We start from the raw sequence: 131,719 nt of genomic DNA, 5'->3' as shown, positions 1-131,719 counted from the left end.
GAGCAAAATTTAGAATCGCAGTTTTAGAATCGCTTAAAATGTACCGGGCTTCCGTGCGGGTTATAGCAAGGGCAATGGCGGCTTCCTCTGCAGCCTCTGGGGACGTGTCTGGAGGGAGAGGTAGTGTGAGGAGGGCGGATAAAGAGGAGTCCACCACAGCTGCTGTCGCTTCATCACCCGTGCAGGCAGCGTCCACCCACACGGCGTCCGGCTGGGGGCCGTACGCTCGATGAAGTGCCTTCGCACGGGCTCTGCGGCGCTGCTCATTGTGGGACGGGTGCATATTCCTCGGGAGCGGCCTGATGAGGAGCTCTCGGTGAAGGGATCGTGGGATGGCGAGGAGGGTTGGGTCGTTGGCCGGTATTTTGATTCCGAGGGTGTCCAGGATATACCGACCTGTGGAGGTTTGTGTGAGCCTGATGTATTGGGCCTGTCCGTGGGCCTCCACCAGTTCCCCGATCGTATTGTGGAGGCCCAGGCCTAGTAATCTGTCTGTGGGTGTGTTGAGGGGAAGGTGAAGTGCTACCTTGAATGCCTTGCGAATCAAAGCATCCAAAGCGTTTATGTCATGTTTGGATAGGTGTAAGTATGGGGTAGTGTACAGCACACGGCTGAGGACAAAGGCATGAATGAGGCGACATAGGTCGCGCTCCTTCATGCCTCTATGACGTCCCGAAACCCTGCGGATGAGGTGCGATATCGCGCCTACAACCTGCTTGAGTTTCTTGAGGGTGGTGGTGTTTTTGCCATCGTTCTGGATGTGCAGGCCCAATACACGGAGGGTTCCAACCTCAGGTACCGGGTCACCATTCAGTTCAATGGCAATGGGGGAGCGGGGGCAGCGGTGGTTCTTAGCACGGATGAGGAGCAGTTCGGACTTCTCTGGGGAGCAAGACAGTCCGATGGTCCGTGCGTAATTTTGGGTGAGGGTGGCTGCTTCCTGTAAGGTGTTCTCTATGTCTCCGTCACTGCCGTGAGTGGTCCACAGGGTGATATCGTCGGCATAAAGAGTGTGCTTCAGGTGGGGAATAGTGGCCAATTTTCGGGCGAGGGGGATGAGGGTAATGTTAAAGAGAAAGGGAGAAAGGACGGACCCTTGAGGGGTGCCGATACTCTGAAGAGTGTAGGAGGGGGAAGACAGAGGGCCGAAGTGTATCTCAGCTGTGCGGTCAGTGAGGAATGCTTGAATGTAGGCATACGTGCGCACACCCACATTCAAGGGGGATAGAGCAGTCATGATCGCCTGATGTTCAATGCGATCAAAAGCTTTGGAGAGATCCAAAGCTAAGACTGCCTTGGTGTGACCCGGAAGAAGCGGGTCGAAAATGTCGTGTGAGAGTTGCAGAATAGCGTCCTGTGCGGATAGATGGGGGCGAAACCCTACCATGCTATGCGGGTAAAGATTGTTGTCCGCCATGTGACTTGTGAGTCTCGCTAACACAACATGCTCTAGGAGCTTCCCAATGCATGAGGTTAGCGAAATAGGGCGAAGGTTTTGAAGTGTAAGTGGTTTGTTGGGTTTAGGTATGAATATTACCTTCGCGTGGCGCCAGGACTGCGGGAGGTTACCCTCCCTCCAGCACTGGTTGAAGTATTTCGTAATGTGGGTGATCGATTGGTCATCCAGATTACGGAGCATGGAGTTCGTGATTTGGTCTGCACCAGGTGCGGAGTTGGCGCGGAGAGTCAGGAGGGCCGCTTTGACTTCCGTCTCCGTGATGTCGGTGTCGAGTGTTGGATTTGCTTGTCCTGTGTAGTGCGGTAGAGGGATGGGGCCGCCTGGAGATGTGTACATGGTTCGAAGTGTGTCTAGAAGGGTGTCGGGATCGTCAATGTGTTCATGTGTGAGGCGTGTCACGTGGTGCTGTGTTGCTGATTTGGTGCGCGTGGGGTCAATGAGGTGTCGGAGGAGTTGCCATGCGCGTTTGCTGGACAGGTTTCCGGCGATGCCGTCACATATCTGTCCCCAGTTGGATCGGCAGAGCTCCTCAGAGTGCTGTTGGATTTGTGTCTGCAGCGCGGCCAGCCGCTTCTTAAGCGTTCTGTTGTGTTTGTTGCCTTTCCAGCGTTCTAGGATGCTGTGATAAGCCTCCCAGAGGTGGGCTAGGCGTGTGTCAAGGGTAGGTGTTTCGGTTGTAGTTTCAATGTCTCGCGCGTTGTGGTGAACGTCATGCTTGAGTGACTGCACCCATTCGTCGATGTCTGCGATGGGAGTGTCTGGGAGGGCGGTGCGTACAGCGCGAAAGGCATCCCAGTTAATGAGTTTGTGTGTTGTATTTGCGTGACGGGGTGCTTTGTACGGGACAGTGATTTGTATAATGTAATGATCACTGCCCAGTGTATGTTGTGTTCTGTTCCAGGTAACGCCGCGGATACAGCGGCTCAGCGTCAGGTCCGGACTGGTGTCCATGCTGACACTGTTGCCGATCCTCGTAGGCGTCTGAAACGTGTTGTGCACAGTGAGTTGGAGGTTCTGCAGGAGCAGCCAGAGCCTGCGACCTCGATGTGTCGTGGTTGTGTATCCCCAGTCAGTATGCTGACTGTTGAAGTCCCCGCCGATGAGTAGGGGATGTTTCCCTGCTAGATGATGTAGGTCTCGCAGAAGTGATTCTAGCGAGGCCATCGGCTGGGACGGGGGGTGGTATATGTTTGCTATAAATATGGAAGGAAGTGAATGTGTGTGATGGCTCCAGCCCAGCCATCACTGAACTTATGCCACTCGTTGACACTACCCCTCCTTCTGAGTTGCTCACAACTGAGAGAGAGAAAAACTTTATTTGAAGAGGAATTCGGGGCACGCCCCAGGGTCCCCGCAACACCCCACTGAACTCGTGTTTATAAATGCTGCTGTCACATTTTGCGGGCACGACACCGCCGGCATATCCTAGTAATGCTTTCGCATTAAAAAGTTTTTCTCTCCCTTTTCGGCCTGGCTAGACACCATTCAGCACGAAGAAATTAACATTAGAGAGATTAGCGGCAATTTAATTCAGCATGCCTGAGCTAACCGGTGCAGAATTCCACTGCACCGCAGTCACGTGGGTGCAATGCTAATAAATCAATGTATTCATTTTCCTACCGTCACGACTTTCCATAGAGTTTGCAATAGTGGTCTGGATGACAGCGTAACTCTTGACTTCGTAAATGAATTCTTATAAAAAATGTCGTTATTGCAACGTGCTGCCTTATTAAGTTGCATAAGATGCAGAATTTTTTATAACTTAATTTTCAGCTACATTCTTAACTCCGAGTAAAGGCTTATCATTGCTCTTAGGGTACTAGCTGACGCTGAGTAACACCCGTGCGTAGGGAGTGACTAATCGTCGGTGTGGGTTTTGAGGAAAGGAAATGGCACAGTATCTCTCTCACTTCTCGGTGGACGCCTCAACTGCTCCGCAGGGAAGGAAGGCAGGTGGGTAAAGTTGGCAAATTGTTTTTTTGAGGAAAGGAAATGGCGCAGTACGTGTCTCACTTCTCGGTGGACGCCTCAACTGCTCCGCTGGGAAGGAAGGCAGGTGGGTAAAGTTGGCAAATTGGTTTTTTGAGGAAAGGAAATGGCGCAGTACGTGTCTCACATATCTCGGTGGACACCTGAGCCGCGCCGTAAGGGAAGGGAGGGAGGTGGGATCTGTGATAGTGGAGGTCTCCGGAGTAATATGGTTGCGGTTGCGACTGAGAGAAGAATGAAAAGAAAAGTGCACGGGCCTGCCGACTGGCTCCAGCCCAGCCACCACCGCTGCCACTTGCAGATAGAAGACAGTTGAAAGATAAGAGGAAAGAGAAAAAGAGAGAGTAAAGACGAGCGTCGCAACAACCGCACGATTTCAGAAGCGCGAACACGGTTAGGAAAAGACAGAAGGCGGACAAGACAGAGCGCTGAAGGAAGGAAGGAAGGGAAAACTTTATTTACACTAATGGTTTTTCCTGCGGTTTGGGGGCATCTTCAGAGACGTCTTGTTCTACCCCCAGGAGCCTTCTCTGTCGAATTCGTCCGCCTCTAATCAGTGGTCGGTTGCCCTCAGTCCAGGGCTCCGCTGGCCACTGCCGCCCGTTGAGCTCGCTGTACCAGACCTTGTTGGTCTTCGCAGCGGTCGCTGGACAGCAGTCTCTCCCACTGCTCCGCACTCGGGTTTTGTATTAAGCATGAAATGCTTTTAGCCCCCGTTGTCGGCAGTGTGGTGACGTCACGCCGAGACCGAGAACCATCATCCGGGCACTGAAATCCACTCATCCGGGCACTGAATTCCAATCATCCGGGCACCGTACGAGACTTAACGAGATTTGTTGTTCGATGAAAAGGAAATTGCACGGGCCTGCTACTGGCTCTAGCCAAGCCACCACCGCTGCCAACGTGCAGATAGAGGAGAGGTAAGAGATCAGAGGAAAGAGAAAAAGGCAAGAAAAGACGCGCGTCGCAGCAACAACTGCGTCCGCCGGAGCGGACGCTGCTGAAACAATCAGATAAGCGGCCGAAGCCGCGCTCGCCGAAGCGAGGTCAGATACTCTTTTAACGAGATTTAACGAGACTCTCTAAGCCCTCCTACGCGACCGGCATGCAAGCGCCGGTTTATCTCCAAAGGAGTCACAAAAAATAACTGCTGCCAGTGCCTTCTCAATGTTTATCAAGATATCAGTCGCTGTGCGTTTGACAATGCACGGAATTATAATTTCCAATTTCTAATAACGCGTCAAAAAGCACATAAATGCCACGATACACTTCGTTGTCATACGTGATCTCTTAGGGGCTTCGCGCATCGAAGCAAAGCCGCGCAGGCGCACAGGGGCCCGGGGGAGAAGCGCTGTGTTCAAAGGGCAAGGCATCGCGCCGAACAGATGGTGGCGTTCCTCCCTTCCATTACGGTGCGGTTCGGGTGTCCACCGAGATGGCAGAGAATTACTGCGCCATTTCCTTTCCTCAAAAAACCTTGCGTTCAAATGGCAAGTCATCGCGCTGAACGGGTGGCGGCGTTCCTCCCTTCCTGTACGGTGCGGTTCGGGTGTCCACCGAGATGACATTAGGCCCGTAATCATTTCATGCTTACTCTACTCTCGGTTACGGGAGAGGCAGAGATATTTTTTGGGGACCACGTCTATGTTTTGGCAGGCCCATGTGATGTGGTATAGTGTAGGTTTTTCGTCGCACCAGGGACATTTGTTCGTGTATATCGTAGGGTGCATTTTGTTTAGTATATGTAGGTTTGGGAGAGCCTGTTTGTAATTGTCTCCAAGCGACAGCTTCCTCTCTGCTGAGAGATTTGTGCGGTGGGGGATATCGCATTCTTCTGCCTCTATAGTTTTGTAGTATGGCCGAGTATTCCCTGGGTGCTGGGGCGAGTTCCGCGGTCTCGTCGGAAGCTCGGAAAGTAATGTATTCTCGAGCTATCCTGTCGGCCTCTCGGTTCCCTGCCACCCCCGTGTGCCCCGGTACCCACACAATTTTTTTGTCGGATCTTGTCGTTTTGTTCTTACCGGTTTTTAATTCTGTCACTCGCTGCGAGGAGTATACGGAGCGCGTGACGACCTATCCTGCCATTCATGTAATTTCGGCAGGCTGTTTGAGAGTCCGTAAGTATTGTTAGTGACCGCCCGGTTCTATAGCCCTCCGCCACCGCTAGAGCAACGGCTACTTCCTCGGACTCTGCAGCTGTGCAGCCTCGGAGAGACGCGCTGGTCATTTCGCGTAAAGACGAATCGACCACCGCCGCTACAGCGATTTTGGTATCTCCTCCTCTCCAAGACGCGTCTGTATACACGGTCGTGGCTTGAGGAGCGTACGTTTTCTCGATGAATTCGGCCCTCGCTTCTCTTCTGCCTCGATGGAGGTTGGGATCCATGTTTTTTGGTATTGGCGCTACCGTGAGGGTCTTGCGAAGCTCGTCGGGGATCGTTGCCGTCCTCGACATTTCTCGCATCTGCTCGCGGTATCCGAGCCTCTGCAGGAGCGCTCTTCCTGTCGTTGTTTGCAACAGCCTGAGTTTGCGACTCTAGCTGCGCCTCTCGTAGCTCCTCAAAGGTGTTGTGTAGTCCCAGGGCCATGAGTTTTTCTGTAGACGTGTTGCGTGGTAGTCGGAGCGCTGTCTTATACGCTTTGCGTAGCAGGGCATCCGCTTCTTGTATTTCATTTTTGTTGAGGCACTGGTAGGGTAGGCTGTACGTGATTCGACTAACTACTAGGCTTCTGACTAGTTTTAGTGTGTCTTCTTCACGCATGCCATGTCGCCTGTTGGTGATGCGGGTGATCATGCGTGCGACTTGTAGCGTTGTTGCTTTCAGTACGGTAAAAGTGTGAGTACTGCGCTGGTTGGATTGAACCCACATGCCCAAAATTCTTATTGTTGTCTTTTCGGGTATGGGCGTCCCTTCTATGAAGACGTTGAGTTTTAGGTCCTCGTTGGTTAGGACGGTCCGGTTTTGCTTGCCTCTCCAGACTCTCAGCAGTTCCGATTTCTCGGTCGAGCATGAGAGTCTTCTTTCTGCGAGGTATTGCTCTACACAAGAGGCCGCTTGCTGTAGCCTTTCTTCCTTCTCTCCGAGACAGCCCGTGTTTGTCCAGACTGTTATATCGTCAGCATACATTGCATGTCTGATGCCTTCGGTGTTCTCTAGTTTTCGAGCTAGGCCTATCATAGCTATGTTGAAGAGTAGGGGTGAGATAACTGACCCTTGGGCTGTTCCTTTGTTTGGAGTGCGAATTTTTTCCGATCGAAGGTCTCCTACGCCGATGGTGGCAGTTCTATCGGACAGGAAGGCTTTGACGAAGCCGTGGATTCTGCGTCCGCAATCCAGGTTGAAAAGAAAATTTCCAGACTGCCATTCTTCTTTCCTTCTATTTTGCGTGAAAGGCTATCTAAACTAAGACTTTGACATAGCCTCCTAGCATTATCCCTGAGTTTTGATTCGGAGACACTGCATTTTTTTAAATTACTGTTAACAGCTTCAGCGGCCTTGCTCATAAACACGGGTTTCGGAAAAACGGCGAACCCTCCTTCTTTATCGGCGGTTAGCAATGACAGATTTTTCTTATGTATGTAGGAAACGGTTTTCTTAATTGGGAATCTGTGCTTTTCGGTGCTGCAGCGCGTGACTAGGTCCACTCCGTCCGCGAGACAACGGTCCCCTTCCGCCTCTGGGGCTAGGCCGGAGACTTGCCTGACCATGGTCAGCATCTCTGGCGCTGCACTCCTAGGCTCCACGGCGAACTTGGGTCCATGGCTAAGGAAACGCTGGACTTCCCCCGGGATGCTCGCACCTCCCACGAGGTGGACGGGATCCCCGGTCGTCTTCCTGCTTTGAGGCACGAGGGCGCGCAGGCTCGGAAGTACCTGCTGCCACATCCACTCTGTCGTGCTGCTGGCCAGCATCGCAACTTCTCTCCACCTCCTTGCTGCTGCTGCTACTGAGGATGACGGCGAAGCAAACGCCAAAAGCCGCAGGTGTTACCTATGGAGGCTTGCCTGATGCTGCCATTCCGACAGCAAGATTTTGCACAGGCGGGAAGCGTGGCCGGCTGTGGGCTGGAAGCCACTGAACAGCTTCACAAGTTCAGGCGGAAGAAACTTCCGTCTGATGCAGAAGCCGAGCGTCCTTCCCTGGCAGGAGAATGCCGCGGCGAGGTGTACAAGGTAGCTAGGGTCAGCGTGAAGAAGGACAGGGCCCGTTGAACGAGAAATGAAATTGAATAGCATAATCTGGAGGGCTAGTTGGTGGGAATCCATACGATTTCAGCAGCGCGAACACGCTTAGGAAAAGACAGAAGCCGGACAGGACAGAGCGTTGAAGGGAAGGGAAAACTTTACTTGCACTAATGGTTTTTCCTGCGGTTTGGGGGCATCTTCAGAGACGTCTTGGTTCTACCCCCAGGAGCCTTCTCTGTCGAAGTCGTCCGCCTGTAATCAGTGGTCGGTTGCCCTCAGTCCAGGGCTCCGCTGGCCACTGCCGCCCGTTGAGCTCGCTGTACCAGACCTTGTTGGTCTTCGCAGCGGTCGCTGGACAGCAGAGTCTCCCAATGCTCCGCACTCGGGTTTTGTATTTTGGGGACCACGTCTATGTTTTGGCAGGCCCATGTGATGTGGTATAGTGTAGGTTTTTCGTCGCACCAGGGACATTTGTTCGTGTATATCGTAGGGTGCATTTTGTTTAGTATATGTATATGTATATGTATTTTTGTTTGTATATGTAGTATAGCGTTGAAAAGAAAATTTTCAGACTCACATTCTTGTTTCCTTCCATTTTGCGTGAAAGGCTACCTAAACTAAGACTTTGACGTAGCCTCCTAGCGTTGTAAATTGTAAATTGGTTTTTTGAGGAATGGAAATGGAAACGGCAAACCTCCATAGGGAACGCCTGCGGCTTTTGGGGTTTGCGTCGCCGTCATCCGTAGCAGCAGCAGCAAGGAGGTGGAGGGAAGTTGCGACGTCGGTCAGCAGCACGACAGAGTGGATGTGGCAGCAGGTACTTCCGAGCCTGCGCGCCCTCGTGCCTCGAAGCAGGAAGACGACCGGGGATCCCGTCCACCTCGTGGGAGGTGTGAGCATCCCAGGGGAAGTCCAGCGTTTCCTTAGCCATGGACCCAAGTTCGCCGTGGAACCTAGGAGGACAGCGCCAGAGATGCTGACCATGGTCAGGCAAGTCTCCGGCCTAGCCCCAGAGGCGGAAGGGGACCGTTGTCTCGCGGACGGAGTGGACCTAGTCACGCGCTGCAGCACCGAAAAGCACAGATTCCCAATTAAGAAAACCGTTTCCTACTTACAGAAGAAAAATTACCGACGATTACGTTACTTCCTAATGCGAAATTTGAGCGCAGCAAATAAGCTGTTTCACCTTTTCGATAGATTGAGGCAAAGGAATCGAGCAACACATGTATGCGCTATCACAGAATTTTTTTTTTTATTTTTCACACGTATTCCTTTAACAAAGACTGCACTAACAGTTCTTGACAGTCATGAAGGAAGCTTTGTGGTCGGAGAAATAGAGTGATATATGTTCGAATTGGTACACCAATGCTTGATTCTCAAAGACGAGATCTATACAAGTGCCTCGCGAGGTTGTCACAGCCGTGGGACGCGTTACGAGCGAGAGGAACGGGATGTTCTCCCGCGTAAGTGTTAGGAAATTGCTGTTTGTCTTTATGTCAACATTAAAGTCCCCCACTACTAACATCGGTGTGGATCGATGGACGGTTAATGCGAGTTCCAGGAAGTGCACGACGTCTTTCGTGAGTGCGGTAGGGGCGAAGTAGGCAGCTACTACCAGCAAGCCGTTGGGCAACTTTGCGGCGCACAGTTCGCCAACTTCATGTGACGTGCCAAACATTTCGACTGGTATTGCAGAGAGACCTGTGCGCAAGTAGATAGCGACTCCCGCCGCTCTGTTGTGGTCTCTGCGAGCACCACAGCAGTATAGGAAATCTATGATTTCGAGAGGCTCTTCGGGATCCATCCAGGTTTCAGCAAAGCAAAGTACAGAGGAATGGCGCAGAATGTGATCGTGGTGTACGTCCTTGGCATGTGCGGCAAGGGAGCGTACGTTAAGAATGTGGTTGTGAATGATGAATCAATTGCTGCCAGCGAATGACGCGTCCATTGGCTGTCTGCGTGTGTTACTGATGTGTGGTTAACATGTTAAGCTTCGCCTGTAAGAGTGGAACGCGACAGCGTCTTGCAACGCTGCCAGGGAGTCCACAGAACGCCATCGCCAATTCGGCTGTACGCCTTGCTGGACGGTAAATTTATTTTTTGAGGAAAGGAAATGTTCTCTCGCATATCTGGGTGGACACCTGCACCTCGCCGTAAGGGAAAGGGGGAAGATGGGAGTGAACGAAGACGCCGTATTAGCTAGACGCGCCTTTGTTCATTCCAAACCATTCAGCTGGCATTACGGAGTGGCTAGCGTGCTCGTATCGCACTCCGGAGACCCTGGTTCGATTCCCCAACTCGATCAATTTCGTTCTCGGTTTTATTGATTTATGCGGTCTAACTAGAAAGGTTAATTAGGCTATTTCATATTTATATTATTGTATTTCTATCCATCGTGTTCTGTCATTAACCTGTCAATTGTTGTAACTGTCTAGGATGTTCGACACAACGTATATGAAACGAGCAACGTCTTACTGAGTGGGGAAGTGCGTGGTGGTGGAGGGAACGCGGCTTCGTACTTATCTGTTTTTTTTTCAGCAGCGTCTCCTTCCGCGGACGCTGTTGTCGCTGCGGCGCGCGTCTTTCTTTTCTTTTCTTCTGACCTCTTCATTCTCCTGTATATTAATTAGGCTAATTGAATAATTAAGCAATTAACTAAACTCAGTCCAACTTAGCTGCAGCATCACTATACGATCCCTTTGATTGGTTGCATGGTTACTAGCCAAAGTACAATTGGCCCCATTTGAAATTCGCGCACTGTGACGTCACGAGCATTTCGACCAATTGAAAAGCGAGACATATATTATAGACATATATTATATTAGAGACATATATTATATATTATAGCCGATATTATAGCTCCAGCTGTGGCACATATTTTTAATGTTTGTTTAGCTACATCAGTATTCCCAGAAAAAATGCAGATTGCTAAAATAACTGTTTTATTTAAAAAAGGAGACCGAAATGACTTGGGTAATTATAGACCCATCTCTGTATTGCCTGTTTTCTCTAAAGCATTGGAGAAAATTCTACACTCTAGACTGAATAAATTTTTAGATAAATACAACTTGCTCACACCATATCAGTTCGGATTCCGGAAAAACAAGTCGACTGAACTAGCACTCTTAGAGCAAAAAGAATATATTCTGACACAGTTTGAACACAAAGAGCTCGTAATAGGAATATTCATAGACTTCTCAAAGGCATTTGACTTGGTTAATCATAAGTTACTTCTAGAGAAGCTATGGCACTACGGAATTCGGGGCCAGGCTGCAGAACTAATAAAATCTTACCTGTCAAAAAGGAAACAAACTGTCAACATAGATAATACATATTCAGAAATAAAAGAAATTTATTCTGGTGTCCCACAGGGAAGCATACTTGGGCCCCTACTTTTCAACATTTACCTTAATGATATTGTGAACATTAACCCAAATGTCAGGTTTATCATATATGCCGATGATACTAGCATTTTTTTCTCCGGAAGTAACATTCATGACCTGATACAAATGTGCAACACAACAATGATCACACTGGAAAGATGGTCACAATCAAACTATATGCGCGTGAATGAAAAAAAGACTAAAGCCGTAATATTTCGACCAAGAAACAAACCGATCACCCCACACGATAGTATTACCTTTAACTCGAAAGAAATAGAAATAGTTGATCACTTCAAATGCCTAGGTGTAGTATTTTCTTCGCACATGTCTTGGGAAGATCACACAAATCATGTTGTCCGGCAGTTAGCCAGGGTAACAGGCACGATTGGCTGCATTAGATACATTCTTCCTAAATCAATTAAACTACTTCTCTATAACACACTGTTCTGTGCCCACATTAACTACTGCTAGCTTGTATGGGGCACTGCAACGTATTCTTCATTACAAAAAATTCATGTTCTGCAAAAAAAGTTTCTTCGCTACGTCTTTAATGCGGACTATGGAGCACCCAGCAAAGCGTTCTTTCGTGAAACTGGCATAATCAAAATCTTTGATTTATATCAATATCGACTGAGTGTGCGTTTTAAACTAGAAACCAAAAATAACATAAGTTATATTCGACGTCTGGCAAATTTGAAAGAAAAAGAAGCGAGTTACCCTTTTAGAGAGCCTGAAACCTGGTTGGTGCCTACACCACGCATAAATACCGGTAAACAACGCCTGCAATATAGACTTCCTTCTCTTCTAAACACATACAAATCTGCCAATTTCAACTTGTCTACCTGTACTAATCGTGAGCTGCGTTGCTTATACATAGACTGTGTTACAAAATGATTTTTTTTTCTTTAAACTGCACTAAGAGGTGTTTTTGTTTTGTTTAATTTGTTTTGTTTGATTCATTGTGCTTTTGTTGTACTGCTGAAAGATACTTATGCAATGATGTTTGGATGAACATGTAAATTGCCCACATGTACAATCTAGTGGTAAGATTTTTTTTGGTGTTAATGTGTTTTTCTCTGAATTGTTTTCTTTTGTTTGTTTTGTTATTTTTTCTCGTCGCCTGTCACTGCTGCCCGGTATAATGGGGGCTGCGGCTCAGTCAAGCTGTCTATGACAGCTTTTTCTGCAGCTCCTCTGTCACTTTTTTGAGGCAGAAATAAAAATGATTGATTGATTGATTGATTGACATTGGGGGCGGAGCTGGTTACGAGGCCGACGCCGACGCCGACGACGACGCGAAACCCAGGAACGGACGCCAAAGAGCTGCGCTCTAAAATATGTCATTGCTAACCGCCGATAAAGAAGGAGGGTTCACCGTTTTTCCGAAAGCCGTGTTTATGAGCAAGGCCGCTGAAGCTGTTAACAGTAATTTTAAAAAAGGCAGTGTCTCCGAATCAACAGTCAGGAATAACGCTAGGAGGCTTTGTCAAAGTCTTAGTTTAGATAGCCTTTCACGCAAAATAGAAGGAAAGAAGAATGGCAGTCTGAAAATTTTCTTTTCAGCGCTCTGTTCTGTGCGCCTTCCGTCTTTTCCTAACCGTGTTCGCGCTGCTGAAATCGTATCGATTCCCACCAACTAGCCCGCCAGATTGTGTTATGCAACAACCGCGTCCGTCGGAGCGGACGCTGGCTGAAAAAACAGATACACGGCCGTAGCCCGAAGGCTGCCGACGTCGTCACCACCTCCCCAGGAGTAATATCGACCACCTGACGAACTTTAATACGTACTGATATCGCACAGCGCACGGGCGCCTTTGCGAAAGAAAAATTTGCAGGACGCTTAAGCTTTGCATTTAAGAGTAGAACGCGACAGCGTATTGCAGCGCCGCCTTAAAGTCCACAAAAAAAAATGAAAACTGGTTTTGAGGAAAGTACATAGCAGTAACTGTCTCACATATCTGGGTGGACCCCCCGAGTACGCGGTAAATGAAGGGATAAAGGAGGGAGTAAAAGAAGATGGTGAGAAGGAGGTGGCGTAGTGTACGGCTCCAGAATAATTTCGACCACTTGAGGATCTTTAGCATGTACGGACATTGCACAGCACACGGGTGATTTTTGGGTTTCACCTCCATCGAAACGCGGCCGCCGCGGTCGGGTTCGAACCACGGGTACTCCGGCTCAGTAGGCGAGCGCCTTAATCACCGAGCCACCGGTACGGGTGCGACGTCCAGGGAACGCCATCACCCGTTCGGCGCGACGTCTTGACCATTGGACAAATGGGAACTTGTTTCAGAGCGCAGCTCTTTGGCGTCCGTGTCTACGTTTCGCAGCGTCGCCGTCACCGTTGTCCGTTGTAACCAGCACTGGACACCTTAGTCGCGCTTTAAGCTGCGAAACCAATGGAGCGGGAGCTTGGAAAGCACAGGAAAGGCGCATAACTTCCCTCTTGGAACAGTAAAACAGTGGACACCTCCATCGTGATTTAAGGTATGTACGTGGCGGTAGTGACAGATCTTCGCTGCATGCAGTGGCATTGACAACGTTGTGCCATTTTAAGGAAAGTGAGCATAACTGGCTCCCTGGGTCAATAGACGACTGAATCACGGTTATAGGTACACGGGTGATGAGAGAGAGATATGTAGGCTGCTGGCATTTACAACGTTGTTACAGCAACGCGGCGCTGTAGACTGCACGTTAGCGCTTACAACGGTGAGTGATGGTGGTGGTGGTGAAACCTTTTTAATAAACAAAAGGAGAGTTTGCACACCAAAAATGGCCCTTTATATAGGTGGAGTCCTTAGTCCGGGACACCGCTGGACGAGGCCGCTACTCGTGCCCGTTGGACTAGAGCCCTTTGAGACTGCAGCCCCGAGCAGTTGAGCAGGGCTTCGTCCCAGGCCTCTCGGGAAGGGGAAGGACTGGGGGGAAGGGAAGGCTTCTTTTGACAGGCCCAAACCATGTGGAAGGTATCGGATACTTCCCCACAGTGATGGCAGCGCCCATCAATTTCGGGGTCGAAATGTTTCACTATTGCAGGACAACACAGAGTGTTGGTCTGCAAGCGCCTCAGAGTTCGCTCATCAGCTTTAATCAGGCCCTTAGCACGGACCGGGAAAAGCCGTCGACGTTCGCAATAGTCGTCCAGAATTTCTCTGAACCGCAGAAGCGGTTGCACAATCTCCGAGCCGGGAGACCCTGGATAAGGTGCCCGGTAGTTAAGCGCTCGGGCAGCCACGTCCGCAGCCTCATTACCTCTAACGCCCTGATGGCCCGGAGTCCAAACTATGCGTTTGGGCGAAGGGTCCGATTCCCTCACTGCGCGCTTTAATATACTGTAGGCTAAAGGTGAAATCTCGCCAGCCAGGTAGTGTTGACAGGATCGACGCGAATCTGTCACGATTACCTTCGAATTCAAGTCCGAGGAGGCAAGCGCAATGGCTACTTCCTCGGCCTGTGCTGAATTTCGAGCTCGAAAGGAGAGCCCGTTAACGCATTGATAATGGTGGACTACTGCGGCCGTGTAGAATCCATTGGGCGACGGCCCTGCCACTTCAACGTAGTATACACCCTGTTTGGATCCGTGTTGGTGTTCGAGGGCCCGAGCGCGCGCCTCTCGTCCGCCTTCGTGTGTATGTGCGTCCATGTTGCGCGGGAGTGGAGGGACCCAGAGCTTGTGACGCCATAGCTCCGGAATCCGACACGTCTCCTCTGGAGTGCACTCGTGTTGGATGTGCAGGCGGTCTAGCAGGCGGCGCCCGGATGCCGTCTGCGAGAGTCGCGTATATTAGTTAACGAGGTGGGCCTCCCGTAACTCCTGGTAGGAGTTGATCACCCCCAACGCCGACAACTTAGCATTGGAGGTGGCCACTGGGAGGCCCAGTGCTCGCTTTGTAGCCTTTCTAACGATGGTGTCGATTCTTATTCCTTGTTGTTTCGTAGTGCGAAGGTAGGGAATGGAGTAGAGGATCCTGCTGGTCACGAGGGCATGGGCGAGACGAAGCGCGTCCCTGCCTCGCAACCCGCTGCGCTTGTTATAAACGCGATGGATCATGCGTCCGACCTGTTCGCCTACGCGCTTGATTTGGGCAATAGTGGATTCCGGGCTAAGCCTGTTATGGATGAGCAGACCTAGTATGCGAAGCTCCCCGACCTCTTTGAAAGGACCTCCCGTCAGAGAGATTTGCAAACTCGTATTGCCTTTAGGATTAAATCTCAAGTGCAGAAGTTCCGATTTTGCGGGAGCACATTGGAGACCGCATCCGATAGCGTAGCTATCGGTTATGGTGGCGGCCCGCTGAAGGCGGTCCTCCATTTCCCCAAGGCTCCCTTCGGTAGTACAAACTGTTATTTCGTCCGCGTAGAGTGCGTGATGAATGCCTTCCACCCGGGCCATTTGGTGGGGAAGCTGAATCATGGCAATGTTGAAAAGAAGCGGCGACAAGACCGTCTCATGGGGTGTACCCCGTGTGCCCATCATGTATGGTCCGTATTCGTCGTCCTCAATCTTGAGAAAGGCCTCACGCTTCGAGAGAAAGTCTCTTACACATGTGAATGCCTTGCGCCCACAATCGGTGGTACTCAAGTTAGCCAAGATGCTGCCATGACGAATGTTGTCAAAGGCCCCCTTAAGATCGAGGGCAAGGATGGCCTTGTCGTTGTGGCGCGTGGCAGTGAGTCGTATCATGTAGCGGTGTAACTGGAGGAGGCCGTCCTGCGCAGACATATGCGGTCAGAACCCGAACATAGTGTCTGCAAAGAGGCCCTTGGTCTCTATGTGTGGAGAGAGGCGATCCCTAACCATCGTCTCCATAAGCTCGCCCACACAAGAGGTTAGTGAGATAGGTCTCAGGTTGTCGATATTCACTTGCTTGCCTGGCTTAGGGATGAAAGTGACCAAGGAGGTCTTCCATTCGGGTGGGAGTGGACGCCCGTCCCGAATCTGGTTAATGTACACCAACAGGTGGAGGTAGGCCGAATCCGGTGGGTTGGCCAACAGATTGACTGTTATGCGATCCCGACCCGGAGCCGTACCTCGCCGCATTTTAGCTAAAGCCGCCTTAAGGTCGTGTAACTCAAAAGGAGCATCAATGTTGGGATTCGGCTTTCCCGCGTACTCGTACTCGGGTGTCACAAAATTCGGCGCATTTTTGAAGCAAACAAAGAAAAACAGCGCCGCGCGGACGCGTCTCGCCGGCACGAGACGAACGGGAGAGGAGGAAACCCCCGCGGAGCGCCTAGCCTGTGTGCGTGTGCTCTCCCCTCCACCACCGCTCACCGCCACGGCGTGCGCCGAAGTAAAGAGTCATCCACGCCGATCTCTCTAGAACATCCGAGTCCGTTCTCCGGCTGACCGGGGGAAGAGGGGGAAGCCTTGCGTGCGCTAAGACATGTCCCCCTCCTCTGCACTCGGACGTCGGCGACGCCGCCACGACGGCGCCACGCTAGAACACGCTGGAACCTTCGCGAAACGACTCCTGACTGACCAATGGGGACGCGCGGCCGGCGAGAGAAAGAAAGGGAAACTACACTGGAGATGCTGCGTGTATGTGCGCGCCTACTTTGGCGCGTAGAACAAACAGACGTGAGAGCGAGCCTATAAAAGAAGGACGCTGACAGCTATCAGTCAGTCCGGACCGCCGTTTAAGCTTCATCGAAGCGCGCCCGTTCGACTCCCGGGAAAACACCACTCCGCCAGCATCGGACCAACGAGGCAACGGTCGCCAGTCTGCGGGACGGCATCGTCGTGGAACTCTGGTCGTCGGACTGCCGCAGTGCCCGGTGAACAAATTGTGTTTTGTTTGTTTACCTCTCTCTCTTGTGTTAGTGCACTTTAGGAGCAATATTGCCTCTGTATTGTATTCTCTCTCTAATTTAACTTTGCACGAGTAGCATCGTTTGTTAATCACTTTGTATGTGCTTGTACTAGTGATTGTGTAATCCTCTGTATCGTATCTTTGCTGCATAAACGTTGTTTTGTTTTGTGAACCTTTGGCTCCGACCCATTCTCTGGCTTGCGACCGGCGAAAGCTGGGCACCAAACGCCCAAAAACCTCTTGTCACTTGGCAACTGGTCTCCGCTGAGTTTGCCACGCTGAGTCGAGGGCATCTCCTTTGAGTCCGAAACCGCTGCCCCCACACGCTCTAAGGGTGTCTGGGAGCTTCCCACGTAAAAGTGCGCGAAGTCTGGGTGACATCGGGCCCAACTGGGACCTCTATGCGGCAGAGATATCTGCCACACAAGGTGTCCGCGAGTTGAGCCGTCGTACCTTGGTACCCGTGCAAAGCCCGCCGGAGCTGTCTTTGCGTCTCCGTTCTCGTTTGAGCGGGGTCGATGAGACTGCGAAAGAAGCGCCATGTTCCTCTCGAGCTCATCTGACGCGCTGCCGAATAGACCGATTTCAGAAGCAGTTGCGCTACGCCACCGCCGCCGCGATGCACTCTGGGAGTTGTGGTACTCCGGCCGGCGGCCGCGTCAGCGCGGTGCGTGGCGCACGCGCGAGAAGCAGCCCTGTTTGCGTCGCCACACGGTGTTTCTCTACGTGAATGCTGTATTTGCGGGACAAATGCGTTCACCTGAGGAATGTCGTGAGCTCCGACAACTGTGCGAAGCAGAGCGTCCCGGATTTTCCGTTTTCTAGAAGAGAAAAGGTAGCCAAGACATTGCGTAGAAGCTGTTCACGAGAGGCAGCTGAAGAAGTGCTGTTCAGTACATTTAGCCGTACTGTCCCTGTTGATCAGTGGACAATGACAAATGGCAAATTTTCAAGTTCTGAACTGTATTAAATGCCTTTTACGCGGCTCTCAGCTTTAAGGCAGTTACTTAAATTGTTAAAAAGAAGGCAATCGGATTTGCCTTCGTGCTGCGTCGTCAAGCCTTCTTTGCAGCGATTTCTGCCCGGTGCAAGGTTGTAAGTGTGCTAAGATTTATTGCCATATTCAGGAATCCACAATGTTAGCTTGATGCACGTATTCACTCCTGATGTCTCGAGCTCCCATACTAGCGATAATGCTTTCTCTATTTCACGGAATGAAAAACCTAGGCTATAAAACTGTCGAAATGTGGAATAATTTCCAACGTGTTGTTGCTCACTGGTCGTTGAGTATACATGGTATTCCAGTAACAGCCACATGCCATTTATGCCGGGATATCACCCACATTTTGTCCGTTGTTTTGGATAAAAAAGGCCATCTAGTGTTTACCAATCAGTCAACCTGTTCAGACTCGTACTACGAAAATAGCGAAAGTGAGTCGTACGGGAGACGCCCTTGCAGAAGATTATATTAACCTAAATAAAAAGTAATTAGTGTATCAATAATCAAAATAAAACTATTCGTCACGAAATTAAAATCCCCCTAAACCCTAATTAGGCGCACTCAAAAGCTCCCCGATTGGCTTCTCATTTTCTCATTTTGTACTGAACACAAGCATTTGTCACATCTCCATTTAGAAAAACGGCATTGCTCGCTCGAATCGCTCACCTTTCCTGCTGGTGACCCGCTGAGCACGTCGTGAATACATGTATGTGTTTACATGAATAAGAAAAAAACAATCGCATGGCCGGTTTTGATCAAGGGCTATGATGAAAAAATAAAGGCAACAAATGCTGTGTGACACGCCTATAGCGAATGCCTAGATGAATACAGCGAATACTGAAACAGCAAAATGAGGTGGCAAGAAATGTAAATACTGTCTGAAGATGTTAATTAAATCGCGTGCATCGATCGCTATGCGTTCAAATGTTCTGCTGACAAAATTAACGAAAGCGGCGGTCAAGCGCGTTTTTATCGCCACCTGCAGCATATTCCAAAGCAAGGTTCGAGGAACAAATGCAGCGTCGCCACCGCGGCCACTCCACTTCATGCGGCAACTGACCACCCTCTCTGCGCTGCTCCTACCGCGATTAGCATTGCACCCCTCGAAACTCCGCCGTGGAGCCTCTGTTTCCTTTATAGAGCTCAACACAATAAACGAAACGGCGGAAAGCTACTGCGGCCGGGTACAATGCCAGTCAAGGCGCAAAGTAATGTAGGCTGTCCTGCAGACGACGCCACGAAGGACTACAGCCAAGATGGCGGCTGGCTACTTCCGGTAAACGCGCGCATGCGCAGTAGGCTTTGTGAAATCGGTCTATTACACTTCTCTATCCAGTTTGAATCGGTGAGCTGGGCAGCATACGCCGCAGCCTGCTCCGTGAGGTCGACAATGCGAGCCTTAAGTTTGTGATTCAGCTTTTGCTGCTTCCACCGTTCGGTAAGACTCCGGCGAGCCTCCCACAGGTGCATGAGGTGATTGTCCCCTGCAGGGATCTCTTCGGTGGTCTGACGTGTTGTCTTTGTATTGTGCCTAATTGCTTTGCCCACTCCGCATATCCGCCGGAAAAGAGCACGGGAGGTATCTCTTGTGTTCGAAAGTTATGCCAATCGGTCAATTTAGCGTGGCCCCACTTTTTGCGAGCCGCCTTAGCCAGAAGAGTAACCCGGAGAAGGCAGTAATCGCTACCAAGAGTCTCTCCCAGGTTCTCCCAGGTAGCGTCTCTGGTGTTCGTAACGAGTCAGGTCAGGGCATGTGTCTCGCGTAACCGAGTCGCCCACACGTGTGGGACAACACGGATCCGCGAGGAGTGTAAGACGAAGTGTGGAGATGAGCTCCGCCAGCTTGCGTCCTCTGGCCTTCTCAAAGTGGTAGCCCCAATGTAGGCTGGGAGCATTGAAGTCCCCAACGATCACTAGAGGTTCCTTGTCAGCCGATTTGAGCGCGCGGTAGAAGATTTCGTTGAAGGTCACGCGCGGCTTATGCGGGGGGCAGTAAATGTTAAGGACATGTATTGATGGGTCGCGGCGCTTAAGCGGCAGGACCTTGACCATACTGTATTCCTGTTCAGTCTCCAGTTCGAGGTCTACTGGGACTTCGGTGTACGCCTTGTTCACCAGGATGCACGTTGTAAGGACCCCCTTGTAGGACCCCTTATAGCCTGTGAATTTAGCATCTGCGCCGGGTTCCTGAAGAGCTAGGAGCGCATGTGCAGTATCGAGAGACTGCAGGTAGAGCTGGAGGTGCGACCGTTTCTTCCAGCTCCGTAGACCCTTTAGTTCACTGTATGATCTCGAATTGCTCCGAATTGTTGTTGGCTTTCCGCTGGGGTCGGCTAGCCATCGTGAACGTGATTGTTTAATTTTGGGGGGCAGGTCCCACCCCCGAAGGTGATGGGGCCTCAGGCAGAGGCACCAGCACGTCCGGAGAGAGAGCGGCAGGAATGTTTTCTAGTGAGCCTGTGGCCTGGCGAAGGACCACCTTCCGCCTGCGGAGGTCTGGTCGCGGAGACTGCGAGCGGGAGCGGCTTTGAGTGAGTTGACCTCAAATTTGGTCCTGAACGACAGAGAGAGCTGTCTCAGCAACCTGTGCCCCTATAGCAGGCATGATTTTTGCCAATTCGGCCTGAAGAAGCTGCTTCGGCCCGCTTCCATCATTTTACCTGGCAGAGCATCAATTTCGCTCTCCAGGTTGTACAGGCGGCTCTCCACCATTGGCAGCCTACCAACCACTGTGCTGGCCGACTGCTGCGACACGCTAGTCAGCCCGGATGCGACCGAAGCGCTCTCATCTGGGTCCTCCGGCTCGGCTAGTTCTATAGGCTCGGAAGGACCAGCTTGAGGTTCTTTACGTTCCTCTAATTTAGCCTCCAGCTCCTGAATTTTCCGCGCTAAGAATTCTGTTTCGCGCGTAAGTTCAACATTTTGCCTCTGTAGGGCGGCTTCTGTTGGAGAGAGGGAGGGAGAGCGAGGCCCGGAGGCAGCCCTAGCCCAATCGCTCACCTTGTTTTGGGCGGTCGCTAGAGGCGTGAAATCCCCAGCGCTGAAGTGCGGCGACCTCACCTGGGTCCCGGACTTCACAGCCGTCTTGACATGCCCGGACTTGACCGGCGCAGAAGTGGACTTGCTGTCGTTGGCATTGGTGGGCGTACCTTGCTTCTGAGCCGACTTCCGCTTGCTTTGACTCCGTGATGGTTCTGGGTTGATCGGTTTCCGGTACTTGCCTACGCAGCCGGCAGCACAGGTGAAGTAGGCACCCGCGCACAGGAGTCATCGGAGGGTGCACTCATGTTGTGCTATGCCCTCGGGTGTGGTGGCCATCTGACAGCCGCAGAGGCCGCAGCGTCTCGACTGCGGCCGCGGGCAGTCAGCCCGGTGCCCCACTGTGCCGCATCGATGACAGGCGGGGATCGTCTTCTTGTACAGTCTCACAGGGATGCCCTGGTCGCTGCAGAAGATTTAGCGGGGTACATTCTTCCCTTGAAAGGTGACCACTGCGATGGCGGTGCCGCCCAGCTTGCGCACAGAAAGGATTTCTCCATGTCTCCACTCCAGCTTCTACTTGAGGGAGGCTGACGTTTCGCCGGGTTGAACGTTGATCACTCCCTTGTAGACCTCGCCAGAAGCATTGGCGTGCCCGCGAAACAGAAGCTGGCGGACGCCGACCGTCAGCGTCACATCGCCGAGGAGCTTATCAGCACAGAGCCTGGCACAGAGTTCAGCCACACACTAGCACATTTTCGTCCCACACGGGCCATACAGAGAGTCGCACCTCTCCACAGTCCCGTATGATGTTGCGCACGGCAACTCCGGCTTCACCTGGAGCGAAGGTGGCCTTCAGATCCAGCGTCTCGTGTGGCTTGAACACCCCGATGAGTTCGTCGCGTCCAATGCGCGGCGTCTGCTGCTGCCGCCACTGGGGTTTGCATGTTGCGCCCTTCAAGGCCGCGCCACCGACCCTCCGTTGCGAAGCGTGCGCGGACTGAACTGCCGCCTGGTGCTGGGCGGCGGCTCCATTTGCCTTGGGAGCGTTCGTCTTTTGCCGGCGTCTCCAGATTTTGACCATGTCTTCCAAGTAGTCACCTTCCGATGTTGGAAGGTCCTCGGGTTGAGCGGTTTCCATGCGTACGACTTGTATGGACAGCGGATCATAGCCGGTAACCGTATTGGGAGCCGCCATCGCCGGGGAATCCCCAGCCGAGGCTGGCGAACGCCCCGCCGCCGTTAGGCTTAGCGCCGCGACGGTGGGCGAAATCTTCAAAATCTTAGAATTTCGTCGGAAATAGGCCCACCTTGATGAAAGTGGTGCCCACTTGTGCCGCTGATCTTCGCGGAGACGATGGTGCCAAGATTTGTGTGGTCCGAGTTGACAGACCGCAACGGTGAGTGAACTCTCGTGATCAACCATTAACTGCCACCTGCCAGGGTGGCAGGGTGGGGGGTCTTTACAAACAGGAATTTCTCACCACTTATGCGGAGAACATCCCGTTCCTCTCGCTCGTAACGCCTCCCACGACTGTGACAACCTCGCGAAATATTTCCTTAGACCTCGTCTTTGAGAACGAGGCATTGGTGCAGCATGTCGAGCATATACCAGAAAGCTTCCTTCATGACAATCAAGAGCTCTTAGTGGGGTGTTTCTTGAAGAAGGAAAATGTTTGAAAAATAACAGGTTGTCTGTAATTGTACTTATGTCGTGCTCGAATTATTTGCCTAATGTATCTAAAATCTCAAACAGCGGATGATCAGCTACAAAATTACGTATTAGGAAGTAATGTAATCGTCGGCATTTCTTTTTTTGGGGGGAAAGAAAATGGCGCAGTAGCAGACTCTGTTCTCTTGGTGGTCACCCAAACCGCTCATGATTTTTTGAAGCGAAAAGCTTCACTACGAGGGTCGGAGCCGAGCTTCGCGTATGGCATGAAACCGAATGGTGAGTTCTGCGCATGCGTGAAACATAGTGACGTCACGCGTGGAGGAAGAGATGGGCGCTGCCGTCGCCGCCGCCGACTCCGTCGCTTGACCTTTCGGCGGAGCACCGCGCTACTGCGCATGTGCACCGCCTCCTCACCGCCGCTACTACTGCGCGCTCGCCTCCTCGCCACCGCTTGGCCTTTCGTTGCAGCCGCGTGTCTACCACAGCTACTACGCATGCGGAAGGAGGGCTGTATAACTAGCTTGCCTGCATCGTTATCTTGGTGCTCCCAGTGCATTGTCGCGAACTGCGACAGCCATGACGTCAAACAAAGCATAACTGCAGCTTTTCGCTTGTATATCCAGGCTTAACAAGAGCTTATCCACTGCCAATTTTTTTTACGCCGCCTCCAATTATAGGTCGCCGGTTGCCCCGATTATGTCATCGGTGCGAATCTCGGCCCCGAGCAAGGCTCTAAATGAACTACTATGTTTATGCTGCACGAAACGCTGAATCGTATGACACTATCCGGAACATTTTGCTGTAGATTTTATGTAGCCCTCTTTTATTTCCGACAGGCGGCGCCAACTACTATACTACCATTCTGAAAAACCTAACACTCGCCAAGAAATTGAACAACAGCAGCGTAAAAACAAATGACGTTTCCGGACCCCTACGGATTCCTTTTTCACATATGAAAACGAAACAAGTGTAAAGAAGCGAGGCTTGTTTACACTCCTTCTTACAACTTTCTTTCCCTTTTACATTATGCCTAATGGCAAACATCTCGAATAAAAAGAAACGAGTCGGCCGCGTTTATACGAGTGAAGGTCACTGTACTGAGCATGCTTATGCGGCAGGCATGGGCCCACGTGCCCGATTAAGTGTGTGCGGAGTTGATTGGATATGGAATGACTCTAGAAGTAGGTGGGATGATAATGGTTTCTCGGTGGAGAGACAGAGAAAATCTTTATTGTAACAGGAATCCGGGGCATGCCCCAGGGTCTCCGCACGACCCCACTGCATCAAGTGTTCGTTCCTAAAGTCCATAACACTGGCAGCCCGGCCGGTGGCGATGGTCTGCACGGCCGGGCCCTCCGAGCGCAGCAGGGGTTTCCAGTCCTCCCAGGACTTGAGGTTCTCTAGGTCCTGCGGGGGAGGGTCCGCCGGGCAGAGGGAAAGTATGTGGAGGGAAGAGGCGAAGGGTTCTGGGCATAGGGCGCATGCCGGAGTGGAGAAGGAGGGATGATAGTGGGCTAGGGTAAGGGGTGAGGGGAGAGAGTGCATCTGTAGTCTGCGCCCGAGTGTTGCTTCTTTGTTATCTAGGGAGGAGTGGAGCGGGGGGTAGAGCTGACTTGAGGCTTTGTAGGACTGGGTCAGCTCGCTGAATGAGTGCATGTGCTCCTTCGTGAATCCCCGATCCGAGGCCACTTGAGCCCGGTTTAAAGAACCTCGGGCTAAAAGGTTGCCAGCCTCGTTTCCGGGATTCCAGGAGTCCGCGGGCACCCATATCAGCTCCACTTGGCGGGGCGGGGGTGCATCGGGCGAGTCCAGTATGCCAAAACAGGGACATCGACTCTGCCTCTAGCAAAATTTAGAATCGCAGTTTAAGAATCACTTAAAATGTACCGGGCTTCCGTGCGGGTGATAGCAAGTGCAATGGCGGCTTCCTCTGCAGCCTCTGGGGAGGTGTGTGGTGGGAGAGGTAGTGTGAGGAGACCGGAGAAAGAGGAGTCCACCACAGCTGCTGTCGCTTCATCGCCCGTGCAGGCAGCGTCCACCCATACGGCGTCCGGCTCCGGGCCGCACGCTCAATGGAGTGCCTTCGCACGGGTTCTGCGGCGCTGCTCATGGTGGGACGGGTGCACATTCCTCGGGAGCGGCCTGATGAGGAGCTCCCGGGGAAGGGGTCGTGGCATGGCGAGGAGGGTTGGGTCGTTGGCCGGGATTTTGATTCCGAGGGAGTTCAGGATATACCGACCTGTCGAGGTTTGTGTGAGCCTGATGTATTGGGCCTGTCGGGGGGCCTCCACCAGTTCCCCGATCGTGTTATGGAGGCCCAGGCCTAGTAATCTGTCTGTGAGTGTGTTGAGGGAAAGATGAAGTGCTACCTTGAATGCCTTGCGAACCAAAGCATCCAAAGCGTTTATGTCTTGTTTGGATAGTTGTAAGTATGGGGTAGTGTACAGCACACGGCTGAGGACAAAGGCATGAATGAGGCGACATAGATCGCGCTCCTTCATGCCTCTATGACGTCCCGAAACCCTGCGGATGAGGTGAGACATCGCGCCTACAACCTGCTTGAGTTTCTTGAATGTGGTGGTGTTTTTTTCCATCGTTCTGGATGTGCAGGCCCAACACACGGAGGGTGCCAAGCTCAGGTACCCGGTAACCACTCAGTTCAGTGGCAATGGGGGAGCGGGGACAGCGGTGGTTCTTAGGTCGGATGAGGAGCAGTTCGGACTTCTCTGGGGAGCAAGACAGTCCGATGGTCCGTGCGTAATTTTGGGTGAGGGTGGCTGCTTCCTGTAAGGTGTTCTCTATGTCTCCGTCACTGTCGAGGGTGGTCCACAGGGTGACATCGTCGGCATAAAGAGTGTGGTTCAGGTGGGGAATAGTTGCCAATTTTCGGGCGAGGGGGATGAGGGTAATGTTAAAGAGAAAGGGGGAGAGGACGGACCCTTGAGGGGTGCGGATGCTCTGAAGAGTGTAGGAGGGGGAAGATAGAGGGCCGAAGTGTATCTCAGCCGTGCGGTCAGTAAGGAATGCTTGAATGTAGGCGCACGTGCGCACACCCAAATTCAACGGGGATAGAGCAGTCATGAGCGCCTGATGTTCAATGCGATCAAAAGCTTTGGAGAGATGCAAAGCTAAGACTGCATTGGTGTGACCTGGAAGAAGCGGGTGTAAAATGCCGTGTAGGAGTTGCAGCATGGCGTCCTGTGCCGATACATGGGGGCGAAATTCCACCATGCTATGCGAGTAAAGATTGTTGCCCGCCATGTGACTTGTTAGTCTCGCTAACACAACATGCTCGAGGAGCTTCCTGAGGCATGAGGTTAGCGAAATCATGCGAAAGTTGTGGAGTGTAAGTGGTTTGTTGGGTTTAGGTATGAATATTACCTTCGCGTGGCGCCAGGACGGCGGGAGGTTACCCACCCTCCAGCACTGGTTGAAGTATTTCGTAATGTGGGTGATCGATTGGTCATCCAGATTACGGAGCATGGAATTTGTGATTTGGTCGGCTCCAGGTACGGAGTTGGCGCGGTGAATAAGGAGGGCCGCTCTGACTTCCGTCTCCGTGATGTCGGTGTCGAGTGTGGGATTTGCTTGTCCTGTGTAGTAGGGCAGTGGTGTGGGGGCACCTGGAGAGGTGTACATTGTTTGAAGTGTGTCTAGGAGGGTGTCGGGATCGTCAATGTGTTCATGTGTGAGGCGTGTCACGTGGTGCTGTGTCGCTGATTTGGTGCGTGCGGTGTGAATGAGGTGCCGGAGGAGTTGCCATGCGCGTTTGCTGGACAGGTTTCCGGCGATGCAGTCACATATCTGTCCCCAGTTAGAACGGCAGAGCCCCTCAGAGTGTATGATACTAGCTTAGTCCCAGGCTATAATGTGACCAGTGCTTTTATGGTGGTCCGCCGAGGCGTTTTTCTCGGTGCGCCCCTTGGCAACGTCATTTTTCTGCTCCCTGAGCCGTCTCCTGTAATCCCCAGTTTCGCCGATGTAGGCTGCGTCGCAATCCTGGAAAGGAATCTTGTATACAACCCCGGGGTATCTATTGCTTTCTTACTTGTCTTTCACTCGCACAAGTTGCAATCTCAGCATTTTTGTAGGCACGTGACAGATTGCACTCACTGAAGGTTCTTGCCAGTGTTTCGCTCACACTAACCGCGTAGGGAATGACGGCTCGCTTCCGCGCTTTCTCTGGTGCCGTTGGTGGATTTGAACATCGGCGTTGCTGCGAGTTCAGAATTTGCCTTGGGTAGCCATTTCTAGAGAGTTCTTCTTTTATCCTTTTTTCTACTTTCCTTCGCGCTTGTGGGGAAGAGCATAGCCGTTGCGGGCGTGTGAAGAGCGTTGATGCCATTTAGCGCTTGTGTCCAACCAGTTGCGCAGAGGCAAAGTTTAGGTATTGGCCTGTATGTGTGGCTTTCCGGTAGACCGACGTCACGAGGCCGTTCGTTGTGAGCTGTACTAAAACATCGAGATAGGCAATGCGACCGAAACTCTCCTCTTCCATAATAAACTGGATGGTTCGCTGGATGGAGTTGAGGTGATCTAGTGGTGCAGGCGCGTCTTCCCAGTTCAACCCGCAAAAACAGTCGTCCACATAGCGCAAAAATACTTTTGGACAGCGAGGGAAAGAAGCAACGGCGAGTGCCTCGATGGATTCCAAGGTAAGGTTAGCTGAAGTAACTGAAATTGAAGCGCCCATGGTGGTTCCAAACACCTACCTGTAGAACTCCTCGTTAAAAACGAAGTGTTCTGCAAGCAAAATTTCAATAGGTGGCATAGGTCCACAGCTTCAAGCGGAGTGCGGTTGGCAAGGGTCTCGTCGTTTTCAAGGACGCTTTTACAGCACTGGACAGCGAGGTCTATCGGCACACAGGGGAACATAGATTTGACGTCAAAAGACACCATGATGTCGTCTTCTTGGATGTCGACGTCCTGTAACATCCTGACGAAGTGACGTCCTTGACATACGTCTCTGTTGTTCCAACCAAGGGGCGCAGGATGCTGTGCAGGTACCGAGACAGCTTATGCAGGGGGGACCGGGTAAAGTCTACTACTGGCCGTAGAGGCACGTCGGGCTTGTGTACCTTGGGAACACCGTAGATGGCTGGAGCTGAGCCATTAGGACATAAGAGTCGGTAATATAAATTCTTGCTTTTCGGTAGAACAAATTTGAAGATGTCCGTCAGCAGTTTTTGCAGTTCGCTCTCAATCTTCTTTGTTGGGTCTAATTTGCCTTTAGAATATGTGGTGTCGTCTTTCAGTAGTTCAGCCATTTTTGTGATGTAATCCTTACGGTCCAGCACAACCGTCGCATTACACTGTAGTAGAATGGAAAGTTGGGCTAGTTGGTATACGTTCATGTTGAGTGGAAGAAACAGCGCGAAAGAGACGGAAGACAAAGATGGTTTTTTCCACCCAAAATGAACGTCGCATTACCTTTATCATCCGGCAAGATCACAATGTCTTCAGTATTTTTTAGGCTCCTGATAGCCAATGTTTCTGCCGGTAATAAAACATACTTGCTTGCTCTTGGGAGTTTGGAAAGAGCTCCAATGGCGGGCGTGCCAGCTTCACTCTGGCGGCAGTGCTCATCTTAGCGGGTTGCTTGCTCGACGGCCCATGCCATCGCTGCCATATTTGGTGCTCGTCCAGTATTAAAGTTCAGTCCGCGGCTGAGGACACTAAGCTCACCTGGGGTCAACTGGTGTGACGAAAGCTCATGCAACTCTCATAGCCTCACACCGAAGTCCCTGAAGCTCCGCTCCGCTTTGGACACCATTCGGCAGGCATGTGGTCGCGCAAGCCTAAAAACGCCTCCTCCAAGCACGCATTCTCGAAACAAAGGCTACCATCAAGCACCTGGGAAACGACGTGTTCTTCGCCCAGCGCTACTTCAAGCATCATTTCCACACCGACTACAGCGACTTGCTCCCGCATGCGAACAGTGTGGCGTGTTCTACGCGTCAGAAACGGCAAGTAAGTCAGGACACCAAATTCTCTTTGTTACTGCAAAGGAACGGCTGTCCTCCTGGTTACAATGGTGTCAACCTTTCGTCCCACAAGTTGACCCCAGGTGAGCTAAGTGTCCTCAGCCGCGGACTAAAATTTAACGCTGGATGATCCTTACCCCAGTGGCGGTGGCCGCCGCCCGTGCGCGCCCGACTAAGGCTTGTTGGGCCTGTAAGTCGCGGCAGTCGAGCAAGGTCGCCTCCCAGTCCTCCCGGGATGGGTTGGGGATTGGGGGAATAGCCGGGTTGGACGGACAGGCTCACACCAGGTGATAGGTGTCCGAAGAGACCGCACTACAGTGCAGGCAGCTGACGCTAAAAGAAGGGTCAAATGTTTCAGTGCTGTCGGGCACAGCAATGTATTGGAAAGAAGGCGGAAAAGGAGCCGCTCATCCGCCTTCTGGAGGCCTTTACATGGGCGAGGGACACCGTAGTGAAATTCTGCAGAAATTTAGACCACCTGGGGCTCTGTAATTTGCACTGGCATCGCGCAGTAGACAGGCCTCTACGCCTCCATCGAAATTCGGCCACTGCGGCCGGGATCGAACCCGCGTCTTTCCGGTCAACAGCCGAGCGCCTTAGCCACTGAGCCACCACGGCGGAATAAAGAGTTGCCGAAGTGGAGGGCTCAAGAATAATTTCGACCAGCTGGGGATCTTTAACGTGCGCTGACATCGCACAGCACACGGCCGCTTCGCTTCCATCCAAATGCGGCCGCCGCGGTCGGATTTCAACCCGGTTGCTACAGCTCAGTAGCCGAGCGCCCTAATCATTGGGCCACCACGGTGGGTCGTAAAGACGCTGACGTGTGGTGAGAAAAGCGATGAAAGGGTGAGTGTAAAATGAGATTGGCACAGAAGTGGAAAGAGAGAAAACTTTATTACATAAAAGGAATTCGAGGTACACCTCTGTATCTCCACACGACCGCACTGCGCTCGAGAGTTTAGTTCCTAAGGTTCATAACACTGGCCGCCCGGCCGGCTGCCATGGTCTCCACGCGGCGTAGTGTATGCGGGCGGAGTAATTTTGGCGATGGAGACAAATGACGTGAATTTGTTTTTAATTTTTCAATTTGTAAAAAAAATTATCCTCCGCGGTGGCTGAGTGTCAAGAGCACTTGGCTACTGAGCCAGAGTACCCCGGTTTTGAACCCGACGGCGGTGGTCGCGTTTCGATGGGGGCAAAACACGAGAAGTTTGTGGTCGTGATTGAATAAAAAAATTAGCTGTGGTTCAACTAATGCTGAACTTGGTTAGAGAGTGAAAGCTACGACGCATCGGGGGAACCATAAAGGCCGCCGCGGTGGCTCAGTGGTTATGGTGCTCGGCTGCTGACCCAAAAGACGCGGGTTCGATCCCGGCCGCGGCGGCTAGAATTTCTTTGGAGGAGAAATTCCAGAGGCCCGTGTACTGTGCGAGGTCGGTGCACGTTAAAGAACCCTAGGTGGTCGAAATTTCCGGAGCCCTTAACTACGGCTTCTCTCATAGCCTTAGTCGCTTTGGGACGTTAAACCCGATAAACCAAACCAAAACAAACCATAAAGGACGTGGCGTCGGTAAAGCTGAGTGCGTTCCGAACAGCGGATAGGCAGCGCACCCACCCTGTCACCCTGGCATGTGGCAGTTAATGGTTGATCGAGAGAGTTTGCTCACCCAATGAACGCTGCGGCGTATTGCAACAGTGCCGCGTGTCTGCCACAACGTTGTCAACGCCAAGGAAGGGAAACTTTATTTACACTAATGGTTTTTCCTGCGGTGTGGGGGCATCTTCAGAGACGTCTTGGTTCTACCCCCAGGAGCCTTCTCTTTCGAAGTCGTCCGCCTCTAATCAGTGGTCGGTTGCCCTCAGTCCAGGGCTCCGCTGGCCACTGCCGCCCGTTGAGCTCGCTGTACCAGACCTTGTTGGTCTTCGCAGCGGTCGCTGGACAGCAGAGTCTCCCACTGCTCCGCACTCGGTTTTTGTATTTTGGGGACCACGTCTATGTTTTGGCAGGCCCATGTGATGTGGTATAGTGTAGGTTTTTCGTCGCACCAGGGACATTTGTTCGTGTATATCGTAGGGCGCATTTTGTTTAGTATATGCAGGTTTGAGAAAGAGCCTGTTTGTAATTGTCTCCACGTGACAGCTTCCTCTCTGCTGAGAGATTTGTGCGGTGGGGGATATCGCATTCTTCTCCCTCTATAGTTTTGTAGTATGGCAGAGTATTCCCTGGGTGCTGGCGCGAGTTCCGCGGTCTCGTCGGAAGCTCGGAAAGTAATGTATCCTCGAGCTATCCTGTCGGCCTCTCGGTTCCCTGCCACCCCCGTGTGCCCCGGTACCCACACAATTTTGTGTCGGATCTTGTGGTTTTGTTCTTCCCGGTTTTTAATTCTGTCACTCGCTGCGAGGAGTATACGGAGCGCGTGACGACCTATCCTGCCATTCATGTAATTTCGGCAGGCTGTTTGAGAGTCCGCAAGTATTGTTAGTGACCGCCCGGTTCTATAGCCCTCCGCCACCGCTAGAGCAACGGCTACTTCCTCGGACTCTGCAGCTGTGGAGCCTCGGAGAGACGCGCTGGTCATTTCGCGTAAAGACGAATCGACCACCGCCGCTACAGCGATTTTGGTATCTCCTCCTCTCCAAGACGCGTCTGTATACACGGTCGTGGCTTGAGGAGCGTATGTTTTCTCGATGAATTCGGCCCTCACTTCTCTTCTGCCTCGATGGAGGTTGGGATATATGTTTTTTGGTATTGGCGCTACCTTGAGGGTCTTGCGAAGCTCGTCGGGGATCGTTGCCGTCCTCGACATTTCTCGCATCTGCTCGCGGTATCCGAGCCTCTGCAGGAGCGCTCCTCCTGTCGTTGTTTGCAACAGCCTGAGTTTTTGCGACTCAAGCTGCGCCTCTCGTAGCTCCTCAAAAGTGTTGTGTAATCCCAGGGCCATGAGTTTTTCTGTAGACGTGTTGCGTGGTAGTCGGAGCGCTGTCTTATACGCTTTGCGTAGCAGGGCATCCGCTTGTTGTATTTCATTTTTGTTGAGGCACTGGTAGGGTAGGCTGTACGCGATTCGACTAACTACTAGGCTTCTGACTAGTTTTAGTGTGTCTTCTTCACGCATGCCATGTCGCCTGTTGGTGATGCGGGCGATCATGCGTGCGACTTGTAGCGTTGTTGCTTTCAGTAGGGTAAAAGTGTGAGTACTGCGCTGGTTGGATTGAACCCACATGCCCAAAATTCTTATTGTTGTCTTTTCGGGTATGGGCGTCCCTTCTATGTAGACGTTGAGTTTTAGGTCCTCGTTGGTTGGGACGGTCCGGTTTTGCTTGCCTCTCCAGACTCTCAGCAGTTCCGATTTCTCGGTCGAGCATGAGAGTCTTCTTTCTGCGAGGTATTGCTCTACACAAGAGGCCGCTTGCTGTAGCCTTTCTTCCTTCTCTCCGAGACAGCCCGTGTTTGTCCAGACTGTTATATCGTCAGCATACATTGCATGCCTGATGCCTTCGATACCCAATGACACAATGAACGCAGAAGACCTATGGCTTCAGTGCCGCGTTTCTCTCACAACGTTGTCAATGCCAACGCTTGCAGCGCACATAAGTCACTACTGCCACGCAGCTTAAAGCACGACAGGTGTCTACTCTTCCGAGGGCACTCACCCGCCTTCCCTTTGCTTTCCAAGCTACCACTCCATTGGTTTCGTAGCTTAAAGCGCGACTAAGGTGTACACTGTTCAAAGAGGGCAGTTATGTTCATTTCCTTTTTTTTTCTAATCTCCCGCTCGATTGGTTTCATAGCTTAAAGCGAGACCAAAGTGTTCACTGTTCCAGGTGGCCAGTTATGTGCCTTTTGCTTTCGACACTCAAGGTCATTCGAAGGTGAAAGCTAGGGACAAGGCGATCGATGCACGAGGGCCCGTAGTGAAGCTTTCGCTTTAAAATTCAATATTTGGTTTTGAAATCATAAAAAAATTAACTGTACTTATAAAAATAAAAATACGCTGGGCGCTGATGGCTTGAGAATAAAGCATAGGTCGATTTTTGCATTACGTGACGATGACCGGGCCCAGCCAAAACGCCTCTAAAATAAGTCACAGTTTTCGTTCGTGCGACGCACTTCTTCAATATATATATACTGTACGGGTTTATTATGGGTCCTCGGAGCCACCGAAACGCTGTGACTGCTCTTCCAGCGTATACAGGCGTTGTTGTTGTTGTTGTTCACCTTCTAGAATGGCGCATAGTCGTTGTTGCTGTTGTTGTCCTCTAGATAATGGCGCATACCCACTGCGGGGGATTGGCCAAGACACAGGCGGCAACTGACAGGTGCACAAAATGTTAAACAAGAAAATAATGGTGGGGAAAAATAAAATAATTATTATAATAATAGCAGTTAGGAAATAAATGAAAGGATCTCAGATGTGTAATTGAAATAGGCTAAACAAATGCTGTGAGATCGGTGACTGAAATAGAGAACGGAGCTAAATATTCCACGTTTCAGAAAGCTTTCGTTTCAGAGAAATATTGATCATGAGAAAGAGAAGAGCTTAAGACGGCAGCCGTTTAGTGTCTGTAAGGAAGTTTTGCATGGCCGAGAGCACATTCCAGTTGCTGTGCCCAAGGGAGGAAGCCCCAAGAGACAGAGCAACCCCGGCTGACAGACTTAGACCAAGCTGTCGTAACGGAAGCTCCAGCAGGCGGCTCCGTAAAGAGGAGAAACGGTGGCAGGTCAACAAGAAATGATCTATCGTTTCGGGTTCTCCACAGAACGGGCACAATGGGGAGACCGCCAGACCAGACCTATAAAGGTAGAAGTTTAAGTGAGGCACGCGACAACGCAGACGCGTGAAGGAAACCTCAAGCTTGCGTGATCGCCATCCTTTACTGCACCACGGGTAAAGGAGATGCCGGAAATCGGGAGAGGAGGTCAGAGCTGATGCTGCGAATTCTTTCAAGAGCAGATACCTGCGAAACTTGGCCGCCGTAATATATGCGCTGGGTGGAAGCACAGATACGACTGGGCCTTGAAGAGATGCCTTCGCCAGGGTATCGGCAACCTCATTCAAATGGATTCCTCTGTGCCCAGGCACCCAGACCAACCGTAATGAACACACGTGGGGTGGAACCAAGCATTTAAGTAACCGAAGTGCCTGAGATGTTGTAGGCGCGGTGAGAGAGGAACACAACGATAATGAATCTGTCATAATGATGACAGAAGACAAGGAGCTGTTTAATTTTCGCAACGCTAAGACTACTGCTAGAAATTCGGCCAAATAAATAGGGGTGTAATCGGGAAGGCGGAGTGAGAATGACCAGTCAAGGGAGATGGAGAAAATGCCAACACCGGCCTTTTCGTCACACTGTGAGGCGTCTGTCGCTATGAGCACATGAGATTTAAAGCACAGCAGGTAATCCTGCAATAAACCGCTGAGCAAATGAAAAGGCATTAACTTTGCATGTTTAAGAAAGATGGCATCGAAGACAATCTGAATAGATGAAGAGTTGGCGCATACCGGACGGATGTCCGCAATGCGGATGTTTAATGGGTCAAGGAGGGATTGCACAAAACATATCTGAGGGGTACGGAAACGAGACCAGGATTTGTTGACAAATGGCCGAGGCTGGCGAAGGAAGATCAAATTGGAGGCATGAAGCGAAGAATCGCACATTCTTACAAACGTTTTCACCGTTAAGAGCCGGAATCTAGAAGTCAATGATGGAATACGCGCTTCCAGGTACAAAACGGAATTCGCCACAAATTTTGGAAGGCCCAAACAAAGGCGCAACGCCTCCCGCTCCAAGAGAATCAAGGGGCGAAGTTTATACGCTGGCGCACCAGAGAATAAAACACAGCCGAACTCTAAGACTGGACGGACGTACATTCTATAAATCATAAGAAGTGAGTGCCTTCTCATGCCAGAACGAACACTGCTCAGCCTGCGCAGCATACCGACTGCTCGGACTCCTTTCGCAGTGATCTGCTCGATATGGGCCCCCCAGGAAAGAGAAGGATCATAAATTACTCCGAGGTATTTGACACTTTGCACTTGAGGAATTACATGGTTCCGGTAAACAATAGAGATATTAACTGGACGAGAGAGCGGAAAAAGCAATAAAGCACATTTATTGACATTAAGGGACAGATTAACGTCTCCTAACCATTGGTCTAGGACATTCAGGTAGGACTGTAAGGACTGGTACAAAGAGGAAATGTCGTTCTCTGAAGCAAAAAAGGCGATGTCATCAGCATACACATAAGTGGACACCTGATGACTGCAGGGAATACTGCTGAGTAAGATGTTGAAAAGTACAGGGGAGAGGACCGCCCCTTGGGGCACTCCTCTCGCTTGTCGAAATTTGCTTGATGAAACATTGTTCTGGAAGCAGTAAAATTCCCTGTCAGCAAGGAATTCAGCAACCCAAGCCACAAAGTATCTCGGAAGTCCTACTGCCAGTAGTCTTTGCAAGAGCGTCCTGTGCTCAACGCTGTCATAAGCTTTAGATACATCTAAAGTAACAAGCGCTGCGTATTGGTTTCGGCGACGAGCTAACTGTATGCGGCTCTCCAGATCGGTATGGGCACACCATATAGAGCATCCTGGTCTGAAACCAATCTGGCAAGGGTTCAACAACCCAGTCTCTGAAATAACAGACATTATTCTACCATGCAACACCCTCTCAATTAACTTAACGAGATTCGAAGTTGAAGAAATTGGCCTTATATTGTCTAACACATAACAATCTCCCTGCTTTTTAAGCAACGGGATAATCTTTGCTAGACGCCAATCATTTGGAATCCATGGCCCCTTAAGAGAGTAATTTATAAGTGCCAGTAAGTCGGTGGGAGATTCCTCGAACAAAATTTCAATCATAGAAGAAGTCACACCATCAGGGCCAGGGGCCGCGGGTGGAAGGCGGGATACCATGTTCGAGAGCTCAGTGAGGGTGACCTCCTCAAAATCGTCCAAAGTGGCAAGAAATCTCTGAGGAGAACGAAGAAGAGCCGTAAACCGGCGCTCAAGGCCTCTGCCTATCTCTTCCAGGGACTGTGCAAGTTCAGCCGGTGACTGAACTAGGGAGACAGCGTTCATGGTGGACGAGATTAGTTTCCTGGATTTTAGGTAATTGAATAAAGCGCGCCTATTACCAGATTTTGAAAGGAATTCGTAGCGTTCAGTATCGTGCAACTCCTTTGGACGAGATACGGTGCGCTTAAACGTGGCTGCAACGAACTTATAATCGATCCAGTTTTTAGGACACTGATTGTGGAGAAGTTTCTTCCAAGCAGCCTTTCGGCGCCTATAATCTCGAGCGCACTCTGCGTTCCACCAAAGGCACGGCGATGTGCCCTTATGCGCCTGAACCAAGAACTCAGATTTTTTACGAGCTCCATCCAAAATTGAACAAATGCGGATGGCATTATCTCCACTGTTGGAATGAGATAATTCCTGAAGGTCTGCTTTGAGGGAATTTTTAAAACTGTCGTAATTTATGAATGTGCGCCGTGTGCTGTTAGGACAGGTCAACTGGCACATAACTTGGAAGCTGATCGGAAGGTGATCACTATTGGAGGCACAGTCAACTGGCGCCCAAGAGGACACAGTTATTCCAGGGGAAGAAAATGACAAGTCTAACGCTGAGCGAGACTGACCACGGACAAATGTGGGGAGACCCGAATTTAAACAGATGAGGTCATTTACACTAGCCCAGTCCCATAAGAGCGTACCGCAGCGATCTGTTCGAAACCCCCACGAAACATGATGCGAGTTGAAGTCTCCAACAATTAAAACCTGTTTCCTGCAACTAGATAAAAACGAGTCAAGAGGCCAAACGTCATGCACACCTGTTGGAAAATATACATTAGCCAGAGTGAGTGGCTGATATCCAGGAATATTGAGATCAAGTGCCTGAATTTCGCACTGCCTGTCAATATATTGAAATGACACAGTTGCCCTGTGGCAAAATTTTGTGGATACGAACAATAGCAACCCACCACCTCTTGAGGGCCGGTCAAGCCTGAAAGAACGATAATTTTGTAAATTGTACCTAGAATCTTTAGTGAGACATGTTTCCTGAAGAGCAATTAAATCTGGACTTAATTTACTGATTAAACAAACTAAATCTGTTGAAGCAGAAAGAATAGACCGGCAGTTCCACTGCAACACCTTCAACGACCCTATATCGCCGAAAGGGCCGCAGCGGAGACAGCCTGATCCAAAATGCTGCCTTTGGATGTAGATCTAGGGTGATTCTTTTTATTCTTCGACTGAGAGCAAGACGGACCAGCACCACCTAACGGAGACGCACTGCGCTTTCGAGCACGCATCTCAGTCTCCATATCAACGCACTCTTCAGATGAGATTTCTGTCTCACTGTGATGTGAATAACTGGTTGTAGGGATAGACGAAGGCTGTGATTGAGTCTGACTCAGTGGAGTGGAAGACACGGGCACAGAAGGTTGGGGAGGTGCAACCAATGGAGAAGTGATTGTGCCACAAAGAGGGGCAATAGAGGCTTGCAATAAAGTGGACATTTGGGATGCCATGACCTGCGAAATGCACGCGGACAGATTTTCAACTATGCGATCCATGGCTCTTGCCATTGCTTTCTCCACCACCGCCGCAATCGCTTGCGACAAGGAGGAATCCACAACGGTTGCATGCCGCGCTGCCACACTTGCATAGCCAGATGTCCTATCTTTGATGACTGCAACTGCCTCACGTCTTGAGCACCTGCGCTTGTCAATCAACTCTAGTACTTGAACTTCCTCAGCCCGCGCTGGGCATTCGGAATGGCTTGCTGAGTGTCCACCGCCACACAAACAGCATTTCTCGTGTTGAGAAGAACACCCACCGGGGTCGTGGTTCTCTCCACACCCACAGCAACGAAAACTCGATTTACAGGCCTTGGCGCTATGGCCAAACCTCCAGCAATTACGGTACTGAAGGGGCCGAGATGTAAATTGATCCACACGGAAAACCAAAGGCCACACCTTAACTTCAGATGGACAGGACAGCCCCGCAAATGTAGCAATAACAGTCTCCGTCGGTATCTTCGTTCCATCCACCACACGACTGCATCGGTGAATGGCGATCACGCCAGCCGAAGTGAGCTTTTCTAATGTCTCAGACGCGCTTAGCCGTGGGTCTACGCCACGGACTAGCCCTTTCGAACACGCCAGATGAGGAGGTATGGATGCGCTCACCGGGTGATTGGCAAACGACGAACACTTGAGTAGGTCGGTTACGCATGCCTGGTCTAGCGATCTACAAACGATCCCTCCACGGCCAAACTGCCTGACGTCAGTGATTCTCATGTAATGGGGGGTGGTAGATTTAAGAGCAGCCTGAACAGCCTCTGGGTTATTCAGCTTGATGGAGCCCTCATCCCCGGGGACGAGAGCAACCGGTATACTGCTTACTCCGCCACGGAAGAAACAATCAAGAGGCAGCTCATCAAGGGAGAGACAAGCTGACCAGGGGGAGTTCCCCTGGCCAGGAGAGTTTGTGGACATCAGTCCACGTTCCCGCGTTCAGTCACCCTGGAAAATAGGAAGAGAACACAAGAAATCAAGCAGAAATTCGAGTAATAAGTCAGCACCGCCTGGTACTTAGCCGCAACCCAACAGCAGGCCTCAAGCCGGAGCAATATCCTCAAGCATAGTCAGCACCAAGAGAAGCGGGGCGACTTCTTTTTCTTCAGGCGCAGTGTAGGTTCTGCGCATGCCGGTAGCGGCACCCGTGACAGTTGATACGCTGCAGTTTCACCCGGTGAAAAAGGAGCCAGCTTGGCGACTTATGGGGAAGGAAGAACAGAGGGGTCGTAACACGGCTTCAGTCTTTTAACGTGGACGATTTCGCGGCCGCAGCGACGCAAGTCCCCAGAGAGTGCAAAGAGCTGAATGATGTAATTGACAGCAGAGGTGTGGTTGAAAACCCGGTATTGACTGTTATAGCGAGAAAACAGTTTCCGTGGTAGCGTTGGTAAGAACATTTATTAAGACGGGACACAAATTATGTTTGAATCAGCCCGTAAGGGACCGATCCTTACAGGCACTAGGTGGAGCTCCCTAGTATGGGACCGCAGTGGCGGTGGCCGTCGCCCGGGCGCGCGCGACTAAGTCTTGTTGGGCCGGTAAGTCGTGGCAGCCGAGCAGGGTCGCCTCCCAGTTGTTCCGAATTGGATTGGGGATCGAAGGAATAGCCAGGTTGGAGGGGCAGATCCACAACATGTGATAGGTGTCAGAAGACACCCCTCTACAGTGCGGGCAGCTGCCGTTAAAGGAGGGGTCAAAATATTTTGGTGCTGCCGGGGACAGCAATGTATTGGTGAGAAGGCGCAGAAAGAACCCCACATCCGTCTTCTTAGGCCTTCACATGGGCGAGGGCAAAGGCGATTACTATCTTGACAGTATGTTGTAGCATCTTTGCAGGTATAGATCGGATTAAAATCGGGTTTGTGATCGAGTGGGGAGGAGAAAATCACCCGGCGATAGAGCGCGCTGGCGGCTGCGTCTGCTGCCTCATTTCCTGCCAACTCCTGATCAGAAGGGGGCCATATAAGGTAATGGTGTGCGGGGTCCGTATCCCGTATGCATTCGGTAGAATCAATAGCTAGGAAGGGAGTGCAGCCTTGTTGGACGTTCCGACAGGCCCCTGACGAGTCGATGATCATGTACTTTGAATCGGAATGTGAGGCTGCGAGAACAATCGTGACCTCTTCTGCTTGTGTTGCGTTGCGGGCTCTAAAGATGAGGCCGTTAACTGTGTTGCTGTTGTGAACTACCGCGACCGTGTACCATCCCCCGTGGTGATGGCCGGAGGCGTCCACATAGTATTCACCTGTTTTGTGTCGGGCTAGGGCTTCCGCTCGTGCCAGGCGCCGAGCATTATGGCCTTCGTGTGACATATTGGCTGGAAGAGGTCGCACATGGAGGGTGCGTCTCCACAGTTCTGACAGAGCCTCTGCGCCCCCACAGTTTAAGGCAGCATTACGTGTCATTCACACACATATTTGCTAAACATATTTTTAACACACAACAGAAAGCAATAAAAAATTCAATTATTGAGATCACATGATTTCAAAGCATTAGTTTTTCTTGAACATGATAGATTTTGAAAAGGAAGAAGAGACTTATGTAATAGGTATTATGTAATAACAAAATTGGCTTACATGAGAAGCCAATCAAAGAAAAGCAAAACCACAATTCATTGGTGCGAGAAATAAATAGCATATGCAGTAAATAGATCAGTACATAGAAGCCTTTCAGAAGAAAACAAGGTTTAGACTCATGTGCAGTGCACATGCTGAAACAATGGCAAATATATTTTACAACCGAAGATAGAAATAACATAACATAATATAACATAAATAATAGAAATAACATAACATAATGCAACGTAGCTGAGGTTACATGAGTTATCAGGGATGAGCGCAAGTTAACGAAAAGAGAATGCAATGTCACTGCCCACTAATAGCTTTTTACAGATCTTTTTGAAGTTGTGGTAGGATTGTGTGTATTGTACGTTAAAGTGATCCCTGTTTAATGCGTTAATTGTTTGATAATTCAATTTTTGCCTTCCGTAATGTGTTCTTGTGGCGGGCTTGAGATGGTGTGGTCTACGTATTGGGTATGAAGTGCAACTGTCTACAGGTATTGTGTGCACCCTATTTTTATACAGCCACTGAACTAGTTTTAAATAATAAACTTGATCTGCTTTAAGCATGCTGTGTTTAATGAAGAGCGGTTTTGTTCGGAGTCCTCGTTTGTGACGAATAGAGTTTTCACACATTCTCAATATTTTCTTTTGTACAATGATTAGTTTGTTGTAGTTTGAAGCTGTCGTAGTTCCCCATAGTAGAATGCCGTAACTGAGTTTTGAATAAAAAGTGAGTAGTATAATTCTTGTTTTAACCAGGTGGGTAGTATATTTTGTATTTTATACATGCAGCCAGTAACTCGAGATAGCTCACTTTCAAATTTGTTAACGTGAGTATTCCATGTAAGGTCCTGTGTAAACCATACGCCCAAGAACTTTTGCTCTGTGACTTCTTCCAGTAGGGTGTCCTCAAATTTCTGCTTAAAAATTTGCTGCCTTAAAAATTATGTATTTGGTTTTGCATGTCTTTAAACTCAGCCGGTTGCTTTTAAGCCATCTGGAGAGATGCAGGAGGTAATTGTTAGCTGATGATTCTATGACCTCTTTTTTGGTGCCAGTGAAGAAGATATTTGTGTCGTCAGCATACATTATTATTTCAGGGGAGTTTGGTATTGACATTATATCATTTATGTATATAAGAAATAAGAGGGTTCCTAAGATTGATCCTGGAGGGACGCCATATTCGACTTTCAATTTTTGTGACACCAGACTGTCAACGCATACATACTGATACCGATTTGAGAAATATGATGTAATTAAATTCTTCGCTACACCTCGAACACCGTACGCAGCAAGATTCTCAAGAAGGATATCGTGTTGCAGAGTATCGAATGCCTTTTTCAAATCCAAGAAAATTCTCACAGTAAGCAGTTTGTTTTCAATGTTTTCAATTATTTTGTTCTTTATGTTCATCAAAGCTTTCAAGGCAGAAAGCTGGGCTAGTTGGTTTGTCATAGTTAATTAAAAGACTAGCGCATAAAACTAGGACAAAGACAGACAAAGTTAGCGCTCGTCCTGTCTCCTTCTCTGTATTTGTCCTAGTTTTATGCGCTAGTCTTTTAATTAACTATCAAAGCTTGTTGTGCAGATTTACCCTTTTGAAAGCCATACTGCGACTTTGTAATTATATCGCGTTTATGAAAAAAGACGAGAGCCTATTATTGATAACAAGCTCAAATATCTTGGAAAATACCGGTAGAACAGATATCGGCCTGTAGTTAAGCTTTTTCTCATCTCCACCTTTATAAACAGGGGTGACCTTAGCTATTTTTAATTCATCTGGGAACACATCACGTGTAAGCATCTCGTTTATTATATGAGTTAATACAGGACCAATAAGATGAGCGACATGCTTGACAGGTAAGGTCTTTATTTCGTCTTCCCCGCCTGCAGCTTTGTTTTCTAGCGCCATGATAATTGTATAAATTTCAGCAGAGGTCGCTGGTGTAAGCATAATGGAATCAACCTGCCCTGTAGTCATAAAACTATCTGCTTCTGAGTTTTGTCCACCATATACCCCTGTGCTAATAAAGTGTCGATTCATTTCATTCACAAGCTCTTTCCCAACTACACTGGCATTATTGATTACAATTTCATTCACGATATGTGTTTTTCGCCCTCGGCCAGTTAAATCGTTCACAGTATTCCACAATCTGCGTTGATCGTTCTGAATGTCGTAAAATTTTCTTTCGTAATAATCATCTCTTGCCTTTTTCAGATCGAAGTTTGTTTCTGAATCTTTTAAACTGTGTCAATATGTAGCAATTTCGAGAGCTAATGAAACTGTGGTACAGTTATCCATGGTTTTCTAACTTTTTTTATTTCTTTTTTTCTGCTTTCGCAGAGGGAAGGCTGTATAGTAGCACTGTTTGAATTTGTGTAAGAAGATCTTGTACGCAGTTGCGGAGTTATGCTCATAGTAGACGGTCTGCCAGCTAACTTGGTTGATAAGGCAGCTGAACATGTTTAACGCAGTTTCGTTTATCGTGCGGAGCAAGAGGGTTCCTTCATCATTATGTTGTTCCTTGTAGGATGCGTTTACTAGGCAGAACATGGGCAGGTGATCGCTGATGTTATTCAAGATTACACTAGCGGAAAGACCTTCGCTATCTTTGTTTTTACGCAGATGTCAAGGGATGTGGCCGTGGCAACGGTAACCTTAGTGGGCAGTGTTATCACATTGTTACACGCCTACTGGTGAACAACGTCTTGAAATGTGTTGGCATCTATGTTATCGGATATTGTGTCAATATTTATATATCCAAGGATCATAAACGGCGCATTCTCCGAGCTAAAAGAACAAAGTGAAGTTTCAAGAAACGACATGAATTCAGATACGCAGCCAGAAGGTGGCCTGTACACGGCGCAGACAGTGGTGTTAAGCGCTTTCACCGATAAGCTCTCGGCATTTTCATCCATTCTGCACATGCTACCTAATACTTTGTACGGTAAATTATCTTTCAGGTAAATGGCTATCCCGCCACCTCTTTTGTTTTTTCTACTTATGCTTTCCCATTTGTAATCCTGGAGGTAAGGAGGTTCGTTTTCTTCTGTCAGCCAAGTTTCTGCAAGTACTATAACGGTAATCATACTGGTGAACAGCGCAAAAAAGGCGGGACAACGACAAGACAAGCGCTGACGTTGTCCCGCCTTTTTTGCGCTGTTCACCAGTATGAATGCATACCAACTCGCCCAGATCTCAGCCTTACTATAACGGTAAATTTTAAGCTAAGATTTTAAGCTAAGCTAAGATGTCGTGGAATATAGTTCGGGATTCCGACCCTCACTTTTACTATGGGCTGCTTACGCTCCCTCGACCTCAGGAATTTTTCTCCGTCAATACTTGTTCACTGTCACCTCGCCGAGTGAAGCCGAAGACGCCGATGTCTGGAAATAGCAATATTTCTCTACGCATCTCGTTCAAAACTCGAGGAACGTGGCGTTAGATGGCGCTTACATTTATTTTATTGGAAACTACTGGTGGCGTCGTATTACGGCGCTGGAAAAAGTGAACGTCAACTTTGTATTTCGCTGGTATTTAATATTCAGCTTCCTGAGAGAATCCAAACGGCATGACTTATTTTTTTCGCAACCTGTACCATGCATCGTGAAGCGCTCTCAGTATGACATCCTAATCGGAACCGCAACCAGAATTTAGCCTTCTGTGCAGACCAAAAGCCGAGGCAATCCAAGCCCGTTTCAAACTTCCAGTGGCTTAGTGGGAGCGTCCGCTTATCTCATGTTGTGCCGCACGGGCGTGCCTGCGGCGGGGGGCTTTGCTCGAAGAGCACCGCCCAGTTAAGTGTTGCAGCGAAACATTCGTCTGGAATTCCCGTCTTAAACGTTCTATACTTTGCAAGGTAAGCCACCGCTTCATCTTCTAGAATTCCCTTACTAACTAACCAGTGTTCCGCTAAGTTAGGGCTGCGATATTGATATGGGGACTGAGCTTTGGCGACCACCTTCGCACATAACCGGTTTGTGCACAGACGTCAGCAGTTCTGTCTAGAGCACTGGAGTGGTGTACTGCGGAACAGAGAAAGTAAAACTTTAGCGAAGATGCCTTGTTTCAGGGTAAGCACCGTCCCTGAAAACCAGTACCTGCTCTAAAATTTTGGTTCCTTGCTTCGCAGTAGGAATGGCCGCTCGAGCGCACTAGACAAGCGTACTCACCTTTGTACGTGAAAGTGCAAAAAAGTTGACGCGGGAAGCACCAGCTTTGTTCTTGGAACTGATATTAGACCTGAAACCTGAAACTGAGATTCCATCAAAAGTGCTAGTCGGTGTACTTGTACACGCTGGCTACAACGCTACAGATGGATATCTGGATTACAAAGTAAAACCCGTAGCGCTTGTAATTATTAAGGGGGTGAATCTTACAACACTGTTTTGCTTGTTGGTGAAGATATTCAAGGGCAAGTGATTATTTAAGAGTGCACTCAGCGCTGAAGTTCAACAGGTTAAGTGAAAAACCTTTGAACAGTAGAGCGTGAAGTTGACCTAGTTGCTTCCTCACGCTGAGACTTTGCGCTGAAACGGGAAGCATACAGCGCTCGCACTCTTGTTAGCTGTGCGGCCCGTTTGTGCAGTAATTCTAAACGAGCTTGTATTTAAGGAGGCGACGATGCTAAATACTTGCCGCCGCGGTGGCTCAGCGGTTATGGTGTTCGGCTGCTGACCCAAAAGACGCGGGTTCGATCCCGGCCGCGGCGGCTAGAATTTCTTTGGAGGAGAAATTCTAGAGGCCCGTGTACTGTGCGATGTCAGTGCACGTTAAAACACCCCAGGTGGTCGAAATTTCCCGAGCCTTCCACTACGGCGCCTCTCATAGCCTTAGCCGCTTTGGGACGTTAAACCCCATAAACTAAACTAAACTACGATGCTAAATACCATCACGTGTAAGATTCCAAGGCATTTCCACTGCCACATTTCCACTGCCACTGCTCACCGAAGCATGCTCCATAGCTTCAAGAGCTCAAGTTGTCTCCTGTTGTTTTTTTTTTTCAAATTCACGCCTCTTTGAGGCGGTGGAGCATTTACAACCATACGTGATAGCTAAATGTGTAGAAGCACATTTTTTGTGCGTTTACACGCGCCTGTCGTGACAACACAAGTTTGGGATGAATTCGCGCTGGATCGCTCTTATCAATGAAAAAGATTAAGGACAAACAAAAGTGCTCTCACTCAGCTCTGACGCTGCTTTTCGAAGTGCAGTCATGAAATTTATGAGCATGAACACAGGAGCGCGTGGCAGATAGTCTCTAACCCTACTTGTGGCGATATGCAGCGGCTGCTTTCCGCAACTTGGTTGAAAGGGTAATGCCGCCTTGGCTGCTTCGGGCAAGCCGAAGGACACACATCCCTTTCAGTTTTGTTGCTGAACTCGGCCGCCGCGTATCGCCACGAATAGTGCCTGAGGCTGTTGGGCACGCGCTGCCGTGATCACGCATATACATTTCACGACTGTACATGGATTTCAGCAGGTCAGGCTTTCATAAGGGATGAATTATGGACGATGTCGTCACTAATAAAAATAGCGCAACGTCACGAAGATGCCGACAAAAAAAATTGCCGTGGCTTCACCCTCTAAATGAGTGGACAGTCCCGACTGCGTAATTTGACGGCGCGTTAAGTAACAATTATTCCAAACCCTTAGAGCTGGGCAGAATGACTAAACGCCTCTTGTATCGTACCTATTTTTTACATATTCTGCGTTCCTGCACTTTGGGCAGCTGTGCAAATCGCGAAAGGGAGTCCGCGGCTCTACGGGCGCTGATACGCTGTGCCAGGGTTTCAAGGTTAGACGAAAAAGCTGTCTGGTGTATGTGCCGTCGAGAGCTCCGATATCCGCCGCTCTCTCCAGATGCCCCTTCATGACGACGCGCAATCCTGTGCGGTGTTATTGGACAGTGCTTTTCCGTTCTTAGTGAGGCTGAAAACGGGTCATACTTCCTGCAAATTTAAAAGGCAATGCCGATAAATGAAGCTTCCTCCATATCTCAAGCCTACCTAGCGGCGTTTTCACGGGAGGAGGATGAAAGTACACCTGTGAAAGCTCCTATACCTCCTGCTAGGCATGTATGGCAGACGTTAGTGCTATTTCCTCCAGTTAGCTTCAGTGGACGGAGTGCGCATTTTATTAATATCAATGACAATAGACGACCCAAATACGCGGGCGTAGCTAGCGTTCATATCGTGTCGGACTTGCCCGACAAACGTGCCTTGTAGGGGTAGTGTGGGGATTTATCGTTCTCCGTCTGCTCTGCGCGGGGGCGCACCACGCTTTACTTCGAATTTTAAACCCTTTCGTTGCAGCTGTGGCATTTTTTGACTGGGCGCACTTCCTTCTCCTCCTGTTGGTCAACCATGTTAAGCCTATCTCCGGGCCAATATAGCGGGAACAGAGAAAATATTCTGCACGTTTTTATTGACGTCGTTCTGGCTGCTATAATTACACGCTTTTGATATACCGGAGACGTAATAGCTTAGACTTATACCTGTTACCGGACACCGGCTGCACACGCGCAATGGCCCCGCTTGGCCTCAACCATGTCACTGCGCGGGCGCAGGAGGGGTTCCATAAACCTGTATACGTCTCCGGTACGCCAAAAGCGTCCACTTCCAGTGAAAAAGAGGTATTTCTTCACAAAATACACTACATCCTTATTACATGTCAGACCATTTCGTACGATACAAATTTTCAAGTGAGAAAAGAAAATCGGAACCCTCAGGCTCAAGCTAGGCTTAGCCCGGCGCTGCCGAGCGAGACCGCGCTACGCGCCTGCATGAACTCTGCTTCGTCGAAGAAAACTACGCCGGTGCCCGCTGTGCTGCCACCTGATGCACGCAATCTTAAGCGCCTACGGGCCTCCAGCCGGCTCCATCTTTCGATGCAACGACTTCAGCCTGTTCCATGGAATGCTCAACCACATCCTTGCCTGCGGCACTCTCTCAAAAAACAGCACCAATTCAGTATTCTTTTCAAAGGCCGACAACAGCGTCTGAGGCCCTGCCACCTCCACTGATGCCTCCAGTGAGTCAAGCCTCGCTTCCACCTGCGGCTAACTCGTTCCACGTGCAAGTCAAGCCTACTTTGCGCTTTGATATTGTTACGTGACGCCAAGCCGATGAAGACGGAGTTGAATGATTGCGATGACACGGCTTTAATGGCTGTGACGGCCTGGAGCGAGCGCTCCCGCTGACGCCACTGCACAGTTCGTCGTCTTCAAGTCCTCCACACGACCCGGGGCAACCAAGCGATAGTCCTGGTCGGGTAGTAAAGAATGGCACAGGCAACGAAACACAGCACATGGCGATGGGTGTGATAGAAGGGGTGAAGAGAGAAAACGAAGGGCTTGCCATCAAGAGGAAAGAGATGAGCAGATGATTTGCGTATGAATCCAGGTCCACGAAGACTGAAAAGCAGCCAATCACCGGAAGCCGACGACGATGTGCGTGGACGCACCCAACGGCAGGGCTGGGGTGCCGTGTTCTCATGGGGGGGGAGTGTGTTTTCAGTGGGGTCTAAGGTCAGTGTCGGCGTGGGTTGTCGTGTCTTCTGGGTTCTCATGTGTGTGGCGATCAGTGGGGTCTCACATCAGTGGCGGCGGTCTTGGATCAATGTGTGCTCATTCATGCCGTCGTGTCTTTAGGTCGGTGCTTGGGGCAGGGCGGAGAAGTGCGCCGGCGTCGGGTCGTAACTGGCAGGCTGGACAATGCCGGGATGTGCGAAACCACGAGCACTCCACAGAAGACATCAGCGGACAGCATGGCTCTGAAGCTCCGCGACCGGGATGTGGAAGGTACCCAGCAACTCCCACAAAATATTACGTGACGGCAAGCCCTTCAACTGCTATTCCTGCCCGGTATGTTCAGGCCACAGTAGACCACGTTCTTGGCTCTTGGAACTACTGCGGATTTTTCGTCCATCGCCCATTGAACCCTATCACGATGAATTTGCAACCTTTTCGGACGCCAAGAAATTGTGCGCAGTTGCGCAGATCCCCTGGAGGACAGAAAACATGTCGCGGGGAAAATATACCGGGTGTTTGAGGGAGCACTTTCAGAAACTTTCAAAAATAGGCTTTGTAGGGTATCCCCATTCCAGATACTGGAGACAATGGCGCACACACTTCATGGGGTTACCCATCGGATTCCTCCAGGGGTGCGTACATCCAAGGAAGCTTTTCAGATCATTCCTTAAATTTTTTAAACCACCGCTTACCTCTGCCAGCCTACGACGTGATTCGTATTCACCTGACTTGACTTCGTGGTTAGGCCTCTGTAGCCCTCGTTGGGCTGTTCAGTCAAATACCTGGGGTAGTGATCACAGCCCTATTTGTATGTCCCTCACTCCTTCGCGCATACAGAAAATACGCCGCAGCGTACGCATAACATCAAGAAACTCTGTACACGCAGGCAATCGTTTATATACATTCAACCTGTCTTCAGCACTGTCTACTCTCTCTGCTGTTCTAGCCCCTCACACTATTACCACTACTATAAATAAAGACGAGCCAAACACGAACATACACTTCCTGAATCTCTGGGCTCTTCTTCGCCAAGCGTATTATTATGCTCGTCGTTACCCAGATGAATCGACATCTTTGGAGAGTGCTTCACGACATGCGGCGCACTTCTCACGTTGAAGATACACAGAGAGCATTCGCCGCGCGCTGAATATAGATGAGGATACATTCACACAACAAGCAGCACGTCACTTTTCTACACCATCACTGCACCTCTACACCTCCCGCTACCCTATCGGTTGCAGAACCCTCCGATCTGATTACTTCTTACCAAACCATGGCAAAGCTGCTGGCTTCCATTGAACGCCTCAAACCTACCACTATTTCTGGGCACGACGACATACCTAACCCCTTATTCCGTAACTTAGAATGAACTGCTTTGCAACCCTTGCTTGATACTTTCAACGAAGCGTGGCATTCTGGAGTGATACCGGGAGAGTAGAAGCATTCCATTATCGTTCCAATACCCAAGTCAGGTCAGCCTCCAGTATCTTTCTCGGCCCTTCGTCCAATTTCCCTCACATCTACAATGTGCAAGCTTTACGAAAACATTCTCGCTGCACGTTTGCCGTGGTAGCTGGAATCTCATGATTGTTGCCCAGATTCCCAAATCGCTTCCTCCCCCCCCCCCCCCAATTGGAACGGAGGACCGCCTTGCTACTTTGGCTGCTAATGGGCTTCACCACACTCCACACAGTCCCCTTGTTCGATCAGTGATCGCTACAGGCATAACAAAGGCATATATATATATATATATATAAATCTCAGGACATTCTACGTCCGCCGCTTATGAGCGTGGGTGGCGCTGATGAACACTCTCAAGGTTAGGTTACTTGTAAACATAAATACCCCTGAAAGCAGAAGGTTTGACAGCCGTCGCCGCAGCTCAAAGGTAGAGCACCGGACGCGTAATTCGGAGGTCGTGGGTTCGGATCCCACCGGCGGCATGTGGTTGTTTTTTCTTCTGCTTTTCTAATCAATTAGCTTTAAACGATAACATATTCAGTAATATTCTAAATTGATCAACACCACAAAATAAATAAATTAATTATATATACAAAAAAATCCCCTGTGCCCCTTGGTTTCTGTGGCTGTTGGCTTCTGTCATATATATATATATATATATATATATATATATATATATATATATATATGTGTGTGTGTGTGTGTGTGTGTGTGTGTGTGTGTGTGTGTGTGTGTGTGTGTGTATATATATATATATATATATGTGTGTATATATGTATATGTATAAATAACATCCTTCACTCTACTGTTCCTGCCTCCCTTAAAGCTCTTGGTCTCTCTCACCGATTTCTCCTCTCCATTCACGCCTTTTTAACAAATCGCTCCTTCAGTGTACGTGTCCACGGAAAGCCTTTTGGTAACTTCACTCCGAACACAGAAGTGTCCCAAGACTCTGTTCTTGCCCCCACACTATTCAATGCAGCCTTTATTACTCTTGTTCGAGCCCTAGAAACCATCCCTTCTATCCGTGTGCTTGCGTACGTCGATGATATAACCCTGTGGTGCTGTCACACAGATGTGTTTAGCAATCAGTCGGTCCTGCAGCACGCAATCGCTGTCTTGACGTCTCCCCTCCCACCTCTGGGTCTAACCCTCTCGCCTACTAAATCATGTTTCATTCGCATTGGAAACAAAGCCAGCTTACGGAAAGCTCTCCCTTTAAATTTTACGAGAGATAGCTGTCCGTTTCCTAAGGTAGAAACTGTTCGTATTCTTGGCCTTCTTCATGCATTTCGGATTGGCACCTCGTGGATGAGAGCTACCCGTAAATCGACTCACGCTGCTCTAGGCCTGATTCGTCGCATAGCTATGCGCTATCGTAGCGCGCGTGCTGATACGGCCGGCAGCTTGTGTGCTCTATCCTTCAGCGACGGATAATATATCAGGCTCAATTTCAACGGCTCACCCGCAGACAGTGCGACTCCCTCGAAGCTATCAATCGGGCGGCTATGCGCGCCATATCACATCTCCCCGTTTGACACCCATACCTGTGCTTTAGCACTACGCCCAACTTAATGCACTCAATGAACTCATTGACCAACAGGTGGCCAACAGAACTCGCAGTCTACTATGTCATCGTTGAAAAACACTCCCTCCGTGTTTGTACTGTCAGATGACAGACAACCGCCCCACTGATTCCCCGTCGGTATCAGCCGCGTATCTGCCTGATGAGTACATATTGTACACCGATGAATCGCATACTGCAGAGGAAAGAGTTACTGCTGTGTACAGATACTCCCGTCCTCATCTTAACTCTCGCGCGACATATACCGCGGACACGTGCACCCTCCTGTCACTGGATCTTCAAGCCACTTACAATTCCATTTCTTCCTTCCGTTCGTTCCCGCATTCAATATGGTTCATCTTTAGGCCGACTCCCTCGCCGCTCTTAAAAAGCTTAATGCTGTTCGATGGAGACCCCAGATTACACAATCAAATCATCGTCTCTGCGTAAAGTACCCATGTCCTGTGTACATAAACGTGATTCGCGGCTATGTTCACGATCCATATAACATTCAAGCGGATGCTATGACTCACCTTGACACAACCGACAACGCACCACCTTCCCCTCTTCCCCAACATCTGTTCCTGTCCCATGTCTCCCATTCACAAGCTCTGCGCCAGCGAACACGCGTTCTAATTCCTCCGTGTTCGCACCCTCTCCCCCGTTGCCTTACTCGGCAGGAGAAGATATCCGTGCGCCGGAATCGGGCAGGGGAGGCTCTGACGCTAACTGTTCGTCATCGGTGGAGGAAAAAAGATCTGCCAGCAGCTGTCAGGTGGCCTTACCGTGGCGCTGCACTTGTTGTGGAAGTTCCAAACAACGGCTCCCATTAGAAAGCGGCTTCTCATGGAGATCGAACAGAGAATTTGATTATAAAAAATGGACTATGGAAGGTCACTTCACCGTCAAACTCTTCGACTGCCTGCGCGAAACTAGTCTTCACTCCTTTTAACTTTCTATCCGGCATCCCATTCCCCCCTTTCTCAATACACTTCTCGAATAAAACAAACAAGCAAAGGCGACGGGCTACGGTTGCAACGGAAGCGCGGTTCGAAAATTCAGATCAGTTAGAGACAGAGAGTGTGTCTTCCTCCTTGCTCTGTCCAGCGAAAGAGGCGCCACGAACTAGCCGGGACGCAAGTGGATCGCGCGTTCGTCACCATGGTGAAAGGTCCAGTCAGTGGCATGCAAATAACTACTCTGCTACACTATTGTAAAGTTATTATCCCTTATATTGCAATGAAAACCTCGCTTAGCCACCAGCTAGCTCGGGTTGAATGCTTGCGGCTGGTCATTTTTACACCTTTACTATGAGCGAACCAACACTGTTGAGGTTCTGTTTGAGCCGATGATATGCAATTATGGCAGTGGAAAGTCCCGGGGGCCGAAACAGTATTAGAAAACTGACAGAATTTATACACGGTTTACGTGGTTTCTGCATTTCTGCATTGTCACAATGCACGAGCAGACTGGCGTGGCATGGGGACTGACGTTGGCGGCGGCGGTCGCAACAAGCCTGCTCAGCAATCCTAGAAGGAGGGGTTCAGCGCTGCTCTCGACCTCGATGAATTCAAAGCTGACGAAAAAATTTCGAGACAAAGCACGGAAATTATCTACTACAATTTCGAATAGCTGAGTAATTGCGCGCGGCTGCTATCACTGCAAGTAAATCTGCTTGCATTTTACGTCACAAAGCAATAAAATCTTCATAAACCATCGCTAAAAGACAAGGGCTGAAAGAACGAGACACACACACTGCGCTGAACTGACAACAAAAATTTATTCAAGGAGCATTCCTTTTTATGCACAACGTGTGATAAAAAGTCGACAGTCTGTCCCGTCACAGGTGCCTTCGCCCTGTTCCCTATACAGATGCCCTTTTCTTCGCTAAACGTGAAAGGGACGTGCTGCTCATGCATGCATCCTTGTTATAGGCGATGATATTAACCTCGACGAATTCCCGTGCCGTTTGGTCACGGTTTCAGCCTATTACGTCTGACCCTTGATAACACGGTCCACACTCGCATTCCTGACAATGGATGACGAGATTCCCATCGCCCTTTCGCTTCAAGTTTCTTCGATGCTCAGAAAGCCGGTCATTTAAACGCCGCCCGGTTTGGCCCATATATGTATAGCCGCAAGTCAGCGGAATCCTGTAGCCTACCCCATCAGCCCATGCAACCATGGGAACATTGTGCTTCGTTTTGCATCCTTTGGCTTTTCTTTCAGGCTACGGCATTATTTGACACAATTTTTCGAACTTGTCCAGCGCTGAAAAACCACCATTGTTTGCACCTTAAAGGCAATTTTCTTCCCATTTTGGGATACGTTATGAATGTATGGTATCACGACCTTTATGCTTTAATCTCACCGAATCCTGGCTGGTCATCCTATCCTTACAGTGAAAATTCTTGAGTAGGCCCTCTCCCACCGAGATCAATATCTGATCGGGATACCCTGCTGCTTTAAGCCTAGGCACTTGCTACTTAAAACTTGCCTTGAACATATCCGGACAAGATTTCTTCACTGCATTTTGAAAACATAGCTTCACATTCGCTCTCTTCACTAGTTTTGAATATGCAGAGCTACTAGGCAGCAGGCCTTTGTTTCCTGTGGGCCGGTACCTCCAGCGAGTCTCGTTTGCCGAGAGCGACAACTTTATATTCAGGAATCGAACGACATCATCAATCATTGTTACATATGTAGTTGTTAATGGACTGAAGGTTTCACAAAAAAAACAGCACGTAGCTCTTGTACACTACATTCATATTTACATTCATGATGGTTAGAAAGCACTGAAATCATCCACGAATCGGAATACCTTAACGGCCGCCGCTGTGTTCCATTTCTACAAACGGCTTGTCAGCAGTGGGTCACAATAAGCAAGGAAAATATTACACAGGAACGGCGCAATGCCAGAAATAATGCAGACTCTCTTCTTCTGCCGATAAACCGCATCCTTCCAAGTTACGCACATGGAAGCAAGGTAAAAAGTCAACATTTCTGGAATATTAGTTAGACATGCCTGTTGCATTTTCGAACGCTACTTTCCCAAACAGATTAATGCAATCGCCTACACACTGAAGCAACTTCTGATGTCGCAAAGAATAACATGTCTTTTGTACCGAAAGATTGCCTTTTGTGTTGGTCATTCTCAAGGAAAGTTAAAACCTGTTGGGAGTCCTTCATTAAGTATGGATCATCGATGGAGAGCAGATTGCGTTTGTTTTTGAGAAAGCTAACATATTTCTGCCAAGTTCATGACTCGGATACTATAACCCCTAGTGGGCAACCAGGCTTGTGGGACTTTACGGTGAACATAAATCACAGGCTGCTGCATTCACATTTTCCTATACTCGAACCGAGTCTAGTGAATTCCAGTTTGTTCCACAGCCTCCTCCCTTCTGCTTTTAAATTGCGCAGGGAGTCACGGGACAGTTCTTCGAAAGCTGTACTAACGGCCTCCAAAGCCTTTCCATCAAACATTTCCTCCGTTAACACGACAAAATCAATTTCCTTTTGTGCCGAAAGTAAGCACAGAGATTCACCCATGAGGAATGAAATGACACGCCCTCAAGGAAGACTTCGTTTGAAGGCTTACATCTTGAGAGAACGTTCACTCCCTCTGAGATTCACCGCTAGTTTTTGGATCCAGAAGAGAACATCACGACTTTCCGTACGACGGAAAGCAGTTAAAGCGCTTTCCTCCGTAGCTCTACGGCGAACTTGGGGTCAAACGAGAGCGCACGCTGCACATCCTCACGCAAGCGAACATTGACTAGAGTGCGAATTGCTTTCGCCTCCCTTGGAGATCTTGCAGGAAGACCGGCATGAAGTTGCGGTAGAGGTTGTTGCCACATGAAGTGCACCGTGCCGTCACCGATACGCTGGTATTCTCGAAGAACCTTGAAGGCTTCTAAAACCTCCCGTGCCTTCATATCTCTAATCCTGCCCACAACCTCTTGAAGTCGTTGTTCACACTTCATGCATCCCTTGCATCTTTTTTCCTCCGGCCCATGTTCTGCCGCACGATTACACATGAAGCATTCAGCGCAGTGCTGTGAAAGATGTGCACCTCGTTGATTTTTTAGCGATCGTGCATGCTTAGCAGCGCGGTCATTAACGCACGGCTCCGTTTGGTCAACAGAGACTTTTCCGCAGGTCAGTGGTATCTCGTACACCATACCTGTGCAGTCCTTCAAGTACTGCTTGCCATACGTTTTGTTGCAAGAGCTCTTTTTTTTTTCGCTCGCAATTCGCGCGCATAGATAGGCAAGCTATCGTGGAACAGAAAACACGACCAGCATGCCATGTCGCTTCGCCATCTTTTTCATATTGTGCGTGACCCTGTGCACATACGGTACCACTGCTGGCTTCACAGACTATATTCTTGGCTCCCACGGCTTCTGAAACCAGGCACATTTGATTGTTAAGAGGACTTCAGCAACTGCTGTGATAACCGAGCATGGGAACCCCGCCGAAACCAACCGATCAACTTGCCTATTGAAACTCGCCTGTACAGCATGGTGACACGACTTCACGAGAGCTGACACAAGGCAGAGGCCAGCAAAGACGCGTTTTACAGATTTTGAATCAGCTTATGTATAAGGCAATAACTCCTTCCGTGCTCGAGGGGAGTATCGCCAAAAGACAAGATGCTCGCCCAGAGTAATGTGAAGATCTTCTTTAGAGTAATGTTCAGATCTTAACATTAATGGGGCGGTGCGTTAATGACCGCGCTGCTGAGCATGCACGATCGCTACTAAATCTAGGAGGTGCACATCTTTCACAGCACTATGCTGAATACTTCGCGCGTAATCGTGCCCTATCGTCACTCCTCACTAAAGATTCTTCTGGTTTCAAGCCTGTGTAAACCTTTGTATGCGGACCTTACCTGATGGCCCCTTGTCGCGTCGCTCTTATTTCTTCCAGGACGTGATGGTACGGCGCACCGTCCCGAAGGCTGTACGAAAGTACACTGGTGGAGGCCTGCCAAAAGTTCCCGCTCTGCTGGCACTGCGACCTGCTGGACCAGGTGGATGTGGCCTTACGCTGCCCACCCACTGCAACGACAGTGAGGATAGGGTCTGTCACCTCGCCAAGAATCTGCCAGCGGTCAATGACCTGCTCTATTTCGTGGCGGCCGAGGTGACCGAGGTCGCCCCAGGAAAACTCGCGCTTCGCTCGCTCAAGAACTGTGTGCCCAACATTCCCGAGGAACAAGAAGAGTGCCGGGAATATGCGGCCGTATTTCTTCACTACCTTCTTGCTCAACACTGCTGCGTGGAAAGCTCTGAGGTGAGACCCATTCCACACTTGTAGTTGTCTGGGCGTCTTCACATACTGTGCTAATGAACAAAGAACGAAAACGGCTCTGCACTGTCTCATGAGCAACTCCGAAGCGAAGGTAGGATAGAAGTAGGCAGTCCAGTGAGCCATTGTATACTGTCACACGAATTGCATAAAGAACAAAAGGCGAATTATTCCGATCCGCAGAATAATTATCAAAGAATTATAAAATATCTCTATTCCTGGTGTTCTCCTATGAAGGTAAATAAAATATTTTTGATGTATTTTATTTAGAAGACAGAAAGATGAGAACTAGAATAGGTAGAAAAAGGTCCTTTCAATATTTCTGGCTGCACTGTTCATTGTGGCTGAAAACGACAAGGAAGATGGGCCTCAAACAAATCATGAACATAGAAAAAGTTCATGTTCTGTTGTTTTCTGTTCCTTAACTCTTTTATAGAAGTGCTGATCATTTGCTAATGTTTTCAAAGTTCACCGAGGAGGCTTTTCATGTTCCCCATTGCACCCACCGAAAAGCCCAAGCTCCTCAGGCATGTCAAGGAAGATATTTTGTAAGGGAAACTCGGCTACTTACTATTAGCGTCCACGAAGCTGAGGCGTTACCAGCTACATATTTTGATAGAACACTCAGGATGAAATGAATAACGGTTGAGCGTAAAAAATACTCTTTCGTCGCTTTCCATTGAGGTTAAGCTCCCCTGAGGTTCAGTCATCCTCCTGTTCATCAAGGCGTCGGTTTTGTTTCGTGAACATAATACTGCGCTGACAGTCGTTCATAAAATATCGTGTGCATTCATGCCAACTGCTACCACTGTGCCCTGGCATCCTCATATGAGGACCACACTATTGCTGAGGTCCGACGCATTCGTTTGATATCCTTATACCTTGTTGGTTGCACGGATGGTAAGCAAGCTAATGAAGACAATGCAGAATTGCAGGTTTGTAAGAAAGATTCAGGGCAGAAAGCGTTGAATTCCACTCACGGCTCACGTAAGGAATGAAATCATCATCATCATTCATTGTTCCCTTAAAATGCTCATCAGGGACATTACATAAAAGGGTGTGGGGTGGAGCCAGCTGGGTGAAAAGGCCATACATAAGCTCAGAAACAGAGCAATAAAAAGGTAGCAAAAAAATCAGTCGGAATAACAAATTCGCTAGAAAACTTCCGGCAAACATAGCAATAAAAGTGTAACAAACCATGTAGCAATAAACCCGAAAAAAATACACAAAGCAAAAGCGGCAAAAATGGAGAGGAAGAAAAATAGGCTATGACATAATAGTACAAGCAAATCAAATTACTGGGAGAGGAGCATGAGGGAAAGTGGTTAGTTATGGTTCAAACGGTCAGTCAGTAGCTACCTAAATTTGGAGGGGTTAGCCTCTGTAACAACGGTTTCGGGGTGTTCCATTCTTCTATGGTGATGGGGAGGACGGATTTCTAATCACGAAAATTAAGTATTAGTAGTCCCCAGTGAAACAGACGTTCATTATTGGCTTTAAAAGAGGAAGACCAGGGGACGGCATTGGCTGCAGGGTAAATGCCATTCCAGTCTAATGCGCATTTAGAGAGGAGGTGGAGGAGGTTACAGTACGAGTGCACGGGCGATTAACTTGTGGGAGTTGGCCCTTGCGATAGGATGTATATGGCGAAGTTACTCATATACATTGGCACTAGTAAGCTGTAATATTATTCATAGAAAAGAGAGGTTAGGTTGCGATGCGGTCAGTAGCAGAAAGATTAGTTCTATTTTTATTTGAAGTCTAGCCCACTGATTCGTATGATATTGCGGATGACTGAAATAGCCGGTGCGATTGCCTGCAGGAAATACCGATAGGGAATGAACAGCGATCATTACCACCTCCAAAAATTCCAATTGGGGAGGACGTCGAGGACGCAGCCACGATTATTCCTTATGTATATTCACCGCGTGTTTACAAGAGCGCTTCAAGTGTTGGATTGGGAGCACGTACGGGTAAGAGTTAGTGAACAACACCTATACCTAGGATGTGCACTTTCAGCTGCTCTAGTAACTGACTCTGCGGAGAAATTCCAGTGCGTGCTTACGGAACTAAATATAACGAGCATAACGCTGGCACTAAATATCTTAATGAAAAAAACCAAAGTATTCAGCAGTCTGGCAAGGGAACAACAGTTTAATTTAGATACGACCTATAGGATGTGGTGAAGGAATGCATTCCGTTCCATCAAGTAGACTTCTTATAGGGATCATGAAAAAGAAGTGAATTTGCATAGAGCGGAGCGGAATGCGTTTAGTAGGCGCTCTGAGGTAATAAACAGCACCTTATCAATATCTCTAAATTAAACTATAGATTTATCTTCCCAAAAAGGCAGTGCAGCTCGAACCTGGATGCCAACAAAACGCCTGGAAACTATTCCGACGACTACCACAGTCACAGCGCAGCATATGTAGACGCAGAAAAGACAGCCCTGCGTTTAAAATTTAAGAAAAGCGGTTTTTTGCGCCCCCTTTCCTTCGTAGATGTCTGCTGCACTGTAAGTACGGGAATCCCAAACCAACTCCCCCAATATATTGCGCAACTTAAGGAGATCGCAGAGAAGTATCGAATGCAAAATGACCAGGGAACGTGAGAGACAGCAAGAAAGCAGCGTAGGTCAGTGAACAAGAACGAGTTAATGACACCATTGCCGAAAGCCAGATATGGAAATAGACACGGGTGGGACTTGCAGTGCGGACAACAAGGGTAGCGGAGTGGATACCAAGAAGAAATAAGCGTAGCTATAGACTGCGTACTGAGATGGCGTGGCAAGATTAGGAAACCTGTGAGGATGCATGCTGGGCGCAGATGGTACAGTAAAGGGTTCATCAGAGCTCAGTGAAAGGTATCTTCGTCCTGCAGTGGTTGTAAGCGGGCTGACGGTGACTGAAAGGAAAATATACAGTCGAAACTGTTTTGAAGATGCCAAGAAGGAAATAACTACAAGAATCAGAATGGGGTGCAGCGCATATGGCAGGTCGCTCAAATCATGAATGAGGATGGAATGATGATGGAGTTATATCCCTCAAGAGAAAAGTATACAATAGCTGTATCTTACCGGTACTCACCTATGGGGCAGAAACAAAGAGTGTTCACCTTAAGTTAAGGACAACGCAGCGAGCTATGGAAAGAAAAATGATAGCTTCAACGTCAAGACATCGGAAACGGGTGGAGTGGGTGAGGGAACAAATGCGGAAGAAATCAAACGGAAGAAATGCGCTTGGGCAGGGCATGTAATGCGAAGGCAACATAACCGCCGGCCCTTATGGGCAACGGAGTCGATTCCAAGAGAAGGCAAGCGTAGCGGGGGGCGGCAGAATGTTAGGTGGGCGGATGCGATTAAGAAGCTCGCGGAGATACGGGGGCCGCCACTCGCAAAGGGCGGAGTTAATCAGAGAGCCAAGGGAGAGGCCTTTGCCCTGCAGTTGGAGTAGTCAGGCTGATGATGATGATGAATTCAACTTTCGGAGCCCGCAAGTTTTCCACGTTGCCAATAATAAGGACATGTGGTATTCAGCTATTTAAATCTAGATGCTGTGTCATAGTGGGTGTGCATTGATGGCTGCCATGTTTCCATCACTCTTAATGATAGTGAGGAGTGATGTAATGCCTCAGTGACTGGCGAATTTCACTTCTTAGCTATATACGATAGCGCAGGCGTCCGATGCAGAATTGCCTTTGCGATTGAACATTGCGAGTTATGTTTAATGCTTATTTGTACAATGTAATGCCAGGTTTGCGATTTTTTTCAGTCACTTCGAGAATTTTCCTCTTTCCCCTACATCATGGCAGCTACAGTATTTGGAGAGGATATTTTAGGTCGCCACCCTGAGAACTTTTATTCCAGCGCGTCCGTAATTTTGAGCAGTTTTGTTATTATTTCGTCCCAAAGCACGGACGCCATACGCAATCGTTGTTTAAAAACCCAGGCGGTAGCATCTCTCAGACACCGTGAACATAAGAAACACAAATGACGATGCTTGCGCCGACAGAAGCTTTCATCGACAGACAACAGAAGCCGGCAGATTTATTAATGCGTGAGCATTGTATGGCTGTTTGCGATTTCTTGTCATCACGTGCTTGTCCGCACGATTACGTCCGAATGAATGGGTTTATGCGCAAAATATTGGTACCATTAGATAGAACGTCAAACAATCTTGCGTGGGAAATCAGGCGGTTGAGGTGGGTCAGTTAGTTGATTAATTAGAGCCAAAAATGCTCGAAAAGTTGGCCGAGCTTATCCCCATTATTACATCTGAACAAATGGGTTTACGCGACCAAGAATGGTACCATCGGATGGAGCATCAAAAATCTCGTACGGAAAATCAGGGGGTTGAGGTGGGTTAATTAGTTAAGTAATTACAGCTAAAAATGTCCAAAAAGATGGCCGAGCTTGTCCGCACGATTACTTCCGAACGAATGGGTTTATGCGATAAAGAATGGTACCATCTGATAGAACACCAAAAAACCTCGTGCAGGAAATGGGGTGTTGAGGTGGGTTCAGTAGTTAATTAATTAGAGCGAAAAATCTCCAAAAAGTGCGCGAGGCAGGAGCAAACGTGGCGCCAAATTTGAAACGCCGGAAGTGTGGCACCACATGACGGGAAGTGTGGGCGCAGCCAACGCGTAGGGCCAAATTTGAAAACGAAGCGTGGCGCGTAGTTTGAAAACTCAAATGGGCAACTGACGAAACATAATTAAGACAATTGTGGTATCGATAAGTGATCGACTCCCGGTTTGAGGCTTTCGAATTCCGGTCATAAGTCTCAGTTGACGTGAAAAGTGTGGAAGTGTCACGTCCGCGTCATTGTGTGAGGTCATCGGGTGTGACGTCATGCTTACGCATTTCTCCAATGCGGCTGCCGCAGTGATCTCTAACGTTTTGTGTGTGTGTGTGTCCTCAATGGTCATGCGCCCGTACTACACTGAGGCAGTGATAGCGATGTCGGAGAGATACAAAAAAAGCATTGCAATGCACTTGTAACGTGCAGGCAAGATGAGACTGGCAAGAAATGTCGCCCTTGCCTACGCGGAATGGGAATATACAAAGTGCATAATAATTTCTTCTATACACGAATAGTATGAACCAGCCTCGTTAAAATCTTTCATAAGAGCCGATGTAATCTGGCAGACTCCGTGTACCATCACAGCTCACTTTTAGACTTCAGTGTCCGTGGCAGTTTAACTAGACCTGCGTCATAGCTCTGAAGGCTTTGATTCCTTCATTTGCTTACCGTTGACCTCAGTAGTTTCTCAACCGCGTGTGCAAGTTGTCCCTCGAATTAACGTTTCTCTGATTCGCAGTTACTTCTCTCTGCGCGCGAAAACCGACGCTTCATGCTGCTTCTGTCCGACGCCCTAAAGTCGGCCGCATCGCTGACCTGCCTGCGCCTCTGCGGATGCGAACTCAGCGCCGAGGCCACGTCCAATGCTCTCACGGCCATCCACCGCTTGCTGACGCGGCAGCTCGTGGAACTGGCACTCGACAAAGTCGTTGTCGTCGTGACATCGAGAGCATCGCTGCATGCCTTGAGAGAGGGCCTGTCGAGCACGAAGACTCTCAAGCTGCTGAAAATTATACAAGTGGACGTCGCCACTAAAGTAAGGTCCTCCGCATTGGCGCTTGTTACTCTTTCGGTCACTTGTAGTTGCTCACAACTAGACTGCTACAAACGACATAACGCCTTCCGTCTCAAGGGAATGTGATATGGACCGGCTTTAACAACGTAACCTACTTCAGTGCCGGCCTCGGGAGGTTCGCACTTGCCGCAATTCTTCGACAGGATTGTGGGACCCGGTGATGGGACAGCCAATGAAAGTTAATAATTAGGAAGACTTGCGCTTAGGACGGGGACCAAGAAATTCAAAAAAATACAGGACGAGCGCTTAACATCAACGCAAATTTCACTTCGACAAAAGATACATAAATACCGTTCCGCGGCATATGAGGACGCTGGCTTAAAATAATGCAAGCAACAAAAATTCACTGTTCAACACGTGGTAAACTGTTCCTAAGATACATCTTTTCTTTTTCACACACAACAAGTGAACGCGTGCTGACAGAGTTATCGCTTTCTCAGTAATGTGGTAGGCCTCGCATATTTTGGCGTGCATTGCTTGCCACTAAATGTTTTCACCACCACCCACCATCCAAAGGCTCCGACCAAAAATATCGAACCTACTTCGCGAAAATCAGCTTCTTCGGGAAATGGTAACCAAAGACTCCCGTTCTCGCTTCCAGATTCCGCAACGCAGCTGCTCGCAAAAGGGGCGCAAAAGCCGTTCGCCTATCCGCCGATCACAACCCGCTACGGCGCCAGATTCCGCATAATCACACATGCTGGGGCAAATCTGAGAAAACTGCGCAAAGGAGAAACGAAAGCTAGATGAAACTCACCGCAAGGATGGTAATGCAACTCTTACAGCTGTGCTCACTTCCATGCAGAGTCATGTTCGGACTGTGTTTTGGCTCATCAGGCTCATGGGATCCAGTGTAATTGCTGCCCTTCGTACATATGGCTCTCAACGCTGTCCTCTTTTCATACACCTTCAGGAGACGCGTGCGCTTTGCCGCCTTTCTGGCTATTGCACCTACCAGAGCCCCACCATGCAACATAAAAACGACCACTCAGTTTGACATGCGGCTGTCTTAATCCGTACTGATTGTCCTTCCGCTCAGCCCTCGCTTCGAAGCCTTTTGTTCTCGCACTAAGAAGATTGCTCTCTGCTGAACGGGCCAAAAGCCTTCCTCGTGGCATCGGCCTATTTCCGGCTTGGGAAATTCATGACCGAACCCTGCAACCAGCTCCCTGATCTTGAAAAGGCTGCACACCCTCTTCCGATTTGATTCTTCTCGGTGGGAATTTTAATGCTCATTACGCCACTTGGAGCTCATCTTAGCCTTATCAACGTGGCAAACAGCTGTACGATGCTCTCGACCAAACTCTTCTTAACATGTGCAACAGCCTAACACGCCGACCCGAATCGGTCTCCACCGCTCACAAGCTGATACCACACCGGACCTCACATTCTCTTCCCTGCGTCTTCTTCGGCGTCCGGAAGTACTTTCTTAATCGTGGGGCAGTGACCACTTGCCCATCATAATCAATCTCAATCGTAAATGCTTTCACGTTCGCACAACGCGCTTGTTTTTCAACTGTGACAAACTTCGGGTTAATAAGTTCAGCCCCTTCTCGGATCTTGACTCCTTCCTGTCTGTTCTCCGAAAGGGCCGTGCTGAAGCTGTTGAGTGTATCCCCTGTGAAGACTGAACAGTTTGCATGGATGCTCACCTGGCTAACTTCTGTCCTCGCGCAGATCACCTCACACAACGCTTTCGAAATCGCGCAAAGTGTCGTAAAGATCTCGTTCTTCGACGGCAATTCAAGCTTATCCGGGCATACCAGCTTCATCTCCAAAGTGATGCCTACATGCGATCGCCTAGGACAAGTGACAGGCCTGTCGCATTTTTGGCGCATCTTTCGTGGCCTGAAAGGTAACGCTAGTGGGTCCACACCTCTGACCACCAGTTCTGACCACCAGTTGTTCCTCACCAGTAATACGGCCGATGTTGAAGATGAAGTTATACACACCTTTTTCCCACATGCCAGCCTAACGCAGCCAGCAACAGTTCCCACTTACCCAGTCAGCACCCGTGATCCAGACAAAGAGAGAACTGCAGACCACTCTTGGAAGAGGCGGCGCTTGCGCCACAATCGGGCAGGACCGATTCAGTTGGCAAGAACTTCGAAATCTCGACTCGGCGGCTCATGACACTCTTCTTGATCTCATTCATTCCTAATGGGAGAACGGAACGGCAGCGTAAGATCGCAAACTCTCTATTTCCCATCCCCATACCAGGCCACGATTCACGGCTTCGCAGCAATCTACGCCCTATAGCCCTCACTTCACATCTGTGTACACACATCGAAATCTTGCTGCATACCCAAATAAACCGCTACTTGAAATATGACTCCTGGCTTTCATGACTGAGTGCTGCCTTTAACTTTCACGAAGTGTTCTCTATACAGCTGATCGTAAATCACTACCTGACTATCATCCGGTTGTCGATATCTACAATAGATTTGACAATATTCGCCATCTGGCCATCCTAGAGGAACTCGCCAAGCACTTCCCTAGTCCTCGTGCCCATATTTGGATCCAGGCCCATTCAGTTGCACGGCAAAGCTTCCGGATGGACTCCGAGAACCTACTACTTGGATAGGGATGTGCCTCAGGGCTTCATTCTAGGACCCATGCTGTTTAACTTGGCCTTGACACTCCTACCTTAGACCCTTGACCGCAACGCAGGGCAAGATTAGTCTTATATGTCGATAATATTACTGCTTGGACTGAGGCAGCTGATTACGGCGAAGAATATTGTATGCAGACTGAACTACAGGCGGCACTTCTTAGTCTTTTTATGGCCAGGGGGGCCAAATGCGAGAGCTTCGTCCATCGCCACAGCCCGCTTCGTCTTCTCTTCCCTAATATTGTTCCATGTCCTGCCCTTAACACGGTCTTAAAATCAGCTTCAACTTGCTAGCGCACCAACAAGCATTAATATCTCCCAAAAGCACTCAATGCCTTCAAAGACGGGTTTAACATGTGAATGTCGCATTAAAATGTAGTTTTGATTTCGTTTGGTCCTTTGTCACATTTTTCTAATTACTGCATTCACCGCCACCTCCAAGCATTTTGTGCTAAAAAATTATAACATGTCATTCCGCTGCCACGATTCGCCTCTCCCTGTTTCAGAAATCTTTTGCAGCGCGCGCTGTCGATTTCCGTGGAGAAGTGATGCGGGCCCTCACCAGAAACGCGAGCATCTCATGCTTCATCTCTGACGCCTCGTTTTCCGTCCACAAATACGGCGCAAGCTTCAAGCGAATGCTGGCTAACCCATCGGGCCCTGTCGAACTGACCGTGATGAGCTGCCGTCGCTCTCATCGCGGCAAGGCAAGCTTGGTGTTCGAGGCACTGTTCGCAAATGCCACGGTCAGAACGTTCAGCGTTGAAGGCTTCGAACTGCGTCCACCGGATGCGAAGTCATTCTCCATGCTTCTAGCCAGGAACAATACCATTGAAGATGTCAACCTTGTGGAGGTCAAGTGGATCATGAGGCGGCGTAATGGACTGCAGGTTAGTGAAGACGGTTCGTTAGTCAGTTTCTTTGGACTGTATGATGTAGAGGGCTTAAACTTATTGGACTATGCTTAAAGCAAATTTTTCTGTGCTGTGTATGTATGCGCGAGAAGCAGCCTGCAGCGCAAAGGCTGGGCACCGCTTCGACCGCTGCGTTGAAGTATGTTGAGAAGTGATGACCCATCAGTCTTGGAAATCAGTGTCAGCTTGTAGTTACACTTGAAAAAAAAACAGCGATCAGTTTTACGTTTGCGAAATTTGTAGCTTGGTATTCGATTTTGACACCTCAAGAGAGGGCAATGAAAAGCGCATCAAGATTTTGTGCTGAGTAAAATCCGATAACAGAGCCTTTCGTGAATTTGTTAACTTTAACGTTTGTGAGGTGACAAAATATCCTTTCTCTGCTGGACAATTTGAAATCAATTCGGTATGTTGTCCCCTCCCTCTCTCATTCCTTATCAAATCGCTTATCTTCGCGATAACATCTGATGTCATCGACTCGCTTCTCCACGTTCAGCTCGTTTTCGTACCTGATGTTACAAAAAAATTCACTATTGGCAGCGATAGAAAGGTTATGTAATAAAGAACTGCCGAACCGCAGCACAACCAGTGAAGACATGCCAAAATGTCTCATATAATACAGCCCAGCGTTGTCCGAGAGACGCCCATATAAACACTCGACGATAAAGACTCGACGAGTGACATGCTGCTACTACGTAACTACGTCCATGCCTAGTGGTAAAATAAAACATACTCACCAAAGATGGTCTTTAAAACATGACGTTTTAAAAATTTACCTTACCTTACCTTCTTCTGAGAAGCATGCCCTCAAGAGGCTGAAGAACAATCAAAAGATAGCAATCCTTCCGGCCGACAAAGGAAGCGCAACCGTAATATTAGACCGTACTCAGTATATTTCAAAGATGTCCGGCTTGCTGCAGGATGCTCTAACATACGCCAAGCTGAACCGGGATCCCACGAAAAAAGTAGAAGCAGAGCTTCAAAAACTGCTAACCGATGTGTTCAAGTTTGTCCCTCCTTCAAAGAAATACATTTAATATAAATTGTTATGCCACAATGGCTCAGCACCAGCTACCTACGGCTTACCCAAGATTCATAAACCCGACGTGCCTCTCAAGCCTATGTTGATTTCACGCGTTCGCCATTGCATAACCTGTCCAAGCATCTGCATCAAGTCCTTAGGCCCCTCTTTGGATGAAAATCCACATATATGAAAGATTCGGCTGATTTTGTTACTAAGCTGAAGGTTGTGGCGGTTGAAGACGATGACATCATGGTCTCTTTTGACGTAAAATCCATGTTCACATGCGTTCCTGTTCAGTTCGCTGTCGAATGCTGCGAGAGGGTATTGGAAGAAGACCCATCACTGCCATCCCGAACGCCTTTTAAACAGCTGATCCGGGCCGTCTCCTGAAATTCTGTTTGCAGAACATATATTTCACTTTCAACAACGAGCTCTACAGGCAAATCTTTTGCACGGCTATGGGTGCGTCGCTATCTATAATTTGTGCCAACCTCGCTCTGGAATCTATAGAATTCTAAATTCGGCCCTGCAATCGTTCCATACTCGTCCGAAGCTCTTCTTGCGGTATGTGGACGATTGTTTCTGTGTAATTTCCCGCAAGTACGCCAAACCGTTTCTGGACCATCTAAATTCTTTTCAACCAAAAGTTCAATTCACAATGGAAGAAGTCTCCGAAAGGATTGCTTTTTTTGACGTACTTGTTCTCCGCACTCCCGATGGTCTTGCCGCTGCTGTTTTCCGGAAAGCCACACACACTGGGAAGTACTTGGATTTTTAATCCGCCCATCCCATTAGCCACGAACGTTCCGTCGCGTCCGCTCTATATTACCGTGCAGCTCGTCTTTGCTCCAGTCCCGGTCTGCGCTGTTCCGAGCAGAAAAAAGTCCGCGTCGACCTCCAGAAGAAAGGCTATCCTCGACAACTGCTGCAAAACGAACAACGCCGCTCTCTGCAACCTGCCGAGCCCCGACTCATCGGACAACAGAAGCGCGCGAGCGTTCCTTACGCACGGGGGAGAAGTGAGGCTCTGGCACAGATATTTGCAAAATACGACGCGTGGATTGCGCACGTGCCGTCCAGCAAGCTAAAACAACAGCTCTGTAACGTAAAAGACCGTCTGGAGCGCCCACGTTTCCCCGGAGTGGTGTACAAAGTCCCCTGCAAAAACTGCGATGCATCATACATTGGGGAATCAGGCGATTTCAAAAGAAGATTAAGAGAACACAAGAACGACGTCAGCAAATGTCGCACCTCATCCAACCCGCTGGCAGAGCATGCTCAAGAAATGAACCGCACCACGGACTGGGAGAACGCCAGAATCTTAGATACCATGAAACCCTTATCGTCACGACTGCTTTTAGAATATCTTTATATAGAGACCACAAATCATGTCATTAACAGTACGAAGGGTGATCTCCCGGATAACTACGCCCACTTACTGCGCTGTCAAGTGCGCATATAAGAAGCGGCCCATTCCGTCCATCTTTCATTGTGAACAAGGGATCCGTAGCCTTCCCGAAACGTCATGTTTTAAAAATCATCTTTGGCGAGTGTACGTTTTATTTTACCACTATGCTTCTCCCTCGCCAGACAGGATTCTGTCGAACGGTTGACTACGTCCATGCCTCAACGCTCTCATCCATGCGGTCGGCGTCGTCTAGTGCAGTTTGCAAGCCAAGCGTCTCGCAGGGTTCGCCTGAGACCTTGTCGCCAGACGCCAAGCAGTCTTGACGCTTAACAGTCAGACGCTTCCGTTACCGCTCGACGGCCACATCTCCACATTAGTGTCCTGTGGAAATATGCAAAACGACAGCGCAAAAGTCACTGATACGAAGTGTCAGTAATTTATAGTTTAGCTAATGTCTGAAATTAGGAGAGCGGTTTAATGCCACGATATTTTTATTCACTGGCAGGTGCAGGAGGATCAGATGAGGTGGCACGCCCAACACTTGGCGCGCGGTCTCGCGGCGACAAAGTCGTTGCGGCGCCTCGCCGTCAAGTTCGCCTTTTCCACCAGCGAGATGCATCGTCTTGTGCTCACAGCTCACGACTGCGCCACACTCGAGGAGCTGCACATTCCGCGGATTGGGCTCACGAAAATGGCTACCTTGTACGACGCGGTGGTACGTGCGGGCTACATGGATAAGCTGACCATTGGCATGTAAGTGACCTATCCGTTTTAAAGCGATAGCGAGCGTTTTTTAGCGATAGCGAGACAGTTCAGACTGGTGCCGTAGCTCACGAAGTCTAACTGAAAACTATGAATGAAATTGTTGCCGTCATCATTCTGCAGTTTAAAACGATTACAAGTTGATTACGCTCTTTACATCTAGAGCCCCTCGTTTTCGGTTAAAACCCGATTTTGCCCGATTATCGCACCCCGAACAGACTTCTTTAAAGTCCGGCTAAAACTGATTACTCCCGGAGAATGCCCCGTTTCTAGTACACACAATTTAGGGTTAAAAAGAATGAGAGGCTTGTTAAGATAATCGTATATACGAAAGAGCATAGAGAACGTATGTTTTCCTGAATAAGGTAAAGACATTCGCGACTCCACGTTAGCTATACGTGAGCAAATACAGTCCCTCAGAAATGCGCGAAAGCCCATGAGAAGGTTAGCGAATATCCTCTTCTTATTCAACTGGCGATCTTAAGTCTCTCTTAACGATTGTTATTCATGCAATGACTCAATTTAAGAGTGCGTTCCAAAAATAACTTACAAGCGAAACGCCAAAACAAGGGTACTGACCAGGCGGTTATTCGGCATCATGCATCAAGCGCTACCCACGCTACCGATGTCCTGCTCGAGGGCTCATCCCCGTTTAAAATAGGCTTTGTTATGTTCAACGACTGTTTTTCTAGTGTACGTGCCAGGCAAGTCCTGAATGCACGCGAAGAGCTTTGTAAGACATAAAGTTTATGTGGCGAAACAATTATAATAGATAAGAAAAAAATATAATCTGGAGAAGTTTTTTTCTGCGCAACCTCTCATTTGTATGTTCTGCCGCCGCGCTGGCTCAGTGGTTATGGTGCTAGGCTGCTGTCCAGAAAGACGCGGGTTCAATCCCGGCCGTGATGGTCGAATTTCGAAGGAGGCGAAATTCTAGTGGCCCGTATACTGGTCGAAGTCAGTGGACGTTAAAGAGCTCCAGGTGGTCCAAATTAGCGGAGATGTTCACTACGGTGTCCCTGACAGCCTGAGTCACTTTCTGACGTTAAACCCTCATAAACCATACACCGTTTTCATTTTCTGAAATAATGGTAAAAAAAACTTGGCATTTTGTGCCCCGCACAGAAACGAGACATGAACTGCCTTTTGCTGCAAAAAAAAGACCCGAACAAATCCGAAATATGGAAATTTTTTCTGAACACACCCGATTTGTACCTGTGTTTGAAATAAAAAATTTAATCAGATTTTTACCCCCTCCCCCATTTCTGAGAAAAATAAAACCGAAAACGAAGGACCCTATGTATTTCTCGCGCCACATCTAACAGTGACGCCTCCGGATCTAGATGCACTTTTAAGGAAGGTATCAGAGCCGTATCTGTAAGTCGGAGATTTCAATGCCCACAGTTGCTTTGAGGGAAGTGAACAAACTGACACCAGAGGACGCATGCCCCGCCGCTGGGTTTTAGGGCGCTCGGCTACTTAGCCTGAGGACGATCGCTGTTGTCTTCAAACAGCTACAGCTTGAAACGCATTACTTTTAGCGCCAATCGTAGCACTTCGCTGTTTCGCTTGCATATCCGCTTTGTACGATTATTTGTACAAGTAGCGAATTATCACCCAATAGTCGCATCATATTTGATTTGATTCTTTCACTGTTCACTTCCTACCTGATTCGGTAGCAAAGCTAAACAATCGTGTTCGATCGGTTTTGAAAAAGTACCATTCGTCCAGCCCTAATTACACACAAAGCCTTTCGTGTTCGATCGGTTCGAAGCCACACATGGTGGCTTCAGTTGCTGTTGCACCATAAAACATAACACTACACCACAGCACCAATAGATTAGAGCCTTTATTCGCCGCACACGTTCACCACCACCGCTCAGGCCGTAAGATGCCAAGTGTACGGTTGGGTAGATTAATACGTTGGATCGTCAGAAATCTCAGTTTGGAGTAAAGCGTTTACTGCAAAACTCCCAAAAGCGGAAAACACAAAACTGGGCATAGGTAAAAAGCAGATGTGTTCTTTAGGAGACAAAGAGGGAAATGTCATTAGCAATATAGATAAGAGAGTTAAATAAACCGAAGAGTTCTACACAGATCTATACAGTTGTCAATCTGATCAGGAGGTTAATGCGAAAGACAGTACCGCAGAGCACTGGGACATCCCGCCAGTAAAGAAAGAAGTAAAGAAAATTTTAGCTTCCAGGAAAAGGACGAAGGCAGCTGGTGAGGATCAGGTAATAGCATATCTGTTGAAGGATGGAGGAGAGATTGCACTAGAAAATTTTGCATTGCTGTTACGCAGAAGGCATTGCTGTTACCTAATGCCGTATGGCCTTGAGCATACGAGAAGCTTGTGTGTGTTTCGTCTCTCTTGTCCGTGTCTTTGTTTGCGCTATAACATTTCTACTTCAGGAGAAGCTTGGAACAAGGCTAAAATTATCTTAATTCACGAGAAAGGGCACGTTAAAAACTTGAATAATTACATACCGATCAGCTTATTATCAGTTACCTGTAAGACATTTGCTAAAGTAATCTTTAATGCCGTTGGCAACCTTAAAATTCAATAAACCAAACGATGAGGCAGTGTTTCGTGAAGGGTTCTTACCAATAAACGAAATCAACCTGTATATATATGCGCTTTATAGATTACGGGAAAGCAATATACTCAGTCGAAAGTGCAGCAGTCATGCAGCCATTGCAGAATCGGGATGTAGAAGAGCCGTATTTTAAAGTATTGGAAGATATCTATAGTGGGTGCATAGCTGCCATAGTCCTCCATAAAGTCAGCAATAAAATTCCAGTAAGAAAGGGTCTCAGGCAGGGAGACACGACCTCGCCAACGCTTTTCACCGCCTATTTACACGAGGCATTCGAAGGCCTGGATAGGGAACAGTTGGGGATAAGAGTTAACAGAGAATACTTTGGCCATCTGCTATGCGCTGATGGCATTGCCTTCCTAGTTCACTGAGGAGATGAACTGCGAAATACGTTCAATGATTTACAATCAGAGCAGAACGGTGAGTCAGAAATATAATATCCAGAAAGCCAAAGCAATGTGCAACATCCCCAGAAGGGAACAGCAGTTCACAATTGATAGCGAAATCCTGTATTTGGTAAGGAAATGCGTCTACTTAGGGCAGGTAGTGAAAGATCGTCACGATAAGTGAAATAAATAGAATAAGAATGAGGTGGAGCGCGTTTGGCAGGTGCTCTCAGATCATGCTCAAAAGAACATCATACCGAGAGCTCTCAAGCTTCACCGCACTTGCGCAAACTGTGAAGAACAACACTACGCTTACTTAACATTTTGCTCAACATGGAAGACTGAAAAACAAATGATAGCTATGAAAATAGAGGAAAACATTTCATACAAACCAGGCCGTATCCAACGTTCACGCACTACTGGCGCAATCTCTTTCTCTGCAGAAAGAAATTTCGCCTATGTGGTGCGCGGGTGCACACCACACGAAATTTCGGCGCCTGTCCAGGCCACGCACAGTGAGCCTGAGGAAGGTCCAACTGTGCCCCGGGCAGTCGCAGCAAATGCTGCCCCACAATCCTCGACAAAGGGCCCGCCGGCGTCTGGGTCAGCCGTCCGCAAGGCTTCTCCCAGTCGGTAGAGGCGTACAAACAGTACACCCGTCGGTTCCCCTCGGCGCTCGAGAGCCTCCAGTGAGGCGATGGACGTAACACCGAGCTCACCTCCGCAGCATTGGTGGCGAAGCTCTCTTGTACGAAAAAAACGGAAAAAAATCCTAATAACAGCTCTCAATGAAACAGGGACCTAAGTTTCTCAAATACATCCCCAAAAAATCATCTTGGCAATCCTAATGCACTGAAACTGTAGGGTACTATTACATAAGTTAAACGATACAAAAGACATCTGATCCGCGTTCTCACCTGGTCCCTGTGCGCACTTTGGTTCCCAAACGCACAAATCTACGAGCCAAATAAAAAAATCTTTCGTCGCGATCAAGAGAATGCAAGCCAGCTCTGAAATTGCGTTTCCATTATAGTGATGGTGATGATGGATTTTTATGGCGCAAGGACACATGTGACCAAAGAGCGCCATGTCACAAGGGTTTTTCGTTTTTGCTCAAGGTGGGGTCAAGGACCCATTTCCCAGAAATTTAACCCTAAAGACCCCGAGCGCTAGGGAGGGGAAAGTTTGTACCCATCGTATAATCAGTGGTACCCGGCAGCACTGGGGATCGAACCCTGCACCTCCCACATGCGAGGCGGAAGCTCAAACGACTAGGCCATTGCTGCGGTGTTTCGGTTACAGTAAAAAGAGGCGTCGCAGTTCGTGACCTTGTAGAAAGTACTAAATTTGAAGCTGTTGCAGCCACTCCACTTACAGAAGAAAGAATAGCAGTGTGTTGTATGTACCTAGAACCCCCCCTCATACTAACTGTGCATGAATTAGAATATCTTTTAGAACAGCCACCACAGCCGTACTTGTCCTGTTTTGGGGGAAGTTAAAAAACTGACTCGATAAGCCAAATCATAGAGCATTTTATTTTATTTGTTAAAACTTGCTTATTGAACACTGATAAATGTATATACTCTTCCCCCATCTTGGGCAAAATGAACTGTATAGACCTACCTTTTACTTCACCCCTCGTATTTAGCGATTTTAATTTGGATATCATCGATGACCCATACTGGAGCGATAACCTTCCTGTTATAATCGCCCCGCAGGGGCACCTTGTGTAACGAGGTGTTGGTGCTTGGCGCCACCACGGACCCTTAGCCCCCATACCGAAGCTGTCATCCGTACCGTGGCGATAGGTTGAAAGGTGGACGGAAGAAACCTTGAACGGTGGCAGTCGAGGAAGTCGTCAATCCTCGGCCGATGGGCTCCTCGTCTGTCTACCAGGCGGGGAGTCCCGGGACCTTCCTCTGTGTATAAGGGTGAATCAGAGGCGACAAAGTATTGGGAACCCTTAGTCAGTACATGCCGTATGGAAAAATCTGCAAAAAAAATCTGATCGGCCCCCTAAAAGGGGTCGCACCGATGTGAAGAAACTGAGTCCACAGAAGCCAGAAAGATTTGCGAAGTTTTTTATGCTTCACTCAAACACTGATGTACCAGTAGCCAACCTATCTGCATTTGTCATCGCTAACACCCTAAAAAGTTGTGTAGGCAAAGACTACAAAGCAAAAAAGCAACGAACCGGAGATCTCCTTGTAGAAATAAACACAAAAGAACAGAGCACCAAACTGATGTCATTACCGAATCTTGGAGAAATGAGCGTACAGGTAACCACGCACCGCACCCTGAACCACTCAAAAGGCGTCATATCTGAATATGAACTCCTACAGAGTACCGATGCGGAAATGGAAGAAGAACTAGCCGAACAGGGAGTAATAGCAGCCCGACGAATAACCAACCGGAGAAACAATGCTGAAATCAAGACCAAACACATTGTCCTAACTTTCAATAGCACAACTCTGCCTGAATTCATCCACGCCGCATACCTCCATTGTAAAGTCCACCCATACATACCGAATCCGAGACGATGTTTCAAGTGCCAGCGCTTTGGACCCAGCATGTTGGCTTGCCGGGGCAAACCCACTTGTGTCACATGCGCAGAAGACGCACATACAGAAGAAAGATGCGAACGCACACCAAAATGCATCAACTGCAATGGCGCACATGGCGCGTACTCCAGGTCGGGCTCAGTCTCGAAAACAGAAAAACAAATTATAACTTTGAAGACCACAGCACGCCTGTCCTACCTTGAGGCAAAAAACCGCCTCTTTCCAACAGAAAGGGACATACTTTGAAGCGGTGACGCGGGGACGGCCGCCGCCGTCAGTTTCTGTCGGCACACAGGTCTATCCGGTGGACCTGGTGTCGACACCCAAGTCCCCACCACAGAAGTCGGTGGTACAGTTCACAGGGCTGAAACTTTCGCGAAAAGACCACGCGATCCTCGCCGGAGGCCCTCAGGCTCCTCTTTCAGCAGTAGCATCCTCGGCGACAGGCACCTAGAACAGCTCTGCTGAACTGGACCTGTCGCCCCACCCCTCTAAGAAGGCAACTGCTGGCCCAAGAGACTCTGCCCCTGGAGCAGAGCATGGTTCAGTGGTGCCAACAAGAAAGACGAATGCGAAGGCCACGGGCCATCGCAAACAAGAAGCATCCTCCACGTCCACCGTGGAGGAGATGGATGTCAGCGAAAGTCCGCTGACATCTAAAACACACGCATCCGCGGATTCTCGGCGGAAATCCGGCGCCACGAAAGTGGCGATGGATACAACTCCTGGTTCGCCACCGCTGCAGCGGCGGCGAGACTCCCTAGAGAAAAAAGGGAAACCACGAATCACTGCTCCTGAGAATAAGTAACTTTTCCCCAATCCCCAACTTATCACAATGGCGTGTCTAATACAATGGAACTGTAGAGGTCTACACAGAAACTACACATACATAACCGATATGCTCAAAACAATGGCACCTACAGCTGTGTGCCTGCAAGAAACGAACCTTGGGCCACAGCACACAAACATCTTAAAAAAATATAATATTTTCCGGAAAGACCGAGTACAAGCTAGCCGACTCTCAGGAGGCGTCGCTATCATTACGCAAAGCGATGTCCCTGCAAGAGAGGTATCATTAAAGACGAACTTAGAAGCGGTCGCAGTAAACATCATTAGCTATAAAACAATAACAATATGCTCTGTGTACATACCACCACACAACACAATAGCCATGCATGACCTAGAAGAACTTCTGGAACAGTTGCCAGAGCCATATGTAATAATAGGGGATTTTAACGCACACTCCTCACTCTGGGGAAGTGAGCATACTGATTCCAGGGGTCAGCTCATGGAGGATTTTATTCTTTCGAAGAACATATGTTTAATCAATACGGGAAAAGCTACGTACTGCTGCCCCAGCTCTGGAAAAATGACCTGCCTCGAATTAGCATTTGCATCACCATCTGTTTTTAATGAATTTATTTGGGATGTTTTAGATGACCCCCGAGGAAGTGATCGCTTACCTACAGTTTTAAAACTAACATCAGCTACATTCATCCTCCCTACGAAGCCTCGGCGATGAAAAATTCACCTCGCCGATTGGGCACTTTTCAGAACGAAGGCCACACTAGAAAAAGAATATGCCGAAACCCTTACTATAGAAGAACTAAATGAAAAATGTGTCACATGCTTAATATCTGCAGCAATAGAAGCCATCCCACAACGTCTGAAATTGCACGAAAAACACAAAGTTTGGCGGTCAAATGAATGCTCATTGGCTAAAAAGCAGCAAAACAAGGCTTAGGGCAACCTTCGCAGATATCCCACTGCAGGAAACTTGCTCATCTTCAAAAGGGCCAGAGCCAAAGCACGATACATTAGACGCAACGCAGAAAGGGCATCATGGCAACAGTACATATCCTCCATAAACAGCTCAATGTCATCAAAGAAAATGTGGGAGCATGCAGGTGCGGAAATTCACAGGCAATTTTACTCCATTCACATTTCCAATACTAAAAACACCCGGTACTCAACCATAATTAGAAGAGCAGGCCAACATATTAGGTGAGCATTTTTCCACAGTTTCAAGCTCATCCAACTACACACACACATTTCAAAAGCACAAAACAATAGTAGAAAAACAAAGCCTGCCCTTTGGAGCATGCATAGATGAAGACTACAATCAGCTTATTACCATGCAGGAACTAAACACAGTACTAACATCCGGTAAAATCACAGCACCAGGCCGAGACAATATACATTATGCCATGCTTGCTCACCTCTCTGAGACAGCCATAGAGGCTCTCCTAAAATTTTTCAATAAAATATGGATGAGTGGAAAAATCCCCCAAGCATGGAAAGAAGCATAGTACCCTTCCTAAAACCAGGGAAACCACAAACTAGTCCTACCAGTTACAGGCCAACAGCACTCACTAGCTGTATAGCAAAATCATTCGAAAGCATTCTAAACATCAGACTAACCTTCATACTTCAGTCCCAGCAACTTTTAGATATACACCAGTGCGATTTTAAAGACATGTTCCACAACCGATCACCTTGTACGCTTTCAGAACACAGTCCGGGAAGCGTTCGTCCACAACCAACACTGTATCGGGGTCTTCTTCGACCTGGAGAAGGCTTACGATACCACGTGGAGGTTCGGTATCCTCCGTGACCTAGCGGACCTAGGTATCCGCGGCAGGATGCTGAGCTGTTTGAGCGACTTCCTGAACAATCGAACGTTCAGAGTTCGCCTAGGTGCAACCTTCTCCAAGACTTTTATCCAAGAAACTGGTGTGCCCCAAGGGTGCATCCTCAGCACGACCTTATTTGTCATCAAAATGAACTCCATAGGAAAAATAATCCCAAAATCCATAATGTACTCAGTTTACGTAGACGACCTCCAAATAGCATGCACGTCTTCCAGCATACCTACCTGTGAGCAGCAAATACAAATAACAATAAATAAACTGGCTACCTGCGCAGATAGAAACGGATTTAAATTTTCCCCTCAGAAAACAGTAGCGGTTCTGTTCTCTTTGAGACGAGGCCTACGGGCCGACCCCATACTATATTTAAACCAAACCCCACTACCTGTCAAACAAGAGCATAAATTCCTAGGGATAACTTTCGATAAAAAGCTCACTTTCTTGCCACATATAAACAGCTTAAAGGAAAAAGCTTCCCAGGCCCTCAATGTGCTGAAAATACTATCAAGAAAACGCTGGGGGTCTGATAGAGCTTCCCTGTTGCATATATATCGTTCTCTGGTTCCCTCTAAGTTAGACTATGGGTCCATAGTATATTGCTCAGCAAGACCATCCTACATAAAACGACTGGATTCTATCCACAATCTTGGATTAAGGTTGTCTTCCGGTGCTTACAGAACTTCACCAATAGCAAGTCTGTATGTGGAAACGAATGAACCTTCCTTAGAAGATCGAAGAACTGCACTAACTTGTACATACATCCTCAAAATCCTTTCTCAGCCCAAACATCTCTGTTACCCAATTGTGACAAAATGCCCATCCCGAATACTCTTCACTAACAAGCCTCACGCGATTAAGCCGTTGCTCTTGCGCTTCGAAGAAAAATGCTAAGCTCTGAACATACTAAACGAAATAAAAAATATTGCCCCAAGACACGAAGCGCTACCACCGTGGTATACTCTCCCCACAGTGTGTGACGTCACACTAACACGCCTGAGTAAAACCTGTACGCCACACGACCATATAATACAAGAATATCTAGCACTACACGAAAAATACAGAAATTACACTGCATTTTATACTGACGGGTCAAAAACTCATGCTCATGTAGGAAGCGCAGTAATACAAGGAAAAAATGAAAATGCAGTACGACTGCCCTCATGTGCTACAGTTTTCACCGCGGAGTGTTATGCTATTAGTGTTGTGGTACAGAAAATAACAAATGAAAACATCAAAAACAGCATCATTTATACAGATTCACTGAGCGTCCTTACAGCATTAAACTTCAAAAATGCCACGGAGCCACTGATTAGAAGCATCATACACAATATAGTAAAGGTCACAACACAAAAACATGTTATAAAATTCTGCTGGGTTCGCAGTCACATTGGCATTAGGGACAATGAGAGAGCCGACGTGTGTGCTGCACAAACCAGAACCACGGAAATAAAACATGTGAATTTGCCTCCTAGGGATTACATGAAGTTAGTGCATAGCAGACTAAGAGCCAAGTGGCAAGCTTCTTGGAAAAATGAAGGACACAACGAGCTGCATACCATAAAGCCCATTTTAAAAGAATGGAAATCATGCCGCCATAAAGAGCGTTTTATCGAAGTAATTTTATGTCGTTTACGCATAGGTCACACACACATCATCCATAACTTCTTATTAACAAAACAAGACAAACCTCTGTGTGAAATGTGTGGTGAGGAGCTCACAGTAAATCACATTTTAATTTCTTGTTCACATTTCGAAGAACTTAGAAAAAATATTTTTACGGTATTTTACAATGAACACATTCCATTTCATCCCGCATTGCTTTTAGGCGAGCAAACACTTGTCGAGTTTTCACTTGTTTTTAAGTTTCTAAAGAAAGCCAATGTTTTAAATCTATTATAATGTAACCTCTGTACACTTGACATAACATCATCTAACCTTGTGTTTGGCGCATGATAGCCATAGTTGCTTATGCGCCATAAAACCCCACATAACTAACTGTTATAATCAGCTTAACACTTGCCCCAGATGCTATCCCAGCAAAACCACGACGTTGGAAGCTCAATTTAGACAACTGGGCACTCTTTAGAGAGAAAGCCAGCGTAGATAAAATAGCTTCGGATAATCTCAGCGTAGACGAACTGAACGAATTTTCCACAAACTGTTTGTGACCGCTGCACACCGAGCAATTCCTCACTCCTCTAGACTGGTAACACAAAATAACTATGTTTGGCCTACACAAGAATGCAGAGACGTAAAAAAGAAACGAAACAATGCCTGGGGAATTTTGCGCACAAATCCAACGCAGGAGAATTTCATGAAGTTTAAAAAGACTAGAGCAAAAACCCGATGTACCCGTCGTAATGCCGAAAAACTTCGTGGCAAGGTCACGTTTCGTCTATAAACAGCTCAACCAAAAGGCAGCTAATTCCCCATTCACAGTTCTGGTTCAGTCAGACCATGCTATAGATACAAATATAGAACAGGCCGATATTTTGGGTAAATATCTTTACGCAGAGTACAGTTCCTCTCACTATACAGAATCATTTAAAAGATACAAAAATACATCTGAAAAAGACTGCCCAGAGGTTGGGGTACAGATGAACCATAATATTTTTTTTACAGTTCAAGGAATTCACACAATACTGACCGCCGGCAAGCATACTGTACCCGGCCCTAAACGAAATACGTTACCAAATGCTAGCCCGTCTCTCTCAACCGGCTGCAGAGGCACTTTTAAGATTTTTAAACAAAGTTTGGGTATCAGGAAAAATACCCGAAGTCTGGAAGAACACCATGATCGTTCCATTTTTTTAAAACCCATAAAACCACCTACCCTTCCTACCACTTATAGGCAGGTAGCCCTCAGCGGCTGTCTGGTGAAAATCTTCGCAAGTGCATTTAATATCAGATTAGCCTTCGTGTTAAAAGCCCGTGAACTTCTCACGGGCTTTAAAAAGGTTTTCTGGTTTTAAAAAGGCGTGCTCTACTTCCTACCACCTAGTTCGTCTTGAAAATACTGCCCGAGAAGCCTTCATGCATAAACAACAGTGCCTTCCTGTATTTTTTTTTAAAGAAGGCATATTACACAACCTGGAAGTTCGGGATTCTTCAGCAAATGGCGGAACTTGGCATCTGCGGCAGGATCTTGAACTGCCTAAAAGACTTCTTGTCTAGCCGTTCATTTAATGCGAGCCTAGTCTCAACCCATTCGCGGATTTTTATTCAGGAAAATGGAGTACCTCAAGGATGTTTGTTCAGCCCAACACGCTTTAATGTAAAAATTAATTCCATTATAAAAATAATCCCAAGGCCATTTGTGTATTAAGTCTATGTAGACAATCTTCAGATAACGTTCACAACCTCCAACATATCGACAATCGAAAGGCAAATACAGGTAAAGTGGCAACAGGGATGGACAGAAATGGTTTACGTTTTTCTCCGTAGAAAGCAGAGGCTATTCTTTTCTCACTCAAACGAGTGTTACAGACAGATCCCACACTAAACCTGAACGAAACCGAATTACCTGTAAAAAATGCATGCAAATTTCTGGTCATCACTTTTTATGAAAAAAAAACTCGCTTTCCTGCCTGACATAAACGCGTTGAAAAAGGAAGCTTCCCGATTATGGCACATACTCGAAGTTCTTTCACGCAAACACTGGGTTCCTGGCAGGGCAAGCCATCAAATTTATCGCTGTCTGGTACGTTCCTGTTCAGACTATGTTTGCATAGTATATGGTTCAGCAAGGCCGCCTTACTTGAAACGACGAGGCTCACTACACAGTTAAGGTTTGCGTTTTCCAACTGGTGCATACAGGACTTCACCCATAAACAGTCTCCATGTTGAAACCAAAGAACATTCTTGAATAAACAGCGCGAACGACGACAAGCACAAGAGACAGGAAACGGACGACACAGCGTTGACTAACAACTGAGGGTTTATTGCTGATCATACAAGTATAAATACATAGATGTCGGCAGTGCGGAGAGATATACAAAGTGGAAAAAAACCATAAAAGTGGCAACAGCAACAGAAGCACGCTAGAAATCAGCAGAGATTGTCACCCCCAGGAGTGACAGTTCTTTTGGCAGTAGTGTTAGCGAAGGAGTGCTGATACATGCATATACCTGCTTCAATATGTTGTACGCCTCGATAATTTCCTTTGCAGTTTTTTTCAAAACGCGTACGTAATCTCTGTGGCAAGGTTTCTGCATCTGCTTTCTTTGTACCTGCAATGTACCTTCACTGAGTGTAACTCATCTACCTTATTAAAAACACCGGCATATGCATAGGCCCTTGTATCGCCCCCATACTCAGTGACATTTATCTAGAGAGATGCGACCGTGTTCTCAAAGAATGCCTTCGGAAAACTAAGGTCGTAAGGACATTTACATTTGTCGATGTCTACCTTGTTTTTGTTAAGTGCTCTTTACTGGAGCTTGAAGCTGAGGTGTTTTGTACTCTGTTCATTTTCTCTGACGCTCTCTACCCTCTTGAGATAACTTATGAAACCCCTGTTCACAACCGAATCAAGTTTCTGGACCTTGGCTTGTCTTTCATTCCTAGTCACGTTTGCTGGGCTTTCGAATCTCGAGGTAACAAGCCCCTTCTTCCCTATGGTTCTTGCCATTCCAAGCTGATTAAGAGGGGTATCTTAGGGTCCTGCTTAAACAGCTCATTAACAAAATCCTGCTACCACAGACTCCACTACAGCGTTCTACACCAGGTGAAAAGGCTGCTCACGGCAGGGCACCCCCTAGAACTTATTACCTCAGTGGCTGAGTCGGCCCTAAACAAGAGCAGGTCAGAATCAGCCACACGGGACGGCCAGGAATCGGACAACAACCACAAACGTGTCGCTGTGATTTCATATCTACATGGAATTTTACACTCCCTGAAAAAAGTGGGGAAAAAAGCAGGTGTCGATGTTGGTTTGTGCCCATCTGTTAATGAGGTAAAAGGAAATGTGGCCAAGTGCTCAACTAAGCACCAGTTACGCTCCGTCCCTTGTGATAAGGGGGTTGTTTACAATATTCCTCTGCCATGTGGAGGGTAGTACGTTGGACATAAGGGACGATGTATTAATAAAAAGCTGAGCGAACACAGCTATAAAATCTCTAAAGTAATTTCCGGTCACCTCGGCATTCATTGCCGGGATTCTGAATGGGCAAAGAAAGAGGAAAAACAGTGCGTACCGCTATATCGTGAAACTACAGTCATTTTCAAAAACCGGGAAAAAACGGCAAGGGAAATTATCGAGGCCTACAACATATTGAAGCAGGGAAATTCATGTATCAGCACTCCTTCGCTAACACTACTGCAAAAAGGGCTGTCACTCCTGGGGGCTGATAATCTCTGCTGATTTCTAGCGTGCTTCTGTTGCTATAGTCATATTTATGTTTTTTTTGCACTTTGTATATCTTTCCACACTGCCGACATCTATATATTTATACTTGTATGATCAGCAATAAACCCTCAGTTCTTAGTCAGCGCTGTGTCGTCCGTTTCCTTTTCTCTTGTGCTTGTCGTCGTTCGCGCTGTTTATTCAAGATGCTTAACCAACTAGCCCGTCAAAACGTGTTAACCAAAGAACCACCACCTGCAGGCAGAAGCATGCTTACATGCTCACACATTCTAAAAATCTGTTCCCTGCTGGAACATACATGTTACCCTATAGTTACCAAGTGCCGATCTAGAGCACTGTTCAACAAGAAAGCTGAGACTGCCAGACCACTGCTCTTACGATTTGAAGAGATGTCCCAGAATCTCGCCTGGCATGGCACAGACTAAGCCCACTACATCTACGGGACAGTTTCTTTGCAATCCGCGATTTCACTTCTACACAGTTACGCTAGAAACAGACTCTACAACAACATATCATACAAAAATTTCTTGCACTCGAAGAAAGATACCGCAGTTTGATGGTTCAAAAACGTATGTTTACGTACGAAGTGCAAGTGTGCGAGGGAATTCGGAGGATACAGTACGACTTCCAGAGTGCACATCCATCTTCAGTGCCGATGTTGCACTATGTGGTCTGTGTGGCCATAAAAAGAGTAAACAAGAACCCTCACAAACAGTATTATATACACAAACTGTCTAAGTTTACTCACAGCTCTCCAGTCTACAAATGCAATCTCTCCTCTACTTGGTGGCATCGTACACAAGATAGTAACAGCCACAGCTCAAGGACGAAAACTAAAACTCTGCTGGGTCCCAAGTCATCTCGGAATAAAAGGCAACGAGAGAGCATATTTGTGCGCTGCTCAAGCTCGTGGCTAGGAAATAAAGTAAATGTGCCCTTTAAGGATTGCATGAACAAGTACATCGTAAATAAAGGAAAAAATTGCAGCTGGCTTGGAACAATGAAATAAATATGAAATTGGTAAAGCCAGTACTAGATGAATGGAAGTGATGCTTGGACCTTAAACATTTCAAGGAAGTAATTCTCTGCCGTCTACGTTTAGACCACACGCACCTTACGTTATGCGGGCGGATGAAAGTTATGTGGGCGGATGGGATTAAGAAGTTTGTGGCGATAAGGTGGCCGCATCTGGCACAGGACAGGGTTAATTAGCGAGAAATTTGAGAGGCCATTGTCCTGCAGTGGGCGTACTCAGGCTGAGGATGATAATTATGAACTGCTAAAGTGTTCTGTTAGCGTCAAATGAAACGCGTGTGCTACCTTCGGACGCTTTGCAGCTGGGCGCCCCCACAGCAGCTTATCTGTACAGTGAGCCCCGAGCGTGTGCTTTCGTCCTGTTTCTCCTTTCTGCCTTTGTTCTCTCGGGACAGGACACGACACGCGCGCGGTTATTTAAATATTCACCATTGAGCGGCCGACCTGCGACGACCAAGTGAGTGTGCGCGTGCCCTGTGCTCTGCCACGAACAATGGCCCGCGCGATGCCCTCACTGGCGCAGGGCAACGCATCTGTGCCGGCCTGAAAGTCATCGCGTGGGCCGCAGCCGGCCGCTCCCTCTCGTCCACGCAATTTGCACGCCCGCGCACTCTCAACTACCTTGCGCGGGCAGCTACCCACATTTATTTTATTTTTATTCCCTATATTTGGACGTAGTGTATACTGCCGCCCGACCGCTATCCTTTCTTCTATCGCTCCCCCCTTTCTTTCCTTCTCCCTGTCCTCTCCGTCTCATTTTGCTCTCGCTAGCCGCAGCTCAGGTGCTTCAGGCTTCGATGGCAGATGCCGCGGCTAGCAACATCTTTTCCCTTCATATTTTATTTTCTTATTACCAATAAATAGCCGCTAACAACAACAACAACGGGATAAGAATACAGACGGAGTCCGTTAACAGTTCCACGCAGCGGTCTTCGCGCCACAGAACTCAAAATTAGCTGCTGTTGCTCTGAGTATCTTTGAACTAAGACCCTTTCGTTTTGCTCTTAACATTGTAATTATGTTTGCATTTCATTTGACTCTTTAAAAAAGAGGCAGCCTTAGTGTAGGTTGAAGCCCTGTTTTGTTTCCTTAAGCCCAACAGGCGCTTTAAGAAATCTCTCTTGTGCATTAATACTATCTGCTTCCAACGAACTGCAACTTTCATACGTTTCCAGGCTGGGGGCGTCCACCAACTTCTGCTCAGCAGTGCTGATTCTCACATTCGGCAATGTCCTGCAAGGCAACCGTGATGTATCGATCCACCAACTTTTCCCCTCGCTGCCAGTAACGTGCCGACCAAACTGTCGGCGTGGAGGAGACCTCCTGCCATCACTCGAGATGATACTCCGGGCGGGAGACGTGCATCCAAGGATCGCACCGGCGCTCAGCACCTACCTTCCCCTGACACTAGGCCTGAGACGACTCAGCATGCGCTTCCCAGCATCCCTACACGATGCGCACGCCATCATTCAGGGCCTCGCTCAGAACGACGGCATCGAGGAGCTCAGCTTGAGGAGTACGTAACATGGGAAAGGGGGCAGAGGGGGAGGGGGGGCTACATTGACTTGTACACAAAGTAGCGTTCTACACGGTTTTTAGAGTCAATCTTGGGCCACGAAATGCATGTGAGCGTGCTCTTGAACTTGCTACAGTTCAGCTGATAACGACGCAAAATACCAGTTTGCTGCGAGCTGCCGGTAATATCTGGAAAAAATTCACAGACGCTGAGCAACATGCTCGCCACAGTGAAGCCTGGAGTTCATTTATTTTAACACAAATTGCTAAGAAATTTACACATGGGATGTGGTTGGGAAGGGGAGTTAAAAGAACCGATAGCATAGAAATCATTGATTGTAAAACATTTTTTTCGTCGGAAAGAGCATGGTGCTAAGAGGTCGCGTTAAGTGGTCGAGAGTACATAGCCCACGACTTTAACCCACTCCACCGCCAAAACTTGCGCTCTGGGGTCAGAGCTAGCCAGCACCGTCTCCCACCGCTCGAGAAAAGGAACAGTAATTAGATCACCCGGAGGTGGCTCTCTATTACACTCCCATCGGATGTGATCGCAGTTGGCTCGTTGGCCACAGTGTTTACAGTTCGGGTTGTATAGATCGGGATAAATGTGCGCGAAGGGTGATGACGTACGTATCGATCTCGTCTGTAGACGACGCCATGTAACTTCTTGTTCGTTAGTCAGGCTTTTGTGCGGAGGGGGGGGGGGGGGAGTTATCTTCTCCAGATTAAAATGAATGGTGAGATCATATGTGACCATGGAGTCCTTCGTGAAATTCAGGAAGCCAGACTAATCCGCTGTCCGGTCGACGAAACCACGGGATTTATTGTGGGCTGCCTCGTTCCTCGGATTCCCCGAATGATCTGGGACCCATATCAGTTCGGAATAATTTGGTGAGAATTAGATGTCGTTAGGGATTCTAAGGGAAGTGTTTGTAATTCATCCTTTTGAGAAATTATTGGCAGCTATTTTGGAGTCGCTGAGAATGATGACCTCTTGGGTATGTGCTAGGGTGAGAGCTATAGCTGCCTTTTTTGCCTTTCAGAGGATTTCATTTTGATTTCTGCCCAGATGTTGTCGCCATTCTCGTTCACAGCCACAACTGCAAAGGCATTCTTATGTTTGTATTCTGCCGCATCCACATAAAGTGTTCCACCGCACTCTCCCTATTTATTATGTAAGGCTTTGGCTCCTTCTTGTCTTCTACCCTAATGGTGTATGAGGTGCATGTTTTTGGGAAGTAGTTTGATTAGTAGGGCCATCCTATAATCGCGGAGCAAGTCTGCTTTAGCGTCTCCAATCCTGGTAAGAATACTCCTGCCAGTTCTGGAATTCGCTAAACTCGCTGTTTGAGTCATTAAATGGACTTCTTTCAGTTTGTAGATGTTATGAATTCCTAACCTCATAAGTCTTTCGGTTGAGGCATCCAATGGGAGTCCTAAAGCAGCTTTGTAGGCCTGCCGCATCATGCTATCCAATTTGTCCTTTTCTGCTTTCGCAAATTTGAGATCAGGGGTGGCATAGAGTAACCTGCTTAGCGCAAAGGCCTGCACTAGTCGGCATAAACCTGTCCCTCACCCCTTGTCTTCGATTAGCTATGCGGCGAATTAACCGCGCCGTCGCTTCTACCGTGCGTTTTATCTTACTGAGTGTGTCATTATTCTTTCTATTTGTTTGTAAATACAATACCAGTATTCTCATAGTTTGTACCTCTTTGACGGATCGTCCAATGACATAGACGTTTATTTGCAGGGGGGAATTAATAGTACTCCTACCTCTTTCACACATGTCATATCACGAAGAGGTCAGATTTCTCCTCTGAACAAGTGAGGCCGGATTCACATGCGCATGCCTCAGTGATGTCCACTGGTTCTCGGATTATCTTTTTTGTAGCCTTCGCATCCTTTGATAAACAAAGCGTGATGTCATCTGCGTAGAACATGGGATGTAGGTCTGGTATTTGTGCCAATTTTGGGGAGAATTTTGATTATGAAGAGGTTAAAAAGGAAAGAACAGGACGGACCCTTGTGGTGTTCCTTGGGGTCCTGTGTGATTGGGGCAGACTCTGATGTTCCGACCGTTATCACTGCTGTTCTGTTAGTGACGAAGGATCGGATGTAGTTGTACGTCCTTTCTCTGCGCTTGATTTCTGACAAGCTTGTCAAAATGGCTTTTTCGGTGATGTCGTCGAAAGCTATAGTAAGGTCTAAACCCAATATTGCTTTCGTTCCTGTTCCCTCCTCAGCTTTAACTTTGTCCTTGTATGTCCTGGGTAGACAGTTGGGCTCTGAATCCTAACATTGTTTCAGGTAGGAGGTTCATGTCCTCCGCATAGGGCTGGCGTTTGGAGGCTCGCGCTCTGGTCTTACGAAGGAATCAATTAAGAGCCTTGCCGGCTCACCTAAAGTAGAAGTTCTTTTTATGAGCGCGGGCGCCAATACCCCCCAAAGGTGCCGCTGTCGTAAGGGGCTTTGGTCTGCGTGGGAAGAATCAGTAGTACTCCGGACGCCGAACGACGAGCGGCTAGCTCCGCTTACTGCTCGAGCGTTCCGAGAGATGTGCAGTTGTTGGCTACTGGTCCTTTGCACTTAATCTGCAAATTCAGTCAATTAAGTTTTCATCGACAGGATCAAGTCTGATCATTTATGATTAGGTCATCGAATAGCGGCAGCGACGCACAGTTACAACATACACAGTTACCGATGCGTGTATTGTCGCTCGGGTTGTTTAGCGTTGTGAGCCCTAGTGATATTATATGGTTTGCCAGAGCAGGTTCCCTTTCGAAGTTTCTTTGGCATATCCCCATGCTGGGTGTTGAGAGTTGACGTCTCCTACAATTATTAGTTGAGCTCTAGCAGCCAGCTTTATTTTGCTTATCAACAAGTGCGGGAGTCCGTTGCCTTTGTTTCTGGGCGGGTTGTATGCATTATAGCTGCCGCGGTGGCTCAGCGGTTATGGTGCTCGTCTGCTGACCCAAAAGACGCGGGTTCGATCCCGGCCGCGGCGGCTAGAATTTCTTTGGAGGAGAAATTCTAGAGGTCCGTGTACTGTGCGATGTCAGTGCACGTTAAAGAACCTCAGGTGGTCGAAATTTCCGGAGCCCTCCGCTACGGCGTCTCTCATAGCCTTAGTCGCTTTGGGACGTTAAACCCCATAAACCATAAACCCGGTTGTATGCATTAAGGATAAAGATAATTGCTTCTTCTTTTGCCTTGGTACTGTCTCAAGTAGGGTATAATCTTCTTCCGATTAGTTAATAAAATGTTGAATTGCGGTGATGTTTCTATGCACGCGCGCAGCTGTGAAGGAGCCGGTAGCGTTACTAGTGTCATAATGGGGAGGAAGATATGCTTGATAGCCTGACAGTGTAGCCCTGCCGCTAGCTTCTTGCAATGCAATCACGTCTAGGGTTGTAACAGACGGAGTTTGTTGGATATGGAGCTGCAAGTGGGCCCGCTTACGGCGGAAGCCTCTGCAGTTCCATTGCCGAATTTCAAATATTTGGCGTGATAGATGATAGATGGTTGTGGCGTCGTGGACAGATCCACGATGAGGGGTAGGCGGGCTTCGATAGTTTTTGTAATTTTATTTGTTCGTTCAAATCTCCCGCCGGTTTATCCGGTTTGCTGCACGCCTGCCAGATGGTGCTTCCAGGCATCATTCTCTTAGCAAAACCGCCACGTTTTCCAATTTCGGCTTGCGCGCGAATGAAAGACGGCGAAGCCAATGCTATCCAAAGCAGAGCGGGACAGCTGTTTATCACGTGGAATGGTAGGCTTCGGAGAGTTAAATCATCTTCTCTGATTTCTCACTACCGTTGATTATAAAATTTTGCAGTGAAATATATTACAGGTAGTCATCAGACTTGCAGTATCAAAGGACGCATTATCGTCACAAATATTCAGAATGTGCACTGTGCTCTCGAAACTTGCGATGCTACACAAGCACATGTCGCGATGCTACAAGTACATTTGGAAAGAGCTTTTGACCGGGCCCCTCCTGACATTATTCTTTCTCTCCTGGACTATGTTAACGTTTGAACGATTATTCCGATGGAGTAGCAGTAGCAGGTTCACAAAACGCTTTATTTTGAACAGAAAGGTTGGAAACCAAATCCAGGATGGTGTGTGCGCCGAGGGTGAGGAAAGATCCTCAATGGTGTTTTTCACCTATATTGAATCATTCTGGTGAAGTGTCCTTCAAAGCAGATTTAGACTGAACAAAGTAGAGGTTAGTGTCATGACATATACTGCTGGTGTGTTTTCTGTACTAATTAGAAAGCACCTTGGAAACAATAAAAAAACTGAGTTTTCGGCGAGGCAGGTCGGAGGGAGGTGGACTGCGGAAAGTGCTCGGAACTTTGGCATGATGAATGCCCTCAAGTACTGAACGTTTTCGCCACCACGTCACGTACCACATCTCCATCCACGTACTAAAGTGTCTTTGTCATAATTTTTTCAAATTCAACTTTATTCTCATCGAAGCATTCAAAAATTACAAATCATTTTGCGGACCTGTAGCCAAAGGGTAGTGAATTACATTGACAGTGAGCCCTACTGGCGATGAAAGGCTGCTGTATTAAAAGAAGACAGAAGGATTTAGTCTATTGAACTTTTAGTGTTTGGACGTGGAGCGTGATCAAATCTCGAAGTCGCAGTTTTCTCGTGGTATATGTCCAGCAATAGGCCCTTTAATACGCAAGGCTACCTGCGGATGGCTTTTTCATGTAAGAGTTTGAAGCTTGCACGGTACGAGTGTGGTTTTTCTTTTCTCCTCCTTCCGCCTTCATTTTTTAGAATTTGTTCCCAAGTTTCCAGCTTTTTGTGTTAACTCGTATTGCCTACGCGTTAAAATTTTCGGCAGGTGAACTACGGTTAAAATTTTCTTGGAAGTGTGTGATGAATGTAGCGAAAAAAGCCCCTTGGCGTGCATACAGGGTTCTCAGTGGGCGAAGAAGACATGCAAGTGCTCTGCAGCTGGCTGGCGCGCAGCCGCCGTCTGCACAGCCTCCAGTTGGCGCTCGCTGACGAAGGAGACAAACTAGTCCTGCAGAATCTGGCTGCGGTTCTAGAGACCAGCTACACGCTGACATCGATCGATGTGACCCTGTGGCCGGATGATGAAGTTGCACTGAAGACTATGAATCTGGTAAGCGACTCTCGTTTGCTGTTGATGTATCTGTCAGATGATTGCTAGATACACGTGCCACTTGATAAGGCCATAATCTTAGTTCAGCATGGCTGCGATAGATGTAGCAATCTCGCGAAGTAAACAATCGTCAGCTGACGATGTCAATACTGTGCAGGTTTGCTTATGACAGAAATACCGTGCATAGAGATCCAGCCATTATTACCTCCTTTGATTTTTCCGGAGAGTCCTTATAAGCTTGTCCGCAAAGTTCCTGCTCTTTTTTTTTTCTCGTGGGTCGTCGGTGCTGAGGTCACAGTAGAACAATCTCATCGGTTACAGAAGAATTCCATCCAGCCTGCAGTAGATCACAGAACTTCCAGGGTTCCAGCCTTCAGCCGGTTATGAGAAGTAACAGTAGCTGCGTCGCCCTCTGCGCCCTCCCCGCGCCAGAAAGTGCCCATTCGAAGTCCTGCCATGGCGAGGCCTATCTCGACCTTGAGGACCTTAGGCAAGATCACGGTAGTAGGGGCATCACCCATAGGGCATCACCCATAGGGCATCACCCGTAGGGGCATCACCGAACGGAAATCAACTAGCACGCAACGAGCAGTTTCTCAAATTGGTGAAAAGCTATCAAGGAGAAAAAAGCAACTTAATTTTACTCTCAAAATGAAAAACATTGATACTTTCGTGAGCTGTTTCTACAAATCACCTCCACATCTTGAACAATGCTCTAATTTAGTTGCCTATGCTTCCAATTTGACAGTTGTAGACCTTACTGTGGAAGAGAAAAGCACACCCAAAACTTATTTTATGTTGCTAGAAGGAGAAACACTATCGGAAAAATGAGATTCTGCATGAGATTAGAGAAAATGTGAATCGACAAGCGCAAGTTAAACAACGCATTAATTCGTACACAACGCACGCTGGGCTCTTTTTCTGAACGGTGAAAAATTTACGAATCAGTTTTCTTGGAGGCGCCCCATACGTGATTGCACAATACAAAGTTCAAATGAACAAAAGCGCAGTTCTTTAATCTTATCCAGGATCTCCAGGCTCACAGTGTTGGGATTTAAAGGCGCGGGCTCCTTTCCCAAGCCATGCACCCTTTGAAGCCGAGCACCAGGCCGGGGCATAGGTTGTACCCATTTTGAGAAAACCGGTGGGTACCCGGCCGTCGGCGGGAGTCGAACCCACCACCTCCAGAAGCAGAGGCGGGCGCTCTACCAAAAGACCACGGCTGCGGTTCCACGATATCCCGCAAAGAGATCTCGCAATTTTTTATTCTATATCTGTCCACCCGAGATAACCGTGGTAATATACCTCAAGAAGCAGGCAGCTATGCAGTTCTTCAGTTTTTTAGGTTATATTATGGGAACCTGATGTGATGCAGTAAATTTATTCTTGCGTGAAGAACGATGAGCCTGGATTCCTTAAAATTTGTTTCAGATTTGTTTTTATTGAAACAATAAACCATCAGGCAAACACCAAATTAATTTAAGGTGAACGTTTGACTGCTATTGAAGTATTCGACGATTAGAGCCCGCAACAATGACACTCGTATGAGACACCCAATACTAGCAGCTAGTCCAGCTTCGACAATTCAAATAATGCGTACAGTGAGCTTAAGAGGTCCCAAAATGGAACCCTGAGGGACGCAAAAGCTCACCATATATCAATTATATTTTTTATTATGCACCTGTGTTTACTGTCTCTGTGCGGTTCAATACCTCTCCTCTAGCACATTTGCCATTCTAGGAAGCCTATATGCCTCGAAATGCTTTGGTAATATTGAATTTTCAATGAACTAAAGGGCTTTCTAAAAATGAAGGAAGATTGCACTGTAAGAAGCTCATTTTCATTATTGTTATTTGACAATTTTTAATGCCCAACAGTCCGGTTTTAGTTAATTTGTCAGACAGAAAACCATACTGTTGGTTAAAAATTAAATTTTTAGTATTTAGGCAGCTTTACAGCCGCCTAAAGAGTACGCGATAGCTTCTATAAAAAAAAAAGTTAATACTGAGATTAAGCTGTAATCGTTCGGACCGTAAGACTACGGTCACACGCGCCACCTTTTTGTGGATACTTCCGTGAGGAGCTTTCCACTAGATACACGTAGTGATTCTACTGACGGCACATTTGTAAAGAAAGCCGGCAACTTCGTTATCACCGGGTGAGCACCTGTTCCAGTGACACTTATTCTCTGGAGGTACGGATTACGATTCAATGAGGCAAACGTTTCAGTTTTAGATTTTGTAATGAACATGCGCAGATCGGACTGAAAAATCCGAGCCTTTCTCGATAAGTAATTATCCAATTTCTTCAGGGACCTCATATGTTCACATTACGAATCTAATCATTCCTGTAACCATTGGTCGTGAAGTATTTAAATCTAGAACATTAGGCAATTTAATCTCTTCATGCTTGCAAAACCCGCGAACAAAACTTGCCACTCACCTTATCCACACCACGTCAGCCGTAAAATACAGAGCCATCTGTTAGTTTATTTACACTCTCAGCCCTGTTCACTGTCAAAGGGCCGTTAAAACATTGGGTAAAAAAATACATCACAAAGGAAACAAACATTTCCTACACAACAAAAGAAAAATGAAAAAAAAATGCTGTGATATCTGAAATTCAAAAGTAGCATATGGCGACCATCGACAATATGCACTTACGTCGTGCGTTTTGTGCGCATATATTTAAAAGCGCTATTCTAGCGTTCGTTTCACGTGGTTGGCCGAACACCTTTTGTACAGAAAGTTTTTCAGGCTTCAGCGCGTTTTTTTCGTCCATATAATTGGAAAGTGTCTCTTGTACAAGCTAGACTTGATAGTGTTCAAGTTGAATTTGGTTGAATTTGGCGGCGGTTGAATTTCTTTGGAGGAGAAATTCTAGAGACCCGTGTACTGTGCGATGTCTGTGCAGGTTAAACAACCCCAGGTGGTGGAAATTTCCGGAGCCCTTCACTGCGGCGTCTCTCATAGCCTGAGTCGCTTTGGGACGTTAAACCCCATAAAACCAAAACTAAAACCAAATCTTTCACCCATTCCCATGGCGGCTTGCCGCTCTGCCATCGGCGTTGTGATACGTAGTGATCGGCGAAAGCAAAGAGTCCACATGTATTTTTATTTCCGCGCGGGCCTAATTTGCAGCTATGTAGTCTCTGACTAGACCTATTTATTTAGGAAACCTAAAAGAAACACAATAAAAGCGAAAGCAAATTAGCCGCGCGACTGCCTAAAACGCACCCCATGCGTTGGTCGACTCCTCCCACCGTTTGCGGGAATTCTCCTACCTCCTTTTTCGCCATGTATATTTTATTTTCATGAAAATAAAACAGATTGATTGATTGATTGATTGATTGATTGATTGATTGATTGATTGAATGTTTGATTGATTGAATGTTTGATTGATTGATTGATTGATTGATTGATTGATTTACAGCGGCAAAAAGAAGAGTTCAGATTCCTCTTCAGTCCACCTTTAATTTATATGAAACTATTCTCTTTACGGTCTAGTAGTAAAAGGATTAGACATGTTATGATAGGCAGTGGCTAGCTTCAAAGAAACGTCTCCTGTGGCTTTGTTGCGAAGTAGATTAGGCCTAGCAAAGCCTAGCGCTGCCTAGCCAGCACGCGGGCGGGCGGCGTACTAAGGATCGTTCTATTCGAGATAGTATACTAAACATGGGTAACTTACTAATCATCTTTGGTTAAAGGGGCGAAACTTTCATAGACACATGGAAGGTAGACGGGACGGAGTGCCTCCCGTCGACCTTCCTTATGATGGCGTGTTTTGAGCCTGTAACCACAGATGAACAATTACCAATTAGCCCAACACGCTGTTCTTTTAAGTAACTTACAAATTTCGTGCGTAGATGGAACATCTGTGCAAGTGCCCCACCGCGGTGGCTTAGTGGCTACGGCGCTCTGCTGCTAACCCGAAAGGCGCAGGTTCCATCCCGGCCGTGGTGGCCGAATTTCGATGAAGGCGAAATTCTAGAGGCCCGTGTACTGTGCGATGTCATTGCACGTTTAAGAACCCAAGGTGGCCGAAATATCCGGAGCCCTTCCCTACGGCGTACCTCATAGCCTGAGATGCTTTGGGACGTTAAACCCGAATAAACCAATAAACCTAAGCTGTGCAAGTATCATATTCAATATTTTTGTTGAAATTTTAAAGACCTTATTACGTATTTATTTAATTATTTATTCAGGTGCCTCCAGCGCCCGTTCAGGGCATTTTTGAAGGGGGGATACAGTTACAAAGCATACATCGTCATGCAGATGACACTGTGTAAAAAGAAACAAACAAACAATAAAATACAACGCATTACAATAGTGAGCACACAGATAACAAAAGAATCATGAAAGCAAGGAAGACGTAAAAAAAAGGTTAATTCAACAAAAGTCGCAACAGATCATTTTCAAAAAAAGATTGCGGGGCTAAGACAATTTCTTCTGGCAGTTGATTCCAATCATGCACTGTTGTGTAAAAAAAAATGAGTTTTTTAAGACATTTTTACAGCACTGGTATTCTTGAACCTTTAGGGAATGATCTAAGCGGGGGGATATATAGCTTGGAGCTTTCGTGTATGAATCTTTAGACAAACCATTTGCGCCTATGAAAATATTATAAAATAGCTTAAGTTTAAGGTATTTGCGCCTGTCTTGCAAGAGAGGCCAGCCCAAATTTTGGCACATCTGAGAGGAGCTTTTAGTGAAATCATAGTTTGCGGACGCAAACCTTGCTGCTAGTTTTTGAATTCGTTCAAGTTCGCTGATTAGTGTATTTGTTGCAGGGTCCCAAGTCGCACAACCGTATTCTGAGATGGGACACACGTTTGTCAAGTAGTGTCTCCTTCGAATCAAAAGGTGTCTCCTTCAAATCAAAAATATCTCCTTTTATCAATGATGCACGTCCACGCAGCACAGATCCATTGTTTTGTGCATCATCTCCGCACCAATTACAAATCGCACTCATTGCAGTAACTGTTCTCAAGAAACAGCTAGAACAGTTAAACGATTGTGACATGTTTTTGTACAGCTTAACATATTGTATCTGTGTGTTAGGCTTTCCTGTTGTTTAAGTGTCTTAAATATTGGTTTTGGCGTTGGTTTATGAGGTTTAATGTCCCGAAGCAACTCAGGCTATGAGGGGCGCGTAGTGAACTGCTCCGGAAGTTTCGACCACCTGGGGTTCTTTAACGTGCACTGACAGCGCACAGTACATGGGGCTCTAGTATTTCGCCTCCATCGAAATGCGACCGCCGCGGCCAGGATCGAACCCGTGACTTTCGGGTCAGCAGCCGAGCACCATAGTGTCTTTAATATTGATTTGAGAAGTGCATGGTTCTTTAGTAGGCGTCTTCAAACAAGTTTTATTGAGACTAGCTTTTAAAACTTAAGTACCATTCATTACGAATTGTGTTGTCAAAGTCACTTTGTTCTTTTCTGTTATGTGATGCTCATTATCTTTCTCGTTCAATGCGTTGCGTACATTCAAACGCTGATTATTGACTTCATTTCCATCGATTCTAAGGTAGCCTAAGGTGTGCTCTGAATGTGTGATTTAATGACCTCTAAGTTGTGTGTCCAGTGCTTTTGCGATTCCGAAAAGTCAAATGAATGCTTCAGAGGCCACGCCAAGCTGCTTAGAGCATCTTTAAGCCCTGAAAAGTCTCCAGACTGTCCTGTAAAAGTAAACTGAATGAATTATGACAATGATAACACAAACGACGCTTACTGTGTGAAAGACTTCATAAACAAGAGAATAATTGAATAAAATATCAAAAGCCAGTTCGTTCTTTACCTATAAAGACCCGATACTGCTACGTTTTCCGTCTGTAAGCACTTAAATCTTTTTTTATCTAATATACAGTAATGCACTGTGAATATTAAGCACAATACGTTTTTGCAAAAGCAATAAGGCTTAAACTAAAATTTCATTTATGTAATTCGCTCCTACTTTCTATGTCTTTTTAAGCTCTTAGAGAGCAGATTAAAAGAAGCAAGGTATTTTGTGAATTCGCTTCACTATATTTAACGTGCCGTTAAATGAATAGGAAGTATGCCATTAATAACATAGTGTATTCTACAGCCCCGCAGCTTCATGCACCTAAACGATCTTATCAATATCCTCCTAAAAAGCAATGCTGACTGCTCATACTCTTGGTTGCTTCCGAGCAAAAACATTCCCTTTCCTCACCAGATCAAGTCGTGCTTTATTTATTGAGCTCTTTTTTTCGAAACCTACCGTAAGTTTTTCTTGAAAGCTGTCAGGTTATTGAAAAACCGAACGCACTTATCGCACTGTCTTCACATTCAAACCAATCTGTCTTTGTGAATCTTTTGGTAAAACGGATCAGAACTACAGGCCTATTGTCCGCATCGATAGGAACGCGATCTAACCTTTCAACGTTGCTTGCTGCAGTGGAGAGCAAATCAAGCATTATCTACGGGTAGTTTACAAAATGCAGCATACTTTCTCTGTCTCTAACATTCAGGCCAAGAATTTTCATACTTTGCCGTGTGCTGTATTTAAGTATACCCTTTATCTCCTGGGGCGATTTTCTAATTTATAGCCTGTCGTGATTTCTCTCGCCGTCGTCGACTCTCTCGGGAAGGAGCTCAATTTTCCTGCCATGCTTCTTGGAGGCTTCTAGAAGCCTACAACAGTAACTGTCAGTAAATGCCAAAGCAGTTCTCTCCTGGACCAAGAGTCTATGCAGAGGACGGGGAAGTCGTTGAGACAAGAAAAAATTAAGAAATGCCCGAAAAGCGCCAAAAGGTCATAGGTTTAACCACTAGTTTGTTTGCTGCATGGTAGCCTTAGCTCGTTATGTGCCCTAAAATTTAACACAACACAAAGCTACAGGAACTCTACAGCACCGGAATTGGCATTTACGCCATGCTGCGCCGATGGGGAGCCCTTTACACCCCTCATATCCATTAAGTAGCTGACGTAGTGACCGTTCTGCGTCTTTTTGCATGCTTCATACTTTGCCCTAGTGTCCAGGCGAGCCAGTACTGCGTACTATAGCCTTTTTACCTCGCAGATACGCCGCAACTATGGACTCGTCCAGTGCGCGGCTGCTTTCGTCCTGGGCTCCTCGTTGAAGCGTGCTGCGGTGGCCTTCGAACGGGTCTCGTGGCATCCGCAGCTCCCCGCGGCTGTTCAGCGCATGGGGTCCCTGAGTGAGGTAGACGCCGCGCTGGGCATTCGAGAGGGCGCCAGGCGGCTCCGTGACGAGGTAAGTGCGTGGCGGTTTTCCTACATGCGGAAGCTTCGAAAAAAGACCACGTTCGGTTCAATCGGTGTGGTCGGTATCCTGCTCCTTCATTGTGCAGCTTTCCTTCAGCCACAGGCATCGCTTTTGACTGTTACGAGCTATCCCGTCCGTTTTCGAGTGTGCTTAATAGGTTACAACGTGTAGTAAGCAGTCATCTTCATACTGTAAAGTATCCGTTTGGGCTAGGGTGCCGCGCAGTGCGATGCGAAAGACGGAGCATTGTGCCAACAAAGGAACCTTTGAACTGAAAAAGTAATCGGCCGTGTGGAAGACACCGTGGTCTCCGTTAAGAATACGTTGGACTTTAACAACTTTAATATGCCCCATTTGATACCAGTAACGCATTACAAGATAGCGGGCATTGCTTCAAATGCATCTTTTTAACACCTTACAATGACGAGCTGGTTAGTTGCTTTTAGGTATTAATACTGCGTTTTAGCTATTCAGATTTCATGTGGTTCTAGTTCTCCATGCCTGTTAAACTGTTGCTGGATAATGAGTCTCGCAATTGCAGCCGCATCATGCACAGTGTCCTGATCCCGTGCTCTCAAATTGCACTGTGGGAACGTTGCTGCGAAGTGATCGATGGTATCTTACCGAACGAGGCGCTTACCCTAGAAACAGCACGCTGCCCTACCGAAAATCTAATCGTCAGCACCGCACCGGAGAGCAAGATATCAAAGCAGCGTAAAAAGCCACCAGTTGTCCCGCACGTACTCTCGCCAGCAAACATTTACGGGATGCGCGTTCTTCTAGAAAAAATTATTCCGATTCTGCCTCGCGGCTGAGACGCCTCATATTGTTACCAGAAGATAATGCATCCACGCTCCCTCGCTGCTTAGACATCTAAGGCGACTTCAAAGCACTCCAGATGGTTGAAATTATTCGAAGCCCTCCACTACAGCTTTCCTCATAACCAATGGACCTTTGGTATGTTAAGTTTCATCTACCATACCATATCAGGCGGCTAGTTTACGCCACTGCGACGCAGTAACTTTTTTTTTCACTCTCGCAGCCTCATGATCTTTTACTGCCAATGGTGTGTTGCTTTTCACCTAGCCTGAAAAATGTAGATATGGCCTTTGGTTAGGACTTCAATTTCTCACCTACAGGAAATGTTGTGGGCATTTTAGTTAGCGTTCCGAGATTGCTTTCGTCAAAAATGGGAACTACAAGATGTGAAATCAGGACTGAAATGGCATTTGGCCACGTAAGAAAGCAGAGGTGCACAGAAATTTTTTTATGGTGCGACAAAAGTTTCGCAACCGAAACTTTTAGATCCTTTAATTATTTTGAAAGGTTTAATTTATACTGAAAAGAGACTACCGCAGTCATGCTTATCGTGCAGCGCACGCACAAGGCTACCCAGCAGCGGTAAGTAGCAGTAGCATTTGGGGCTAATAGCGCAGCACCTTGGGCCGCAGACATTGTGGGCAGACATGTCGATAAAACAGATATTGTGGGCGAACACAGCCAGGCAGCAATGACGGATCTCAAGGGGAGGGGAGGGGTCGCGGAGCCCAGCCCAGAAATCTGCTGGCGCTTCCTCATTTCGGTATCAGAACAGGTGTCTTTGCTCGAAAACAAGTGACCCGAACGTCTTATTTCGTGCATCGCGTTGGAGCTCTCATTGACCTTGATGGGGACCAAACCACACGAAGGTTCACTCCCCACCTTCCAGTTACAAATATCTAAGAAGGCTTAGTCGGGCTGGTTGGTGTGTGTTGATCGAAAGGGCTGAAGAGCGCTAACAGACAGGACGGAAGAGAAGAACACAAACACATGCGCTTTGCTTGTATTCTTATCTTCCGTACTGTCTGTTAGCTATGTTTACTCGCTTGTAAGTATAAATATTTTGGCGCCGTTCCTTCTACGTAGTCATAGAGGAAAGATTGTCAACATATTGAAAGAAAAAGGCTTGTCCAAGAAAAGCACATAGGTTACGCCGGCTCTGAAGGAATTGTGGTTTACCTGGTTTTCACTTGGCCGCCTCGTCCATTAGTGTTTTCTATCTCACTGGTGGGCGTGCCCATGATGCGCTACGCGCTGATTAGATATAGATTGGGTGTTGTTGGCTGTTTTGTGTTTCACTACTGAGATATTGTATTTACAGCTTTACTGGGCCCTTGCGCGTTTTGGACTGCGCCGTGCATGCGCATTAAGATACTCTATGACAACCGGAAAATGAAACGCTGCTGCCCAATCGAAATGTGGCTTCGCCCAGGACGGGTAATTTGAAAATGTATACCTAGAGGGGCGGACAGAAGTAAACGGAGCGCACTGCACAAGAAAAAACTTCGTGTCAGCTCCGCCTAGCCGAACCAGTCGAAAGCTGAAAAGCGCTATGCGCATGTGCACGCCCCTAACTGGCCCGACCCTGCCATTGGACTTCTTACCTTGTATACGGCCGGTGTCACTGTCGCGCTAATGATGATTATCATCAAATGGACGCCGCCGCCGTGGCACAGTGATTACGGCGCTTGGCTGCTGACCCGAAAGACGCGGGTTCGATCTCGGCTGCGGCGGTCGAATTTTGATTGAGACGAAATTCTAGAGGCCCGTGTTCTCTGCGATTTAAGTGCACTTTAAAGAACCCCATGTGGTCGCAATTTTCGGAGCCCTTCACTACTGCGTCCCTTATAGCCTGAGTCACTTTGGGGCGTTAAACACCCATAAACCATAAACATATCATCGGATGGTCACCCTCGGAATGCGCACACCGCTGCCTTGATACGGCAGAGCCCGCGTGGGCGGCGCTACTTTCGGCCCCTTCGTCTGAGATAGCTCTGGGCATGTTTACGTCGCAAAGCAGCCAGCGTATTTCGAACTTTTGTTGCCTCTGGGACTGAATCCACCTTTTTCATACGGCCGCTCTGCTAATGCGCGCCTCTCCTCCTCCAGCTCCACTGGTTGAAAACTTCTGCCTCCTGCTGCGCATGCGATGGATAAAACCGTCCCCTGTTTTATTTATCTATTTTTATTCTGAATCGATTTTGCTTGGGACGAGCGCTCCCCCGCCGCCTTTCTTCTCCCGATTAGAGACGCTTCTCTGCGCGTCGCAGCTTTTATGCTCCCGATTCTATCCCGCTCAGTACGCGGCATGTGCATGGTGTTGAGTTTTCGCCCACTCTCGAGAAGGCGCATATCTTGTGATAAAGGCGGATTTCGTCTCGATAGCAACCAAATGTGCTCAAAACAGTCGACGCACCGCTGCATATTCGCGTTCGTTTACTATCCTTACCATTGATTTTCGCCTCTCTACTACGACGAGGAGAGGCAGCACCGATGCAAGCGGCGTGCCTGTCTTTCCTGAAACACACTGATCTTGTACTGGAAACTGCTCTTATCTCCTTTTTTATCACCACCGAGACAGCGCGCTGTCTTTCGCGCTGTGATGAGCGGAGGAAGCGTTGAGACGTTTTTCTAAACTTAATGAACACAATAAATTTAGTTCTTTTTTTATTGTGCGGAGCGCTCCGTTTACTTCTCGCCTCACCTGTACGATAAAATGTAGAGTGATATTTCAGCCAGGAGTCGGAGCTCTTTTCCATTATTTAGTGTAAAATTCTGTATATCAGCTCGGAATTCGGCAATACCTGTCTATCAACTCGCCTGATTGGCAGCGCTCTTTCTCTGCACTCACGGCTGCCTTACGCGCCTCGCTGCCGAAACTTCCGACTGATATCACTGCTCGTTTGTTTCTTGGGCCCAGTTCTGGCAGCTGGCCGGCATCGTGAAAGCAGATTTGGTGTGCAACCTGACCCAAAGCGGAGAAGAGGGCGCCGCCGAAAAGCATCAGCTCGACAGACTGGACTATTACGTGTTGCAGCACATTCGCTCATTCTTGAAGGTCGGCGACGTCTTGGACGAGGATGCCGATGCGCGCCCAAGAGGCAGCTTAGCGCGCAGGGGCCTAGCTCCTATCCGGAGGCACGGGCCCAAGAAAAAGCGTTGAGAGGAGCGGCTTTGTGGGTGGGGAGCAAAAGCCTGAAGATAGGCGCTCCATGTGGGGAAATAGGTTGAGCCGCGACCAGGCGAACGCTTGGACTTCGCCACTTTTACCTATTGACAGTTGCCCACTGTAGGGCATGTTGTAAGAGCAACATGAATAAATCCGTCCCCACTGAAATCGACTGCTGTATTATACTGTTGTGGAATTATAATTTTGATTGCGTGCAGTAAAATAGCATGCAAAACTTCTGGAAACCACAAACCAAGGTAAGGGCAACAGAGCACTCAGCAACACGAGTGCTTAAAGTTTATTGCCAATTTGTTTTCTTGCGGATTTCTATATTTATGGACAAAGGTGAAACGCTTGTGTGGTAGGAAACAGAACTCAAAATCTTTGATACACGGTGATAATTTCATTTCTTTGTTGAATGCCAACAGTATCAAAGCATCGCCTTCATATATATAGGGCGAGCGATGCCACATTGCAACGCTTGTAATACGTAGCTAAGCTTCGCAACGAAATCATTCCAAATTTGTGTCCGTGCGAATGCGGAGAGGTCCCGACCCATCCATGCTTGCGTTTGTAGCTTCATAGACAAGACTCCTCAACACGCTTCCCTTAGGAAGACAGTAGCCTCCCACAGTTCCCTTCATGACATGGTCTACCCGCGCGGAAAAAAAGTCATGTAGAATCCAGGCTTCGTGCCTTCTTTTGAAGTTCCTTCAGCATCGTGTCCAGCATCGCATGTGGCTGGTGACAGCAAGGGCTGACTCTTGACTGTTATGGGTGATTGTGAGTATATCTGCCAGGTCTCAAGTATGTGCCTGCTTTGCGGGCCTTATTTAACCTTTAAAAGAGGTTATAGCAGCGAAATTGACGGCAGAAACCGAAAGGCCAAACCCTCCTGTAGGTTGCAACTACCTAGTAAATTTAAAGATGGCTCGTTCGCTTTTTTGAGGTGGTTTCAGACCTCTCCAAACGTGGCGATTGTGCGGTGATGGAGGAGATGATCGATGGTCGACATGATCAGATAGAGAAATATATTTACAGAATTTACCAGAGTGACCACTGCAAGCTACAGAAACGAAGTCACATAGACAAATTCAATAACAGAACTCAAGTTAGAAACAATCTCGCAAAGAGAAACCACTCTACAGTACCTTACTTATCTACTAAGCACATTTGTTGTACCCGTTTAGGTGCTATGAAAGTTACGTGCTACGCACGCAGCCTCTACCTAGACTGATGTGTAATCCTTCTGCGCCCCATTTCAAGGGTTCCCCAAAAAAGAAGTTAGGGCGGTCATGTTCCGAGGTCCGTCCTAAACTTCAATAACCAGTGAAGTTTTAACACGAAGTAGCCACAGCCTCTGAAGGTTGGGCGCAACATCGAACCCAGGGCGTGGCTAAAAAGAAAAACAACAAGAAAAGAATTCATGACACCTTCTCTACGCGGGAGTCCTTGCCCTCTTCTTGTTATGCTCTCTCCCTTTCCCCTTTGTACGTGCATCCTCGCGTCGGGCATGTGTCCACCGAGCCTGCGTGCCGCTTCTAGAAGGATGACGTGTCGTTTTCGCTCATTGACAAGGCGAGTAATTTCTTGGCTGATCTCGGAAGTGCAGGATGCCGACACGCAAGGCAGGAAACGAACCCCGTGACGCTTCGGTGCAGGCATGAATGCCTGCAAACGAAAGGTCCGCTGAAAACACGTCCACGTCCGCATGTTCCCGCGGAAGTTGCATGCGGATCCGCAGGCGTGGGTTCGCCAGACTGATCAAGTGGCGCCGCCTGCCGACTACTACTATCCTTTGTACGCACCACGCATGCTTTCTCAACGCCCCGGCGGATGCCCCCCGCCAACAAAACAAGTCTTGGGCCGTCGTAGCGACGCTGTTAAGCCGACAGTGACTTCAGCACTTTTGTGTATGTTTGCTGGGGACGCCTGGGCGGGAAACTCGAATAACTCCACGTAGACCAGAGGCATACAGCGACCCCAAGCTAAAGTGATAAAAAAAAGCTGACGCGGCCCTACACGAGGCGTGGGCTCACGAACTTCAATTCGCAGTCGCGTGGCTTTTTTTAATGTTGCATGTGTTTTTTTTTCATACTTTAACCGCTTCTTTCAATGGCGGAAAAATAACCGTGCAGGCGCTGCATTGGCAAAAATTAAAAAAATCGATTATTAATCTCTGTACCCCTTCTTCGGCCAAACGGTGCGCACTTGGCCCTAAAGTGAATCATAAATAAAAAAATATTGTACAGTACACCATCGTTAATAACCATTTAAGCGGAATATAAAAGCTACTATTGGGAGCGCCACTCGACAGCAAATAACATGTAGGTTTCACCCAGCTGTTGTTTTCCCTTTTATTTTATTGCCTTTGCCTCAGTTGCCGGAAACGCCATGTATATAAGATATGAATATGTACAGATATGAATAAGATATAAGATATGAATATGTACACACGGAGGCGCTGGCACCGAGGCACCTTAGCATCAGCTGATTGTCATGGCGGCAAGGTAGTGTAAACGGTGTGACCAATGGCACCAACAAACTGGGAGTGCGCGATTTAAATATCAACCCCAAAGGTCTCCACTATTTCTCGGACCCCTAAATTCCTAGGAGAGCGCTGATCGCGTGCACCATTCAAGACCGCAATGGTTTCTGGTGATTATGCTTACAGATCGCATCGCGCAGCGCGCGCAAATGAAGCTGCAGTAAAGAAGAACATACTTTTTGAACTTCGGTACTTCTTCCTGTGACAGCTCTGAGTGTACAAAATTCCACTGTGCGGGAGTGCGAGCATCGGAGAGTTTACATACCGAGTGCACAATGAAGAGAGCCTGTACGGCTGCGGTGCAACAAGTAAGTGGCTCTGAAGATGGCTATCACTAAGCAACATAATGAAGGCATCAGAAAACTAATGATAAGTTTATTTGTAATAAGGGAGTAATTACTCATTGACGTCCACCTGAGCGCAGCCACACGGCTACAAAGGAAAGCTGTACAGCTTTCTACTCCATCTTGAGGGATTCCCGTAAACATTTGACTAAGTTTATTTGTGTTTTTTATATATTCATTATAATATTGAACGCGCTAGGTCACTTTTCCTAATAACGGTATGAACGTACTAGTACGGACAACGTTAATAGTCATATGTCTATTCGAGCTTTAAATTTTAGTAGGCATCTTGTACTACGTTCAATTCCTTGCATTAGTCTGTGCTTCGAATGAAAGTCACGCCACCACCGTGGGTAATTGCCACAGCCGAGTAGCAACATTGCGGAAAGCAAATTCAGCCCCACTCTACCCTCGGCGAAAAAGGCTAGGTTGGGACGGCAGGTTTCTGCCCGCCAATAAGAACAGTTAGTTGCTTTCTTGGAGCAGCGCCCTGGTATAGCTTGGCTGAGTAGCCACTTGTCGGGGTATTTCATGAGTTATGAAACAGACCACTTGTGGCAAGAAGTTGCGGAACTCAATGAATTAGGCCCTGCAGTAAAGGACGCAGCATGCTGACGATGATATTGGTAGTAATTCATAGTATAAATTGAGAAAGGCGCAAGCGTCGTGGCAGGCACTGCCATGCAGGGTTACACTGCTATTATTGTTTTAAAAGATAAATATTTGCCGCTCTGCACTACGTGCGCAGTGGAGTTCTTTATTAATTATACTCATTAACTGTGGACCAGCATACAGTCGCGAGGCAGCACTATCACTGTTGCTTTTAGCAATTCTTGTTCTACTATATTGAAATAAATAGGTAGGCAGGTACCCAGTAGTGGTAATAATAGTGCTAGTAATAGTAGGTGTGGTGGTGGTGCGAGTGATGATAATTTGGCGCGAGTAGCTTTTCAGCTGATGAATTGTTTTTGCATGACGTGCACTCGGACAAGTTTTATTTTCATTTGCAGTGGAACAGGTGGTGCAAAGCTGTCCGGCCTTCGGGGGAAGGTGCTTTCCTTAATCAGCTATAAATGTATCGTGCGATCTGGTCCTTCACCGCTGTGGGGGGACCCCATACTAGTGAGTGCAGAATGGTTTATGCAGTAATTTTAATGCAAAGGGTTTTTACCGAGTGTGCAGTGATTATTTGCCGGGTATCTAGTCATTTTCGTGAAGCAGCCAGATAAAAGAATTCCAGCGGTATGGATAGTCAGCGTAGACTAGTTCTGCACGAGAAATTCAAAGCTTTTTGCCCCAAGACAAAGTGCGTAGAATTGCACGTCAACGCGCCTCTTGAAAAGCTGCTTCCCATCAAAGGCTGGCACCACTGCTGCATATTCGAGGTTGAAATTCATGGTTTTGACTGTGGCACCAGCAGTGTGGCATGTGGCCTCATCGTGCACACGCGAGCTTCTCTGCAAGCATCTCCGATTTGGACGTGTCGATTCGGCCTCTATCCTTTTGAATGGCATTCCTTGCGGTGAAGACCTCACTTCTGCCATGGGTTGGCCCAGAATTGCACTACATTCGATCACTCCACGGCAGCAGACTTTCGCCAATATGTGATGACTGGCGTAACGAAAATGGCTTGGCGAGGGCGATGTGATGGCAGAGGTCTGATGGCAGATGCTTGACAGCATGGTGAGGACAGCAAGAAAATTAACGACTGGCTCTTAGCAGTCATTCTCGTCATCGTTATCAGTGTTGTCTCTCCCTCAAAATGATTGCTTCCCATCACGTGGAGTTCAACTTATGTTTTGCCGCTGCTCAATTTTGTATGTTTTAAATTCATCGTGCATTCACAATGCACAGAGAGCATAAACTCTTCTGTTTTCGTTCACGTACAGAATGCCATATGTAGGAACGCAAAAAGTAATTTGTACACCGCAGTACAGCTAGCAATGAAGAAAAAAATATTATATAATATTATGGCGTTCATTACACCTTAAACAACTTGCGAAGTGTATATTTCTTTCTGCGACTTGTGTACTAATTTTAACAATGTTCTGCAGGAGCCATGGGCACGCCATTGGAATTTTGTAAGCAGGCTTGCATGAAAGATTCCCATGGCGTGCCCATGGCTCCTAAGAGTTAGAGCTGATCAACCACAGCTCACTATTATTTGTTCATTGCCAGCGGCAGGAACAAGCTAGCTAACCACTTAATACTTGTTCTCTGTGAGTGAGCATAAAAATCACGCAGCAGTGCTCTGTGTCCTGGTGTGCTGCAAACTCACTGTGACCAGTAACCACTGTGCATGCGACATACCATATTGTGTTGTGCAAATTCTTTATGGTTATTGTACTGCTCTTTATAACTGTAGTGTCATGTGCTACAACCATGGCAGCCAAGAGATGTCAGACTGCCACATCCGCTCTACCAAAAGCCAGCACTCAGGAAACAACAGGCAAAAATCAGAAGACATTGGCTGAGGCAGTGGAAGGTCTGTGGATCGATATTGACAGGCATATACCACGCTTAATTACAAATCAATCTCTAATTAAACTATTTGTTTCTTTTTCGAAACCATGATTCGAGGTCTTCATGCAGCTTGGTGACTTTACGGTTACTGTTGTAAGTGGTACTATGTTGGCCTTCTGCACACCTTTGTTGATTTCTCACATCTCTTGGCACAGTCGTGCATGATACACACTAGTGCACCAGCGACGTCTAAAGGAGCAAGGTGGAGATTGTTATGAGCCTGGTAACACATCACCTTGCGTAACCAGCATTTTTATACCTAGACAATAATCGCAGGTCCCCGCTTGTACATAATATTAATTATATTTTTCAAAACTATTCAACACAGAAGTGAAATTTGGAGGCTAATCTAGACATATTAGGAGCGCAAGGTGTGGGGATGCCTCCGTTGGCGCTATTATTTTTGATAAGAAGATTTTCCTTCAACAAAAAGAGCAGCACTTTCTAAAATTTCTGCAACATTCAGACATCCCCATATATTTTCACATATGCATGCTCTCAAGCTTAGAAAGATACATTTGTACATTGGCAGAACGTCTCTGTAAATGCAGGAAATTTCAAATCTGATATGTGCTTGACTCATTTCGCAGTTACATATTTTTTGCACCCCAACCTATACTGCTGCAGGCTATAGAGCAGCACTGAAGCCAGCATTGCAGCAGGAGTGTAGTCGCAGGCGAGCGCCAGGCACGTGCCATCGAAAGTTTGGCGGAAGCAGTCAGGGCTGCTCAACGACCAATTGATAACTGCTGTGAATGTGCTGCTGACATAGCACAGGCATAGCACCCAAACTTCACGATGACAAACTTTGTTTTCTTTATTCAAGATTTGAAAAACATTAATAAATTGTGCGTACTGAGACTGAAGTAATAGTGTCTACGTGTCTAAATGTGCCCTATAATATTTTCGACAGCTGCGAACCACGGAAATGAAAAAGAAAGAAACGCAGCATGTACTGTCGGGAACAAAACTCTAAAGGACGCGTAACCAGGAACCAAAACCGGTAGCTTCGTTATTAGGCAGATGATCCGAGCCAAACTTGTGGAAGCGGAAGTCGGACACGGGCAGTCAAATGCGGGGCAGTGAAACTAGATCTTTTATGGCTGGCGTGCCACCTTGAATCCGTTTCCTGAGTCATGGGGACTTTTTTGCGCCAGATAATGTCATTGTATTGTGTTTTCATTCTATGTTCAAGAATGAAATGTATTTTAAAGATCAACTAGATGAATAGAGCGCACATATTCGCAATATAAAGACTGGAAACACAGCAGTAAATGTCATTTCTTTAGTCGCCGTACAATCCGATGACATGCTTTCATTTATAGACTGCGTTTTGGAGCCCGGAAAGGTGACGCGCATGTTAGTGGACACTTTCTGATCTTAAGAGGCCACTTCATGCTCAAGATACTATGTCTCACTGTTGGCAGTGTAACATTTTTGTATCCATTTTCATAAAGTGGCGTTTCCTTTGGCCCTTGTGCGGATCATATGTAGTGTTATTTTCATAACCAAAGTTAAGTAACTGTCCTTTCATGTTGCAATAAATTTAATGTGCATCCTCTAGATTCTCAAGCATCATGTGATGCATCGCATTCACAAGGACGATTTTACTGACCTGCCGGCACACATGATCAGGAACATAAATCTACATGATGAAGACAAACAAAGTTGGCTTATATGCTGAACAAGGGGCTGTAAAAAAGGAAGGTCTCGCCAAACGTCCCCAAAATCTGATCGGGAGTAATGGGATCGACCAGTTCCCGCTCAGAATGGACAACCGACTCTGATGTCAACATAGTGTGCCAGGTGAAAACAAACTGAGCTTGGTCTTACACGCAGGATGTGATGGCTGCTAGTGTTTCATCTGGCAAACAAACTGCTCTTCACAGTACAACAGTTCAGGAGTCAGATGGTGCGCAATGAAGTCCCATTTTGTAAAATATAGATAATGTTCGAACGTTCATTTCTGCATTGTTTTTATATAAATTTGTTCCCCATCAGAGATGACATTACATGACCAGGCAGATTTTAATCCCTTCAGGAGTGAATTATGTTTCAATGAGAGGATGGTGCAGGTGGTGAAAAGCATTTATTTCGTATTTTACAGAGAGGTGCTCTGGGAGAGGCCCCTAGTGGAGCTCACCCCCGTTCAGCACTAGACGGAGTCCCTCATTCCGGGATTCTGTTGGTCATGACCGCTGCACAATTCTGCCGAACCAGGGCCCGTTGGGCCTATAGTTCTTGTCAGCCGAGCAGGGCTGCCTCCCAGTCCTCTCGGGTAGGGTAAGGGGTGATGGAAGGGAGAGAAGGATTTTTCCTGTATACCCAAACCATGTGGAATGCGTCGGCCACCTCCGCACAGAATGAGCAGCGGCCGTCAAGAGAAGGATTAAAGTGTTTGTAAAGGGCCTGAGGAGAGTTCGATCGCCAGCTTTACCCAGTCCTTTCATAGGAACCAGGTTCCGCTGGCGTTCGGCACGATAGTGTTCAGTAATGTCTTTAAAAGAATGAAGAGGGTGTGATCTGGGTTAAGGCCCCCCGAAGGGACGCCTGTTGCCCGGTGAGTAAGTGCGCGGGCTGCCTCATGGGCGGCTTCGTTACCTGGCATGCCTTGGTGGCCGGGGACCCATATGATTGAACGATCAGTTCAATCGCCGTCGGGAGTACTGTGGTGAAGAATTTGGAGAGCGTGGGGAGGGATCCCACCGAGCTAAAAGTTACGACAGGCTCCGCGAGAGTCTGTGAGGATGAATTTAGAGTCGGAATAGGAGGCTGCGAGGGCGATCGCCACCTCCTCTGCATGCGTTCAGTTGGGCGCTCTGAACGAGGGGTCGTCCACCTGTTTTCTCTCGTGTATGACTGCAGCCGTGTACCATTACCCCCTGAAGCTGCGGGGCCTGCGACGTCGACCTAGAAGACGTGTTTCTTTGAGCCATAGTGGCGGTGCAAGGCCATGTGATGGTCCTCCATGTTCATCTTAGTCGGAAGGGGTCGAACGTATAGGGCGCGTCTCCATATTTCGGGCACTAGAATCCGCCCTATCGTATGGTGATCATGTCTGATATGTAATCGGTCCAAGAGGTGGCGATCGGACATGGTCTGGGCGAGACGCGTATATTGGTTAACGAGATGCGCGTCGCGAAGTTCCCGATAGGTGTTCACCACCAGTGCGAGGAGTCGCGCGTTGGAAGTGGAGATCGGGAGGTAGAGGGCTCTCTTGGAAATTTTGCGGACTACAACCCCCAAGAAATCTTCCTCATGTTTCCGTAAGCGGAGGTACAGCCCTTGTCAAAACTTTGGAGCCCAGGGGGTTTGCTTCTGAGCCACACTGTGTAGTTCGTAATGCATCTCCAGCGCTCAAAATTCACTGAAGGTAAAATCATGTCTGGTCCTGCCTCCACCAATTAGTAGGGCTTCACGAATGCTTCAGGAGTCTCACTGCAAGGCTTAGCAGCAAACCCCCTGGGCTCTAAACTTTTGGCAAAGACTGTAGGTAGTCGAGTATAGTACTAAACTCTCGACTAGTTACGAAGGCGTGCTCGAGCCGCTTCGGATCCTTACTTCGCAACCCTCCTCGCTTGTTGGAAACGCGGCGAATCATTCGGCCCACCTGGTCGCCGACTTTGCGGAGTTTGGAAAGAGTTGTGTCTGCCTTACGATGTTCATTAATGAAGATACCGAAAGGTGAACGGAGGTTTTGCATTTGGGATAAGATCGAATATGCATAAATTAAGACTTGCAAGGGGAGCACTGGAGGCCGCAGTACGCGGGTATAGTGGTCGACTATGCTCGCCGCTGCTTGCAGGCATTCCCCCATCTCTCCTATGTTTCCCGCAATGGCCCAGATAGGTGATGTCGTCGGTGTACAGCGCGTACTGAACACCTCCGGCACCCGCCAGTTGTGCTGGAAGATGTATCATAGCAACGTTAAACAGAAGCGGGGACAACACAGCGCCTTGTGGTGTGCCCAGCGTTCCAATCTCAAACGGGCCGTACTCGGTCTCTCGCATACGGTCTCTCGCCAAGCGGTCTGTTAAGAAATATTTGATGTAGTTAAATGTACTAGGAGACAGTTGGTCTCGCTAAGATGATTTAGTATGACGCCGTGTTTAACATTGTCAAACGCGCCCTTGAGATCGAGTGCTAGGACTATTTTGTCGTTGTGTGGGTATTCTGTGGGTTCGAGAGCCCCGTGATGAAGCTGCAAAAGGATGTTTTTGCGGACTTATGAGGTCGGAAACCGAACATAGTGTCGGCGAAGGTGTTCTTGCTCTCGAGATACTCCGAGAGGCTGTCACAGACCATCGTTACCATCAGTTTTCCAACGCATGAAGTGAACACCATCTTCATTGCGCGATACCCAAATTTCAAGGAAACGCGGAGCAGCTAGCGAACGTCTTGAGCTCAAAATACCTCAATCAGGATCAAGACCCGCACGGGCAGGATAATTGGTATGCGGGCTGCGATAATCCGGAACTGGATCAGCTTTTCCGATTTCGCGACCTTAGCGTGGCTCTTGCCAAAATGCGCAGGGGGACGGCGCCCGGGAGGGATAAGAACAAAGTCAAATTATTGGCGAGCCTTCCTGATCGGGCATACGAAACCCTACTCAAATATATAAACGCTATTTGGACCGTTGACCCATCGTTGCCACCGGATTGGAAGATATCATTGGTAACGTTTATCGCGAAGGCGGGGAAACCGGTAAACACAGACAACCTCCGGCCCATCTCTCAATGGCAGGGACATTTTCGTAATTCCAGATATCTATAAGGAGCATGACAGGACTACACAGAATTGCAACCTTCCCCGATAATTAATGAGGGAAACATTAGGCTCCTCACATATTTGCATCATGACTACATTATATTTAAGGTCTCTACTGCCCTTCTTTCTTTCGACTCATTACTGTCACAATCTGTCGTTATGTAACATAACTAATTTCAGGTCTTTAAAGCGTTCATGCTTGACAACAAGCAAACGAAAACTGACACAAAACTCTTATAGCTACCGTACGACATGGAGCCATTGATTAACAAAACAGATTCCTGCATTCATTCTTTTGTGCACCCACGGTTGTGGAAATTGCGCCGATCTGATAGTGCAAAGGTGGCGTCCACATGTGTGAACCATACCGTAGCTGTGACCTTTTGGTTGAGCACCCACCTCGTGGAAGGTGCTGGGTTAGATCTCCAGTTATTTTGTGGTGAAATGCTTCAGAAATGAATCTTTGACCCTAATTTTTGTAAAGAAGAAAGACTTGTGACATGGAACTTGCACCTCAAAAACCCATCATCACCATTACATCTGAAGGAGTTAATTCTAAGCACATAAACACTAAAAATTTAGCTGCAGCTGCACAATGCGAGCAAGAAGTGAAGCAGGACTGCGAATACCCCCAACTTATGCACTTGTGCTGAACTTGCACGCACTGGGCTACTCTGCAACAGATTTCCTTGGTAGTGTAGTGGACACGACGGAACTTAAAAACGCTCTCTCTTCCTCTGTAGCACAATATAGTCCCTGTTTGTACTTATCAGTTCCCTCTTAAAGCATATCATTGTCAATATTCCTTACTCAAGGGATATTTCTAACTGCCAACGTTTGACTTCGAAATTCACGGAAACACGTTTTCTTATTGCAAAAAAAAGAAGGTTCAGTTACAAGAAGCTCACGCGGATGGAAATAGCTCCTTCATTGACGGAATGAAGACACTGTGGAGCGAGCAAAAATCCACCAATTCGGCACACCATCGTGTGGCGAACTATTCGGTAGAATAACACATATATGCACGCTCCACCCATGTACCCTTCTTTTCACTGCGAAAAAATGTTGTCGTAGAGTATCGCAATTTCACATTTCTGTCGCACACAGTATGAGGTGCGAAGACATCTAATGTGACGCCTCACTTTGTTGAGGTACCTGAGACGTTGAGGACCTCCTGGCTGGAAACCTCCCAGCTTGGATTGGCGCAATGCCTTTTCTCTAGAAAATGGAATGCGTAGAGCCTACTCCGATACAGGTGGAGTCGTCGTAGCTGGTGTAGGCAGCGGAATCAGCTGCCCATAATCATCATCAGTCATCACTGTCTTCAGAATCATAATCACCTACCGCAGGCTCACTAGCCGCAAGACAGCGGTTATGCAGTATTGCACATGTAATAACAATTTGACGAACTTGTCCAGCCTCATGGTGAAGAGCGCGGTACTTTTGCAAGCACCTGAACATTGCCTTCTCGAAACCAATTTAGCGTTCCACGACTGCACGTATTGCTGAGTGCACTTTGTTGTTTTTGGCTTCTGGCGGTGGCGGTGATGGGTGTCCTGCCAGAGGAGTTAGCAGCCTCGGTTTCAGTGGGCAGCCGCCGTCGCCTGCGTAGAAATCGAGTTATGCTTGGGAAGACTGGGCATAAAGAATTATTACTGTACGCGCAGAGTGCGCATACATGCACATAGTCATTGTTTTTCTTTGTAGTTATAACGCTAATTAACATCGAAATGGCACCAACCGCAAGCTGCACTAACTGGTCGTTTAATTCTTTCGCAAGGAGTATGTCGTCTAAAAAGTAAAAAGTTGTGTTGTGTTGGGTTTTATGGCACATAGGCAGCTAAGGCCATCATGCGCCAAGCTCAAGGTATAGAATGAGTTTTCTGTAGAATTTTCAAAAATGTTAAAAATCATCGCTGGTGTAGATGGCCTAATAATACTGCACTACCTAGTAATAACGGAAGAAACGAAATTTAGACATGGCTAATGTTAAAATCATTAAGAAGGTCAGGTAGTCTCAGCGCCTATCCTTGCCTGGGCAAGGATCCCGAGGCTCCCAACCAGACAAATAAAAACCTCAGCCTTCTTCTCATGAATGAGAAAGTAGCTGAGGTGTATCACCTAATAAAGTGAACTAGCGGATCGAAATTTACACTTTTTCAAGCACGCCTGCTTCTTTTAAAAAGCTAAAAAGAGAAGGTATGTTAACAATGGCATTATCATCTAAAAGCAGTGCTGGGTGAAAAGGAATGCATTCATTATAAAATTCAGTGAAGTATTTTTTTCTTAGTTTTTCCAGTTTTGCACAAGAGAATAAAATGTGGTTAACGGTAAGTTCATCTCCGCATTCTTCGCAAACAGGTTTCTTTTGTTTTGTTAGCAGGGAGTTATGTGTAGGGTGTGTGTGGCCTATTCGGAGACGGCAGAGAATCCCTTCCTTGAAGCGTTCCTGGTGGTCACACGACCTCCATTCCCCTAAAACCGGCTTTACCAAGTGTAGTTTATTATTGACTTCACTGTTCCAAGCCGACTGCCATTTCTTCCTTAATTTCCGTTGTACTAATTTTATGCAATCGTTAAAAGGTATGATTACTTTTTTGTTTCCATCCTACGAGCTTGAGCAGCGCACAAGTCTGCTTTCTCGTTCCCTTTTATTCCGATATGACTCGGGACCCAGCAGAGTTTTATATTTTGTCTTTTAGCTGTGGCTGCTACTATGCTGTGTATAATGTCACCAAGAATAGGAGTGGTAGCGTTTCTAGCGTGGAGAGCTGTAAGCACACTTAAGGAATCTGTGTAGATTATACTGTTTGTGAGGTGCTCCTTTAATATTTTGTCTATGGCCACCCAGACTGCGTAACATTCTGCAGTGAAGATGGATGCGCAATTTGGAAGTCTTACTGTTTTCTCCGAATTACCTCGCACCACTGCACTTCCTACGTAAACATCTGTTTTTAAGCCGTCTGTATAAAAATCTGTAAACTTACTGTATTGTTGCTCGAGTGCAAGAAATTCTTGCAGTATATGTTGCCGTGGAGTTTGTTTTTTATGAAATTGAGTAAGGGTGAAATCACAGATTTTAGGAAAATTGTACCATGGAGTCAGTGGATCTTGTCTTCGAGCAATGTCGGGTAATGCATCTTGTAGGCCGAGGTTTTGGCACATCTCTTCAAAACGCAGGAGGAGTGGTCTGATAGCTAGTGGTTTGCTATTAAACAGTGTTCTCGATGGGCAATTTGTAACAATAGGGTAACAGATATGTTTTGGTAGGGAACGGATTTTTAGAATGTATGAGCATGTAAGTATGCTTCTTCTATCTGTAAGAGATGGTTCATTTGTTTCAACGTAAAGACTATTTATGGGTGACGTCCTGTAAGCGCCAGTTGCAAGACGTAAATCTAAATTGTGCACTGGGTCCAGTCGTTTCAGGTACGATGGCCTTGCTGAACCATATACTATACTACCATAGTCTAATGAGGATCGTACCACAGAGCGATACATTTTTAGAAGGCCTGCCCTGTAAGAACCCCAGTGTTTAGGTGAAAGGACTTTGAGTATGTTCAGTGATCGGGAAGTTTTCTTTTTTAATGTGTTAATATGAGGCAGGAAAGTGAGTTTTCTGTCAAATGTTATGCCTAGAAATTTATGTTCATTTTCTACAGGTAAGTCTATTTCGTTAAGGTGTAAGGTGGGGTCTGCCTGTAAGCCTCGTTTGAGTGAAAACGGAATGGCCACTGTTTTCTGTGGGAAAAATCGGAAACCATTTCTGTCTGCCCATGTTGTAATTTTATTTATTGTTAGCTGTATTTGTCTTTCACATGTTGATATGTTCGAGGATGTGTAAGCTATCTGTAGGTCGTCTACATAAAGTGAATACATAACAGACCTTGGTATTATTTTGTTAAGAGAATTCATTTTTGCAATAAAAAGAGTTGTGCTTAAAATACATCCTTGAGGCACTCCATTTTCCTGAATAAAATCCCTCGAAAGGGTTGAGCCTAGACGGACATTAAATGAGAGTTAGATAAAAAGTCTTTAATGGAGTTCAGCATTCTGCCATGGATGCCAAGTTCAGCTAAGTCGTGAAGAATTGCGAACCTCCAGGTAGTATCATATGCTTTTTCTAAATCAAAAGACTGCAAGACAGTGTTGTTTGTGTATAAAAGCTTGTCTGACTGTATTTTCGAGACGGACTAGGTCATCTGTAGCTGAGCATCCCTTTTTAAAACCACACTGGTGGATATCAAGAAGTTCACAGGTGTGCAGAACAAAGGTTAGTCGTATATTTAGGACACTTTCGAAGGATTTGGCGAGGCAACTGGTCAGGGCTATGGGTTTATAACTGCTAGGAGAAGGTTGGGGGTTTACTAGGTTTAAGAAGCGGCACAATGATAGCTTTTTTCCAGGCCTCAGGTATTTTTCCCGATATCCAAACTGTCTTAAAGAACCTTAAAAGTGCTTCTACGGCAGGTTGAGAGAGATGGGCCAGCATTTCGTAGTGGATTTGGTCGGGTCCTGGAGCGGTTTTTTTACCAGCAGACAGTACTGTATTTATTTCTTGGAGGGTAATCACACTGTTACATTTTTGGTTTGCCCCTCCACTAGTTAGAAGTCTTTGTTTTCGGCTGTGTTTTTGTACTTTAAAAAAGACTGCGCATAGTGTGATGAACTTGAAACTGCTGCGAAATGTTCCCCCAATATGTCTGCCTGTTCCCCTATGCTTGTTTGTGTGCCAGGTGTTGTCAATAAAGGAATTGTGAATGGTGAAAAGTTGCCATTTATTTTCGCACATGTTCCCACATTTTTTTAGATGTGATGTGACTGTTTATAGAAGAGACGTAAATTTGCCATGTTTTTTTCTCGGCACTACGACGGACGTACCGAGCTTTAGCTCTTGCTTTTTTAAAATTTATGAGATTCTCATGTGTCGGATACCGGCGAAATTTACCCCAAGCTCTGTTTTGTAATTTTTTGCTTCCTTTCACTCTTTTGTCCACCATATTTTATGATTTTGTTGCACCACTCCTGACGACTGTGGAATAGCTGTGAGTGCGGCAGTTATGATACAATTAGAGAACTTTTCATTTATCTGGTCGATAGAGAGATTATCTAAAAGTATATTTTCTAAATTTGCCTTTCCTCGAAAAAGAGACCAGTCGGCGAGGTGAAGCTTCTAGCGCCGTGGTCTTGTGGGGATTATTTCCGGTGGGGATGTTAAAGTGATTAGTATAGGGAGGTGGTCACTGCCATATGGGTTGTCAATGATATCCCATTTAAAATCATTAAAAACAGAAGGTGAGCTAAATGACAAGTCTAAAAAGGACATTTTCCCCGAGGCAGGGGAGCAGTAGGTGGCTTTTCCTGTATTTAAAAGACATACACTGTTTGTGATGATAAAATCTTCGATTATTTGACCCCTAGAGTCACAGCGCCCGCTTCTCCAAAAAGCGTTGAAGTGAGCGCTGAAGTCCCCAACTACTAGATACGGTTCTAGAAGTTCATTGATAAGTTCTTGTAAATCGTTGGCTGTTAATGTAAAATGTGGAGGAATATATACAGAACAGATAGAAATTGTTGTATGGCTTACGACACTGACCGCAACGGCTTCAAGTTTTGTTTTGAGTGTGATTTCTCGAGCAGGGACGCCGCTTTGCACGACAATCGCAACGCCTCCAGATAGTCTATTTGCGTGCTCACGATCGCGTCTAAAAGTATTATGTTTCAGGATATTTGTATGTTGTGGACCTAGATTTGTTTCTTGAAGAGATAAGACTACGGGCGAGATTGACCCTAGGATATCTTTTATGTCATTGTAGTTCCTCAACATTGCTGTACAGTTCCACTCAACCAGAAAAGCCATATTTATGTTTGGGATAGGAACGATCGGGAGTTTACTTATTTTCTGGGGCCGTTATAGTGGCCCTGCCTTTTTTCCGCTCAAGAGAGCTGTTCCGCCGCTCTAAAGCAGGCGGACTGTGGGATACGTCCATCACCTCGAGAGAGGTGCTGGACGACCGCGGGGAAGCCGCGCGTGTGTGAGTGTCAGGTCTCCCGCGACGGGGGGAAGTCCTGCGGGATGTCGACCCATGGGCCGGCACTCCCTGGCTTGGAGTTGGCAGAGCAGCTTTCGCTGTCCCTGCCTGGGGCGCGGGTGGCCCTGCTACAGGCACAGTGGAACTGGCCTCGGCAGGTGCCGGAGTGCTGTGTGGTGCTACGCCCCTGCGCACCACATCAGCGAAGTTTGGTTTTGCTGAGAAGGAGAATGTATTTGTAAGTGCAAAACGCCTTCTGGCTACTTTAAATGAAATGTTTTCTTTTGTCTTTATGGTAATGATTTCTTTCTGTTTTTTCCAGGACGGACACGCCCTGGAGTACGCAGCATGGTCTCCTTCGCAGTTTGCGCAGCGTAGTGCTGCGTCACATTCCTCAGACTGGTGGTATTTTGATGCGCATTTCGCGCAGGTTTTGCGGCCGCGGCAGCTCTGTGAGCCATGGCCAAACTTCTGGCAATTGAAACAGCGACGGGGATTGGGTATGTAGTGTCTTACGTTGACTTTCAGGTATCCTACTTCGATTGTTTCGGGTAAGCTGCTGGTGTTAAATGTAAGGACCATGTGTTTAGTGTCTATTTCCTTGTTATCCTTGCGGATTTTGATCCTATGGACGTCAATTACATTTTGGTCGGATAGTCCTTGAAGCATTTCGGTTTCTGTAAGGTGGATAAAGTCAGCCTCTGAGATCACGCCTTTGACTGTGTTGAGGGATCGGTGGGGAGTTACGGAGACAGAGATGTCCCCTATAGAAACAATGTTTGCAAGTTTCGAGCACTGGATGCTCTCGCGTAGTTCAAGGAGTAGGTCGCCGCTGGACATTTTGGATACCTTGTAGCCAGGCCCTAAGGTATCTGTTAGGCATTTGGTAACAAGAAATGGGGATATTATTCGGGCTTGCTTTTCGTCACTGTTGCTGTGTATCACATGAAACCTAGTGAATGTCGGTTTCTTTTTCGAAAAAAAGTCTGCTGCTTCGTTCCGCCCTCTCTTGAGAGAGCGATCAGGTTTGGAAAGGGGGGAGCCATAAAAAATTGATGTATTTCGGTCATGGTGCCAGCCACCCACCATGGAGTCCAACAAGGGGACGCGACAGGAACTTGAAAGAAAGTCCTGCCTACGCCAGCTTTACACCTTAACTATAACCTAATATGACTCCTTCAGGGTAGTTGGTCACACACGGTTAACCCTCGCCGCCAGGAAAAAGAGGAAAAAACCAAGAAGCGAGGATGATACAGGAAAGTTGTAAGAAAGGAGATAGGACAGTGAAAGATGGAGAGAAGAACAGGAAAAGGCGACTGCCGATTTCCCCCGGTCGGGTCAGGCCGGAGGTGCCGTCTACAGGAAGCTGGGGCCAAGGTGGTGTGTTGCCTCCGCCGAGGGGCCTTAAAGGTCCAAACGCTCGGCATCGGCTCACCCACCAGGATCCCCTTTTCCCCGGACACGGCGATGCCACGCACGGCTAAGCGCGGATGCTCGGGTCCGTGGTGACGCATTGTTCACCATCATCCCCCTGCGGGAATGTCCCTGCGGATGCTAGGGTTAACCCCGTGGTGTCGCCACTCACCAACGTCTGCTGCAGACGCCTCCCTGCGGGGATAAAAACTAAAAAGCTCAAGGCGACAATAAAACAAATTAAGGAATATCAGGCTCCTGCTGAAGACCGGTAGAAAGCACAAATCAACAACAATAAACAAAACAATCGAGGTGTTGCTGGCAGGCTTCACTGGCAACTTCCCAGAACTTTTCATTTCTTGCTGGCTTAAAATAGTTATGTACGATTTCATACCTCCTCAGTACAAGAAGCAAAGTCGGCTGTCTTCAGATATCTGGGACTTGTTATCTTTGAATCTCTTTAGGTTGCCCTAACCTAATATATGCCTTCAATGTGAGAGAGACATCATACTTTTAGCAAATTAGACACACTTGTTATGGCGTAATTTTTTATGCACAGCAGTGCATTGAATCATGTGAACCCTCTTCATTTCCAAGAGAGACAACACGTTGTCCAGCCCCATTATCGAGTCAGTTGCCATACTGACTGGACAGAGTAGTCTTTACACTGGTGAGGATGGATCTGAAAACGCAAATGTTGTAGATAAGTGCTTGAATCTTATTCTGTAAAAAAAGCTTAGCACTGGAACTGGTCTGCACTTTCACAAATGTTTTGTCACAAATGGACTTTTTATTCCTGTATCAGCATATTTCACCAATTATATTAATTGTATCAGGTATTCGAAGGCAAGAGTCCACCAGCAACTCAACCTTCGTTGGTTCGTAGTAAACTAGAATATGCTGCATCTATCTGGGACCCCTATCAGGAGACACTAATATAGCAACTCGAATCTATACAGAACCGTGCGGCCCGTTTCTTCGCTCGAATTATCACCGTAACTCTAGTGTCAGTGCCATGAAATCAAGCTTATCACTCCAACTACTGTCGCAACGTAGAAATATATCCCGCCTTTGTCTATTCCATAAGATTTACTATAATAACCCCATCCTTAAGAGAAAATTTATAACGCCACCTTGCTACGTTTCAGCTCGGATCGATCATCGTCATAAAGTTGGTATTCTTTCATGCCAAACAAACCACTTTTACAACTCATTCATCCCCAGCACATCGGCACAATGGAATCACCTTCCCCGATCGGTCGTCGAAAGAAGTGACCATTCTGTGTTTAAATCGGCTTTAACTAACTTGATGGTAACATAGTACATGTAATTCTTGCGCCCTGCCGTTTATTATTTTCAGCTTATGTGGTAGTTCGAACAGACCTGGTCTTTTTTTTCCCCTTCACAAATTCTGCTGTTTAAGGGCATCACAGAATGTGTGCACCAGTGTTTTCCTGCCATTTTCAACAACTTCCTCGTGTTTTTTTTTACGTGGTATGCTTACTTTTATTCTTTGCTCATAATTTCGTGTTAAATGACTGTTAATTCGTTTGATTGTATTTGCTGTAGCCTACTGATTTGCGCGAGCCATATTTTTGTTCACATTTTGTGTGCGGACGTACTTGAAGTGCTCTTTAAACACATACACAATCCACCGCCATGGGATTGATTACTTAATAATTCAGCACAGCATCATGAAGTCTTTCGCTTCCTCCCTAGTTGATAGCTAATGGTTGCCGCTCCTGAAAAATACTGGCCCAGCAAGCAGAGTCGCCGTCTTCAGTCAGGGCCCCAGCTCGAAGTGCCGCGTTAGAGCAGACTTTCCCAAGATGTTGGCGTCGCAGCAAGAGCCAGGGAGCTGGGCTTCAATGTCGAAGATGCGCAGGTCAGCGTCAAATACCTGCAGGAAAGTCTGAAATGTGATTCATGCCACACCAGAAACAACTACTAATATTGGATAAGCAATGCTATTTGAAATCAAGTGAGGTGAAAACTACTGTTTAAACGTTTACAATCTATGCATAAGATAAGTACATTTGAAAAAGCTACAAACTCAGTACATGTTTAAGACAGGAGGTAAAAAATTAAAAATTATCTGCATTGTATGCGAAGCTGCTCAGTTACTGATAAATGGCAGCAGTTTGTGAGGTTTAATGTCCCAAAGCGACTCAGGCTATGAGGGAAGCCGTAGTTTGGAGCTCCATATAATATACATGGCCAAAATTACGTTTGAAAAGTAATTAAATTACATCACGCATGACTAAATACATTCCTAGAAATCTTGCTAAAGAAAGTAAATTACATTACAAATTACTGCTCTGAAAAAGTAATGACATGATATTACAATTACTTCCCAAATGTAATGAAAATATCTTTTAAACAGCTTTTTAGTTTCAACGAATAGAAAGTTGTGCATTGGTAATAGGTCCTAAAAATAGTCAGATTTTTTTTGTTCTCTCTGACGAAAGATAGCCCTAGACCACTGAAAAGCCGCTTTGGTGTCATAGATAACGTCAACTTAATCGCAAAATTGGTGTAATTTCTCGCGTAACTCTTAAATGAGTAATTTATTGTTCAATGAGTTATATGGTCCCACTGTATTGATTTTGAACATTTGGCCTTCTGCACAAATAGCGGGAGCGCTTCGAATGCTTGTTCACATTCACTGTCCTGGAAATGCACCAAGGCGTAGACAAGCTGCCAATTCTGCTGTTCAATTGACTAGTTCTGGGGGCACGTTGGTAGAAACAAACTGGTTGCAATAGTGACGCTGTTGTCTATGTTTCCCTTGAGTAAAAAATAAGGCTTTAAATCCGGCCACAGCAGCTACATTTCCGAAAACTCACTACCAACTTTGTTAGGTGTCAGTTGAGGCTTGTTGTCAGTGCGGTGACTTGACGATAGATATGGCGCAGTCAAGAGGGAAGCACTCGCTCAAGCACTCGCCGTGCGTCTGTGTGTATATATAATACGGCAGGCAATCGTCATGAAGCTCTCCTGGTGGCCTGAGGTGTGTCTGCGTGTGCGATTGTGCATACTGCTGCAAGATGCCTAGCAGTTTGATAGACTCCACCAAAGCGCTGCTGAAGCCCGCGTGCCTAATGCCTCTCGTCTATGTGCGCCGCTTCGCTGAAGTGCTGGCCACTGCTGGCCGCGCGTTTTCCTTTCTTTCTAGACGCTCAACACCGCAAACGCAAACGTGAGGCCAGAGTATGGACGACAGAAGGAGGAGCACGGTCTCATTACTCGCCAAAAGCAATTTCGCTATTAATTAGTTACTTCCCTTTAAACTACTGCTACAAAGTAGTTCATAGCATTAATAAATTGGCACCCAGAAAAGTAATGAATTACATTACAAATTACCACAAGAAGTAATTTAATTACTGTTATTTCATTGCAGTAATTTAATTTCTGCCAGGTCTGCCATATAATTTCGACTATCTGAGGCTCTTTCACGCGCACCAACATCGCACACTAGACGGGCCCGTATAACTAACAAATGAGACAACACTCCATCAACGGTGACATTCATGAAAGCAAAAGGAGAACATACATACAACCATTGTGTTCACGGCGTGGTGTGCCTTTCTCGCGAAATAGTTGTCCTCAGTAACTTGGTTCGACTTCGATGGGGCGTTTACTTCAATGTGCGTCCCTTCAACGCATCCACGACACCTCTGATGCCGCCGCGCAGAAGGAAACACTCTTTAACATCTGCACGCTCGGCCGCAGTCTTGTGAAAAGTGAGCCACTGCTTCTGCAAAGCCGCGTCGATAAGTGCATTAGATATGTTCCTCACACAGCCGCTCATAGTGGTCGCGTGGCGTCCAATATATAGGTATGCGCCGACGGTTCCCTGGAAACTCTCGGTCACGTAGAAGAGGAGGTGGCAGATAACTTTTTCTTCGACCGAGAGCGAGTGGGGCCCAGTACGCTGTCTCTGCCGGTGTGGGTCGCCGCCTAGTTCGTTGCACAGCCATCGCATCGATGTTTTGGAGAGACGAAAATGACACTGGATCTCGTCGTCGGTCATGTCAGTAAACGGGTCCAGCCGGGCATGCTTATAACGATGGCCCAGGCTGCTGCTGACATGACAGTTTAGAGCTGAATTCGAGGCCTCTCACCATTCACGAGTTTTGCTCCGAGTCCGCCTGTCAGTCAAAACCACTGGACGCGCCCCGGGCGCGGCGTGCGAATCTGATGCGCGTACACGCTACTGGTGGGCCACGTGCAACATTCCTGCCCACTACTGCTTAGTTTTGTTGACAGGCACCGATGATGTTCACAGTCGATATATAACAGGTACAACGGACGTCATCGCTGGTGAACCAGAGCACCACTGTCAAGGACATACAGCGTGACGACTGCCGCTTGTTTGTTCTCTCGTCTACTATGAATGCATAACAGCACCAGCTGCACTGCAACCACGTAGCACAAAGCAAAACGCTGTTGGCGCATCACACTTGCTTTCAAGGCTGTAACCACGGTGGACGGTCAAGCGGTTCTATGGAGCACGCGCCATTCCCCAACAACATCGCATCACAGCTATAGTTGCCATGACCGTCCTGTCATCGACGTTGAATCCGAGCACCAGTGTGTGAAACCCATCTGGCTTCGACAATCGGTCACTTCTCTAGACACAGCGCATTGCGACTTTACATGTCACCGGGAGAGACTGGATTGCATTAAAACTAATCTTATAGGCACCTGCTTAAAAAACGAAACTCGACCATTTTCAAAGAAGTAATTATGTACCCGCCGAGCTTAGTGAAGCGCAGATCTTCAATTTTATCATGGCGTGCCTGCAGCTCTGCATTTCATATGTAATGCTTTAATCTTCTTTCGAAGAGTCTCATTTCTCTCTCACTCATCAAGGAGCATTTTTTTTACACTACATCATCATCACCCCCCATCAGAACTCGTTTCTTCTCTTCGGAGAAGATCTGCCATTTTGCGCTTCTGTGCAGTTCTTCTCTTCTGAGCAGCATCTTTGAAAATGGTCGAGTTTCGTTTTTTAAGCAGGTGCCTATAAGATTAGTTTTAATGCAATCCAGTCTCTCCCGGTGACATGTAAAGTCGCAATGCGCTGTGTCTAGAGAAGTGACCGATTGTCGAAGCCAGATGGGTTTCACACACTGGTGCTCGGATTCAACGTCGATGACAGGACGGTCATGGCAACTATAGCTGTGATGCGATGTTGTTGGGGAATGGCGCGTGCTCCATAGAACCGCTTGACCGTCCACCGTGGTTATGCTATGTACGATGAGACGACGCTTGCAAGCAGCAAAACCTGGGGAAGCAAGAAAACTCGTTTGCTGAGCGACATGACCCCTGCGGTTTCACCGCGCCCACTGGCGAAGAACTGTTGCGAATGGTCTTTTACAACTTCTTAGGATAAGTAGCTGATTTCACGTGTGCAGTGTAGCGCATGCGCACTATGCAGCTGCGCCAGTGGGCACGGCGAAACCGCAGGGATCATGTCGCTCAGCAAACGATTTTTCTGGCTTCCCAAGGTTTTGCTGCTTGCAAGCGTCTTCTCGTCGTACAAAGCAAGCTCATCGACAGTATTCATCGTGAATGACGTGGAAGACTTACGCTCCCTTTTCCTCGCCTTCTGCCACCTACCGACCAGAAAGTGCGCATGCGCTACACTGCACACGTGAAATCAGCTACTTATCCTAAGAAGTTGTAAAAGACCATTCGCAACAGTTCTTCGCCAGTGGGCGCGGTGAAACCGCAGGGGTCATGTCGCTCAGCAAACGAGTTTTCTTGCTTCCCCAGGTTTTGCTGCTTGCAAGCGTCGTCTCATCGTACATAGCAAGCTCATGCAAAAAAGCTCATGCATCGTACATAGCAAAAAAAAAACATATCACAAAATGAAGAGAATATTAACAAATGGAAGAAGTGTCCCTGCAAAAAACTACTAGACTGAGAATGTAGATTCAGGAATAGATGCATTTTTTGAGCAGAAGACAGGGCTGCAATTAAATACGTTCGAGTGCCACTCGGGTGCAGGCATGAGCAAGTGGAAAAACCACGGTACTGGGCAGGACTACTTGTCAGCACTATCTGATGACACGTGCCTGTTATTCAGATATCCGCAGTGAGCGCTCCCCAGTTGTATGCTGGCCTGTCCACATGCGCAGAAGCAATCGTGTTAAAATTATGCAGCTGCGCAGGAAAAAAAAACCACGCAAGTAGCACCACAGGCACGACCACCAGTAGAGCCACTCTCTGAGCTTCTTTATAAATGCAAGAACTGCTGTTTGAGAAAAAACATTACCGCTAATAGGCACTAGTCAAGTGCACCTTTTTGTGGAAATGCAGCGGAAGGTCCGAGCGCAAGACGCCAGCCTCTGCGCTGTTCTCCCTCGCTCACAAGCCAAAGATACAGGTCAGTTAGCTGGCAGTTCGCGCTTGTAGCTTCCACTATACACAGAAAGCTGTCCCCAATTATAGCATCTTTTAAAGGCGGGTGTTATATTTAACGAAACGAAACGATGCCGATATAAGAGAAAACGCTTGTGCCGCCCCTAGTGGCGTGCCATCCCTCCTGAGTCGCGTGATACTTCCGCAGACATGCACCGCCGTGGGAGGCGGCATAGTGAACATATTGCAAAGTAAAAGCCGGCATTGGTTTCAGCAGAAAAGTAACCATGTACCAAGGTGGTAGACTGCCTGGCTGAGAGTGTAGCACCATTGTTTCAGCACGCACAAAGACTACGAAGCGGCGAGCACGCACTGGAGAGAACGCTTGGACCTCGGCCGGACGCTGCCGTCGCTGCTCTGCCACTATCTCCTCTCCGAGAAGCCTCCCGCAGCCCCTCTCTGGCAGCCTCCTTTCTGGCAGCCGCCAAGAGTTCCTGCTCACGAATTATTTTATAACTCAATCTCTACCGCAAGCCGCTTCCGCAGCACAATTCTATGCATCAATTCTACACGCCGTCTAAAGCAACGCACAGCTTCTACATGATGAATGTTATTGCCACGTGATCACGCTGCAGAGTGAAAGCTTGCACATGCTGAGCTCTGTCTCCACGTGAAACTCGCCCCCCATCCCATTCAACCAAAGGTGACGGATTGCTAGCTCAATGCACAAAAGAATACACAGCACGAAATTTTTTGCCACACTGGCTGATCACGCATTACTGGCGCCGAGCAAGCAGAACTTATGCTTAAAATTGTGCCGCACAAGTAGCTTACGACTGAGATAAATGATAAAATGAGTCACGCACGCTAACTTCCTTACTAAGGCAACTTGCCATCCTGGAAGCGACATAGTTTTTCTGTCAGAACAGTCACGTCCAAAGGAACTGTGTGTGCAAACAGGCCAGCCTATTATAGAAGGCACACATCCCAACAATGCGCATTCACCATCAGATAGTGCTGACCAGCAGTTCTCCCGCCATTCCTGAGGTCTCTCCACCTGTGCTCATGTCTATTCATCAGTTTCCAAATGACATACATAATGGAGTCAAAAAAGAGCAATGGTAATGCAAAGAACAGTAGCAGTTCTGAAGATGATGATTACACAGAGGATAGAAATATGGTGAGCTGGTGACTGCAATAATGCACTGTAGGCACTGGATTTAGGAATGCTCGTTATAGATGGTTTGCACATGACGCCACGGGCACCATGATGGCAAACCACATGCAGCTTAGGAATTGTAGAACAAAGTAGGTGGCCATAAGCAGATTACAAAAACATGCATTCTATGGCTGCACTCCTGTTCTGCCAACATGGCAACTGCTGTGACAACAGTGCAAGCCATCTATATGTCTTCTTGTGACCCTTTTTCAAATCATTTCATACAAAGAACATGCATCAACACTACCGGACCTACGTACACTCATCTTTTGGCCAAGTGCTCCAAGTATTTCTTCGAAAATGAAATATGGCACAGGAATCTTGCGCTTTGCTAGCCTCTGGATGAGGTCCACCTTTGTAACTGTCTCACAGTGCAAAGGAGAAACAATGTGGGCGATAGCAAACAGAAATGTGGATGAGTGCATGTATGATGCGCAGCATTTGTCAAAATCTTAGAGGCAAAAGTGCAAGTGCATCATGCATTATGTCTCCTTTTGCATCACCTGCATTCTAAATCTCTAAGAGGACAGGTACTCTTGTCCTCACATCTCCGAAGCTTTGGACATTAGCAGCGATAGAGCGTCCTGCTATTTGGAATAGAAGCAAACCCCTCGGGTTGCATACCGCTGACAAAGGCGGTATTCTAGGAAAGCACTTCTTGGAAAGTTTTACAAACGGTTTGCAAAACTCGTAAGTTAACTTCCCTTCAAAGCAAAATCATGTATCAAAGCGGTCGTCGTGTCCGCCGGTAATACAGTACAGCGGTCGAAAACCCTGAAGGCAGAATAACGTAACACATACTTCCTGTACACTTCTGCCATGAGTTGAATAAGGCAATTTGGGGAGGCGCGAGACTGAAAAGCAACAGCTCTGCAGGTGCATGCAGGAACCACTCTCAGGCAAGATACAGTACTGCACTTAGCTTTTATTGCGCTGCCATGATGGAGTTGAGTTGAGTTGAGTTGGGTTTAATGGCGCATAAGCAACTAAGGCTATCATGCGCCAAACTCAGGGTATGGAAAATTTTTTTAAATAGCTGTTATACTAAAGTCTAAATGAACGGCGGTGTAAAGGGCCTAAAAAGTTAATTCGTGCGACGCAGTAAAAATATGACAAAATTTTAAAAGAGACTTATGGTAAAAGCTTTAAAAAGGGTTGGCAACCTCAGCAGCCATTCTTGGCTGTGCAAGGATCTCGAGGTCCCCAACCGATAGAATAGTGACCACAGCCGTCTTCTCACGACGAGAGGGTGGCTGAGGTGTGGTTCAAAAAAAATTCGCAAGTTGTAAAAAACTGACCATTATTCAGAGTTCGAGAGTAAGTTGGCTTCTTTTAAAAAGTTAAAAACGCTTGACTTATCAATAAGAGCTTCTTCACCTAAAATCAATGACGGATGAAAAGGGATGTGTTGGTTGTAAAACGGGGTAAAAAACTTGTGTCTGAGTGTTTCAAGTTCTATGCATGAGATTAAAATATGAGTTACTGTCAGTTCATCTCCGCATTTTTCACAGGTAGGTTTGTCTTGTTTTGTTAGCAGGAAGTTGTGCGTAAGGTGCGTGTGTCCAATACGTAAACGACATAAAATAACTTCATAAAAGCGTTCCTGATGTGTGCATGATTTCCATTCTCCTAATATTGGTTTTATTAAGTGCAGCTTGTTTTTTATCTGACTATTCCATGTGCTCTGCCATTTTTTTCTCAGTCTGCTCTGAACTAGCTTTGTGCAATCATTATGTGGCATGCTTATTTTTTGTATTTCCTTGTTGTGGGCTTCAGCAGCGCATGCGTCCGCTCTCTCGTTACCATCGATTCCAACATGGCTTGGAACCCAACATAATTTTATGTTATGCCCTTGTGTTACGATCCTTGTTATGTTATGTAAGACCTTACCTATTGATGGCATGACTGCATTTCTGGAGTGTAGTGCTTTCAGTATACTGAGGGAGTCTGTGTATATAATACTGTTTTCAATGTTCTTGCTTATTATTTTCTCCGTAGCAAGAAACACAGCATAACACTCGGCTGTAAAAACTGATGCACACTGAGGAAGTCTTACTATTTTTTCCCAGTTCCCTTCCACTACTGCACTTCCAACATAACCTGTAGTTTTCGATCCGTCTGTGTAGAACTCCGTGTAGCTATCGTATTTTTCCTGTAGTGTAAGGACCTCTTGTATGATGTGTTCTGTTGGAGTTTGTCTCTTGTTGAACTGTGTAAGACTAACATCACAGACCGATGGAAAACTGTACCAAGGGGCAAATGCGTCGCAACGTTCTGCGACATTTGGTAGTGTTTCTGATAAGTCAAGTTCTCGGCAGATCTCCTCAAATCGCATTAGCAAAGGCCTGGTTGCTTGGGGCTTATTTGTAAATATTATTCGAGAAGGGCATGTTGTGACGATTGAATAACACACGTGTTTTGTTCGCGACCTAATTCTAAGACTGTATGAACATGTAAGTGCTTGTCTTCTATCTTCTAGTGATGGCTCATTTGCTTCAACATGAAGGCTCATTACCGGAGACGTTCTGTATGCTCCACAAGAAAGGCGGACACCTAGATTATGAACTGGATCTAATCTTTTTAGATATGAAGGCCTTGCCGAGCCGTACACTATACTCACATAATCTAGACATGAGCGCACTACAGAACGGTAGATATGAAGTAGGCATGCTCTGTCCGATCCCCAGCGTTTCCTTGAGAGTACTTTAAGGATATTCATTGCACGGGAGGCTTTTACTTTCAAGTTGTTTATGTGTGGCAGAAATGTAAGTTTTTTATCAAATGTTATTCCTAAAAATTTATGTTCTTGTTTTACCGGTAGTGTGGTTCCATTTAGGTGTAAGTTGGGATCGATCTGCAAGCCTCTTTTAAGCGAGAAAGTAACAGCAACTGTTTTCTGTGAAGAGAACTTGAACCCATTTTTGTCTGCCCAGATTGCTAACTTGTTTATAGTGAGTTGTACCTGCCTCTCACACGTTGACAGGCTGGAGGACGTGCAAGCAATCTGAAGGTCGTCGACATACACGGAATACATAATGGAGTTGGGAATTATTTTCGCTATGGAATTCATTTTCACGACAAAAAGAGTGGTACTTAGGATACCGCCCTGCGGTACCCCATTCTCCTGGACAAAGCTCTTCGAAAGGGTTGCACCCAGCCGCACCTGAAAAAACCGGTCTGACAAGAAATCCTTCAGGCTGTTCAACATCCTACCCCGGATGCCAAGATCTGCCAAGTCGCGTAGAATCCCATATCTCCATGTGGTATCGTACGCTTTCTCCATGTCAAAGAAGACTGCCAGACAGTGTTGTTGATGTATGAACGCCTCTCGAACTGTGGTTTCTAAGCGGACGAGGTGGTCAGTTGTCGAACAACCTTTCTTAAATCCGCACTGGTGGATGTCAAGGAGTTCGCGTGATTCAAGAATGAACATGAGCCTAACGTTGAGCACACTTTCAAATGATTTTGCGATACAACTTGTAAGAGCTATGGGCCTATAACTATTAGGAGAGGTGGGCGGTTTTCCTGGTTTTAAGAACGGTACGATAACTGCTTTTTTCCAAGCCTCCGGCATCTTTCCGGACACCCATATCTTGTTGAAAAATTGACGAAGTGCTCCTACAGCAGCTTCAGACAGGTGGGCAAGCATTTGATAATGCACATTATCCGGGCCAGGTGCTGTCTGTTTACCGGAGGACCGTACGTTTTGGATCTCCTGGATTGTAAATATTGTATTATATGTTTCATTTGTGCTGCCAGTCGTTGGAAGTTTCTGCTTTTCAGTTGTGTTTTTGTGTTTTAAGAATGACTGTGTGTAGTGTGAGGAGCTTGAAACGTCAGAGAAATGTTGTCCTAGTATGTCAGCCTGTTCATCTAGACTTGTTTGTGTTCCAGGGGCTGTTAGAAATGGTACTGTAAAGGGAGAGAATTTGCCGTCTAATTTACGCACCTGTTCCCACATCTTTTTTGATGTAGTTGAACTGTTGATGGATGAAACATATCTCTGCCATGAGGCTTTCTCAGCACTGCGGCGAACGTACCGATCTTTAGCTCTCGCCTTTTTAAAATTTAAGAGGTTCTGATGTGTCCGATACCTTCGAAACTTACCCCAAGCTCTATTTTGTTGTTTTTTTGCTTCCTTGCAGTCTTTTGTCCACCACACTTTGCGGTTTTGTGACACCACTCCTGAAGACTGCGGAATAGCTAACTGTGCGGCAGTTACGATACAATTTGTGAACAATTCGTTTATCTCGTCGATGCTTAAATTATCTAAAACTATATTTTCTAAAGTTGCGTTAGCTCTAAAAAGTGACAAGTCAGCGAGATGAAGCTTCCAACGTCGCGGTTTTGTTGGTATGATTTGTGGTGCAGATGTTAAACTAATTCGGACTGGAAGGTGATCACTGCCATAGGGGTTGTCAATGACATCCCATTTAAAATCGTTAAAAATAGATGGCGATGAGAAAGCTAGATCAAGGGAGCTCATCCCTCCCGAGCTTGGGCAACAGTATGTCGCTTTTCCTGTATTTAAAAGACAGATATTATTTGAGAGGAAAAAATCTTCTATTATTTGGCCCCTCGAGTCACAGCGTTCGCTTCCCCAGAACGGTGAGTGAGCGTTAAAATCACCAACTAGCAGGAATGGCTCCGGTAGTTCATTTATCAGGCCTTCTAAATCTTGTATTGTTAATGTCATGTGCGGGGGAAGATATACAGAACATATCGTTATGGTTTTGTAGCTAACGACGCTGACCGCAACCGCTTCCAGTTTTGTGTTAAGATTTATTTTTTTTGCCGGGACACCGCTCTGAGTGACAATTGCGACGCCTCCTGAGAGTCTGTTGGCATGCTCGCGATCGCGTCGGAATGTTTTATAATGTCTCAGGATATTTGCATGTTGTGGACCGAGGTTGGTTTCCTGAAGACACAAAGCTACAGGAAGCATTGACCCAAGAAAATGTGTTATGTCATTGTAATTCCTAAGCAATCCTCTACAATTCCATTGAAGTAGGAAAGTCATGTTTATGTTTTTGGATGAGAACTGAACGGATTTACTTGTCTTCTGGGCCCGTTATCGGGGTCCGGTCTTTTCTTCGCTCATGAGAGCGATTTCGCCGCTGCAAAGCGGGCGGACTATAGTTGTATCCATCACCTCACCAGAGGTGCTGGAGGACCGCGAAGCCGCGGATGTGTTAGTGTCAGGCCTCCCCCGACGGGGGGAAGTCCTGCGGGATGCTGGCCCATGGGCCGGCATTCCCTGGCTTGTAGTTGGCAGAGCAGCCTTGGCTGTCTCTGCCTGGGGCGTTGATGGCACAGCCACAGGCGCGGTGGGAATGGCCGCGGCAGGTGCCGGAGCGCTGTGTGGTTCTACGCCCTCGCGCACCACATCAGCGAAGTTGGGTTTCGCTGTGAAGGAGAATGAATTGTTAAGTGCAAAACGCCTTCTGGCTTCTTTGAATGGAATGTTTTCTTTGGTCTTAATGGTAACGATTTCTTTCTCCTTTTTCCAGGACGGACACGCCCTGGAGTACGCAGCGTGGTCGCCTTCGCAGTTTGCGCAGCGTAGTGCTGCGTCGCATTCCTCAGACTGGTGGTCCTTTGATGCGCATTTCGCGCAGGTTTTGCGGCCGCGGCAGCTCTGTGAGCCATGGCCAAACTTCTGGCAGTTGAAACAGCGACGGGGATTCGGTATGTAATGCCTTACGTTGACTTTTAAGTATCCGACATCGATTGTTTCGGGCAAGCTACTGGTGTTAAATGTGAGGACCATGTGTTTGGTGTCTATTTCCTTGTTATCTTTGCGGATTTTGATCCTGTGGACTTAATTACATTTTGTTCTGATAGTCCTTGAAGCATTTCATTTTCTGTAAGGTGTATAAAGTCAGCCTCTGAGATCACGCCTTTGACTGTGTTGAGGGATCGGTGGGGAGTTACGGAGACAGAGATGTCCCCTATGGAATCGATGTTTGAGAGTTTTGAGCACTGGATGCTCTCGCGTAGTTCAAGAAGTAGGTCGCCGCTGGCCATTTTTGATACCTTGTAGCCAGGCCCTAAGGTATCTGTTAAGCATTTAGTGACAAGAAATGGGGATATAATTCGTACTTGTTTTTCTTCACAGTTGCTGTGAATTACGTGAA

General features: G+C 47.4%; 2 protein-coding genes across 2 annotated transcripts; one reads left to right on the top strand and one right to left on the bottom strand.

Annotated features, from left to right (window-relative positions):
- Window positions 1–21,385: 21,385 nt before the first annotated feature.
- Window positions 21,386–37,979, bottom strand: LOC149369704 (uncharacterized). The gene is made up of 4 exons (XM_089576160.1): window positions 36,985–37,979; window positions 28,328–28,434; window positions 27,447–27,588; window positions 21,386–21,533 (listed from the first exon to the last, which is right to left on the bottom strand). The coding sequence occupies exons 1-4, from the start codon at window positions 37,977–37,979 to the stop codon at window positions 21,386–21,388; spliced, it is 1,392 nt and encodes a 463-aa protein (XP_089432286.1).
- A 17,140-nt stretch (window positions 37,980–55,119) lies between these two features.
- Window positions 55,120–100,361, top strand: LOC149369703 (uncharacterized). The gene is made up of 8 exons (XM_089576153.1): window positions 55,120–55,479; window positions 60,817–61,113; window positions 64,270–64,653; window positions 67,615–67,862; window positions 83,642–83,982; window positions 88,916–89,127; window positions 96,173–96,367; window positions 100,119–100,361. The coding sequence occupies exons 1-8, from the start codon at window positions 55,120–55,122 to the stop codon at window positions 100,359–100,361; spliced, it is 2,280 nt and encodes a 759-aa protein (XP_089432279.1).
- Window positions 100,362–131,719: the final 31,358 nt, after the last annotated feature.

Source organism: Amblyomma mixtum, chromosome 1 (genome assembly GCF_055824585.1).
Source record: "Amblyomma mixtum isolate Tamu chromosome 1, ASM5582458v1, whole genome shotgun sequence".
Taxonomy (NCBI): domain Eukaryota; kingdom Metazoa; phylum Arthropoda; class Arachnida; order Ixodida; family Ixodidae; genus Amblyomma; species Amblyomma mixtum.
This window is presented reverse-complemented; position numbering and strand designations above follow the sequence as displayed.

Coding starts and splice junctions, on each gene's coding strand:
- LOC149369704 (XM_089576160.1), bottom strand. CDS start 37,979: ATGTCCACAAACTCTCCTGGCCAGGGGAACTCCCCCTGGTCAGCTTGT. Junction 28,435..36,984: donor TCCCAAATGTCCACTTTATT/GCAAGCCTCTAT, acceptor TCTGACGCGTAG/AACACGCCACACTGTTCGCA. Junction 27,589..28,327: donor CGTTTCCCAGGTGCTTGATG/GTAGCCTTTGTT, acceptor CTAATGGCTCAG/CTCCAGCCATCTACGGTGTT.
- LOC149369703 (XM_089576153.1), top strand. CDS start 55,120: ATGGTACGGCGCACCGTCCCGAAGGCTGTACGAAAGTACACTGGTGGA. Junction 61,114..64,269: donor AAGTGGACGTCGCCACTAAA/GTAAGGTCCTCC, acceptor TCCCTGTTTCAG/AAATCTTTTGCAGCGCGCGC. Junction 89,128..96,172: donor CACTGAAGACTATGAATCTG/GTAAGCGACTCT, acceptor TTTACCTCGCAG/ATACGCCGCAACTATGGACT.